At 45.7% G+C, this 115118-nt stretch overlaps 1 protein-coding gene across 1 annotated transcript; it reads left to right on the top strand.

Moving 5' to 3' along the window:
* The first annotated feature begins 27774 nt into the window (after nucleotides 1-27774).
* Nucleotides 27775-110388, top strand: Lrrc8c (leucine rich repeat containing 8 VRAC subunit C). The gene is made up of 4 exons (XM_048447132.3): nucleotides 27775-27995; nucleotides 52169-52244; nucleotides 78032-78173; nucleotides 103928-110388. Exons 3-4 carry the CDS (start codon nucleotides 78036-78038, stop codon nucleotides 106196-106198), a joined length of 2409 nt encoding a protein of 802 aa, XP_048303089.3. The 5' UTR covers nucleotides 27775-27995; nucleotides 52169-52244; nucleotides 78032-78035; the 3' UTR covers nucleotides 106199-110388.
* The last annotated feature ends 4730 nt before the right edge of the window (nucleotides 110389-115118 follow it).

Genomic DNA, 115118 nt, shown 5'->3' with positions numbered 1-115118 from the left:
TAGCCACATTCTCGGCAGGAGTTAACAAGCAACAAATTAAAAGGCAATTTTGCTCTCAAAATCCCTAGCAGGTGTGAGATAGCCAAGCCGAAAGGCTTTCCTCCCGTAGTTGCTCAATTGCATCACTAGGGGGCATCAAATGCTGCCTGTATGGGAGGAATCTTTTTCTCCAGAAAAATGATTTGGCTTCACACCCCTGCCTTGCTACGGCCATACCATAGTAGTGCGTAGAGTGCTCAGACCCTTTGAAAGGCAGCAGTTGCCACTTCCTCTTCTGAGTCAATCAAGCTAGCCTGTTCACAATCTTTCTTGAACAGTTGCTCCGTGCGAGGGAAAAGCTCAGAAGTCTCTCCCGTTTCTGAGTCCTTCAATGCCTGCCTGCCTTATCATCTAATCTAGTCCTGCAGACAGAATTTACCGGCGAGAAAGCACCGTGGAGAGATTCCTGAGGAAAGGTCACCACCCGCGGAGGGAGAAAACAGCCCTCCCTCCGCTGACGGAGCAGTGCGGCGCCTCCCCCACGGCCCAGAGAGAGCTCCTGCTCTGCTAGGCTGGGAAACACGAGGCCTCGCGTCTGTCAGAGCTCAGATTGGCAACCGCGTTTGCTGCCTCGCCAAGCCCAACAAAACAAGCTGCAGTCTTCCCGTTGGGAACCCGCCTTTATGGGAACCCCTTGCTGTGCACAGGGCATTGCCAACTGTAGGCTCTTGTTCCCCTTCCATACACAAGCAGCTAGCTCAGCTCTCAAAGATCTCCCCAATGAGAATCGTTTCTGAAAATGCCCTGAGTACCTCCCGTGGGCTTTAGGAATGCCGTTGATGCTTAAAGCCTAAGTAGGCAGGAACTCCATTTTATAGGTGAAAAATAGGTTCAGGCAACTTGACTGCCATACCGGACTGTATGTTAGATTAAACAGAAAGTCGGTACCACCGCTGGGTTTTGAGCTAGAGATCAAAACTTGCACCAGCTCTTTACCGGTTCCGCACACTAACACTGCCGAGGTCACATGTCTAAGGAGTATGGGGAGTTGGAGTACTACACGGCCCTTTCTAATATGAGGGGCTGAAATGAATATTCTGAGAAAGGGGATGCAAGTGCCTGCCAGTATACCCGCCCAGCTCTAAACACATCTTAGAAGAAATATGCCATCCAAGTGACTGTTTTTAGACTGCATATATTTAAGCATGCATAGCTTTTATTTCAGCGGCTTTTCCCCTAGCTGCTCTCATTAGAGGGACGGGTGTCCCGCTGGGCTGTGTAGCCTAGGGCCCCTATCTATTGAAAAGTTGTTACCACTGTGGTCTTGCTTCCAGTTGCTGAGGGAGCTCCCAGTTTGGGTTTTATTGGAGACAGAGTTACAGATTTAGTCCCCACAAGCTCTGATTTATTATAGGAAAATCCTGGCAGGCATCTCAGACTTGCAAAATGAATTCCTCACACAGTTCTGCTACACTACCCCTCTGTTGTGGACTTAGCTCCTTGGAGCATGAGGAGGAGGGGCGAGCTACACCGTCCTGATTGAATTCATCCCTTGTTCCAGATAAGAAGCTGTGGTCTGAGCTCTAAGCCCAGCTCTGCCCCTGGTTGACTGCACAGCCGAGCACAGAGAAAGGCAAGGCCAAAGCTCTCGTGTCCACTGCCATACAGGCCTGGTTCTCTCGGTTCTCCTGGTGTGCTTCAGATTGCTTGCCCTCTGAGACATTATGCATGTGAAACCTCCACAAATCAAGTAGCTCGGCTGCCTCCAGGGCTCGCTCACACTGACGGACTGCCTGCCATTTGGGGCCCCCACCCACATGCACTGAGATCTGCTAATGGAAAGTTGACTCCTGGGGCTCAGTCATACACACAGTCTTCCTCCTTGAGAAGAAAACTGGCCCTTCCTTTCCCTTTGTTCCCTCTTTGGTAACAGGTGTCTGAGGAGAGTTGAGGGCTTTTGCAAAGCCAGAAATGAGTTCAATGGTTGCTTGGGTGTTGGTGTCAGGTACTCAGGATAGGCACTGGTGAGCCAATGGCTGGCGGGCCTGGAGAAAAGCAACCGCCTGGGGGAGGCTGACTGTGCTGAGGATGATGAAGGAAGATAATGGTGTCAGCGCTCATGAGTCCAGCATCCCCAGTGTGCTGTGTCCCTGGCAGCACGCCCAGGGTAATGTCTGACCTCTGCGACCTCGCGGGCTGGTGGGTCCTCTGTTGCGGGAGCTGCCTGCTGACGCTCATCTCTTGATCGTCACACAAATGCCGGGTGAGTGGGCCGTGTCGCTGAGGGATGGGACTGAGTCATTTTCCTCAGCGCGCTTGTCACTCGTTTCTTTTTTCAGCCTTTGAAGTGATTCACTTTCCTGAACACATGAGCAGAACTCTTCGCTGAAGAACCCAAAGCGTCGTAAGCGACTGAAATCGTCTTCAAAGGCTGTTCTGTGGGGCAGCCCCATCAGAGAGCCAGGCACACAGTAAAGAGAGGCTGTTTAAAAAGGATAGGAGCGGGGTCAGCGGGCATGATGCTCGAGTGTCTGTTCTCTGGAAGTCCTGAGCTTGAGCGGGTACAGGAGACCTTAGAGTTGCTCTGCCCGCTCCCCTCCCCCTCTCCCGGCTTTAACATGGAAGGTGGAAGATGCCTGGCATGCAGCCCAGGGTCCTCGCAGAAGGGGATCCCCGCAGCTTGGGGTTCTCAGGTTTTGTTCTCAAGCTCTGAGCACAAGTGTCAACTTGGCACCTGGCAAAGCAACTGTAGGCTGGGAACACTGCAAAGGATTGGCTTCTGACTGGGTGGGGTTCACACCCTCCCCTGACTGGCTCCTAGGCATAAGCTGTGTACCCTCAGGCTTTCTGCTATGCAGAGGGCTTCCTGCAGGGGGCACTGTGCATGACCTCTGCGCTCTGGTGCCCAAGCCAGCACTGACTGCTGACTTCCCTGCACCTAGAGGAAGCTAAGACCTCTGTCTTTAAAAGGGCTGGGCTGTCCCGTGGTCCAGCAATGGTTACAATCATTGTCTGCTTGATGAGGTGGAGAATGACCTGGGAGGTGGGCCTCTGGACATGCCTGTGGAGAATAACCTTCATTAGACTAATAAAGGTATAACCACTGTGGTTGATGACACTATTCCTTGGGCTGAGATCCTTGGCTGTATAAAAAGAGAAAATGTGCTGAACGTGAGTGTCCATCGCTTTCTTCATGACTGTGGACCAGCTGCTCCAAGCTCCTGTTGCCATGACGAATGGCCCCATACTGTGAGCCAAGATAAGCCCTTGCTCCTTGAGTTGCTTCTGTCAGAGCAACATTATCACAGCAGCTCAGAGAGAAACTCTCATGGGCAACCTGGAGGATACTTGTCTCCATGCTGAGTTAGAGTCCTGTTTCCACCAATTATCCTTGGTTCCTCTTTAAGAGATATAAATGTCCTTCTACAATGATCCAGTCCCTGCCGCTATCCCATGGCTGCCTTAGGTAGTGAGCATGCAGCTGGGCTCAACCTCATGGAAATGCACAGTGCTGCTCTGAGGAAACGTGGCTCAAAACGAGGAAACGTGGCTCGTAAGTAAAAGGATCCAGTGTAAAACACAGACAGGGCCCGAATTTATGTCCATAAATCCTGTACAAACTCCCAAGGGAAGCTACAAGCACTGCTTTAAACAAGGCCCGTTACATACTCAGGAAGTGTTCGTCCTCCTGTGTGAAGTGTGACTCCAGCATGTCACTCGCCCTCTCAGGACCTCAGTTTCCTCTTCTGTAAAATAAGGCGACGTGAACCACATATCATCCCTAAGGCTGTGTCAGCACTGCAATGCTGTGATTACCTGTAGCGTACAAATGGGTTTCCTAACATGGGAATCAGCTGAACTGGGGAGACAGCTCAGAGGGTAAGGCACTTGCCCCCTGGGGATTGCAAACCCCCTGATCCCTGAAACCCAAGTAAAGGTGGAAGTAGAGAATCAACTCCATGGAGTTTTCCTCCAACCTCCACATGTGAGTTGTGGCAAGCATGCTTGCACACATACATCATATAACATATATACACATGCACATAACAGTGGATGTGTGCATTTTCCCTGAAGAACCTTTTTATGGGCTGTCATCCTGACTCCAGAAGCTGTGCGATGATCTTACAGGCCTGATTATTCTTCCCTAGCGAGTATTTCAAATATGCCCGCACAGTCCAGCGTAACGTTTCTGAGTTCACTGTGAATTTCTTTTCATCTGAATAGTATACTTGAGTGATGATCACGTTCCTACTTGCTCTCCGTGGTCCATGCAGTTCTGAGTGTGACCAAATACCAGCCTTGCACAAGACTGCACCATCGCTTCCCACCCCTGCCCCACCTACACAGCTGTCAATCAGATGCATGGGGGATGCTCTCTGGCTTCAAGCTAGAACTCAGGGTAGAAGACACGGGAAAAGGACTAGGTCCAGGATGGCCTCTGGAATGCAGGGTTCCCAGCCCTGCCACTCTATGACATCCTGGTGTCTTGGGTTTTTAAAAGAATCTAATCTACACGATAACTCCTTTGATTTGACTTTTATTTGGAAGGATTTGCCTGGTGCCATTTCTCTACAACATTCAGAACAAGATACAATCTCTTGAGTCAGCTACATAGAGTGAACCTTTCCACGCATAAAGAAACATCTGTCCTCCATCTGCAGGGCCTTGAAAAACAAGACTTTCAAGTGCTGTGTAGGACACTAATGCTTGCAAAGAGCGAGAATTTCCTTCTTTTCTTCTTTTTACTAAAATCCTGATGAATGTCAAACAAGATCTTTTCATCTTGCCTATCATTTTCCAAAGAGCACCCCGGAAGGTCACTTTAGCAGCGTGGTTTAATGAGAACACAAGCTCCATGTTCAGTCAAACACTAGTCAAACGTTCAGTGTATCGGTATCATCTGTGTAATCATATAGCTATTTAACTCTGATAATTCTTGAATATGTAAAGCAGAGAAAATGCTGGCACCTTCCCTAAGAGAATATTCTCTTGAAGACCAGCACTGAGTTCTCGTTGTTCCTCTGTTGATGTTTCTGCTGTTGATATGAGAGGCACAAGGCCAGGTCCCTGATGTAGGTGTGAGAACACAGGATTGGTGATCAGAACCCTGCGGTGTGCATCCCACTGCTGCCACTTAGTGTAGGATGCTGGGAGAGACACACGCTTCTCAGTTCAGCTGGAAAACGGAAGTAGGTGTCTCAGATGACATCAAGAGGCTCAAGGAAGACAGTTGCTGGGGATTTCCTTGGCCAATTCTAACTCTACAGATGTATTATCGGTTATCCTCTGTGTTATAAACCAGGTATTTGTGTCCTGTAGCACAATTAATAAAAACCCAGAGACAAAAATTGGGGTTCAACCTCAAGGTCAGAAAAGCAAAACAGCCAGCCACTGGCTCTTACCTCTACCTCCTTCTGAAATGGTGATCCTGCCTCCAGGAACCTCAGAATGAGACTGAGAGCTATCTCCTCCCATTTTATATTCCTTCCTAGTGCTGGGATTAAAGGCATGCACCACTACCACCTGGTTTCTATGGCAAACTAGTGTGGCTACTGGGGTTAAAGGTGTGTGTCATTGCCTGGTCTGTAACGCTGATCAGTGTGGCTATTTTACTCTCTGAACTTCAGGAAAGCTTTATTTGTTAAAATATAAATGAAATATCACTACAGTGTCCCCTGGAAATTCCTATGTTGAAATTCTAACTCCGGTGTTAAGGTGCTAGAAAGCAGGGCTTTCGGGGGCGGTTAGTTAAGCTTGCAGTGACCATGAGGAGGAGCCCGTGGCTGGAAACCAGGGCCCTGATAAGCAGTGACTGACAGTCCTCTCTTTCTGAAGCCAACTGTCCACTAGACGGAAGGAACCAAATCTGTGGCACCTCAAGCTTGCACTCCCCAGCCTCCAGCGCGCTCAGAAGCAGACGTCTGTTTTCTAAGCCACCTGGTCGCAGCTCTTGTTACAAAACCGTAACTGACTGAGACTGAGACATGGAGTCGCAACCCTCGCCAAAAAACACATCTGATTTTTTTTTTAATTCAAGAATTTTCATTTACAGTAATTGTTGTGTTGAACTCAACTGATTGCGACTAATTTCCACCCAGTCACAGCAGAGGCCTGAGGACCCGCTGAGCATCTGCCTTTCTGGAACTCTGTCATCACTGCGAGCTTGTCTTCCATACAGCCCCTGTGGACATCTAAAATGCATGCTGGTCAAAAGCCAGGGTGTCTGCAGAGTGTGGCTCTCCCGGAGCTGGATTTGAGTCTACAAATGCTGGTTTTCCTGATTGGCCTCTGCTCCAAAAGCCTTCAACCAGGACCCTGCTCCCTCTGACTGCTTGGTCGCTTCCGCCCTTTCCTTATGGTGGAGTCACGAGGACCCCGCTCTCTCTGACTGCTTGGTCGCTTCCGCCCTTTCCTTATGGTGGAGTCACGAGCTTGAGATCTTGTCACCAGCCAGGCTTTAAGTTGAATCCTCCCTCCTCAGTTGTCCACCCGTGTCATCCTTAGCCAGCCACAGAAACATTTGGCAGGTCATCTTTCTCAAGGCAAGACCATAGAATAGCCCCCAATGAGTTACCCAACACCGAGTGGTCAGCCTTGAAAACACACGCACACAAGTAACAAATATAAGGACTGAATGGGTTGTATACACACACACACACACACACACACACACACACACACACACACATACTGGCTCCTCTAACCTCTACACACACACACACACACACACACACACACTGGCTCCTCTAACTTCTACACACACGCGCGTGCACACACACACACACTGGCTCCTCTAACCTCTACACACACGCACGCGCGCACACACACACACACATGCATCTTTTCTTTCACTCAAGCTCCATGTTTACTCAATGCCAAAATGTTGGGTACATTTTTTGGGGGGTGTATTTATTTATTTATTTATTTATTTATTTATTTATTTATACTCTTTTGGTTCTTATATTCTTTTTCTCTTTGGGGTCCTGCCACCCAGCTCCCAAATAAATCACTCAGAGACTTATTCTTACTCATATACTCCCAGCCTTAGCTTGGCTTGTTTCTAGCCAGTTTTTCTTTTCTTGAATTATCCTGCCTATCTTTTGCCTCTGGGTTTTTATCTTCCTCTATTTTTGTATACCCTTCTTTCCTTCTTTCTCCCTGGCTGACTGTGTAGTGGGGTGGCTGGCCCCAGATGTCCTCCTCTCCTTGTTCTATCCAGCTTCTTCCTCCCCAAATTTTCCTTCTCTTTATTCTCTCTGCCTGCCAGCCCTGACTGTCCTTTCTCCTGCCCCACCATTGACTGTTTAGCTCTTTATTAGACCAATTAGGTGTTTTAGACAGGCAAAGTAACACAGCTTCACAGAGTTAAACAAATGCAACATAAAAGAATGCAGCACATCTTTGCATCATTAAAACAAATGTTCCACAGCATAAACAAATGTAACATTTTCAAATAATAATCTACAACACACACTCACACACATATTGCAACAGTTGAAGAAAACAAGATCAGGAGTTGAGAGAGAACGAGAGTAATAGAGTTTAACTTCAGAAAGTAAAGTTTTCAACATGGGCAAGAATGGTAATCACCTCCCAGGCAGCTCAGGGATCGAGAGAGCATCCTTAGAACTCCTCCCCATACCCGGGACCCAGTGCTCTTCCCAGCTTTGCTTTCCTGTCCTGGACACTCTTTCTAAACACAGAGAAACAGAAGGAAGGCCCAGGGACAGATACACCCTCAAAGGCACCATCCAGCGCCTGCTTCCTCTGATGATACCTCACCTTTTAATAATCCACTCAACTATGACTTATTTGATGGGACAACACAGGATAATATTGATTTATTTTACATCCTGGCTACAGTTTCCTCTCCCTCCTCTCTTCCCAAGCCCCTCCTCCATCTCTCCTCTACCCTCCCATCCACTCCTTCTCCATTTTTATACTTTTACTTCACTGGATTGCATCATACATTGGTAAAATTAATTTCATTCATTTGTTTTTGCCCATTAGAATGAAGACACCAGAAACCTTGGAGTCAGTCTGGCTCCTGCTACAGTTCTCTTGTGCAGTGCTGCTGAGGACTGTCCTTACCTTAACCAACTCCTTAAATCTTCAGGACCTTAGAAACACACAAAACATGACTTTATTCAAGTCATGGTTATGTTGCTTACGTAGCTACTGATAATATAATATAATTTACTTATAGGAAAGTAAGGTAAGCTTCACCAGGTCTCTGTGTGAGCCAGGGCCTGGGCAGCCCTGTAAGGCTGCAATAGGTTCCAATAAGTAACTCATCTCCAACCTTCTCAACCTCCTTCGCTGGAGTTCCAGAATGTCCCCCAAACTAATATAAGTACAGTGATCTTCTTTATGCCATTAGTCAATAGTGTCCCTTTCTATCTATAATAATAATATACTATAATAATATATAATATTTGGATATATACATAACATAATTTTTTCGAGACAAGGCCTCACCATGTAGCCCTGGCTGTCCTGGAACTCACTCTGCAGAGCAGGCTGACCTTAAACTCACAGAGATCCACCTGCCTCTGCCTTCCGAGTGCTGGTATTAACCATGCCTAGCTTGCTCTTTATACTATATGGCCAGTACCATGACTTTCCTTGACCTTCCTTTTTCCCTTAAGAAATGGACATTTTTAAAAGGGTCTGGACCACCTGGATTCATTGTAGGACACATAACGTGGTTCTGGAAAGGATCCTGCCGCACACCTAGAGGCAGTGAAAGCTACACAAAGAGCCTATATGAGCAGATATCCTTGCTGGAAGACAGGCCTTCTCCCACTGAGCTAGATAGCATCCCTCTATCGCACACAACCACATTGCTACTGACATCATTAGGGTCAAAGCCAGGAGCCTGGCGGTCCTAGCAACCTGGGCTTAGCCACCAATCCTCAGTAAGAGAGCTAAAGAAATAAATAATAGTGAAAATCAGAAGAAAGATACGTATTCATTGTAGCCATGCTGGGAAAAGAGACAAGGAGTTTGGTGAGATCATGGCTCCCTCTTTGGGGTCCTTAATAGGCTTAAATAGAGGGAAAGTAGCGTGTGTATAAGTTAACAGTCCAGTCTAGATTTGGTTCCACTCATCAGTGACTGAGAACTGTCTCAGCCCCAGTCCCTTCTGGACCATGGCCTGACAAGTTGACAGCAGTGTATAAAATTTCTTTCCAAGCTTCCCCTCCTGGCTGACACCAGGCCCCAGACTTCTCCTTGCCCAGCATGAGATTTCAAGGGAAATTCCAGTTTCTGGGGTCCACTGTTGCAATAGTCTGATGGGCAGAGGGAGGCCACAGGGCCTCTGCAGAGGACCTTCAGTCCAGGCCAGTTCCAGCTCTTTAGCTCTCTATACAGCATACCTAGGTCCCAGGATGATCAGGAGAGGATTTGCCGCCTCTGCTTCCCGTGTGGAAACATTTCATTTCATCCACTTGGATTTATTTATTTATTTATTGCTTCTATTTTATCTGTATGGATTTTTCCTGCATGTACCATGTTCACACCGGAATCTCATGGACTAGAACATGGGCCTGAGTATTCCTTTGTCCTGGTCACTCCAGTCTCTGGCTGGTGCACGAAGGGACAGTTGAGATCTGACAGGAGGTGGCAGGCTAGTGTGTCACAGGGCATCACCTACCATGATCCAGATGAGAACCCTGCCAGAGTGTACTAAGCTGGAGCAGAAACAACAAGCCCTGCAGGGTTGTTGGCAGGTCCTGAGATCAGGGACCGTGGTCTGAAGCCATCCACCCGAGCGTTCCTCCTAAGAATGGCTTTCATGTTTGTTTTCATCTGTAATTTTCTGGGATAATGAAAGTACCATCTGTCTATCTCTCTAGGTTCCCATACAAACCGGGAAACCAAAGTGCCAGATGATTGCAACAGATTTCTGCTTGTTTTCGTGGGAAAACAACTGCTACAAACCCTTGGGAAACGAAGGGAAAGTGTGTTCCCTGGTTAATGCCTTCCCTCTGTCTGCAAGCAGGACCCAAGGTGCCCCTGCCCAGGACACTGAGTACTGTCTTCCAGGGCCCCCGCTTTAAGTCCCTGGCCAACCATACTAGTTCGGGGCTCCCACCTATCAACTAGAAGACACACACTGATGCAGAACACAACCTCATCAGCCAGTGTGCTTCAACAGGCTCGGGCCATGGTACCCGCCGTCTGGAGGTCAGAGGGGACAGGCCCCTGAGGATTCTTCCTGTGTCTTGTTGGGCTGTCTACAACTAGACAGAGCTAAGTTGCAGGTGGGGAGATCATTTAATAAAACCCAGTGGCGTATGACCTGGGTGACTGTACCCAGGATGCTTCTAGGGGGCTAGTGAGGCTGCTACCACCTCCCCAGGACCAGCACCAAGAGGCCTGAAGGGACAGTGGGGAGGAGGAGGCTAGAGACGTCAGTGTGTGGCGGTGGGAGCTGGGCTACTGGAAGACTGTTTCAGGGCTGGCTTTAGTTGAATGTATGATTACTTTTCTTCTTGTTGTGATCAAATGCCTGACAGAAGCAACTTAAGGGAAGAGGGTTCCACTTGTCATCATGGGGGAGTAGATGGCAGAGTTCATCATAGTGGGAGAGTTCGTCATGGTAGCAGGTTCATCATGGGGAAGTTTATTATAGAAGAATCCGTGATGACAGAGTTAATCATACAGCAGGGTAGGGCTGGATGGAACTCATTTCTCCATAGCTTAGGAAGCAAAGAGAGAGTAATCCAACACGTAAATGGCTCTCTCTCTCTCTCTCTCTCTCTCTTTCTCTCTCTCTCTTTCTCTCTCTCGTATGTGTGTATGTGTGTGTTGGTACCCAAATGAGAAGCAGTCTAGTAAGATAGTGAGCAAGAAATGAATACACACACACACTCACACACACCTACACATATAACACACACACACACACACCTACATACACATGCCACATATACACCTACAAACACATGCCAGATACACACTCACACACACCTACACATACAACACACACCTACACCTACACACACACACACACACACACACACACACACACACTGCAAACAGAGCCCACAATTCCAAAGCTCCACAGTGCCTGTTGCCTGTCCTAGAAAGAATGCTCAGATAACAATGGCAAAGGACACCCGTGTAGTTTTTGCCAAAATAAACCACGATGTGACTTCATGGAAATGAGAACATAGATTGCAATGCAACTGAAAGGCCACGCTCTGGCCTAGTCCAAACGTTCTGATTCCTCTGGTCTGCAATGACTCACAAGCAGGATGTCTTCACAGAGGCCACACTAACAGAGTCCATGAAATCCTGTTAGAAGAGACAGCAGCAGCATTCTGAGGTCCCAGAGGCCTTCGGTGGTCAGGTCCCTTTGTTGTTTCTTCACGGCTGTGTGCGCCGTCATGGTCCCTGAGGGTCACCCTCTATGGATCCCAGTAATTAGTGCTTAGACTTGACTCTGTCCCTTTTCCAGTTGGACACTTAGTGGCCCAGAGGTGGCACAAACGCCGGGGACAGAGACAGTAGCGCCATTAGCTTGTCCTCTTCTCACATGCAAACCACAGGACGTCTCCTGAGGCCTCCAGGCCACCCACACTTCGGCCCAACTGGGCTCGGTGAGGTTACCGTGACCCCTTGTATTCAGCAAGTCACTGGGGTGATTCACCCAATCCAAAGCTTTTTTAAAGGACACACTTCAAGAGGAGCCAAACAGACATATAAGGCAAGAGGACAGCGAACTCCACACATCACCCCAGGGGTCACCCCAGGGGTCACCCCAGGGGTCACCCCAGGGGTCACCCCAGGGGTCTCGGGAGCAACCCCCCCCATGATGAAAAGATACACACAAATCCCAACGAAGAGTGGGTGCCAGCTCTGGATAGTTTGTGTCAGGAGAGATTTGGGGTGGAAACAAGACACCAAGAATACGAGTTAATTAGTAATGCTAGTAATACTAGTAATACTAGCTACCAGTAATGTTAGCTGGTAGTCATTAGCAGAACCTGTCAATCAAGTCTCTGGAAGGCGGAGCAGCAGGAAAGCTGATCCGGTGCCATAGCTTCCACCACCACTGTGGAAATCATGTGACTTCCACTCCACTCTACTAGCAATGGAGACAGACAAGGAGAGCCTCGTGGTAGCATATAGACTACTAGAAATGGGTTAATTTAAGCTGTAAGAACTAGTTAATAATAAACCTGAACTAATAGGCCAAACAGTTTGCAATTAATATTAAGCCTCAGAGTGGTGATTTGGGAACTGATGGACGGGAGAGAAACCTCCGGTTACAAAGAGGAGTCTGGTAGGTATGAGCGAGTGAATCCAAGCACCCATCTCCAACATCTTAGCCAATGTGCAAGGGGAAATAAAGTAAGGGAGACTGTTTAAAGTAACAGCTCATCACTAATGATTAAAAAGTGTTAACTGGTGCTCACTACACTTCATGTATTGCCTGTACCCTGGGAAAGGTGGCTGGTTCTCCTGTGTCTAATTTGCCCAAGCAGCACAGAGTCTGTGTTCACCAGCCCGAGATTGTCATTGGCCCTCAATAAAGAGAGCTTTTATTTGGATTTTTCTTAGATATATACAGAACATGGATTAAATCACTGGCCACGTTAAAAATCTCAGCCTACTTCCCTGTCCAGTTTGTGAATTTGCACCTCAGGTCGGTTTGATCTGGAGTTCTAACACTTTAATTTAGTTGATCTTCATTCTGATCCTGAAGAATCTAAGAATTAACTGACTAATATAAATAGCAAAAGTACCGTCATCAGAAAAGCCCAAATGTCTTAGAAAAAAAAAAACCTGAATATAATCTTTGTAATACCATTCTTCCCTGTGAAAATGTAAAAAAACACCAGGAATTTCAACTTACTATTATTATTTGTTGAGCAGCTACCACAGACCAGCCCCTTGGATTGTCTATGCTGAAACAGTGTTTTGGAAGGTAGGTCAGGCCATTGCATGGTGGGTAGGCTGGAGGAGGCTGAGCCAGGAGTAAGCAGAGACGGGTGCATGGGTAAGAGGCAGAAGGTGATGAGACCTAGGCAAAGGGAAGAGCTATGGAGATGGAAGAGCAGGGCTGGAGAAACACAAAAGAAAAATAATTTAGCTTTTTTTTTTTCTGTTCCAGTTTGAATATGAAATGCCCCCCAGAGGCACATGTTTCTGAACACTTGGTCACCAGCGGGTGGCGCATTTGGGAAGACTGTGGAACCTTTGCCAGGCAGCGCCTTGATGGAAGAAGTCAGTCCCTGGGGACAGACATTGATGTTTGATAGTACCACTATATTTCACGTTCACCCTCTGTTTGCTGCGTGTGGAGGTAACATGACAAGCCAGCTTCTCTTTTACCCACCACACCCCACTGCCTACTGCCGTGTCTTCCCTACCATGAGGACGATATCCCCCAGAACAATAGGTCAAAATAAATCATCTCTCTCCTAAATGGCTTTTGTCAGAGTGTTTAATTGTGTTAGTCAGGGTTAGGACTGATAGGATGTGCCATCATCAGTCCCCATGAGATGATGGGCTGAAATCCCTGCAGACCACAAGCCAAAATAAAGTTGTCTTCATTAAGTGGCTTTTTCGGGTATTATGCCACCATGATGAGACCAGCTCACACAGCTGGGAAGGTGATTTGCCAAAGCTCACAGAGTCTGGGAATTCACTTACCGCATATAAGTTGTAAAAATACACCATGCAGGTTAAAACGGAGGTAAATCCAAGTACTTGCCAGTAGGGAATGCCAATACTTTTAAACTACCGGGCATCCCACAAAGGTCAACAGACACATACATAATGACTTCTCACTCCCTCCTCCAGGTTCTTCCCAGATTACAGAGAGGATATTCTGGTTCTGTTGGGGGTGGGGGGACTTAAGTATCCACCAGGCTCTATCAAAGCAAAGAGCAGACCCTCATGGTCTGCTGTGAAGGTGGAGGCAGGAGTGGCTACGGGGGCACCTGGCTCTCACATGTGAAATCCACATGTAATTTGTCTTCTGCAGCCAGGACTAACTTTACATTGCAGAGAGCTTTTTTTTTAAATTTTTGCTTATTTATTATGTATACAATATTCTGTCTACGTGTATGCCTTCAGACCAGAGAGGGCCCAGACCTTATTACAGATGGTTGTGAGCCACCATGTGGTTGCTGGGATTTGAACTCAGGACCTTTAGAAGAACAGGCAATGCTCTTAACCACTAAGCCATCTCTCCAGCCCCCATGCAGAGAGCTTTTTATATGTTTTTATAAATCAGTTGGGGTTTTACAGGTTAGGGAGCAATCTATAAATGTTGCATATTGAACAATTCCGGTGTCATCCTGAGTAATGGTCATCCAAGGTTTTTAAATCTCTTTTATTTTGAAACACTCAAAAGTTTCCTACCATTACTCACTGACTTAGGGTTTCTACTGCTGTAAAGAGACAGCTCTTATAAAGGAAAACATTTCATTGGGGCTGGCTTATAGTTTCAGAAGTTTAGTCCATTGTGATCATGGTGGGGAGCATGGTGGGTTACAAGCAGACATGGTGCCGGAGAAGGAGCTGAGAGTTCTACATCTTTCTTGGTCTGCAGGCAGCAGAAGGGGACACTGCATCCCACAGTGAGTGTAGCTTGAGCAAAAGAAGACCACAAAGCCTGCCTTCACAGTGGCCACACCTACTCCATCAAGGCCACACCCACCCCAACAAAGCCACACTTCCTAGTAGCGCCACTCCCTATGATCTTATGGGAGCCAATTGCATTCAAATCGCCACAGTCTTTGAGGAAAGTCAGCGAAGGAACCCAGAGGCAGGAGTCATGGACGAAGGCTGCTCACTCACTCACTCTCCAGCTTGATTATGTTTAGCAAAGTTTCTTACAGAGCCCAGGACCACCTGACTGGGATGGTGTTGCCTACCGCCGGCTGGGTCCTCCTACATAAGTTAATACTGAAGACAGTCCTCAAAAGACATGCCCACAGTCCTGTCCAAGCTAGACAATTCCTCAGCCAAGACTTCTTCCCTGGAGGCGGTTTGTAACAAGTAACAGAAAGTAACAAGCCTGACTGGAACACCCTGTCTAAAAACCAAACCAAGCCTTATGTGGAACACTAAAAGATACCCAACATCATCTTAGGCAGCATGGCTGAGGACAGGTGCTGCTTCCCTCTTAGCGTTCTGGAATTATAGTCACTATTCAGATAGTTCCTAAAACTCTGATGTCATAAAGAGGAAGAGGAGATACAGGAGAGTGAGCTTTAGGGCTGGCTGGTGTGGTCGCAGTCCTGGTTCTGCCTCCTGGCAGCAGCGTGATCCCAGGCAAGTGGCATTCCTACCTGTGCCTCAGCCTCCTGCCTATGGAGTGGAGACGGTTAGAACATCGTTAAAAGGCTCAGCATAGACCAGGTCCTCAACCATGACCGCTGTCCGTGGCCACTTTATAAACATTCCTGGGGTGGTACTGGCCATCCTGACGTCTCTGCCGGTTTTTTCAATCAGAACATTTCCTGCAGATCGGTTAACCAAACTTTGTTATAGAAAGGGGAATTCTGGGTCTGACTTAATCAATGACACTGACAGTTTTGTGTAAAATGGAATCAGATCGAGGTGTCAGCTGACTGCCCTGAGGAGCATTGTCATGAGCTGGAGAACGGTGGGGAGGTTTAGAGACACAGATGTTTCCATGAGATGAGACCATGGGCTCTGTCTCTGCTGTGGTCAGTGTGTCCTCCCTCCGGTCACATGTGTGGTTCGTTTTATTGCATTCTCGTCTTTTCTATTTAAGTGTTACTTTTGGAAACAGTCTCAACTCAGAAACACACACATATACACACACCACACCAAATCACATACACTACACACACACAAACACTGCACACACGTACATACCACACATTTGCATGTATGCACACTTGCACACACTCACTATCACTACCATCACCATTCCTTAATGTTAACTGTACCTTCTTTTTATTAGAATAATATTTAAAATTGTTGTTATCATTATGGATATAAATTTATGGTATCTGTTTTGGGCTTTATTTTGCTTTTTTGGCTCTTTTTCCTGTATGTTATTAGGGCTTGAGTATAGAGTCTTGCATGTGCTAGAACCATGAAGCTATGTTTATTTTCTATTTTTAAAAATTATTCGATTTTTATGTGTATGTATATGTGCCTGAGCACACGACTGTAGTCAGACTTTCTTTGGTCCACAGCTCCCAAATAGTGACATGGGGACTTTATATTAATTATGAAAGCTCGGCCTTAGCTTGGGCGTGTTCTCAACTAGCTCTTATAACTTAAATTAACCTGTTTATATTCATCTATGTTCTGCTACATGACTCATTCCTCTCCTCCATACTGTACATCCACCCCCACCTTTATACACCCCCTGCCATGTCTTGCAAATTCTCCACACCTCAGATCTCTCCCAGAGTTCCTGTCTCTCCTGTCATCCTGCTTATCCTGCCTAACTATAGGCCATTTGCCTCTTTATTAAACTAATCAGATAGCCTGCACACATGCCTGTGTGCCACTTGCTCACCTAAGGCCTGCAGAGGTCAGAAGAGAACATCTGAAGCCTGGAGCTGGAGTTCCAGAAGGTTGTGAACCACTGTGTGGGTGCTGGGAACCTAACTCAGGCCCTGCAAGAGAAGCAAGGGGCCACCGTGTGGGTGCTGGGAACCTGACTCAGGCCCTGCAAGAGAAGCAAGGCTCTTAACCGCTGAGCTGTCTTTCAGCTCCTACTTTCTGTTGTGAGTAGGGCTTTAGGAAGTTACCCAGTCTAACCTAGAACTCCCTCTGCAACCCAGGACAACCTTGATCTTGTAGTATGAGGGGGCCAGCTTGTTGGGGTTTCCGTCCAGTCTGGTACCCCAACAGCCGGCAAATCCCAAAGAGAAATTACACACACAGGACTCCATAAGATTATAAACTGATTGGCCCATTTGGTCAGGCTACTTATTAGCTCTTATAGCTTATGTTACCCCATTATCCTTATCTACGTTACCCACATGGGCTCAGTACCTTTCTCAGTGTGACAGCTTACATGTTGCCTCTTTGGTGGTCTGCGCAGGAGTGGTTGAGGGCTTCCTGTGTCCCAGAATACTCCCAGTCTCTTTGCTCCACCCCTACTTCCTGTCTGGCTTTCCCGCCTATACTGCCTGCTTGACCAATCAGCATTTTATTAAAATATGATTGACAGAATACAGACAATTCTCCCGCACCATGATCTTGTCATCTTCCTACGTCCATTCTCCATGTAACTGAGATCTCAGGGATATACCAGGCCAGACTGGGTAGCTTTTCCTTCAAAGCTTGTGATTGGAATGCTTCATTTCCAACAGCCCTCTACTAAATCTTCCTCGGAAACAAGGATGGAGGGCTATAAATGCAGTAGTAGTTGACCTAGAAAAGCATTTATAGCAGAGGATATTCATAGACAGGAATGGCTAAGGAGGGGAAAGACGGGAATACCAAGTTACCCTGCCACTGCCCAGCCACTCAGGAGGAATGTCGGGGACCAGCCTCGACAAAAATACCTCTTGCCAGGGTAGGGGCGTTGGATTTTAGAAATATTAGTAAAGAATACAAAGACACAAAAATAATAAAACATAAAGACATAGAATGGTATCGGGAAGGAGTTCCAGTGAATACTAAAAATCCTCCTGTGCTTGATTTCCAACTGCTTGAAATACCCCTTGTTACGGTAAAAACAAAATGGTCCTGTCCCCAGAGTGGCCGCAGCGGACAGTGGGTCCCAAGACCACGGTGGGCCACAAAGGCAGTCGTCCCAAACAGGGAGCCCCCAAGTGGCCCATGGGCCATGTTTGCCTGTGGGTCCTAGGCATGGAGCCACAGGGTGGATGAGAGACCAAGATTGATAGGCCATGAAGAATGAGGTTAGATATTTATTTGGAGGGTTCTGGAAGGGAAAAGAGGGAAGGGGAGAAGGGAGAAGAGCAGAAAGAGGCAGAGAGAGAGAGAGAGAGGGAGAGAGAGAGAGAGAGAGAGAACCAGAGAGAGAGGGCAAGGGAGGTGGGTGGGGGGAGTGGAGCCTCAGCAGTAGCTACCTCTCTGGGGAAGAGACAGAAAGGAAGAGGCCCAGGCTGCAGGCAGGAAGATTTGCCTGCCTTGGCAGTGGGGGTGTGTGGGTGTGTGTGTGTGGCTTGTCTCTTAAAGGGACAGGACAGACCATTACACCCCTAATCCCAAAAGGTAGGAGTAAGACAAAAGCTGTGTTAACATCATACAAGGAAATGAACAGACCAGTTGAAGGTCACGGGCTACCTCCACAGACAGTTAAACATTCTGTTGCTAGAACAAAACAAATCATGCTCACACCCTAGATCAAAACATTCTGAAGGCAAACTACTCCCTGAGTGGAATCCAAAGTTATCTCCATAAAGGAACTGGACCCTTAATTGGATTGTTAGACTTTTGTGTGAGGTGGCAAGACATCTACTTCTCTATCCCTGGAGAACAAGGGCTGGCTATTACCCTCAATTACCTTGAGAGAGCAGAACTCTCAGGCTAGGCCTAGGTGGGCCCTTTGTTTGAGGAAGAAACACAATAACCTTGAAGGAACAGAGGTAAGTTCCAACTCTTTGACTTTTGGTCAGTGTGGAAACAGGCTCATATTTCTGGGCCTCCACAGAGAAACAACACAGGAACTGTCGAGAACATGAAGGGGCTGAGATTCCACTGGCTTTGCAAGGCAAGAACTCCGACAGCCACAATCTCTTGGAAGCCGTTGAAAGCGGTGGACTCCTGAGTCAAAGAGAAAGGACATTTTCTCTTTTTACAGCAGCCACAACCGCAGTATTCAGGAGATGGGCCGTTTTCTCTTGGCCCCTGAGGCCCCAGAGAGATTAAAAGGGGGCCATGAAGTACCTCAGGTACCTCAGGTACAAGTGAATACATGGTAAGAGCAGAACCCTTAGGGGTGGAGACGGCTCAGCACTGGCTGCTTTTGGAGGGAATGCAGATCCAAGCTCCATCAACCACATGATGGCTCAGAACCATCTGTGAGACCTGACACCTTCTGGCCTTCGCAGACACTGCACATAAATACTGCACAGACTTGCAGGCAAAACACCTTCACACATAAAATAAATAAACCTTAGAATGGGAGGAAGGAAGGAGGAGAAAGAGAAATCTGGACCATAGGGACTGGGAACCTACAGACTGAGGAAAAGGCCTTTCTGCCTTTCTTTTTATAAGTCTGCATTATACTGGACAGTGAATGTGGACCTTTAAATGAGAGAAAGGATTAGTTCTTTCAAGGCCCTTGTCTTAGTGCTTCTATTGCTGCGAAGGGACACCATGTCCATGGCAGTTCTCAATAAGGAAAACATTTAATTCTGGCTGGCTTTCAGCTTCAGAAGTTTAGCCCATTGCCCTCATGGTGGGAAGCATGGTGGCAGACGGCAGCTGAGAGTTCTACATCTGGCTCAGCAGGCAGAGGAAGAGAGAGAGACACTGGGCACGGCTTGAGCATTTGAAGCCTCAAAGCCCACCCCCAGTGACACACTTCCTCCAATAAGAAGGCCACACCTAATAGTGCCACTCCCTATGAGCCTATGAGGGCCATTTTCATTCAAACCACCACAATGCACTTGAACATTCAGTCTGCAAGAAAGGGCAGCTGCCTGGCTCAGCAAATCCACAGAAATGCTCTTAAGATCAGCCCAAGGCTGTTGTGCAACTATTATCAATAAGTAATTTTACTTTTCCCTTTGAGCTCTCAGAACATGTGTGCCTGTCTTTCACAAGCTGTAGCTACATGTTTCTAAAGAAGCATCCTAGAACCCAGGGGCTAAAAAAATATGGAAATACAAGGGAGATGAACCTGTGGTAAATACACAAGCCTGTGTTTTCTATATGAGAACGGGCCTGTTCTTAGGAGACATTCAGGAAATGAGTTGACAGAGCCTGTAATTCAACTCTTTTTGTTTTAGTTTTTAAAAGACCTACTTATGATTTTTATATATGTATGTGAATGCATCTGGGAGTATATGTGTGCTGGTGCATGCTTTATGATTTTTATATATGTGTGTGAATGTATCCGGGAGTATATGTGTGCTGGTGCATGCTTTATGATTTTTATATATGTGTGTGAATGTATCTGGGAGTGTATGTGTGCTGGTGCATGCGTAAGGAACGTGCAGGACATCCAGCTTGTTATGTCTGACCCGGCCCCCCATACACACACATTCAGGGTTACAGAAGTGCAGAATAGTTATATGGTTGCTGAAAGACACACTCTAGTCATGTGGTTGCGTGGCAAGCACACTTAATACAGAACCAGAATCTCTTGAGGCCCTGATGGCTCTGTACATACTAGCCATGTCTCCCTCCCAAATAACACTATAGCTTCCACAAATGTTCCCGCAACTTGAAACTGTGTGTTTACATACTTGAGCCCATAGGGGAACATTTCAAACTCAACCCATAATAATTGCCAAATAATCTTTGTTTGAACTTAGATAACCCAGAACACCTAGTGACCTTCTTATACATTCTTATATAAGAATGTATAATATCCCTTCTTTTTTTTGCTTGTATTTTATTGTAGATTTGATAATTGTTTACTTATATGTATGGGTGTCTTGACCGCATACATACTGTGTAACACCTGGTTCTGGTGTCTGTGTAATGATTTCAGCCACATAAGACTGATACTTCCGGGTTCTAGAGCCATGCATGTGCAGACAAGCCCTCGGGCAGAAGTGCCTGAATATTAAAGGGCCCAGAGTGACCCACTTTATAATATCCCTTCTTATTAGTTTATTCTGTGAATTAATCCGCAGACAGCCTGTAAACCACAGCGGGCGGTGCCTGGCAGAAAGGTCATCTCTATTTAAGAAAATACAGAAACTAGCTTGAGAAAGCCAGTCTATTGCAGGTTCTAGCCAGGAAGGGGGTGGAGGGTGGGTTCTGACTCTGTTTATCTGGAGATAGCATCATCTATTGAAGGCTGGGCCCTGCCTAACTTCAGTTATGGTGGTTTGAAAGAAAATGGCTCTTAAAGTGAGTGGCACTATTAGCAGGTGTGGCTTACTGGAGTAAGTACGTCCTTGTTGGAGGAAGTGTGCCACTGAGGAGGCGGGCTTTGAGGGAGCTTCACTCAGTGTTAGAATTCAGACCACGTCCTGTTGCCTGCAAGCTGCAGGGCTCTCAGCTACTGCTCCAGCTCCACGTCTGCCTGCACGCTGCCACGTCCTACCATGGTGACAATGGACTGAACCTGTGAACTGTTAGCAAGCCACCCCAAAGAAATGTTTCCCTTTCTAAGAGTGCTCAGCAAACCATAGGCTTGGCCCTACATGGAAGCCAGCCTCTCTTGGCGTGGCCTTCAGAAACCCACCTCTTCAACAGAAGGCCACGTTCAGTTGAAAGGGGATTGTAGTAAATCACAGAAGTCACCCCTTTATGATAGTTAATAAACTGAGGACAAATTCCAGGATGTAAAGGATCTCCCATAGCTCTAATCCCTTAGAACCAAAGGTATGAAAGTTACAAGCCAGGAAACATGAATGAAAACTGGAACACGAGTATCTTAGACGATGATGTAATGACTATATCATTGAGAACTGTATCTATTACTGGTTCACCTGAACAATAATTCTAAGAATGAGACTCTCTCCCAGTCTATGTGGCATTGCTTAAACTCTTGGAGTAACACGTCATAATCTCTCAAGAAGTTTCTGCTGGGTGTGGTGGCACACGCCTTTAATCCCAGCATTCGGGAGGCAGAGGCAGGCAGATCTCTGTGAGTTCAAAGTCAGCCTAATCTACAGAGAGAGTTCCAGGAGAGCCAAGGATACACAGAGAAATTCTGTCTTGAAAAACAAAAACAAAAGCAAAAATTAATTTTTTTTTAAGTTTCCTTATCAGTGCTTTGCATTTACAGAGTAAGCAGTGAAACCACCACAAGAGGGTGCGGCGGGCTGAGCATTCCCAGGAGAGTGCAAGTGAGTGCAAAACTGAATGAGCCCAGATTAGTGGGTGGAGGTGCTTTCACACAGGCCTCATGACCTGAGTTCAGTCTCTGGGTTCAACGAGGATCAGAAAAGAGGAACTGCACATGAGAGTTGGAATGTAACCGGTCCCCATAATCCCAAAAGGAGGGTCACTATAGGTGGTGTGGCTTTGTTAGAGTGGGTATGGCATTGTTGGAGGAAGTGTGCCACTGTGGGGGTGGGCTTTGAGATTTCCTATGCTCACAATACTACCTAGTGTCTCAGTCAACTTCCTGTTGCCTGCAAGATGTAGGACTCTCAGCTCCGGTCTCCAGCACCATGTCTGTCTGCCCACTACCATGCTCTCTGCCATGATGATAATGGACTGAACCTCTGAACTGTAAGTCACCATCTCAATTAAATGTTTTCTTTTATAAGTTGCTGTGGTCATGGTGTCTTTTCATCGCAATAGAAACCCTAAGACACCACATGAAACAACCACACAAAGCTGTCCTCTGATCTCCACATGTGTGCCGTGGCCCATGTGCACCTGCACACACAATACACACATGCATGCACACACTACGTTTCAAAAAGAAAATAAATAAAACTTTTAAAAGAATGGCCGAAAAGCTGCACCACTAACAGCGACAGGTTCATCTAAAACACCTGCTTCTTTCTCACAGGCTTGCGGGGTTGTGTGTAACTCCCAAATCAGGCTCCTCTAGGTTCACATATAACTCTTTCCCTCAAGGCTGTGTGACCTTGGGTTTGCTAAAGGAGTTTAATGGGATTTGGCTCATCCTCTGTCAACTGGAGACACAGATGCTGCCCATTTCATGGGGGCTATGGTGATTGTAAGTAAGCCAATGTATAAACTTACATACATGGACGCTTCTATTGGTCTGTAACATGTACACCACACACACTAGTTCAACACTATTTCCACAGAAAATTTCACAACACAGGCTGAATCAAAGTCTTCTCTTTTCTTTAGAAGAATTCGATCTAGAAGCATTTTTCTTAATTTTTAACCCCCCCACTCCGTGTGTGTGTGTGTGTGTGTGTGTGTGTGTGTGTGTGTGTTCCTATTTCCACTGTGGGCTCCTGGGCGCCAACCCAGGTTGTCAAGCTTGGCAGCACCTTTACCAGCTGAGTTCTCACCTGCCCTGGATCTAAAGATTTAAAGTCTCTTCTGTTTAGGTCATTGGGCCCGTTATTAGGTCTGTTGTCTGGTGCTGGTTCGGCTGCCAACACCACATTACCCAGCGAAATGCCTGAGCGGAGGCTGTTTCCACGCAAAGGCATTCTTCCCACTGTTTTAGGGGTTGTGACGGTGTAAAGTGGGGACTTCAAAGCTGTAACTCAAGTTGTCTCAAATTGTTGCAACAATGCTAACAACTGAAACTTAAAACAGGATGTTTTCTGTTAGTTCAGTTCCTTCCCATAACGCCAGAAAGGGTCTGGTTAGTGGATGCGTTGATGGCGTAGAGGATTTGAGAGTAAAACCCTGGGGGTGGATTTGACTGAGAACTTAAACTTGACTTTCGTTCTTAGCAAACAGATCAACTGACATTAAAAAGCAAGACAAAATGAAAACAGCACGTTCACCCCAAAGAATAATTCCAACATTGAAAAATCAGGTGTTATGGCCCATGCCTGTATAAAATACATAATTTTAGTATAACTTTTAAAGTGAGATTAAGAGTTTTAAAATGTATTAAGTTAGCATACAAAATATCTGACACTTTCATACATATTCATTATTAAGTACAAATTATTTACTAATGAGAATATTCAGATTTTAGAGCCTATAGTATGAGTTATACTGAAGGAATCAGTTTAAACCAAAATTTAAAATACTAGAATTTAAGAGAAGGCTCTAGAATAGGTACTGATAGTCGGTGTGAAGATGTATAATTACAGCTCCCGCATTGGGGAAGCGCCTAGACTTGATGGTGAAGCAAACGTGTAAATAAAGGCTGTGAGAACACAAAGAAGAAGAAAAAAATTTTCCAGATGCAAGCACCTGACAAACTGATTCTTTAATTGTGCTTTCAAAGTATGAGATGACAGTTTGGGGAATTTTTCTCCTTGAAGCTAACAATAAAACAAGGCAACCACCTCACCATTTCCACACCACTTACAAGACAGCCCCAGTCTCACCACAACCCCAAAGAAAGTCTAGGAAGGAGATGAGGGAGCTGAAGTTCAAAGAGAGAAGCCAAGACGGCAGAGCTGGTGGCACGGAATCTGAGCCCAGGCGTGCACAGCTCTCACCCCGGACCTTTAGCCTGGCCTCGTCCAGAGAAGCCTATCGAGCTCCCTATCCAAACTGTCTGCGTTTAACTGTTTACCTGGCATCTGCAGAGTCTGGATGTGGACTGCGAGAGTCTGGAAGCTCAGATAGAATGACAACTTGCTCTAGGGTAGAGGGCTTGCCCAAAATGAGGCCATGAGTTCTGTCCCCAGCTCAGAGCGGGAGGAAGGGACTGGAGATTTGCATATAAAGTCAAGATAGAATTCTAGTTTAAACAGCCAACAACAATCTCTTCTCTCACTGAAGCTGAACCACAGTTTGAAGATGAAGACTTACAATTTCATGTGTTTGCCAGATTCCCTGTCTGTAACACCCTGAAGTCAACAAATGAGCCTTTGTACGTTGCCGAGACCTCAGGACCAAGCACTCACGTATACCGACCGACTGCTGATTCATCCAGTGTTTTTACAGGGAGCTCGCTGAGTATGTGGTTTGAGTTAAGTTAACTGAAAAGACTAGATTTGATGTTTACAAGCTAGCAGATAAGAAAAGATGACCAAAACAATATAACGCCATGGCTTTTGGACTCCATATTTAATGTGCACTGCCAACCACCTGTCTGTAGAGCAGAACTGTCCTGGTCACACCGGGAGCCTGTGTCATCACAAACGAGGGCTGGGTACAGGCAGAAAGCAACTCTAGAGAAGTCTTGACAAAGGGATGCATACTTCATTCCAAAACTTAACACTGCACCTCTTCCTGTGCTTTTGAAGTCAGCAAAGAGGAACGGTTTCAATAACGGTTCTCAATAAATGTATTGAGTGCTTACAGTGGGGAGTGCTTGGTTCAGTTTCTTGGTGCTTTACACTTATATGGAATTCTCCCAGCTCCCTGTGGTGCTATCACTAGATCACTGATGGGTGTGTGAAAAAGAGCAGTTCTAAGAGGAAGAGCAGAGACAAATTCATTTCACCTTCACCAACAATCTAGGGTAGCAGTTCTCAGCCTGTGGGTCGTGACCCTTTGTGTGTGTGTGGGGGGGGGTTATGAATGACCCTTTCACGGAGGTTGTCTACCAGCTATCCTGCATATCAGATATTTACATTATGATTCATAACAGTAGCAAAAAATACAGTAATGAGGTAGCAATGGAAATAATTTTATGATTGGGAGAGGGTCACCACAGCATGAGGAACTGTGTTAGAGGATTGCCTGTCAGGAAAGTTGAGGACTGCGGGGCTAGGAGTTGGTGGTTCCTTAGGAATGGGTTAGCATGCCTCAGCTTAGTTGGGATACTGAAGACAAGAGAGTGCTTATGTGGCCTGGGGAGGCATCTGGAGACTAAGATACTGCACAGGAGGTTTGCAGCTTTAGGAGTTGCTTTTCTGAGATTCGTGTTTGGTGTTTGTGATCCAAACTCAAGGCCACCAGAGACACTAGTGCTGAGCCACCTCCCCAACCCAGTCCGTGAAGTAAATTGTTTGAATTGGGAGCTACCTCATGGAACAGTTTGGCATCTACCTTGTCGGGGTCCGGTGCTAGCCACGACCCTCAATTATTTCTCTACCAGACCCCAGCATAAACTATCTCTCCCTGGACCAGCGTGGAGGAGATGGGAATAAAGACATGACTCACATGGTTTCATCGGGAGGCAGATTCTCAGAGATCCCTCATGATATCCTGAGTTCACATCCTGAAGATTTCCTCCTCGTTTAAACAGCCTTTATACCAAGACTTAATTTTGGGGAAATACATTAGCATTCTGTCTCCTAGGTAACCAGGTGAATGGCTTTCAGTCATGTCCACAACTACCTGTCTGCTGTGTATGTTAGCTGTCAAGTAGGCTTGAATCAGCATCTTTATCAGGCAGTCTCCATTTTACAAAAAAGGAGCAACAACATCCTGACCCTTTGTTAGGGCAGTGACAGCCTGTCTGCAGGGCTATGTGACCCCCTCAGGTGGGGCCTCTGGCTTCAGAGCCTGGCTGCCACACCATATAGAAACATGGGCCTACACTACCTGCTAGGTTACAGGGTACTCAGGTTTCTTTTTCCTTCTTTTCTTCCTTCCTTCCTTCCTTCCTTCCTTCCTTCCTTCCTTCCTTCTTTCTTTCTTTCTTTTCCTTGTTCTTTCTCTATCTCCCTCCTTCCCTTCCTTCCTTCCTTTCTTCTTTTTCTCCTTCCTCGATTCCAACAAATTGTCAAAACCAGTCTCTGTCCTTCCCCCAGAGACCCTGAGACCCCCCCCCTTGTTTCCACCACAGAACACCCCACCCCAGGTTGTTGGCCTGTCGGAGGTTAATGAGGCTCATTCATGCAAGAGTGATTCTCCTAAGGCCTGAAGGGGTTAAGGCTATTGTTGGAGCCAACAATGGAACTGGGATTGGAGACAGTGTAGTATTTTATTTCGTGATCCCTAAGAATAGTTAAGAACCGGGGGGGGGGGGGTTTCTTTCTTTTTTATCATTCCTTGGGAAGTGATTGCCCTCTAGCAGACAGAGAAATTCTTATCATCAGTGCACTGAGGACGGCCAGCTGGGCCTGACAAAGTTCTCACTCCCAGCAGACTCTGCTACAGTTATCTTGTCTGCACCCCCACCCCAACACACACACACATCGGAGAATTTTTCTATGTAGGGAGCTGCAAGCTTTCAGGATGTCGGTTTGCGCATTTGACCTATAATTGGGCAGAGGGATGGAAGGAGAAACCCACGGTTCAAATCAATGGGTAGAATAGCACCCCTCCCTCACAATCGTACAAACAACAGGTGGTTTGGTGCATGCTGTTAACTCTTACACACACACACACACACACACACACACACACACACACACACACCGCCCTGGCGCGCACACAAAATTGTAGGCGGAGCTTTCATACTGAGTGGCACCTGCTGGTCAGAGCCCAGAAGACCATCTGGCAGGGTCGGGCAGATGGGGACTCCTGCCAGCGGGACACCAGGCTTGAGGTTGTCCAGGGACTTGAGGCTTCGTGTACTATGCACATTGGGTTTTTTCTTTCTCCTCTGTCCCTCTCAGTGTATCCCACCGCCCTCTCTACCTACTTCCTCAACCTTCGGTTCTCCGGGGAAGGGTTATCTCCATCCTGACCCTCCAGCAGTTCCCAGGAGGGCTATTTTTAGCAACGGTCACTCGCTCCAACTAAGCCCCAGGAGGAGCTGCGGTGTGGGAGTCGACGCCGCCCGCACAGAAGCCACCCACTTTCTGGCATTGTTAGGGATGCGCTTGGGGGGCTGGGGATGCAGCTGGTTTCCTCTGCAGTGCCCGCCAGGTGGGCGGTTCCGAGCAGCGCAATCATCCAGCGGCGGAGAGGCTTGCTTTCCCGGTGCGAAACGCGGTGCTCAGCAGCCAGCTGCAGTACAGGCCCGCCCGCCTCGGGCGCCGGGTGGTCTCTGCAGAGGAGGAAGTTCCCGGGCACCGCTGCCTGCGTCACAGCGGGGCTGGCACCGCTGCGGTGGCTCGGCAGGCGGCAGCGACCCCGGGGCCGGGCGCTGGGCGGCGCTGGCTGCCGCGGGCCGGGCTGTGCGCGGGGCGGTGCTGGAGGCGGCACCGCTCGCGGCCAGGGAGGCACCGGGAGGAGGAACAGGGCTGCGGAGCTGGGGCGTTAGCTGCGTCCCGGCTCGGAGCCCGCGAAGAGGACGAGGACCAAGGCGCTGCCGTGGCCGCGGCCGCAGCACTCTGGGCGCGACAAGCCATGAGCAGCGACCCAGAGGTCGCTGGCCGCCGCTGAGCCCAATCCGGACACGGCTCGCCGAGCCCCGGCACCCTCTCCTGCCAACACCCTCGCTCCCAGAGGTAAGGGCTGGGGACTCACGGAGGGATGGAGAGGGACGGCCGACACACGGCCACTAGACTCAGTCCTCCAGGCGCGCCCCAGCCCGGATGCGCCCACCCCGCCTCATTCGTGTGCCTGCCTCCTCCGGGCTCTGGGACAGGCACAATGTGGTCGCCTGCCCAGCCTGCGGTCCCGGGAGCCCGCCAATCCCAACCCCACCCAACCCAAAAGGGTCCTGGGGTCCGTGTCAGGGACCCCCAGCCTGGCGCCTAGCGCAGCTCGACCGCACCAGGTTCTGGGGACTGGGGGAGGGGCGCACGAGGAGAAAACGCGGTCGCGGCAGGGATGGCCTGGGCGAGTCTCCTTTTTCCATACCTTCAAAACCCGGAGATGCTGGGGCCTGTTTTTTTCTTTTCTTTTCCCCACCCTCCTCGTCTCCCAGGAATGCCTGAAGTTACACTTTTTTGAGGAAGGAGGGGGAAACCCGTGGTTTCCGTGGGGATCGAATGAGCGCCAGCCCGCTCACCTGCAGGACCAGGGGGGCAGGAGGGGGCTGCTCCGCATCCCACAGCCCGGAGGTCAGGTGTCTAGGCCCGCAGTTGCAGCCAGGACATCTGCCTTCTTTCCAGACAGAGCCTTGCTGATCCATCGTTTTCTGTGGTTCCCAGCATAGAGGTGTTCGAGATGGAGCCAACCCCCCAGAAGCCTTAGGGTGTGCTCTGTAAATGCCAAAGCCTTTCTCTTTTCCAATAGCCAATTCTTCCCTCCCACCACGCTCGGCTGTGTTCCTCAGATTTCAGTTATTTTCAAATCCTCCGAGTTTACCTGGCTTTGCAATGGCTCAGCCCGCCTCTGGTCCCATGTTTATGTGGATGTTTTATTAGAGGGTGAGGGCAAAACTTCGCTGGGTTTCCAAGTCCTTAAGCATTTTAACCTCACAACAAATCGGCTAAACATTTTCGGGTTCCTATCCTCCTAAAAGTGGAAAAAAATAAGACTTAAGTGATCGTTGTGAGAGTTTGGCTCGTAGGCTTGCAGGACCCGTTAGAGCCTGCAGTAGTCTAAGTAAAGTGTGGCCCCAACTGACGGTTGCTCTGCCAGGTATGCAGTGGCTTTCTGAAGCTGGAACAGGACTTTAGAGTGGACCAGGCATTGAGATGCTATCTAGGTGACAGAGGAATACAAGTGATTTTAAACTTCTTGGTTCACACCAGTCTGCAAACCGCCAAGCCTCTCTTTATTTTCTAACTACTTGTACAAAGCTTCGAAACCTGGCTGTAATCGGAACTTCTTAGACTGTTACCCAGATTTGCAATCCACGCTGGACCTGTGGATAAAGCTATTGGGTTAGATCTACACAACTCTGTAGTAGTTGTATGATAATAGAATTTCTTATGACTTAAGACCAGCTGGCAGAAAGAGGGCAGTTTTGCAAGCACAAACATTTCCCTTTTTTATATTCTAGACTGACAGCAGGTAGGGCCACTATCACCATGTCTGTGAAAGGCAGTAAGCATGATGTACTGTTCTTATCGGTAAAATCGCCTGAAGCCTTTGCTAATGACATTAATCTGTTTCTCAGACTGACTGTGCACTTTAACCAAATCTTGTGAGTTTTTGTTTTATTGATCTCATGTAGCCGAGACTGACCTCAGATTTCCTATTTACCAGAGGATGGCTTTGAACGTCTGATCTCGCAAGTGCTCGCTTTCGGGGGAATATGCTACCATGTGCAGTTTATTCTGTGCTGGTGACTGAATCCGGGCCTTTATGGGTACTTGCCAATCTTATCAATTAGTTACATCCCAAAGAAGAGCTTTTTTTTTCTTTTCTTTTCTTTTTTTTTGTTTTTAAGATAAGGTTTCTCTGTGTGGCTTTGGAACCTGTCCTGGTACTTGCTCTGTAGCCCAGGTTGGCCTCGAACTCACAGGATCCGCCTGCCTCTGCCTCCTGAGTGCTGGGATTAAAGGTGTGTGCCACCACCGCCCACTGTAACGTTTATCTTTTTGAACAACACAGAGCCAGAAATATTCTTAACTCCAAAGGCCCAATTTTTATCAAATAATTATGGCTGGTTTATTGATTGAGACAGGATTTCTTTGTGTATCCTGGCTGTTCTGGAACTTGCTCTGTACTAGGCTGGCCTCAAACTCAGAGGTCTGCCTGCCTCTGTCTCTCAAGTGCTGGGATTATAGGCATCAGACCCATCGATGGTTTTTGAACCTTCTGTAGTATTTTAATATATAATCATTGGCATCGTTATGATAAAGCCCAAGTTTAAAGAGAAATGAGGTGAAATTTCTACTTAATCCGGCGAGACTTGTCTTAATGATTTAGTGTGCGGCATCTCCATAGTGTAAACTATCCTGATATCTCTCCGTCCATCCTGAGAGAGAGGGTGCTGTATCATTTTATAGAATGGAGCTCAGAGTGTATGAGTTGCCAGAGGCCGTGCAGCTGGAATAAATACTAGCCGAATGCAGACAGTGTTTGACTTTAGGCACTGCCTCACTCTGCAGCTCAGGCTTGCCTCACAGTCCTGGTAATCCCCCTGCCTCAGCCTTTTAGTGATAGGGTTGCAGATGTGAATCTCCATACCTGGTTGTCTTGAATTTTTAATGTTACACTTTCTCCTTATTATCTAAGGCCTCCTCTTTTTCCTCTGACCTAAATATGCTTTTAACTAACAGTAACACCTTCACAAGAAAACAGAAATTAAGAATATACAGTAACCTCTCCAGGGTTTGCAAGGCCTCTACCGTGCAACAGAATTTGGATTTTGAATAAGGAGAATTATTTCCAAAGCCTATGTTCTTTTGACTGATTGTAACTAAATGAATAATTTGAAACACCCCAGTGGACCATTCTGTCCTGCCCATTGGCTGGGCTTGTCCACATGGCAACAGTGTCTCATGGACTGTAACACATTCCCAGGGTTTCCGACTTCATCCCTGGAATGTTGGCTGTGTCTCTAGTCTTGGTTCATCCCTGATGACATGTTATACCCATGAGGATGACACTCCTGTGGATGTGTCTTTGACGCCACTTCTTTTAAAATATAAATGGTGGCCGTGCCTGGTGAGACTTTCTGCAATCCCAGCGCTCAGGAGGCAGAGGCGTGAGGATTGCTACACGTTTAAGGTGAGCTTGGTCTTGGCATTGTGAGTTCCAGGCTGGTCTGGGCTACAGAGTGAAGCCCCTTCTCAAAAATAAATAAGTAAATAAAGCATTAACATATACCGTAGTAGAATATATGCACCATTTAAAATTGGACCGGTGTACAGAGCTTAGCCCCAGGTAGGCATAGTTGCTGTCAGCTTCTGGATGCAGTGCAAAATAAGTATTCAAAGGGCCCACGTGATTGAACCATGCCAGCCCCCGTTTCCCTGTGTAACAGAGTTTTAGAGTCTATGTCGTGTATGGATTAGATGAAGCAGTGTCTGTGAAGGCAGCGCCCTTGTCTAGCAGAGCAGCAGTAAAGACTCCATCTCTGTCACCGTCTAGAGCCCACTGAGCTCTCTGCTTTCACTTTCTATGTTTTTTACCTGCAGGTGGTGATTAGTCAATCTGCCATAGACTCACTCTTCCTCCAGCTTTCCTGGGCTTGGTCTAAATCCATTTTTAGCAATATCTAACTTTGAATCACATCCGTTCTTGAAGTCTTGAGTTAGACGCTCTCTCACCTTTTTTAGTGTTTCCTTTGTTCTGTGCCGCATATTTTAAAGAACTTACTAGAACTGTATCAGTGGATTGGAATGTGTATGCCTTGGCAAACAAGTGTTCCTGTTTTTTGCCGCCCAGGGTCTCTCAGCCTTCTTATCTCTCAGAGCACCATGAGGATGCCAGTATCTCCCCACCACACACCTCACCCTCCACCGCATCACTCCCCTCTGCAACACTGTGCTGCTAAATGCTCTCTCCTCTCCAGCCCCTGACCTCCCTCTGCATCTTCCAGTCAGTCCAGTTGCACTTCCAACAGGAACTCTAAAGCTTCCATTTTTTTTTCATGTCGTTTCCCAAGGTATTATTCTACAAACGACAGTAAATCGTTGAACATAGTAGACCTTTTTTTCTATTTATTTTTATTTGCTTAGGATAGCATCTTGATGCTATTTATGTCCTGAAAGAAAGACAAGTCATGTATTTGTAAGAGATCCTTCCACGGCATCTAGGAAAGATGCCCACATTCCTTGCTTACCTTTAAGACTTATTCATCTCAGCCTTTGTGCTTGTTCTTTTACGTGTATGTGTGTAGGGTGTGTTCTATGTGTATGTGTGTTCACATGTGGGCTCTATGTGTATGAGTTAGTGTGGAGGTTTATGGTTATCTTGAGCTCTCTGTCTTACTTATTGAAGCAGGGTTGTTTACTTGATCCAGGAGTGTACCAATATAGCTAGTCTAGCTAGCCAGTTTTCTTCTGAGATCCTGTCTCTGAACCCTGATCCCACCTGACATTCACATAAGTTCCGAGGACCTGAACCCAGGCTCACACTTGCAGGGAAAACTCACACCTCCCCAGCCCCTTTCTTCACTTACTGTGTTTCACTAGTATTACATTTACTGGAAGGTCACAATTCTTAAAAACACCTGACCTTTAGACGCCATGAAAGAAAGACATGCTTCATTTATAAATTGCTCCTGGAGTCACATAATAAACATCATTGGATTATAAATCTGTTGAGCACATTGGAATCAGATTGTCTGGGGCAAGAGGCCGATTGTGTGTGTGTGTGTGTGTGTGTGTGTGTGTTTGTGTTTGTCTGTGTGTCTGTGTGTGCTGTCTTTAGCCAGGAATGCCTTTACTGGAGAGCAAGGCAAGCAAGCCAACCTCAGAAGTGTGAGGTAGTGATCAAGGAAGATTGCAGACGATTGTGTGGGATATAGAACTGGCCATGACACCTGCTGGAGGTCAGGCTGTGGCCGGAAGTCACTTTCAGGAGAGAATTAGCCCAGATGAAAAGCCCAGTCCATTTTACTGCTGATGCAAGAAAGGGAAAAAAGGAGGCTTGGCTGTGTGCTGTGTGCTGGAGGCCTGCTGCCTACTGGTCGTTCCTGGGCTGTGAAAATAAGAAAGAGACTGGGATTGAGTGGAGCAGGAGTGTAGAGAAGCTGACCTGGCCTGGAACAGCCAACATGGAAATGGAAATGCTCGCCCCCTTACCACCGCCCCATGGCCAGCACAGTAGTGCAGGAGGGTTGCTCTAGATAGTTGGGGAGACTCTGTGGGAACTGACCCAAGTGTTGAGGTGAAGAATGACAATCAGACATGAGAAATGCTGGGCCGTTTACTTAGAAGAGTCCTTTCCCATCACAAACTTTAAAAGGAAATTTAGGGACATTTTTCTGATGTAGGAGCAATGTGTGTGTGTGTGTGTGTGTGTGTGTAAACAGGCAAACATGAACTCAGGAGTCAATTCAGGCCTTTGCACAGGCTTCATACATCACATGCTCCTACTGAGTCCCATCTCTGTACCCTTTGTCTGTGCCAGCTCTTGGGTGTTTTTTTTTGTTGTTGTTGTTGGTTTTTTGTTTGTTTGTTTGTTTTAATATTATTCTGTAGTTTGTGATGTGTCTTACCAAAGAGCTGTTGATTTTAAAAAATTGCAATGCGGGCTTAGGAAAGTTTAGCAAAATTCCTAAAAAATAACAAAAATCAGCCATCAGAAAGATATTTTGAAGGTGGGGTTTGAGAGAGGGTTTCTTTTTTTGGTTTGGTTTGGTTTTTTTAGGACAGTGTTTCTCTGTGTAGCCCTGACTATCCTGGAAATCGTTCTGTGGACCAGAGGTATGCCTGCCCCTGTCTCAGAAGTGCTGGGATTAAAGTTGTGCACCACCATCACTGGCAAAGACGGGGTCTCTTATGTAGTCCTGGCTGGCCTTGAACTCAGCCACTGTGCCCAGCTCAGAAAGATGTTTTATAACTTGAGAAAGTCACAGAAAGTGTCTTAGATGAAGGAAGTGTTTGAGCTAGAGCAATCCAGGACTGGTATGTGTTCCTTAAAGAATCTTTCCAAAGACCCAGGAAAATAAAAGCTCTTCCCACGCCAGAGAAAGAAGCAAGGCCCCAGAACACAGGACAGAGCGTGAGGAAGCTTACTACCGAAGGTCCATTGTGTTTCTGTGGACTGTGGCCTTGGGTGGACCACAGTCAGTAAGAGTTGTTTGTGCCTCCCCCACCTCTCACTTTCTGCCCAACCTTACCTTTTGCCAGGACACGATGACCCCTGTTGAGCGCATGGTTACAGGGCTCTATGATACATTTAGAACTCACAGAAAAGCCATGTACAACTGAAGGCAGACAGAATAGCCAATAGAACAATATATTTTTATGAATATATATGATGTCTTAATTTTTTAAATCCTCTACAATTATCTTGTTATTTGTGTTTAAAAGAAGCACACTTTGCTGGATGTGATGGCACGAGCCTTTAATACCAGTGCTGAGGAGGTAGAGACAGGTGAATCTCTGGGAGTTGGAAGTCAGCCTGGTCTACATAGTGAGTTCTAGGATAGCCAGGGCTACATAGAGAGATCCTGTCTGGACAAACAAACAAAAAAGAAACATAGTTAATTTGCTCTGTGCGGTGGGGCAGTGTGTGAGGTCTGTGTCATTCTCATGAGCCATCCACCTTGTTTTTGAGATAAGGCGTCTCACTAGGACCAGTTCTCTGATAAAGCTAGGCTGGCTCACCAGCAAGCCCCGGGATCTGCTTGTTTCTGCCTCACCCCTGCTAGGAAAACAAATGACTGACTTTTAAAAAGAACTTGGATGCTGGGGATGTAATTCATGCTCATGATTGACAGCTATTTCTCCAGCCCGCATTGTCTTAAGCTGAAATTCATTTGTAAAGAATTAACTGACTACCTAAATTTTACATTGACAAAATTCTTAAACCCTTAAATTCGTCTCTCAAAGCCTCCTTGACTGGGCATCCCTTTGTCTCCTGATGGGCAGCCCCCCTCAGTTCTCACAGTCATCACCCCTCATCTGTTCCTGCGGACGCTCTAATACTAGCCAAGCCTCCTTGGGACTGCTCAGTTATTTATCAAGTATGAGTTTGTCTGTCTCAAAGCATTTATACTTCTTCATAATTACAACACTTCCTTATTAAAAAGATTTTAGTGTGCAGATATTTGGGGAGGGTGGGGCTCCCGGGGCTTTCTTGGCTTCCTGGTTTCTTGCTCAAGTTCCCTGGGGGAACAAAAGCCTAGGCTTCTGGTGCTTCTTCTGGAGCTGTGAGGGGTCTGTTTCCTCAGCTGTTGGCCACTGGTGACTGGCGTGCTTTGGCACGCTCCATTTTCACAAGTAGTGCATTCTCTTCTCCCCCAGCTTTCATTTTAACTCTATTTTCCTTTTCAGCTTTCACCCCAGACCTCCAGAAGGTGTTTGGTGACAGGACAGCAAGAGCCTCCCTGTTCTTCCCTCAGCGCTCAAGTAGCCCCTGGGACAGCGCTGCTCAGGAACTGTCGCTATGATAGATGTTAATGGCGACACTTCTTACCTTCTAGCTGGGAGCTTATGACTCCCTTCTGATTTTTAAAAAATGTTTATTTATTATGTATACAGTGATCTGCCCGCATGTATGCCTGCATGCCAGAAGAGGGCACCAGATCTCATTACAGATGGTTGTGAGCCACCAGGTGGTTGCTGGGAATTGAACTCAGGTCCTCTGGAATAGCAGACAGTGCTCTTAATCGCTGAGTCATCTCTCCAGCCCCGATAATTTTTTTTTCAACACAGGGTTTCTCTATAGCTATGGAGCCTGTCCTGGATCTCACTCTAGACCAGGCTGGCCTTGAATTCACAGAGATCACCTCTGCGTCCCGAGTGCTGGGATTAAAGCTTGCGTCACCACCATCCGTTTGTTTTGTTGGGAGACAAGGTCTCACTATGTAGTCCTGGCTGCCCTGGTTCTTGTGCTCACTAGCATGTGTAATTATTCATAATAATGTGTTGCATTATGACATTTCATTCATGTATATAATACATTTTGGAAACACTCATTCCATCACCCTTTTGTTTCCCTCCCACCCACCCCCTGTCCCTTTCCTCTTCCCGACTGGTCCCCCTCCACTTTCCTTTTCTCCTGTGTATTTTAAGCAGTTGTCAAAAATCAATAAGAATCACTAATCACTTAGTAGTCACTTTTAAATATCTTCAAGTTTATGAAAATTAGAAACATTTTGAAATATCTCCGAGCTTCTGGTAAATAAAAAAGATGTAACTTGTACCTACCTTCTGGAACAATAGGCAGATGATTGCTTGGTCATCATTTCTGTTTTGAAGCCTTACAGAATGACTTCATTGGGAAAGCATTGCAAAGATAAATCACTCTGCCTCCCTGGACTTTAGCAAAGCCCAATACAGTGTGCGTATCAGTGATGTTGGGAAATACTGTTCAGATTACACTCGACTTTCTGACTAATGCATAGCTCTGCAGAGCATTCTTCCAGCCATCGGAGGAAGTGGGGGCTGCAACGGTGGGTGGGGTTTGGCCATGCGTTAGGAACTTCGGTGTTTTGTGAAGGCTGCGGTCTGCATGCTAGAAAACATGCGTCTGGCATTCACATGAGTCCATGATGATAGAGTGCTAAAGCAAGGATTTAGAACAAGTTTGGTAGAATGAAATGAAGAAAAAAAAAACCAGGCAAGTGATAAGGGAAGTGTTTGGACGAACGTGCAAGGTGGCCTCGTGAAGAAAAAGCCGTGTAAGCACACGTGGCGCCTATTTGGCTGTTGTCGGTGCAGGTGTACTGAAAGAAGGACTGAGTGAGTGAGTGAAATGCAAGGCAGAGAAAGGCTGTGCTCCATTAGCATAAAAGTAGGCGTTCCTAGGTAGGTGGTGCCGGCCAGCTAGCAAGCTGCTAGAAAAACTTGCTGGATAAATAATTTATAAAAGTGGTTTTCGGGGTGGGATTGGGTGGGGGGATTCATCTAAAAGTGAATTCTGAGCGTCATTTGATGTGAGAAGTGGATGGTGGACTTGGTTTTAAAATGTGAATTCAAACTATTGTTCTGAGACAGGTCTTGCTGTGTAACCTGGCTTGAACTTCTGGAGATCCACCTGCCTCGGTCCCAAGAATGCTGACACTAAAGAGCGGCCTACGTTACTAACTAGACCCTTGACTGACAGCTAGTAATTAATTAGGTGTCCAGGAAACAGATTTCCAAGAACATGTCTGCTCTCTGTTAATGTTCATTTAAATTTTTCTATGTGTTTTATAAGGAGTCTTACTTTCTTTGCTGAGGGAGACCGTGGTAATACCTTGCAAATAGATGCTGCTCCAGAAAAAATTTGAAACTTTCTGGATCATTTTTGTTTCATTTTGAATTAATTTTTAAGTTGGAATACAAAGTCATGGGTTACGTCCTGGCGTGCTTGCGTGCGTGCGTGTGTGTGCGTCCTGGCATGTGTATGTACATGTGCGTTTATTCAAAGACAGAATAATGAAACATGTCTCTCCTGACAGTCTTTACAGATTGTCTTGGCCAAGAAAATGTCTTCCATCACATTCTATTTTTGTGTTAAGATGTTTGAATTTGTCACGTTTTGGATTTCTTCGTCTTTATTATGCCTCTAGAGTTGTGATGACCAGCACTGATAACACACTGGTATTTTTAATATTTTCAAAATATAATCTAAATGAATACTGTTTCGCGATGATCTGATTAATACGGTGTGTGCACCCAGCCTCTGTGTTTTCTGTCCTGTGTATTCAGCATGTTATCTTTTAAGAGGTACATCAAGAAGAACATATGGCCCAGTTAGTGCCACTTTCAAGCTAGAAATGATTTTTGCCTATATTATTAATCCCCGTGGGATCCCTATTTTTTGAGAGACCCCTAAGACTTATTCTGATAAGAAGTTATATTCTTTTTAAAAAATATATTTGAGTCTTTCAAAAAAACTTTAATCTTTTTTGAGGCAGAATAGCCCTGGCTTCCTAGAACTCCATTTGTAGACTGGTCTGGTCTTGAACACACAGAGATCCACCTGCCTCTGCCTCTCAGTGCTGGAATTAAAGACGGCACCACCACATCCAGCAAAGATTATATTCTTTCCCAAAAAGTTGAGATTCTGAGGCTAGGCGAAAGGGATCAGTTGATAAGTTCCTGCCATGTGTGCATTGAGAACCTGGATTCGGATCCGCAGTACCCACGTAAAAGCTAGGCTCCGCAGTGCACTTCTGTAGCCCCAGTACCTTGAGCAGATCCAGGCGGATCCCTGGGGCTCATTGGTCAACCAGCCTCGCCAAGTTGATGACCTCTAGGTTCAGCAAGAGACCCTGTCTCAAAAAGCAGTGTGGAGGGAGACTGAGGAAGACAGTGTTGATCTTTGTTCACCAAACACCTGTGCACCCACATAACACACACGTGCATGCACACACAATTGGCATTCAGGAAGGTTATTGTAGGCCTCTTATAAAAGTATAACCCTAGAGCCTTCATAGTGGGATTGGCTTGCTAAAGAAATTCATCTCCAAATGTGACTTTTTCAGCATGGCATGTCACAGTAGCTTTGCTCAGGTGTTAGCTGTTGGGAAGGACAGATGTGTGACAAATACTTGCATATCGATTCTTTACCAGGAGCAGTAAAGGTCTCAGGGCACACAGTAATGACGTGTGGCGCTATGAATGGAATAAACTTGCATCTTATTTTCCAGGGGACGTAGCATCCATAATAATGCGCTTTTCAGCAAGTAAGCTTTCCTTCTGTTGCTGTCCTTCTTAAAGTTTGTGCAGGTGGTCTTTTACAGAACCTACTTGTGCTTTTCCAAGTTCACTTTCAAAAATTTCAGTTATTCAGAGGATTCCCCTGTGCTCTCCTCCGCCTTCACTAGGTAATGCTGGCAGCTTCCCTGTTACCGTTCTTTACAGCATGTTTTCTTTCATGGTGTTAGAATACTAGCAATGGTGTGCGATCCAAAATTCTAGAGAGCGTGTTTATGTTGGGGAGTAGACTGAGGAAGGTAACCCTTCAACCCCTAAGTCGGGGCTTCTGGCTCTCCTGCCATTCTTTGGTGATGTACCAGTGAGATAGAGATTTGGATTTTGATGGAAGCATCGGCATCACCAGTTATTATAGACGCTTACATAGAACTCTTCTGGGTTTAGTTTAGTTTTGTTGTTGTTTTGTTTTTAAAGGTACTCTGCGCTGAAATAACTTGCTAGCTTAAGGGTTAGAAATAACTTTTTTAAAAGAGGGAGTTGTTTTAGCAAATATCTTTCAGAAAATAAGTTAAACAAGGAAGGCATGGGAATGCAATCAACAGCAAGACGGGGCACAGGGCTTCCTAAGAGAGGGAACTGCATTGGGTGAGGTTGTACTCAGCTTTTCTCTGGGAACCTCTGGGTGCTTCCTGCCGCAGAGAGCTGCTCCGTCCTAAACCAAACGCTGCAGCCCTGCAGTCCTGCTGACTTGGGAAAGCAGAAGGTCAAGTCAGAGACTGCCAGTGGCAGCGCAGTAGAGGGAAACCCCCCAAATCCGCATCTAAGCTCCTCCCAGATGTTTGCTGCTCTCAAATGAGAGAGCTGGGCAGATAGCTGGCCTCAGCCCACGCTTGAGCCCCTGCCACTGTGCGGCACAGAGTTCACACTTTGAGGAGGACCACACCACTGATCTGCTGCAACTAAAACCAGCGCTTTCCAGAGGCATCCAGGGTAAACATCAGTAATCAGACATGGAAACACACAGGGGAAGGAACACAACCCATAATAAGACAAAGACTATCATCAGAAATTAACTTCGGAATGAGCCAAGTGATGGAATTAGGCAGTAACAAGTTCCAACTGCTGTTGTTAACAGTATGGAAGGAAAAGTGATCCTGACGGCTCCACAGATGGGAACTCGGCAAAGAAACAGAAACTGTAACAAAATGCAGTCTAAAACGAAAAAGCCCCTAGGTAGCTTTAGAACTCATTGGAGAGAACACACATGCACGCGTGCGTGCACACACACACACACACACACACCAATTTTGTAGTGTAAAGGGTAGAGTAAAAGATCTGAGGTAACTGACACACAGTGGCACAAGGGACAAAGGGACAGTATCAACACTGCAGCCGTTTCTTCCTGTGAGCAGCCTGAGGTGACATGTAAAAGCAGTTTGGTATTCTTAACCCAGCAAACTACACAAAATCCTGCCGGTCCAGTGGTCCAAATCTTTGTGTTTACTTCCTTTGTGAAGCTGCCCGGGCCATCGAAGCGTGGCATCCCCAGAGCGCAGTAACTGAAAAGCGTTGGTTGAAAGGAGCAGCGTGCAGCATCTTGCCGTGACGATGGTGGCGCGGGTAGACTGGGCACAGGATCAGTGGTCTAAAATGTTGTGGTGATATTTTGTTTGTGCTTTAACAAATAAAGCTTGCCTGAAGATCAGAGTATGGACCTAGCCACACTTGTTAGCCATAGAGGACAGGCAGTGGTGGCGCACACCTTTAATCCCAGCGCTCGGGAGACAGAGGTAGATGGATCTCAGTGAGGCAAAAGTCACCCTGGGATACTGAGATCATCGAATCAGTCTAAAAGAGAAACAGAGCCAAGTGTAGTAGCTCACACCTTTAATTCCAGCACTAAGGAGGTAGAGACAGGAAGTGATAGAGCTGGGCAGAGAGAGGAATATAAGAGCAGAGGTAAGAACTAGTTACCGCTCTGCTTCTCTGATCTTCAGCATTAATCCCTCTATCTGACTCCAGGTTTTTATTATTAAGACCAATTATAATTCACACTACATTTTGTTGTGTACATTTCAAAGTGTAGAGAGCATAGAGTGCCTAATGGTTCCAGTGAAACTTTTCTGACCACTGGACTCAGCCAGGTGAGCAAAGCTCCCAAGATGCACCACGGCATACAGCTCGTGGTCAGATTAGACATGCCTGAGCCTGACGCACCGAGATGATCGTCACAGAAAGGAACACAGGAGAGCAGATTCACAGAAGAAGGAATATCCCAGAAGCGAGTGAACTAACAAAAACTTACGCCACGGGAATAAATTTAGTACAAAGAAATAATGAAATAATGAAGAAAACAAAAACAGTGTTCAAGGAGAAAAAAATAGGGAAAATAAAAAAGAGAAAATGTTTTCAGATAAAGACTATCAGTTGCCCACAGTTGACAAAAATAAAGCATGAAGTTACTGACCTCAAGAGCACATCACACTGCAGGCAGGTTCAGCACAGTGAAAGAATCCCTCGGTCGTCGCCATAGACTGACATCTGGAAATAAAAAAACAGAGAAATCTATGAAGGTGTGCAGAGAAAGCAAAGTGTGTTCCCTGCAGGTTGAAACAGTCAGAATAAAGGATAAGTTTTCCCCCAGAAAAAGGAAAATAGGGGCTGGGAAGATTGCTCGGAGCAAAAACTGCTTGTGTGCAAGCCTCACGACCTGGATTTGGTATCTACAACCTTCTACACACCTGCCCCTGTGGTACATGGAAGCTCATACTCACAGACACGATACATAATTTTTATGGATTGGTTTATTTTTATTTTTCATGTATGAATGTTTTACCTGCCTGTGTGTCTGTGCACATTGTGTGTGCAGTGCTCACAGACACCAGAAGAGGGCGTCTTATCTCCTAGTACTGGGGTTATGATTATTAGCCACTCTGTGGGTGTGGAGACCCAATCTGGGTGGGTCCTCTGAAAGAACAGCGAGTGCTCTTAACTGTTGGGTCATCTCTCGAGTCCCAATAAATGATTTCAAGAAAGAACAGGGTAACCTTGTTTGTATTTTTTGACCACTTTGAAAGAATAAGATACTTAGAGGAGGAGCTGGGGAGATGGGTCAGTAAGAGCATTGGTGTTCTTCCAGAGAACTTAGGTTTACTTCCCAGCACCCACATCAGGTGACTCACAGCAACCATGACTCCAGTTCCAGAGACCAACGCCCCTTCTGGCCTCTGTGGGTGACACCTGCATGAACACACACGCACACACCCACGCACACACACACACACACACTTTTGTAAAGACAGGCACAAAAAGGCCAATGCTTATAAGTCAAATGGGTAACTTATATATACTTTTATGTCAAAAGCAAATTTAAGAAAATGTTAAAACACTCCCAGCCCTGAATGATAAAAACACAACGTCACGATTACTAGGAAAACACGATGAAATATAGCTCAGGTGGACACAGGTGGGTTGGCGGATGAAACAGGTGAGGGGTAGGTGGACAGGTGGGTTAAGAAACTTTGTAGGACTCAGTGTGTTTATATTAGGAGACTCCTAGGGTTGGGGCTAATCTCAGCGGCAGAGTGCTTTCCTGACGTGCATGAGCCCTGCATTTATTCTGTCACGACTAAAAACCAACCACCAAAATAATAAAAAAAGCACACAAATTTAGTTTTATTTAGTTTATATATGAGAAAGTAAATTAGTCCCCCAACTAAAGAAGGAAATAATAGAAATAATAACAGAATGAGTGATTTGAAAAACAGACTTGAAATTAAGTTTAAATTTTTAAAATTTAAATTTAAAATTTTTTAAATATGGTTTAAAAATAAGTAAGTCAAATGTTTGTGCTTTGAATCAGTGTTAAAATATTAGTTGTCATTTTGATGGAATTAACAAAAATAGTTCTGATCAGTTATTTCTTATCAGAAATATTAATTGAATGCCAAAATTCTATTAATGAATTTTGTTCTTTGGCAAGCTCATACATGACTTGATTTTTCCCAAGATTTGTGACTTCTAGCCTTGTTTTTCTGTTTATCCAGGGCCATCCATGTGGCCATTGGACTGAGACTATCCATTGGAGTCACCACTGGGCTCACAGCTGGAGCTAATATTCCCTCCCTGTCCTTGATCTATCCATAGCCTATGGTTCAGCTACGAAGGATGTGTACCAAGTCTTCTTCTGTCCTGGCACCCGGTTCCCAAATAACCACTTGGAGACTTTTTATTAATCATGAACATGTGATCTTAGCTTAGGCTTGTTTCTAACTAGCTCTTATAACTTAATCAATTTCTATTAATCTACATGCTGCCACACGTCAAATGCCTCATGGCTTTTACCTCTCCTCCTGTATGTTCTGTTTTCTCTCCCATCTCCTCTGGTGTCTCCCATGCCTAGATTCATCTCTTCTTTTACCTGCCCATAAGTCCTGCCTAGCATCTTCCTGCCTAGCTATTGGCCAGTCATCGCTCTGTTGAACCAATCACAATGACACATCTTCACACGAGTAAAGGAACATTCCGCAACAGGGATGGATGGACCCCTTTCTTTATCCAAGCCTGACAGTTGATTGCCCTGTTCTTACACAGATACAATGGATAAGCAGCATTTACCCGTGATTACAAATGGCTGTGTCTTCCCCACAGATGGCATTTCGTGGTTATCTTCCAGCTCTTGCAATCTTTCCATCTGAAGATGGACCTTCTTTTCCACCGCCAGCCCCAAATAACAACACGGAAACTTCTTAGTAATTATGAAAGTTTGGCCTTAGCTTAGGCTTGTCCCACTAGCTCTCATACCTTAAATTAGCCTGCTTCTATTAACTGATGTTTTACCATGTGTTTTTTTGCTTTTTTATTCTGTATGTCCTACTTCCTCCATGCCTCATTAGCATCTCCATCTTCCTTCTTCCCAGTGTCCTCTATGTCCCTGGAAGTCCCACCTAACCTCTTCCTGCCTAGCTATTGGCCATTCAGCTCTTTATTAAACCCATCAGAAGGCTCCTTGGCAAAGACACATCTTCACACTGTAAACAAATGTAATGTAACATCCATCCCCTCTTCTGTCCCCTAAGCATTAGAAGGGGTGGGTGTGCACATCTTGTTTTTCCCTGGGCATTTTTTCTCAACACCCTGTTGTAGCCCCCAGTCTCTGCATTCACCACCGTTCACTGGGACAAGAGGCCTCTTCCACTGAGACCGAGTAGTATTTATGTATGAAGATAAATATGCATTGAAAGACATTTTGGTGCTGTGTCAGTTTAGCTGTTGCTGGTATTCACTTATCCCCAGAACTTCAGGTCACAGCAGGCATGGGTTTGGGGCCAGAATTTTTACTGTAGCAGGTATGGATCTTCCCTGTGGAGCAGGCTTCAAATCTAACCATAACAATAGTGTTTTTATACAAGTGGGAGCATCTTGCTTGGAAGGTTGGTCCTGTAATTCACAATTTTGAAGCTTGGTGAGCCTCCTACTCCTCCAGCAGACACAAAGCACCTCCGGGACAAGGAAGAACCAGCGGAATGGGAGTTACAGCCTAAGAATCTAATGGCAAAGACACTTAAGGAAATGCTCAACATCCTTAGTCATCAGAAATGCAACTCAAAACAACTCTGAGATTCCACCTTACACCTGTAAGAATGGCCAAGATCAAAAACACTGATGACAACTTATGCTGGAGAGGTTGTGGGGTAAAAGGAACACTCCTTCATTGCTGGTGGGAATGCAAGCTGGTACAACCCCTTTGGATGTCAGTGTGGTGATTTCTCAGAAAATTAGGAAACAACCTTCCTCAAGATCCAGTAATACCACTTTTGGGTATATATCCAAAGAATGCTCAATCGTGCCACAAGGACATGTGTTCAACTATGTTCATTGCAGCTTCATTTGTCATAGCCAGAACCTGGAAACAACCTAAATGCCCCTCAACCGAAGAATGGATAAGGAAAATGTAGTACATTTACACAATGGAGTACTACACAGCAGAAAAAAATAATGACAGCTTAAAATTTGCAGGCAAATGGATGGATCTAGAAAACATCATATTGAGTGAGGTAACTCAGACCCAGAAAGACAATTATCATATGTACTCACTCATTAGTGGTTTTTAAACATAAAGCAAAGAAAACCAGCCTACAAATCACAATCCCAGAGACTCTAGACAACAATGAGGACCCTAAGAGACATACATAGATCTAATCTACATGGGAAATAGAAAAAGACAAAATCTCCTGAGTAAATTGGGAGCATGGGGACCTTGGGAGAGGGTTGAAGGGGAGAGGAGAGGCAGGGAGGGGAGCAGAGAAAAATGTAGAGTTCAATTATACACACACACACACACACACACACACACACCTAACAACTTTCTGCAAAGTATTGCAGAAGTACCATGGGATCTACATTTGGGGTGCAAGTTCTGATTTAGAAATCAAGAAGTCAGAAGGATTGTGATTTGGAGGACAACCTCAGTTGGACAGTGAGACCCTGTTTCACAAACCTGAGGCCAGAGGGCACTGATCTCACAATTCACCCTGGGTTTGATCTCCAGCACCACAGAAAGACAGAGAGGGTGTTCTGAAAGATTCTCACTAGGTTGTTGCATGCAAATTTCTCATACCTCATCCTTAACATCCTGCAGGCTACCCGCTAGTTCCTGATCCACTTAGTGTCACGTGTAAGAAAGTGGAAGTTTTCAAATTCCTCGCTCCAGATGAATAAAGTGCTTGTCGGTGTCTGTCTAGGAGAGGTGACCTCAGATTTCAGGTTCTCTCTGGAAGGAGGACTCAGAGCCTGTGAACAACAGAGCCTCTTCTAATCTTGCTGTGTGTCCGGACCCCCATGCCTTTCTGTACTGGAATTGACTTTATAGACGACAGGTTCTGTCTGGGTCTTTTGGGAGTTACTGTTTCATTTCCCTATCAGGTGCAGAAATTTCTCTTCCCCCTTTGTCTTCTCACCCAGGGAAAGCAGGTATTCCGGTTTCCCCGTCTTTGTAAATTTCAAAGTAACTAGGGTGTACAGCCAGGTCAGTGTTCTCAAACACAAACTCCTGTAGCCACGGAGCCTTCCTTCTTAGTGTTCGGGCAGATCAGAAGCGGTAGACCTGTTGAGTGTCTCAGGAGTTCGTTGGCCAGATAGAACCTCTGACCAACAACAGGTGGATGTACAGGCAACCTCTAAGCAGGTTCCTGACTGCAGCTTTAACTGATTGATAGATGCAAATCCACATGAAAATGCACCATAGCAAGCAAAACACAAAACTTTTCTGAATGTTGTCAAAGGAAATTTTTTTTAAAAAAAAATTCATGACTTTTCTGCGAGGTGATCATGCCATCAATTTGCTAAACTCATGTGTGGGAGGGAGCGGGCAGAAGGGCAAAACTGCTTCCCAGAGTACTCGAGGAGTTTCTTTTTCAAATAATGGAGAGATGGCTCAGCTGTTAAGAACATTCCGGCTCGAAGGAGGAAAAAAATAAAATAAAATAAAAAGAGAACATTCCCTGCTCTTGCAGGGGTTTGGAGTTTGATTCTCGGCACCTGTATTAGTTGGCTTACAACCCCATAACTCCAGCTCTAGGGGACCTGACACCTCTTGTCTCCCCTCTGAGGGCAGCTTACACACGTGACACATGTAAAATATATGCAAATCGTTTTTTGAAAGTATGTTAAAATAACATTGCCCAGTTAGATCTTTGAGTAGGAAATGTGTTTCAAAGAAACAAGTGTTACAATGTGTTTTTCTTCTGGACACAAGTATCCCTGTGGAGTTTAGCTAGAACTAATCAGAAAATCAAAACAAGCCACACTTTCTTAAGTCACCCTGAGTAGGCCGGTTAAATCACCCTTGGTAACTCACTAAAAGGATCTATTCTGTTCACGCTTTGCTTCATTCTGAATGTCGGTATTTTCTGAAAGCACACATTGCTCATCTTATGCTTTATTCAAAGAACCTTAGTTGTGTTTGTAATATGATAGACATTTATTTCAGGTCAGAATGAGACACTGGCCTTGGGAGTCCTCAGACTTAAACCATGGGAGAGAAATTTAAAGTCCGTCACTTCATTTCTACACTGACATTCCTTGCACGGCACAATTCTATACTAATTCTACTCTAAGGAAGTGCTCCCACCCAACCCTGGGCTCAGCCAGTTCCTAAGCCTGCTTCCAGTTTACACACTAAGTCATCTTAAGCCCTGTAGAAGAGAAACTTTTCAAATGGCCTTTACACTCCACACTGCAGTGCTCAAACTGTAACATCCCAGCCTTGAAGCTAATAACCACAGCTCCACTTATGTCAAGGCGCGTCTGCCTGGAGCTTCTCACAACCCCACAAGAGGCTGTGACAAAGCACGCTCAAGCGCGCATGGTCTAGGTCTGTGACCAGATTTTACACAGTCCACCTCTGACCTGGCTTTGTATTTTCCAAAGCAGTATATACCAATGGAGCATATGGCCTGCCTGACCAGCCATGGCATTTGCTCTCCATCTCTGCCTTTATAGAAAACAGTGTCTGTTCCCTGAGTTTAAGGTAAATGGACAACTTATTTGCAATATTTTTCAAAATGTTATTACTTGCTACAAAGAGAAAGCTCTCTCAGAATTCAAAAGTTGACTTATTTATTGTTTATTTATTGCTTTGGAGAACTGAACCACTGACTGAGTAACATTTCAACTCCAAAGACTTGCTTTGGGTAAGACTATATATAGTTATTTTCGAGACAGGGTTTCTCTGTGTATCTTTGGCTGCCCTGGAACTCACTTTGTAGACCAGGCTGTCCTCGAACTCACAGAGATCCACCTGCCTCTGCCTCCCAAGTGCTGGGATTAAAGACGTGAACCACCACGGCTGACTGGGTAAGAATATTTTATAGAAAATGTCAGTAGTGAAAGACCCTTAGCTTTGACATTGAAAGAGAAGGGAAGCTCACTAGCTCGGTTGTCAGCTGATCAACTCTGACTGGTAACTGCCTGCGCAGAATATGCCTTTGCGTGGTTGATGTTCGTAAGCATCAAACACGTAAGCATTTCGCTAGGGATACTGATTTCTTCTGGGAGGAGGTTATAAGTAGCATCGTGCACACAGGTTTGGACAGTTTTTCTTTTCCAGTGCAATATAATAGTCTATTTACTGTTTTGAGTAGCTTAATCATACTGGCCTTGAACTTGCATTGATCTGTGTATCAACATACTTTTCCACTGCTGTGGTAAAACACTGACCAAAATCAACTTGGAGAGAGAGGGGCTTAAGGACAGTTTATAGGTGGTAGTCCAGTATTGAGGGAATCAGAAACTGAAGCAGAAGCCGTGAGGAGTGCTCCCTGTTGGCTTGCTACCCCTGACTTGACCAGCTGCCTTGCTATAGAACCCAGGGCTGATACCACTTACAGGTTGGAGCCCTCCCACATCAATTATTAATCAGGAAATCTCCCAAAGACATGCCACAGTTCAGTCTAATGGAGACAATCTCTCCATTGAAGCGCCCCCTTCCCAGGAGACTCTAGTTTCTGTCAAGTTGACAAAAACCAACACAGTCCTCCTGCTTCTGCCTCTCAGGTGCTGGGATTGCAGGCACGTGCCCCCACACCTAGTTTATGTGGTGCTGGGAATTGAACCCGGTGCTTTGTGCACGCTAAGCAAACACGCTACTCACTGAGCTACATCCCCACCCCTGCTCTCTACGCTTCCCCAACATTTCCTTTTCCTGTGCACTCATTACTATATTTGTGTTTTATCTAGTCGTGCCTGAATGTGTCTCATTTCATTTGGTGCAATTATAAGAAAATACCAGAATCTGGGGAATTCATAATGAGCAGAAATTCCCTGACTCACAGTATGGAGTGTGAAGTCTATCCAGGCACTGCTATCTGGGAAGGATCTCTTTGCTGTGCCGTGCTGCGAGGCGGGGTAGGAGAGCAATGAGGACAGGAGAGAGAACCCGTACAAATGATCATAGGCTCGCTTCAGACATCATGGTATCCTCTTGCTTATGAGAAGGAACCGTATGACAGAAACCCTCTTAAATTTTGACCAATGCCGTGACAGCAATTGAATTTCAACACAAGCCCAGACAGGCAAACCTTCAGGCCACAGTCAAGCATGAGGAAGCTGTGTGGAAGGTCTGTGTGAATGGCGGGATCAGTCCACTAGAGGCCTTCACAGTCCATGCTCGGTCACAAGCAGCCTACTCTTATATGACCTGCAATGTGATGTCATTGCTAGAGGGGTTTGACTCCTTGCATTGCGTTGCCTTCCAAAGTTGTTCCTGAGTCACCTTTATCCTCACACAACTCGAAAGGGTGAGTGGGGGGAGGGGAGAAAGAGAATGCCGGTGAGATACTTTCATACATGGCTCTATGTTATCAGTGGGATGGGATTAGGCCTTGGGCTTCTTCTCAAATATTCTTCAATGAATATCCTCAGGCTTCTGTCCATCTGTGCCCCCTTTGTTGTAGGAACGATACACTGCACGTTTCTGAAGTCTGTGAGCAGAGCTCAGAGCATTTAACTGGAAGGACCAAATGCCACATACTGTCTTTTATATTTTAACTCTTAGGAGTATGCAGAGCTGGTCGGATGGCTCAGTGGGTAAAGGTGCTTGCTACCAAGCCTCATGCTTTAGCTTCAATCTCTGGAATCCACATGGTGGATTGTCCTCTGAGCCCCTTCATGTGCAGTGACGGGTATACACCCCACCCCACACATAAATCAATAAACTTAGTAAAAGCGTGTGAAGTTCACAATAGTGTCTACGTCCTTGATGGTTTTAATAGAATATTTCTTTTAAAGCCAAAAATCATTGAAAAAATTTGTCCTGAGTCTGCCCTGTGGATCCTTCCCTTCCCTTCCCCTTTAACACTAAATGCACCCCCTTCTTCTTCGTGAGAAACACTGTCCGTGTCACTAGGCGAAGTTCAGATGATTTCAGAGGGACTCTCCACCCCACCCCACCTCACCCCACCCACCCACATAGCTGTGATGTAAAGATAAAGAACATTGCTTTTTCCTCCCTTATAATAAATACTCCAGACATGATCACATGGCATCTAACGCTTGTCTTGCTTATGTCTTGATGTTCCGCTTTGCTGACATAGCCCTAGCTTGCCAAATTGAAGGTAGTTACTACTAAGTCTGTATCATGTAAGAAATAGGGACGAGGGTTTAAGAAAGGGGAGTTTCTTTGCTTTGCATTGCAGCGGAGCCCATCCTTTCCATGTACATGATGTTAACCCTGAGTCGTCATGTGCCCTTACCCACCCACAAGGAACACCAACCTCCCCATGTTAGAGAAAGGAGAGGGTGGACCCTAGGAACTGATCCGCATAGTGAAAGCCAACAGCTTCAACAACTCCTGGGGAGCACAGATTTAGCTTCCAAGAAATCCGTCTTCAGGGGACATACCAAGCCTATAATTCATAGCTGAGTCCGTCTGGCTCTGCTGATGACGCCTCTTAGACCCCAGAGATGCAGCTCGGCTCTTGAACTGTGTTCTCAGAGTGGTCTAACCACCCGAAAAACATGGAGTGCGGGTTGGCCCTCATTGTCTGCCTGACAGTTTCAGACGTGTGTAGTGTACTGTGTGTGATATGCTCACACCACTACCTGCTTGTGTCCCCCTTCTTTTGCCTGTGAACCCCTTCTACCTGTTCCCCTATTGGCCTCACCACTAGAGAAAATGACAGACTTGCCTTCAGCTCCTTGGAAAGGAATGGGTCCTCCATCCATGATGACAGGAAAAGGCATAGCCTTATGCAGGTATCCATAGCTGCTGTGTGTGTGGTTGCAGTGACAATGTCATATGCGGATGGCAGCATTTCATGACCCTGGCTCATCTCCACTTTTTAAATTCTTTCTGTTGTCACATCGTCTGTCATTTTTCTTAGGCCTTGAGGGGCAGTTCTGTAGATGTCCTATTAGGAACCCTTGTCAGTCTCTGATTCACAGCACTTTGACCAGACAATCTGCCTTAGCTGTCTCCCTCTGTAAAAGGGGGCACATGAATTTCTCTTTATGGGGATAAACATAAAATATGTAGTAGGCAGTCTAACAGCCTGTCCTTTTAGGGAAATGGCGGTAATGTGTTCTCTACACATGGACCCTCATTCCTAAGGAGCTCTTCAGTTGATATTATTGTTGGTTTGGGCTACGGAAGCTTCTTGGAAACTTTGGGCCTTGCATGTTGCAGAGGTACCCCATGCTGAGTAAGCACCAGGAGACACAGAAACTAGAGAACCCAATTGCTCTTTTGCTGCCTCTGGATAGGGGCAAACTGATGTTCATGGGGGTTTGACTGGCACATAGGGATTAAAGATGGATAATTTGAAGACTCTTGACTCAACTTGAGGCAGAGGGAAATTCCACAATGTCAATATTTGAAAGAAGACCCCACCAGTTGACGGTTCTTACAGGTACTTTCCATGAGCAGCTGGTAAAGGGTCATAAACAATAAGTTTTGTTCTTTAAAAAGATAATATGTTGGGATGCCCTGAGCGGCCTGCGAGCCAGGCAGAGGCTGCCGCCAGAGCAGTACAGGGTCCCCGGGCAAGCAGCAGAGTCAGGCGGCTGGATGCGGTGGACGGCAGAGTAAATGGACATAAGACTATACATAAAGCTAAACATTTATTATTTAGAGGAGAGGGAGATATTTATTACTTAAAGAAGAGGAAATCAGAAAGACATAAAGAGAAACATAGGGAGAGACAGAGACATGATGGAGGAGGGTTATCTGTCTATTGTGTTATTTTCATTGGTCAATAAAGAGACTGCCTTGGCCCACTGATAGGACAGAAAATTAGGTAGGCGGAGAAAACAGAACAGAATGCTGGGAAGAGGGCAATGAGGCTGAAGCCATGGAGCCAGCCACCAGGTCAGACATGCTAAATCTTTTCCGGTAAGCCACTACCTCATGGTGCTACCACGAGATTATTAGAAATGGGTTAATATCAAGATATGAGAGTTAGTCAGTAACTAACTCTCTAGAGATAATGGGCCAGACAGTGCTTAAATGAATACAATTTGTGTGTTGTTATTTCTGGGACTAAGCTAGCCATGCAGGAGCCGGGTGAGGCGAAAAGCAGGCCTGCCCGCAGCTCCTCACAACAGAGACACGTGTGTACACACCAAGAGATGGGGAGAGAGAGAGAGAGAGAGAGAGAGAGAGAGAGAGAGAGATTAAGATGGCGACCAGGAGGTCAGAAGTGGCTGGGGAGTGGGCGTGGTTAGTCCTTAAAGGCACCACAAAGGAATAACAGTAAGTGTACCAGAAGATTCTAAGATAGAGACTTCGCCTTCTCCAGTCAACATTGGTAACTGTTACATGTAAAGACACTTGTTACATTTATTGGCAACACTTTTTTTTTCCTAGTGGCACATAATTTGAAGAGGTTGAAAACTACCCATTAAAGCTCTACTGCAAGCCTAGCTCTTCCTGGATAAGGCTTACATTGTAACCACTATACAGAACAGAGCCGTGTTGAGCAAAATGGAGTAGAGATGACTTACGTTTGTTTTTATTTCTTTAGATGAACGTGGCTGCTTGTGACTAAACTTAGAATTCTGGAACCGCAGATGCTCAGTGAAGTGACATATACATATAAGGTAATAACACGAGTATATTCCTTATCAGTTTCACTGTTGGCATAGATTGTTCTAAATGAAGGGCTTCTTACAAGGCTTCATGTATAAAGCAACTGTACTTGGTTCAGAGAGAGCAGAATTTGCACACATTGCCTTTGAGTTCTGCATTAAATGCATCCCTGTGGTGGTTGGTACCCTAAAGCCGTCACGTCTTTTAAGGTGTATCTTCAGTAATCAGCGGCCATTGTGGCTTGGAGGGTGCTTACATGATCACAGTTTGCTTTTTCAAAATTTGCTGATGGGTTTCCATTTTAATATCAGAGAAGAAAATTAGACCCAAATGGAGCAATGCCTAATAATGTATATTGTAATATTGTAAGTCATTATTAGCTTTTTGGGTTTTGGTGGTGGTAAGTTGTTCTTTTGAGTTATACATATTCCAGTCCGGCCTCAAACACAGTGTGTAGCTAAGGATGACCTTGAATTTATGATCTTCCTACCTCCACCTTCCAACAATCTGGGATTATAGGTTTGGGCGAACCACACCCAGTTTAGGAAGTGCTGGTCTGGATCCCAGAGTTTCCTACATGCTAGGCAAGCACTCTACTAGCTGAAACACGCCCTCAAGAATATTTTATAAGTCAGAATATTTTATAAATCAAAACAAAAATATTTTGGGGGAGGCAATAAGGTATGTCAGTGGTGCCGAGGAGCAAGTGTGTCTTTAGGGCCAGCCCCTCAGAATGCTGTGTATACCCGATGCTGTCTGTACATTTCCTCAGCTAGATTTCTTTAACTGAAATATACCATGCTTCCAAAAAAAAAAAAAAAAAACCCACATCCAGACAGAACTGTAATAGACACCTTATATGAGGAGAGCATGAAGCCTGAGAACAGAGGTTTTCCTTGATGGCCTTGGCTGCCCTCTTGCTTGGCTTAACCAGCATCTCTGGTAAGGGACTTGTTTTGAGTCTCAGGATTCGTTTGCTCTGAGGTTTTATGTTTCCGCCAGACCTCTTCCTGTTGACATTTTCTCTGAATTGGAGTCGCTGGTGTGGCATCATAAGCAAGATTAAGTACAGTATCTGAGGCCACTATACGGCTCTGATATATTAATTAATCTATTTGGGTGTGTTTGCTTAGAAACCTGGAAGGGAGCCTGTTTTAAAATACATTTTGTTTTTAGAATGTCATCTGAAAAGGACCAGTGAATTCTTTGCTTGTGAAGGTTTTCAAATAGTCTTTCTGCTTTTTTTCAATGTGTCAATCTCTGTGGCATTTAGGAGCGACAAGGGTTGCAGGGTCACCATGACTTAAAAACATAGATCCATGTCCTTATTCTAAGAAAGATTCTTCCAAGTGCCATGTAATTTAACATTGAGCTCATCCATGGGCAACACTGAGGAAATCTTCATTTTTTTTCCCTAAAATGAAGCAATTGATTTGAAAACTAAACCTGTGTGCCATTACTTCTTGTGTTACATGCTATGACAAATATTTCATATAAATATGCGTATGGGCTGTCTGCTCACAGAAGAATGAACTTGCTGAGTGGAGCAGAGTCTGCCTTTATGTTCTGTGATGTTATTAAGCACCTAAGAGGCTAGAGAGCTAGAAGATTGAGAAACCAGTGAGAGAGGAAACAAAGTATCTCTGATCTTGTCAGCTCCTAGGAAATGCGAGGGAGTTACTCATCCATCTTAGTAGACAGTACCCAACGAGCTAATAAGAGGACCATGAGGGGTGAATAGGATTAAATTATGCTCTGTGCTTATATGAAAATGTCACAGTGAAACTCATTTGGTACAACTAATAAATGTTCATTTATCGAGAAGAAAGAACAGCCTTACTTGATGAATTCCTGGCAGAGATCAGGAAGAACAGTGTTGCCTGTAGAGTATAAGGTTCACGGTAGCGTAAACAGGCTCCCCAGGTGACATTCAGGACCCTACTTACCTGTCACATCCAGGAAAAATAGTTAACTCTCTAAAATCTCCATTTCTTCCAAACACATAGGCTCGTAGGACCTCGAGCCTTGGGATAGTGAGGAGTTAAATATGCAGCTCACATGAAATGCCTGCTCCTTCTTGGTGCACTTGAAGCTGTAGTTTGTGTCCCAGAGTTCTCCATTATGCATAGAGGGAGCTTTGTTAGGATCAGTATTGTTAGTTTCCATTTATCAAGCAAACAGAGATCACAGTACTACAGCTTTTATGTTCAGAACGTTATCCATATTCAGAAGATATTTGAGAAGGCCAAACCATGGGTGCACACATATAGTTCTGTCATAAAACCATTACTGCCCAGACAACTAGCAGGGAGTACCCGAGTGAGCACTTAGTCTCTGCCCTTTCCGTCACAGTGTGGGAGGACAGGTAGATGCGAATATAAAAAACCTAAACACTGAAGGAGACACCAGAGCAGGTAGGAAAGTCTTGGTCTTGGATTGTATGTGAAAACACTTAACCATGGACTTTCAAAGTAGGGTTATGGCCCAAGCTCCCTTCAGTATTTAGGCAGCATGCTTTTCTCCAAGGCCAAGTGCACGGGAGAATCTGTCAATCCTGATGTAGTGTGAAGGAAATTATGAGCTAAAGGCAGGATATTAAAATACAAGGACTGGCCAGGCATAGTGGCATTTACCTTTAATCCCAGCACTCGGAAGGCTGAGGTAAAGGGTCTTTATGAGTTCAAGGCCAGCCTGGTCTACATAGCAAGTTCCAGGCCAGCCAGAGCTACACAGTGAGACCCTGTCTCAAAATAAATAAATGAATAAAAGACAGGGGCTAAGGCTGTAACGCTGAGGTATAGCATGTGTTTAGCATGTTCAAGGACTTATTCAGTTCCCAGCTGGAACCATTGAACCCATCAATCAATCAATCACGAGCACTAAAGCAAGAAAACTACCTTTGTGAGGGCAGCCGTAGCTCTGTCTACAGACCTTATCAGATGTGTTTCTTTACTTTTTAAGATGTTTCTAGGAAAATAGGTCCCAACCTAGGACAGCATAAAAATATCTCGTGCCTGGGTCCCACGCCTGGGACTCTACTCTTGACTCATTCGGGAACTGGTGTCTTAAAGGCTTTCGAACAGCCCTGCTGTGTGGCCAAAGTTGAGGCATCCCCACACCTGTTTGGGTTTTATTTCCCCCAGGATTTTGCAGTAAATCCTTCAATGCTAGCTCAGCTGGGGTTCTAGCAATAGTTTCTCCACCGGACAGTCCCCAGCACAGACTTACACAGATGTACTCAATCATAAACACTGTTCGTGTTTCAGAAGTAGCTCCCAAAGGATCCTGAACTCCCTAGTAGGGCACCGGGGGCCTTTTTTTTATACAGCTCCCATTTTTTTGTCTTGTCATGGGATAACCAACCCATAGGGTTGTTGTGGATTCCTTTTTATTGTTTGTCTTGAGAAAGTGTTTCATTATGTAGCCCTGGCTTGCCTGGCTCAAACTCAAAACGCATTTGTACTTGGTCCTGGAATGTACCCTTGTCTGCTCTCAACCTCCTGAGTGCTGGGATTAAAGGCAGGACTACCATGCCTGGCACCTTTTCCTAGTGGCTGCCGTTCTAACCGGGGCAGGGTGTAGTATTGAACTGCAATTCTGATGCCTGAGTAACTGAGAATTTTTCATAGGTTTATTGTTCGTTCTGTCTTCATTCATTTCATTAGTCCATTTATTGGTCTGGTTATTTGATTTCTTGTTTAGCTTTTTTGTGTTTTTTGTATATTCTAGATACTAATCTGTCAGTTGTATAAGCAAAGATTTTCTCTCATCCTATAGACTTCTTCAGTTGACTGTTTCTTTTAGTTTGATGAGGTTCCATTTACTTGGAGTCCTGTTGAGAGGCCCTTACCTATGCCTGTAACTTGAAATGTTTTTCTGACTTTTTCCTCTAACAGTCTTTGAGTTTTATTCTAGAATTTGTCATGCATGCTGTTTAATCACCAGTCCTTCCTAAATTTCTCCTTTGACAGATGGGATCCTGGTGCCATGCATTGCTCTGAAGCTTTGTATTTGTACGCGCTGGAATGTACGTGTGTGCGCACTACTAGGCCTTTGATGCGTCTGTTAGCCATCCGTATCCCCTTGTTTGCTCTGTCTTCCATGGCATTTCTATACACTTTCTATTTCTAATTCTTGAATTGTTTGATCAGCATGTGACACAGGTAGATGCTGTTCTAAATGGTTGGGGCAAAAATAACTTCCAAATTAAGCATTAAAAAAAAATCCCTGATTTAGTGGGATTTCAAGTTAGAGAAGACAGAAAAGGAAATACACATATTCACATATATATAGGACACACATGCATTCAGCTTTGATAATTGTTGTGGAAGAGGCGAGGAAGTGTGGGCTGTGAGGTTTAGTGTTAAATCAGCTGTGCAGTGTTGTTGTCCAAACAAGAGCTAGTGATGGCAGACACCACCACGGTGGTGACAGAGACCCTAAGTGACAGTGGTTGAGATCTGAGTCAAAGTCAGCTTGCCCTGAAGAAGGTGAGAGGCAGAACATTACAGACTCCAGAAAGAGAGGAATTCTGGCCAGAGGTGTGTCGGGTACGGAGGTCCCCAGGCAGGGACGTATGGAATGTTTGGGGATGTCTAGAAAGGCCGGTGTGGCTAGAGCAGATAAAATGAACGGGACAGCGCTCGCTTGCAGAAGACAGGAGTGTAGGACTTTGTGCAGCTTTGGACCTTTTTCCTGAGTGAGATGGAGAGTTGTCAGAGGGTTGGCTCACAGAAAAAACCCAGTATTTTAAGAGTGTGGTGGTTTGAAAGAAAACGGTCCCTAAAGGGAGTGGCACTATTAGGTGTGGCCTGCTGAGGTGGATGTGATCTTGTTGGAAGAAGTATGTCGCTGGGTAGGCAGGCTTTGAGGTCTCATAAATGCCCAAGCCACACCCAATGAGACAGACCACTTCCTGTTGCCTGCAAGATGTAGGACTCTCAGCTACCTCTCCAGCACCATGTCTGCCTGCCCACTGCCATGTCCCACCATGATGATAATGGACTGAACCTCTAAAATGTAAGCTGCTTGCTCAGTTAAATGTTTCCCTCGTAAGAGTTGCCTTGGTCACGGTGTCTCTTCACAACAATAGAAACCCTGACTCAGAGAGCTTCCTGCTGGGTGCTCAGGGGAGAGCAATCTATGGTAGAATCAGGGAAATCAATTAAGGGGCTCCTGCGGTCATCATGAGTGCATGAAGGTAATAGTGGAGATTGGTCAAAAATAGAGACTCGGGGTGTACACCAGTGGTTTAGGGCTTCTATGGAATTTATGGAGGCCTGGGATCCATTCCCAAAGGTGGAGATGGGGAAGGTAGTAATTTTCTCACATTCCTCTTTAAGATAGCAGCCTTCCACACTGCGGTGAGGAGCCCACCCATTGCTAGTTACAGAAGCAGCTGTCTTTATGTGACCTGCCTCCTGAAAGAGCATCACAGTGTGAGCCTGCTCTTGTGTCGCCCCACGAAGTTGTTACACTCTGTTCCGCTGTCCCTGTTCATTGCTGGCCGTGCACCTTTAGGGATCTGTGGCCTAGGATCACCCAGTCCAAGAGCGCCTCTTGCCTTATCCCTCCTCTTCCCCTTCCCTTCCTCCCCAGCTCCTTGAAGAAGACAAAAGGTTTTGTTTCTTTTTTTAATTTCCACACACACACACATCTTGATGGTCTCTTACACACCTGTGCTGTCTGTTGTTCGACTCCCTGGCACAGTGCCGTGTCCTGAGAAATCCTGATCAGTGAGGAGGAGCTCATGATTCTCTCCTCAAAGCCAAGTCCACCTAACTCTAAATTCTGGAGTCAAATGAATGTTTCTTGTGTGAGTGTTTCGTGGAGATTTATTTGTTTTCATTTTATGTTTGACTGCCTGGTGTCCACAGAGGACATCAGATCCTCTGGATCTGGAGTTACATGCAGGTGGTTGTGAGACTGTGTATAGGGTACTGGGAACCAAACTGGGGTCCTCTGCAAGAGCAGCAAGGTGCTAAGGACTGAGCCTTCTCTGCAGCTCTTCTGCTCTGCATTTCTGAGCACTGAGAGAATTTCCAGTCGTGTGTGCACTGATTTTCACTCATTCTTTCAGCAGTTGTCTGCTGAGGGCATGGACGTGCCAGAGGCAGTGCTGGGCATTAGAAAGGAGGAAGGAAGGAAGGCCAGGCCCCTGATCCCTAAGGAGTCTACTGTGCATAGAGGAGACAGACCCAACACAAGTGAAAACCATAAAACACACAACACGGGTGGGGACGATAATGCTGTGAAGTGAGCGTGACAATGGAAGGATTTGGAAGGCTGGAATCATGTGCTGGTGCACAAGAGTCAGCGTGTGTGTGTGTGTGTGTGTGTGTGTGTGTGCGCGCGCGCGCACGTGCATATGTGGCATATGCGTATGTTCTTATGGGAGTTTGGAAGGTTGGAATCATGTGCTGCTGTCCAAGGGTCAGCACTAGTGTGTGTGTGTGTGTGTGTGTGTGTGTGTGTGTGTGTACATGCACATGTATGGCATATGTTCTTATGGTTTGTACATGTGTATGTAGACATATGCATGCTTGTGCACGTAGAAACCACAGGTTGATGTTGGGTGTCTTTCTCGGCTGCTCTTTCTTCTTTGAGAAAGGGTCTCTCACTGAACATGGAGCTCACCCTAGTTGGCCCACAAACCCCAGAGAGTCTGTTTCTCAGCTCCCCAGGCTGGAGTTGCCAATGTGTACAACTATGCCTGGCTTTCACATGGTTGCTCAGGATTGAAACTTAGGTCCTCACATTTGTACAGCATGAGCCATCTCCCAGCCTCTAGAGTTCATATTTTCAACAGGGCCGTTTAAGAAAACATCTCCAAAAGTGGCATTCATGCAAAGGCAAGAAGGAAGTTAGAGAAAATATTCGTGTTCATATCTGGAGCAAAATATTCTTTGTTTCAGGAAGTCCTTAGACAGTTTTCCTGTCTGTATATGCCCTAAGTGGTTTTATCTTGTCCCCTGGTAACAGTTCATATGTCCTAATCACTCCTGAGTTTGTTCCGCAAGCCGAGACTTTCTGACTCTGGCCTGGCGTATCCAGCTGGTCATGAAGCCCCTCCACTCGGACCCCCACCTGCATTGCTGTAACCACGTCCCCATGTGCTCCTCTGCAGACGAGCTCTTCCTAAAGAGTACGGCTTCTTTATTCCCTTCAGTTATACAAAAATGAGTAAAAATCTTGGACTTGTCTTGACTTCGCCAAACACCATGTCAAACCCTTCAACTAGAGCTTCTAGTATATAGAACCCGGGTTCTATGTATTGGGACAAAATTAAGAGGGAAACTTGGAGCACCTAGATCTAAAAATGGAGTTCAGATAGAAATCTGAGCAATGATAGGGGCGGCTGCAGGGATAAATGTTTGATAAAATAATGAAAGCCAAAGCTAAGGGTGTGTGAGCCTGGGACTCCTACAAGTGTGATGTCACCCTCAGAGAGGTCAACTCTGTGTGTTGCTGTGGGCATTTTCACCATTATTCATGGGCAGGATGGAGGCCATGCATTAGGAGGGGTTTTCAGTACTCATGGAATATTATACATAAAATATACCTAAAGTGTTTCCTGTCTTTCGAAATATTTTGAGAAGAGCAGAAAGGGGCCAAAATAGTCATCACATTTTGTTTTAAGATTGAACCTAGTCTTCGAAAACCAACCTTTTTTGTGAGCGTATCTGCAATAAAGCAGAAACTTAGCTGAAACGTGAAGGAAGCGAGATCCTGGTAATTTTCTTGGGACGAGAGATGGTTAACAAGTAGCCAAACCAAATTAATTTGCACAAGAACAATGAAGGGGAAGTAAGTAGTTGGTGTCTTTCTATTTTGATTTGGTGTAAGTTTCCCAGTATTCAATTCTCGGTACAGAAGGTTCTTGCTGTTTCGCCACACCGAGTTCCTGGAAGTCACATCAGATCCCCCTAAATTAGGAGACTGTGTCTGGGAACCACATTCTCCACCCAAGGCTTTAGCTTCAAACAGAAGCGGGTGTAACCGGGTGTGATGTATTAATGGAAGTGGTCCTGTAGCACCGTCTGTAAATCTCCGCTTTTCTAGCTCCCAATGACTGACCGGTAGGTTCCATACGAGTGGCTGCATGAACAGAAGCTGGGTCCCCAGAACCTCCACCGAGCTCTTCCCTTAGACTGCATCTCTCTGTGTGCACTGCCTAGCGCATTCTGTTCAGCTTACAAACAAGATTACCACGAATACAGTCCTGAGACAGCTTGCTTCCCGAGTGAAGCAATTCTACTTGTGGAGTGTGATGAGCTTGGATGTTGGACTCTGACAGATTGGAGTTGGGGGTTTTGCGCTGCCATTCACAGACTTTCTAACGTTGGGGAAACTAACTTGTGAGTAGGTTTCATCTTCTGTAGAGCAAGCCAGTTCCTCTCTGACAGACTTAACATAGAGTAAAAAAGACAGTGCTCGGCAGATACTGTATTAGTGCCTGGCAGTTGGCAGGCACCATAACATCAGTTGTCAGATCTGCCTTTCTTGTTTAACAGAAACGAGAAATTTTATTCAAAGGGTTTTGTTTGTAAAGCATTTATTCTTAGATAACCTCTTTATATTAATACTAACCTTTCTTACAATAGCCACAATATGGAAATAACCTATCAAGAAATGAATATGTCTGTCTGTGTGTGTGTGTGTGTGTGTGCGTGTGTGTGCGTGTGTGTGTGTGTGAACCTGTTAGTTTAAATGAGGCTGCTTATGGGGCTCAGAGAAGAGGACTTTACGGGAACAGGGACAGCTTACCAGTGGCCACACACTGAAGAAAATGTCTTTCTCTCCTCCAGATACAGTTAGATCCTCAGGGAAGGGTGGGGCCCTGTGAGCCCTCTCTGAGTTTTTTTTAAAAAATGTGTCCACCGGCAATGGACTGCTTCTCAGCTTCCAAAAGTTAGTTCTTCAGTATCTGATGGCCCCGATAACCCCTGAAAATGTCCCGTTAAGAGAAACAGGTCAGTCACACAGTGACATGCTAAGTTCTCCACCCGCATGGCGGCACATCTGCACTAATCAGAGGGTTTCGGGCAGAGAGGATAAGTGGCGGCCACTGATCTCGGTGTTTTACCCGCATGGCGGCACATCTGCACTGATCAGAGGGTTTCGGGCAGAGAGGATAAGTGGCGGCCACTGATCTCGGGGTCTTAGTTCCTTTTCTGCTGTTGTGGTAGGACACCGTGGCCAAGGCAACTGACAGAAGCCAGTGTCTTTGGTGGTTACCATTTCAGAAGGGAAGTCCGTGGCAGGGACAAGACGCTGGAGACACAGTTGCGCTCACAGGAATAAGAGGCATGCTGGGAATGGTTGTCTTCTGAAGCCTCAAAGGCCACCCCCATGACACCCCTTCCAACAAGCCACACACAACCTAACCCTTTCCAAACACTCTCACCAACTGGGGACCAAGCTTTTAGACATAGGAGCCTATGGGAGCCATTCTCATTAAAACAACCACAAATAGATACAACATTTCAACTAGAAAGATACACACATTTTTGGGACCTGTTGCAGAATTTTACAGCTGTGGTTAGCGAAAATCACACTGTATATATAGGTGGTTTTTCTTGCTGAGAAGGTAGATCTTATTCTGAAGTTTTCTTACCCAAACAACATACAAGCTTTTTAGTTGTGAACTTCCTAGCGTGCCTGCCAAATCTAATTGTTGTCTCTACTGCCAAATATTGAGCGCTAAATACCTGCCTCACTGCAATCAGTGCTTACTGCAATCGTCCCTCACAGACTCCTAACTCTTACAGAGGAAAAGAACTGTTCCAGTCAGCCTTGTGAGGGTGAAGAAACAAAAGGATTATATGGTCTACTCACCCGGTTCACACGTGGCAGAGTCAGGATTCTGACCCAGGTACTTCCACACGAGGGCCATCCTGCCGACCCACTGTGATTCTAGAGTCTCACCTGACTCACTGGAGCTGAGAGCATTGTTCTGTCACAGAGTAAGTTCTCTGCATGTCCAGGTCCCTGAGTTCTTTTGCCAGAAGCAAAAGGAAAGTTAATAACGATAGTAATACTGCGGTACACTAACTGACTGTGGTGATACTTCGTGGTGCTTTAGTAAATAAAGCTAGCCTAAGGATCAGAGTGTGGAGTGAGTCCCCAGTTAACCATAGAGGCCAGGCAGAGGTAGCACATACCTTTAATCCCAGCACTCAGGAGGCAGAGGCAGACAGATCTCGGTGAGTTCAAGGCCACCCTGATTTACACGAGATTGATCCAGTCTAATAGAGAAACAGAACCAGGCGGTGGTGCTCACATGTTAACCCCAGTACTTGGGAGTCATGCACTAGAGGTGGAGATAGGAGGGGATATGGCTGGGTGGAGTGAGGAAAATAAACTAGGAGAAGACAGGAGCTCTAGGCATTCTGTCTGAGGATTTCATAGAGGTAAGAACTCTAGTGGGGCTGCTCGGCTTCTCTGATTTTTCAGCTTTCACATCTTAATACCTGACTCCAGGTTTTTATTATTAAATCAATAGAGTTCCCACTACATCTGATTGCCAGTGAGGTCTACCTACTGCCTTAGTATCTGAGGACGTTGGTATAGATGAGACATGGAAAATATAACATGGAATGGTGGCAGTATCGGTCTTTTCTGTTGCTGTGGTAAGATGATGGCCAGGGCAACTTAGGGGAAAAGGTTCCTGAGGGACGTGTTACGGATGGTGGGTAATGTGGCCGCAGAGAAAGCAAATTGCAAGCAGGGTGGGGACTTACGCCATCAAGTCCAGCCCTGGTGACATACTTCCTCCTGAAAGGCTACACCTCCTGAACCTTCCCACACAAGGCCACTAGCAGGCATTTAAGTGTTCAGATACTGAGATCATGCCGGACATTTCTTATTTAAACCATCGCTGGGGTTCTGGCCTTTATGTTTGTTTACTTACATCCCCCCCCCCCGAATAAAACCAGTGCTTTAGAAAGTGCAGATATGGAGAGACAGGAGTTGGTAGAAACAACACTCAGCATTTAAAACCAGTTAAGGTTTTAAAGGGAATCTCCCTTGATCCCAGCAAGCCCTTGTGAGGGACTGAATTGGCAGTGGATCTGTCTGGTCTTCATTGCCAGGCTTCTCCCCCTTGGGAATTCTCTGTTTGATTGGTTTATGTGGGTTTTTTGCATGTTGCTATGGTAAACCTCATTCCGCATGTCAGAGACCTTCCTGCCGAGGAAGATTTTGTTAACGTTATAGCCTGCATTTTCATTTCCACATTTTATCTTGGTGTTACCAGGGCAACCCAAATAACTTCATTTTCTCTTTGAAGTTGAGGCCTGTGGGCTGCTGCACCTCATGCTGACTCACAGGATTTGTCTTGTTCTAGCTCAATCCCTGCAGCTCCCTTCCTTCTGCTTCTCTTCCTGCCACCATCAGGTGGGTCGCTGTTGGTATAGTGGTTAAATATTTGAGGGGAGTACACATCTCATTACTAACTAGAATAAAGCTATAGACCTTCTCATCAGAAAAATGCAAGTTTAAGTAATGATGTATAAAAGTATTGAATATACAGAAGCATATTGAGGCATCTCTCCTCCACGTCTAGTTCTCAGGATTTGGATAGCGAGTTGCAGGAGTTTTCACAAGGGCTGGGGTGTAGCTCAGCTGAGCGAGTGCAGCCTCAGGTGGACAAGCACTTAGATCAGTCCCCAGCCCTGGATAAAACTGGATGCAGCCCTGCACCTAAATTATCAGTACTCAAGTTGTGGGCACAGGAAGATCAGAATTTCAAGGTCACCCTTGACTGTATAGCTAGTTAGAGGCCAGCCTTAGCTACACGAGACACTACCTCACAAACAAAATCACCTAAGCAGAGTTTATTATGGTAAGAAATTCTTAAACATCTCTCTGAATCTATTCCAGTTCCCAGTTGTGAAACAAATCCCAATCGTGAAGGCTAAACACATTTGTTTACACATCTTCATTCCAGGCAATCGTATATTTGGTTGTTTTTATGTTTTGTCTTGTTAGACTTTTGGTTTTGAGACAATTGCGTGTAGCCCAGGTTGTGCTAACTCATGACTGGATTTGCATGCCCAATCCCTTTCCCTCCACCTGTCCAGTGTTAGGGGTACAGGCGCCCGTCACCACACCTGGCTTACAGGACTTTAGATCTTGTCCTCTCTGGAAGAAATGAAAGACTGGTTGCCACACATCTCCCAAGAGCTCTCCTGGCTTAGACAAACCCTTTGGGTTTGAATTAGCATAAAGAGCAGAGAACCAGAAGGAAGGGGTCATCTCTCGAGCCTCCTTTCAAGGATGTGTGCTGCTCACACTTCTGCCCCAACATCTGATTCTCGATGATGGGAGGTTAGTAGTTCTAAAATGCTGAAAAGGGAAATGAGGAAGCAAAGGAGGAAAAAACAGAGTAAAATGGCAACATGGATAAACTTGCAGAACACCCTAATAAATAGAAATTAACCAAGCACAGAAGAAAAATGCTGCACGTCCTCACCCATGAGTCTTAGCAGGCTGAACTCACAGAAGGAGGGAGCTAGATCATGGTCTCTGGAGACTGGGAATGGCAGAGAGGATGGGAAAGCTGAAGAAGTTATGTAACAGGACCAAGAAGTCCAACAGGAAGAATTTGTTCATACCTTCTGTAGCGTGTCAGGATAGCTATTTACAGCGATTTACATGTCTCAGTAACGAACAGAAGAAAGCTTAGAGGTTTGCCGTGCAGTAGAATGGTTTATGCGAGGCTGGCAGTGTAGCCCAGCGGTCAGGCACTCGTCTAACGTCCCCAAGGTCTTGGACTCAAGCCCAAGCATCACCAAAACCCAAAGATCTGAGGACCTAAAACCCCTGAGTGTTATAATCCAATTAAAATTGTTCCTTCTGAGCAGTGGTAGCACATGCCTTTAATCCCAGCACTCAGGAGTTCCAGGACAGCCGGGCTATACAATACAACGACACCCTGTCTTGAAAACCAAACCAGAAAAAGCGGGAAAAAAAGTTTCTGAACAGATCTAAGGAATCATCCTCTGACCAGAGAATAGGGGGTAGATATGTGTGTGCAGTTGGGAAGTGGGTTCCTAGATAGAGGTGGACAGACTGGGTGAGGAGAGCAGGAGAGGCAGGAGAGGGGAGTGGTCTGTGATCCCCGGAATCGCCACTGGCGCTCAAGAAAATGCTTGCTGATCCCTAACATGCCAAAACGACGACGCTGGCTGATTGGAACGAAGCTGTTAGGAACTCAGTACCCAGCATGGGCAACTGGGATATCAAGTGGAGGATGACCCGGCATAGGTCAGTGTCGGTCAGTCAGCACATCTGGAGGACAGTCTGCCACATTTAACTGGCAGCTGGAAGATGGAGCTGGCTTCTGCTGGTTGCTTGGCTTTCGTGATTGAGGCTCAGTGACTTTCTATCAATTTGGTCAGAGTCTGACATTTATTGCCCTATTCCTCTGGGGCACTTGAAGCAGCCCAGTGCTGTCCTTATCTCTGGGGTAGACAATGTCACATTTATCTTGTTCAACAGAAACAAAAATTCATAGTGCCTCACTGAGAGCCATGTTAAACCCTGGTGTCCAGGCACCTCTGCATAAATGAAGCATCCTGCATGTACCCAGCCCATCCTGTCTCTCACAACCGTCAATAGGTGGAGGTAATTCAGTACGTCCCTGCATCCTAGTGCAAGGTTCCTAGGACAGACTGTCTTCCCCACTCACTGCCTTCTCCACATTCACGGCTCAGGATGCTACAGGTGTTTGCCAGGTCTACTGTCAGGGTCAGTGCCGGGGACAAAGAGATTGTCAGTCACTACCCTTGAGATCCATCTCATTCCAAGATTCCATGATCATCTGAGCCCCTGCACATCCTAGGGGCGGGGAGAGATGAACATAAAGAAGCCTTGGTTTTCTCCTCCCCATCTCCAGCCCCACATACTCACAGGAATCCGGAGGGTGGCCTTGCTTGTATCCAATGCCTTGACTACAAAGGAACCAACCTATCTTTCCACACATCCCCATGACTCCATGCAAGGGGCACTATTGATTCTGCAGTAACTTTTATGTCTCTGTAGTCATTTTCAGGCCCAGGGAGCAGTGGTTTGTGTTCGCTTTTGAGGGCGGGTCATCTGAACGAGGATACAAACAAAAACAAATATCTCCAGTTATTCCATCAACTGCCCTTTCTCTTGGCTCTGCGCCTGTTTTCCACCACCCAGATCATCTGTTAAATCCCCAGTTCCTCTTCAGAGCTCCAAAGGGCTCTCATCTCTCAAGTGTTTGACTTTTAAAAGTAACCTTTTTCTTCTTGTTTATGTCCTACTTTTTTTTTCTATGAAATTTTTGCTTTTAACCAAACTTCTCAGATTTTCCAACTATTTATTTATTTATTTATTTGTGAGGTGGGGTCCCACCGTAGTCCTGGCTGTCCTCGAACTCACTAGATAGACAAGGCTGGATTTGGTCTTAGAGATCTGCCTGCCTCTGTTTCCTCACTGCTGGAATTAAAGGTGTGCACCACCACCCTTCCCCTCGGATTGATATTTTAAGCCTTTCAATTTAACAACTCTCTGTTATTGTTTCGTGACAGGGTCTCACGTAGCCCAGGCTGACCTAGAACTATCCTTGAACTCCCATCCTCTCCTCTGCCCAGAAGTGCTGGTGGTACAGACACACCTCACACATGGACAGGCTTCCCACGCTAGTCCAAGGGGACAAACCTTAAGCCAGCTCTGTTCCTTCCAAATGCGCTTTTCATCCAGCTGATGAAATGCAGATCAGAAGCCAGCTGTAGATGCCAGCAGGCAGGCCGATATGTCACTGGGCTTATGAATCTTGCTTTCTAGATCTTTCAACAACTTTTAAAAATACATCTGGCAAGGCCATAGACAGTTCTGAAGTTTTTTTTTTTTTTTTTTAGGAAAGCCTCATTTAGTTCTAATCCAAGAATTTTACTAATAATAGCACCTAGAAAATAACCCCTTTCTAAATAGTATACAGCTTTTCTGGGAAGGTGGCAGTATGCCAGGCATGGTGAGGGATGCCTGAAATCTCTGAGACTTGGTAGGCTGAGATAGGATGATGATCAGGCTATACCCTACCTGAGCGACAGAGCCAGTTCAAGACCAGTCTGGGCAGCATGCGGATGGTTTGAAACATTTAGAAATTAAAGAAGGGCTGAGGCTGTGAATTTAGCTCAGTGGTAGAATATCATGCATGCAGCCCTGGATTTGGTCCCCAGCAACGTATAAACAGGGTAAGCTGAACACGCCTGTAACCCCAGCACTAGGGAGGTACAGAAGGAAGTAAGAGGCTCAGGTCAGCCTTGGCCACTTGGCGGGTGGGGGGGGGGTCAAAGCTACTTGAGACCTATCTCAGACAAGCAAATGGAATACCCAGCAGCAGCCATGTGGCAGACAGCCTGTTGGTAGGAGAACCTGCAGAACCAGAGACCAGGGAAAGGCTGCCTACCCCTCATGCTGTCTGTGATCGGTCTTTAAGAGGCTGTTAGACACCACTTAGCCTCAGTTCACTAGGGATCTCTGAATGGAGGTGTGCTTGAAACGTACAGAGTGAGCATTCAGTAGTTGGTGTCATGATGACATCACTAAAGCTTTTTAGCAAAAATCCCCAAGAAGTCAAAGCCTTCTTTTCCAACCCTAGCAGCACCTGGACAAGCGGAAACCCAAACCCAGTTTCGAGCTGTCTGTTGTGTCATAACGTTCAGCCCAGCTGCGTTGACGCTTTCCCCAGGGCCAAGCTAGCACACCCTCTTCAGCGGTCATCCAGCGGGCTTCACTATCCTTGGCTTCGTATTATACGTGTTCCCAGACTCCTTTGCTCCTCTCATGCATTCTCTCTAATACCAGATGGGTTTTGGTTAGTCACTTTTTCCAATATGCATCTATGTATTAATGCTTTTGTTTTATTTATTGCAATATCAAGTTTTTAAAAGAGTAACATATTTTGTGTATACACCCAAAGAATACTCAATTGTACCACAAGGACATGTGCTCAACTATGTTCATAGAAGCATTGTTTGTCATAGCCAGAACCTAGAAACAACCTAAATGCCCCTCGACCAAAGAATGGATAAGGAAAATGTGGTACATTTACATAATGGAGTACTACACAACAACAACAAAAAATAATGACATTTTGAAATTTGCAGGCAAATGGATGGATCTAGGAAACACCATATTGAATGAGGTAACCCAGACCCAGAAAGACAAATATCATATGTACCCACTCATAAGTGGTTTTTAGACATAAAGCAAAGAAAACTAGCCTACAATTCACAATCTCAGAGAACCTAGACAACAATGAGGACCCTAAGAGAGACATACATGGAAAGTAGAAAAAGACAAGATCTTCTGAGTAAATTGGGAGCATGGGGACCTTGGGAGAGGGTTGAAGGCGATGGGAAAGGCAGGGAGGGGAGCAGAGAAAAATGTAGAGCTCAATAAAATCAATTTTAAAAAAAGGGTAATATATTGGTAGGATTTGGTGTTTACTACAAATTACTTAATTGGGTGTTTGTATCCGTGTGATTTCAACTTAACACGTGATACACTGATAATTTCTAAGACCCTGCTGTTTTCTAGAAGATTCCAGAATAAGCCACATATAAATTTTGTCTCGATTAAAATAAAATAAATCTTTACAGCATTGCCACACCCAGTAACACTAATCAATACTGATTAGAAAAGAGAGCATTGTATCGCCAGCTTTGTGGGAATCCTGATCGCAGGTCCCCTTCCCTGAAAGAATGTGTGGGTGGGAACTGGTACGTGGTCTGTTGTGTTCTCCTCTTCCCCGAGCCCGTAGCACAGGCCCAAGCATAATCCACTCTCATAATTCATTTACAGCAAGCCAATTCATAATGAAAGTGAATCATGCTTGTGACAGGGAGTTGTCCCAGACAGCTCCTGATCAAAATATATGACACATTTTTAGTAGCCTCAGAGGCCAGTGGCTACATAGAGATTCCAGAAGCGTCATACAAAAATAAGGCCTTGGTGCATGCTTGCTGTACACATTTACAGAAGGAGAAGGCTGGAAAGGAAAGCGATCTTTTTCTTGGTTAGGACAAAACTGCTAACTTGGAGTGATTTTCTCACTTCCTGCTATCACTGACCTTGGAATCATGGGAGGTTCAAACTGAAGACTTCGGATAAGATAACTGAGCTTTCCACTCACTGGAAACTTAGGAATATATAAATTAGCAATCCAAGGAGACGATAATACAGAGCTACATCTCGGGTCACAGATCAGCTTCACCATTAAGCTTCCTTTGAGTCAAAGGCTTCCATTCCAGGATGGCTTGAAGGCCACACGTCTATAAGAATCATTTAGACGTTAATAGCACTCTATGGTTTTTACTGCTTACAGTTCAACCAAAGGCGTGACAGCAGACTGAGTCCAGGAGAAATTCTTCCACTCTTTGTTTAGAACTCAATAGGTTCTTGAAACCCTCATCCGCATCCTGTGACCTCATCAAAGAACTCCCAAGTAAGAACTTCAGCTGGAAGTTCCGGTTCGCCACTAGCTAGGTATCGTCCTTGATCAAGCATCTGGTTTCTCTTGGCCCAGGTTTCTCACCCCTAAAACGATGGTATGAATGGGATGACCAAACTCCTGGGCCCTCTCAGTGCTAATTTGTAACACACTAATTTGTAACATTCCTCTTCTAACAAAGTGTATTTCTATAGCATCGTATCGTTACAACTTCCTCTGGTGAACTTTTCTAGAAATATGTCGTTGTGTGTATACCTCATAGTAAGACTCTAGCCAGAGCCATGTCCTCCCAAGAAAGAAAGATGGACTGTGTATGTGATTGAGAAGGTGTGCTATTCATTCCTCCTCACTGCTAAAGGAAAGTGGCTTGTTTGGTGACTGATGCTCTTGGACCCTGATGGCTCCCTTTGACCTGTGGACCCTTTGGTACAAATGCAGTCTGTGTGTGTAAAATCATATGTGCCTTCTCCATACTGGCCTCCGTTGTGCCCGTAGCCTGGCCCTGCAAAGAGGGACCTTCTGCCTAAGGTGGTACCCAGATACTTGTTGATTTTGCATGACTGTTCTAAAATTGAAAACAATCTACCCCTCTTCCTCTAAAATTGCAAATATTCATTCTATTTTATGTGTGTCTGTGTGTGTCTGTGTGTATGGGATATTTCTATATCACACACACACACACACACACACACACATGTATGGGTGAGTGCACTCTAAAATATATGCAGAGTCCAGAGGAGGATGCTGAATACCTTATCCTGTGAGACTCTGCCTCATTCACTTGGAACAGAGTCTCTCCCTGACCCCAGTGCTAGGAATACTCAGGTCCTCATTCTTGCAAAACAAGAAGCATCCTATCCCACTGAGTTATCTCTCCAGATTTGTTGGCTTCATCAAATTTTGTCCTTTATTCTCTAAGTACCATTTTCTACACATTTGTAATACATCTGTGAGCAGAATAGAACCAACAAGGAAAAAGAGTCGCCTTTGTGAAACTTAGATTGTCGTGGAAGGGAAGAAGTGGCTCAGTGAGAAACGGATTAACTGTGGATCTAAGAGAGAGAATGAAGGGTGACTCAGATGGGGACCTTGATCACTGGAAGGATAGATACGGCTCTGGTTCTTTTGAGCTAGGAAGGCTACATACAAAGCAGGGCTTTGCCGTGAGGGTGGGACGTAAGGGGTTGACATGGATAGATTTTGGAAAACCAAGCTTGACTTACCCAGTGGGTAATGGAGTGAGGTGTCAAATAGGTAGCTGGATATTTGCATGGAGACGAAGGATACAGTGATGTTGTCACCCAGGGAGTGAAGGAGTCAGAAAGAAAGAAAATCACCAAAGACTTAGCAGTGGTCGCTCAAAATAAAAGGCCAGGGTAGCGGAAAGGACAGGAAATGGAAAAGAATGGGAGAAACAGCAGGGGGTCAGAGCAAACTGAAGCCCCAAGAATGAATGGTTTGACAGTGTCGGGTGCTGCTGGGACAGCAGATAAGAAGATTTAACCCCTACCTATTGCGAAACAAACGACAGCAACAACAAAATCTGTGTCGGGGCTGAGAGCAGCGCAGATTCATGGACAGGAACATACCTATTAGAAGGCAGTTTGGCAGTGTAACTGTTTAGAGTGGGTTCCCCACTGGGGTCAGAATCCATGGATTTCCCCATCCGTGGGAGTGTGTTAGGTTTACGGTGCTAGGCATAAGTTCCCTTCTGTGGAGCAGGCCTCAAGTCCGGTCAGACAGACTTGGTTACCCATCCCCACACCCATCACACCACTGTTGCTCCAGCAGGCTTGTTCTTCATGGCAGGTCAGCACAGCATGCAGGGCCCAGTCCTGGGTGAGACCATGGCTGTCTTTTCTCATCCAGCAGATTACACAGTGCCTTCCTGCAGTTTGAAAGCGAGCTAGCTGGGAGAGTTTCCCAGATATTCAAGATTGATTTCTCCATGTCCTGAAACCAGAGTGTGTGGTGTCTTCAGCAGTGGGGTCTTACCATCTTAGTTATCATGGACATCTGAGAGCAGTGAGGATAGCCTGAGTTGTTTTAGGTGCCTCTCGGGTGTCCCTGACTGGTAACAGGTAGAGGGGTAACTCATGCCTGACATTGAGACTTTCATTCAGTAATTCACAGGGCTTCATACTTAAAACAGGAAAGATGGCTTCATACTTAAGAACATTGATGCTCTTACAAAGGATCCAAGTTCAGTGAACACTCAGCCATAGATGGGACATCTATATCAACCCCCCACATGTCTGAGAGTCCTGGGAAAATCATGGATGTGGGGGTAGAAAGAATGTGTGATACCTAGGAGACACCTCCGCCAAGTGCTCAGGGAGTCTCAGGTGCTGTGTGTTCCAGACCCTTGATTTCAACGAAAGCCATCAGGAAGGACCAGTGAGCCTCTGCCTTGGTAGCCCAAGGAACTCTACTAGCCCAGACCTGTGAGGTCAGCAATTGGTGATGCTAACCTGTCATTTGCCTTTGTCGCTGATGATGCAAACTCAGTCGTGTGTAAGGTATTTTTCCTAAGTCGAGATCAAGGCCCCAGACTGGAGTGGGAGGAGGGTGGTCTTCCTAAGTACACAGTGACCAAGCTGTTTTTATTCTTAACTCAGTTTCCTGTGATGTCACTTTGACTCTGTAGAAGCTATTGCTTTAGTCATCTGCCTTTTAACCAGATGTTGTATTAATGACCAGGTGGAGGCATAAGAAGGACGTGGAACACTCCAGAGTACAGAGGTGTCTCAAGGAAAGGCCCCGCGAGTTGTTTGCGGTTTTCCACCCGACTCTTCCACAGTAGTTCTTGAGCCTTGGCGGGGAGAGGGGTGACACAGACTCCTGGCTAGTCTCTAACGGCAGTGAGTACCAGCCCTCCTGCCCTGCGCCCCCCGTCTCCAGAGTGTGCCTCAAAGAACGTCCCTCTATTACAAAATACAAAAGGGGGAAAATGAGGAATGGAAAGATACTTGAGTGGAAATAACTCATGAACATAAACACCAATGTTTGCAGAACACCTTAGGCAGCACTCTATTCTTCAAACAAAGCAGCTGAGGACCATGGTTCTTCAGCCACGGTGTTTTGTTAGAACTCACAGTACCAGATGTAAAACTTTCCCCTGTAGAATGGGGTTTAAGTCCAAAGTTAGTTACACCCATAACACTTGAAACCAGTATTGCACTATCTGGCACATCTTGCCTGGCACTTCTGTAGCTCCTGACCCTTGCGTCCTTGACTGACTGAGGTGACTCCTCATCATTGCTCCTTTGGGTACATTCATGTGTCTCTCGGACAGCTTTCAGTACTTATAAACATCCAGATGGTTCCACCTCAGTAACACATCTGACGCTGCAAAAGCTAATCTCAAGGGAGGGTTCAGTCCTAGCTTGATTTCTCCAAGTCTTGCACCCCAAATAAGTGATGTCTTCAGAAGTAGGGTCTAGTCGTGGCATGCAACCAACATCAGTAGTGATATCCTTTATCATTTAGGGGTCTCTAGGGCTTCATTGGCCAACAACTCATAGGAAAATAACCCACTCCTAGCACTAGGATCCTCAGTCAACAATGCTATGACTTCTAGGAGAATCTTTTTCCACACAATATATTGCTCACTCTTTAATATTGACAGCCACAGACTGTCACTGAATTCTCCCAGTCACCTCGGTGTCATCTGTGCCCGTCCAACCATAAAGTCCCCAAGAACTTCCCAGTTGCATCTTGCCCTTGTTCTCTTTGTCAGCTGGCTTCTCAGCTTTGCTCCTGTGGGTACCTACACACATATGTCCCTCAAGGAACTTTCTAGACCTGTAAAAAAAAAAAAAACCTCAAAGTTAGCGTTGTGCCCTCTGTATAATAAAAGTTTGTTTGTTGTGTGTATGGGTCTTGCCTGCAAATCTGCATATGCACCACATGTGTGTAGTGCCCTTGGAGGCAGAAAAGGGCATCGGATCCCTTAGAGCTGCAGACAGTTGAGAGCTACCGTGTGGGTGCTGGAAACCTGTCCTCTGTAAGAACAGCCATGTTCCTAACTACTGAGCCTATCTCTCCAGCCCCATACTGAAACCATGTAAGATTGGCAAAACAACAAAGAAGGTCCTGGACCACCATCCTATAAAAGACAGCGTGGTTATAAAGATAACCTTGGTAAGATACTGAGTCCATTGCCATTCATGCTGGTCAACCGTAGGCCAATCTCAGAAGTCTGTAACTAAGGAGATGCTAAAGTAAAACATTAGCTAGGTTTAGTCTAGCCTAAAAACATTCCATATGTTCCTATCAGTAGCTGGCTTCCTCGTGCTGGGCACCCATGGAGCCTCTGCCTTTCACCAGCAGTGATGAACTCAGTGAAGCTAGCTCTAACTGATTAGTTTGGCCTAGAGCAAGGAAGGATACAGCTTGCCTCCTTGGCTACACCAGCCTGCAGGCAGGTCTCATGGCCCTTAAGTGACATTGCACTGTATCTATAACCAGCTGGTGCCTCTGCATTGGCCACAAAGGGCATGTAGCTGTGTGAGCATTCCATTCCAGAAGAGAAAGATACAAAGTATACTCAATAGAGACAACAGGCCACCCTCTAGTCAAGCTTAAACCTTGCTACTTGCTTAGTTCTAGCCCCTATTATCAGCTGATGCCCGTTTGATACCCTCTAGGCCGGTAAGAAGCCCTTACAGTGAGACTCATTGCTACCTCCATTTTCTCCATGTTGTAACTAACTAGTCAAAGTCTCAGAAATAAATATCTACAGTTACATGAAAGCTCTTGGCATAGTCCTTGCATTTCTGAACTCACATTTTTGTGAGGCTGTGTTCAGTCTCGTGCATTTTAGCCCAAACAGCATGTCACAACATGCTTACTTCAGACCCGGACCCGAGAAGTCAGTTGACATCTCTATTTAGGTATTGGAGAGATTTGCAAAAGTGAAAAATACTTCCATTTAATGTTTTGGAACATTTGACTTTTCATAATAATGTATGTTGAGATGTAATGAGGATTTTTCCCATTTTTGAATTCATAGTCTTGTTGATTGACTTTCATGAGAAGCATTCATTAATGTGCAACCAACACTTTTTATATTGTACTTTACTTTTTATAAATGAATGCATGTTTTAAAAATTTTGTGTTTTTCATGTCTAACGTTAAATATTCAAGAGCATAGCAAACACTTTGTGATTCTCATTACATCTGGAGCATGAAAGGGAGAACAAGGCTGAGAGCCCCCTGCTCCACTGTGGCATATTTTTTCCTTCCTGAAGTTGTCTGCCACCTGAGTGAATGAGCCCAGTTCTTTCAAAGGTTGCGGGTACTTGTGAAAGACACAACAACCAAACCATGAAAGAACCGGTGCGCTGCGGGAGTTGCCGCGGTCACAGAGTGGTCAGCGCTGCCCCAGGTGAATGAGCATCTGGATCCTGTCCTTCATGTCTCCACCATTGCTCAGAGCTTCATGCTTTCCAGGGGTGGTGGTGGTGACGTGAATGCCACACAGAATAAGCTCCTCTGGAGTGGAACTTGGAAATCCAGCTGGTGTAGAGCCGGCCTGTGACTGTCAAGCAGTGACCTCAGCACAGGAGGACAGTGAGACTGTCATGACTCCCTGGGAAAAGGCCAGATGGTGGGAGCTAGCCCTGCACTCTCAGAGTCTCTGGAATGATTGGGTGTGCTTGAGGGTTTGCCTGAAATGTGCTCTAAGGACACTGTTGGCTCATTTTGTCAGCTTGACTCAAGGTAGAATCATCTGAGAAGAGAAAGTGTTATTTGAGGAACTGCTTCCATCAGCTTGCCCTGTGAACAAGTTTGTTGGGGCATTTTCTCAATCCATGATTTACAGGGAGCAGCCCACTAGGTTTTGTGTCACCCTTGGACTGGTGGTCATGGGTTCTATAAAGAAGCAAGCTGAGCAAGCCATGGAAAGCAAGCCTATAAGCAGGGTTCATCCATAGACTCTGCTTCCGCTCTCACCTCCACGCTCCTGCCTGCTTGAGTTTCTGCCTCGGCTTTTCTTCAGAGATGGGCTGTGATCAGAATGTGTGAGCCAAATAAGCCCTTTCCACCACAGGTTGCCTTTGGTCATGGTTTATCCCAGCAATAGAAAGCAGACTAGGATGCACATGTGTAACTAGGACGCACATGTGTAACTGGGACACACGTGTGTAACTAGGACACACGTGTAACTGGGACACACATGTGTAACTATGGCACACGTGTAACTAGGACACATGTGTGTAACTAGGACACATGTGTAACTAGGATGCACATGTGTAACTAGGTTGCACATGTATAACTAGGACACACATGTGTAACTGGGATACACGTGTGTAACTGGGACACGTGTAACTCGGACACACATGTGTAACTAGGGCATGTGCACATGTATAACATACAGTAGACTCGGTTCTCAGGAAGCTGGTGGTGGCTGGTAGAGTTTGCCTGGAATTATGTTTCAATAAGATAGAAAACCCACTTCAGTACTGCTCAGATGTCAAGTAGACAATGGGCTAGCAGAACTGAGGGCTAAAATTCCCGGCGTCATTAATGAATAAACCCAAAAGAGCAAAGCCCGAATTGTTTAAGAAACAGTTGTAGTTGGGTGCGGCGCACACCTTTAGTCCCAGCACTTGGGAAGCAGAGGCAGGTGGCTCTCTATGAATTGGAGGCCAGCCTAGTCTACATAGTGTATTTCAGAACAGCCAGGGCTATGTAGAGAGGCCCTGTCTCGAAACAAAACAAAAAGTAAATAGTTTTGAAGCAGCAAGACAGAATGAACATTATGGTAACTTTTCAGCGCTGTGGCCACCAACAAATCCACAGGAGCCCTGGGTCACAGTGAAGGTTCTGAGAATGGGCATGTGAGAGAAGAAACGAAGAGAGTGTGCCCATTTCCCTTCCCAGAACCTCAGGGGCACCGTGTGTGTTCCGCTGCTGTCGTTTACATAGCAGTAGCTTTTAAATATTTGGGGGAAGGACTGGAGAGGTGACTCGGCCCTGAAGAGCACTTGCTGTTCTACAGCGGACTCTGGCTCAGTTTCCTCCTGCAGCAACCGCTGAGAGCTCCTCAGGCAGCTGTGGGCCTCACAGCCCCGCCCCAGTTCACAGTGGAATGTCTTAGGGCCCAGTCTCATCAAGCCATGTGCAGGTATCCACGGTGAATATGTGTTCATAATTGTAGGTGCCATGTCTTGTCGAGGAAACGGTACCTCATAACACCCCCCATCTCCTTCCGGCCTCCTCTTCCACAGTTCCCTGGGCTTTGTGAGGATGGTGCACCTTCAGCCGTCATTTTTATAGAGAATCCATTTTTATGTTCATCTTGTATCACTGGAACAAACAGGGTGGGACAAATCATCTTCGAAAGACCAAAGGTTTCTTTTGGCTCATGGTTTTAAACACTTTAGTCCTGCGCCTGTTTGCCTATTGCTTTGGTGTCTTTGGTGTGAAATCACATCAGGCAAGGAAAACTGAGAGAGAAGCCAGCACTGGGTTCCCTTCAAAGGACGCTCACAGCGACCTAATTTCCTTCTATTGACGCTGACCTCTTAAAGGTCTTCCTCCTCCCAAAGCACCACAGGCTGGCGGCTGTACCTGGATTAACACTTGGCCTCTAGAGAACACTTACCCAAAGTGTAGCAAGTTTCCAGGATAAACTAATTTCTCAGAATAGAAAACCAGGATGTGTTTAAGATTCACAGTGGAATATGGCATGAAAGAAATGGGAAAGGAATTGAAACAAAGGCATTTAGGCAAAAAAGATGTGGAGGAAATCACACACACACACACACACACACACACACACACACACACACACATGCACACACGCACACGCACAGTCTACTACAGGACAATGACCATGGAGCCTCATGGTTTTCCTTCTCCCTGGAGTGAGGGAAGCACCCACTAATCCATCCCGTAAAGCAGTAACAAATGCATACAGAAATAACACACAGAATAGCAAAGACATTTCAAAGCGTGGACCCCATCTCTGTGGCAGCATCTTCATGCTACACTTGAGGAAAATGAGGATCCAGGGAATACCTGGCTTTGTCTAAGTCCAAGGAGCACAGAGGGAGCTTGGTTACCAGACGATAACTCAGCTGTCTGCAACTCTCTTCAGTTCTCCCGTTGGTGGTCCCTCACTGGGTCAGGAGCACTGTGCATCTTGGGAGCCCTTTGGCTCCAGAAGGTCCTGCTCCTGCGATTCACAAAAGCATTTCAAATGTTGCTTAAAAAAAAATAAATAAATAAAACACCCAGACAGAAACGCCCTCTGTGATGGCCAGAGGGAAGTTAATTCACCAGTGTTCTCTCCTCTCTCAGAACCATGATTCCTGTGACGGAGTTCCGGCAGTTCTCCGAGCAGCAGCCTGCCTTCCGGGTGCTGAAGCCATGGTGGGATGTGTTCACGGATTACCTCTCGGTGGCCATGCTGATGATCGGAGTGTTCGGATGTACTTTGCAGGTAAGTGTCCGACCCTCGGAGGACTGGAAGCCAAAGGGTGTAACTGAAGGACTGGCTCTTCTGGACTGGGAACGCAGCTTGCTGGTGGGGGATGCCTGGAATAAATACATGAGACCTTGGGTTCAATCCCCAGCATTGTACAGGGCAGAAAGTGGGGGCGGGAGGAGGAGGAGAGAGAGAGGAGCAAGCTGGCTGCATGGGGAGTGGTGAGCTGATGCATGGGGAGTGGTGAGCTGATGCACGGGGGGCTGTGTGAGCTGGCTGCTTGTGGGGTGAGCTGGCTACATAGGGTGGGGGTTGCAGGTAACCAATAGGCAGTCTTCTCTAGCTATCTATGGCATTGGTAATCCTGACAGGGAGCCTGAAAACTCATTTGCTAAACTTTCCTGAGAGACGGAACTATGCTAGAATGCAAGGAAGCCTCTTGCTCAAGTGAGGTTTGATGCCGTTAACATCCAGAAGGGCTCCTTGCCTTTCGCGGCCTTCAAAGTGACCCATTCACAAGGCCACTTCCATTGTCACATACAGCCTTTTGCTTTTCTTTGCCTCTTATGCTTGAACCTGTGTCTTTTTCTGGGAGAATGAATATTTTTGGGAGAAACCAAGATGCCCTCAAGTGTTTAGTTCTGAATTAAAGCATAACTCAGTCACAAATGCATTCTGGATAGAAGCCGTGTATCCTTCTACACAGATATATCTTCATGCCTGTTACTATGCCAGGACCCACACTTGCAGGGCCTAGGTACTGTGTGTAGTCAATTTCTGAGGGGAGCTAAGCTGACGGGTGAGCAGAAGAGATGGTTAGTGATGCTGGCACCACAGGTAGGAAGGAAGTACATGGGGAAGACGCTCAGCTTAGTTTAGAAATGAGAAAAAGGGAATTGTTGCAATAAAAATTGGAGAATGAACTAGCTAGCTAGAGGGTGGGAGCTGGAGGGGGAGGGGAAGGGCAGGGAGCAGGTGCCAGGATGGGGAAGAAGCGAAACAAAGAGCACAGCATTGGTGGGAAGCCCTCAGAAGGACTGCTGCATATTGGGTGTCCTTAGGATGACGTCAGTGTGGTGCCTGGAAGTGGAATCCAAAGAGAAGGAGGGAGGGAAAGGATGTCCTGAACAGCACTGGAGGGTTCTCGGGGGAGGGATGAGAGGTGTAAGGCCGGGTGGAGAACAGGAGAGTCCTAGGCACTGAAGCTGTGAGTAACAACAGCAGACAGCTTCCACCCAGCTCACCGACTAAGGAGAGAGAAGTAACATCTTACCCTTAGAAGCCTTAGTTCGGTGGTTGGACAAGTGGATGGAAGTTGGAGGCTCTGGGTGGGTGGGACCTTCAAGAAGAACAGCCTGGAGGAAGTAGGAAGAAAGAAAAAATCTCCAGAAATAATACAGTGTAGAAATAAAGGCCTTTAAAGATTTGGTATTGTTAAAGTGCGTCCCAACATTGCCTGTGTGCCGGGCATCTTTCTGGACATCTGACTCCTGCGGCAAGTCTTTCCTTCCTTGTGCCAGCTCTCAGACAGGAGCCATCACTGTCCTAAGTACACGGAGGTTAAGGGGAACTTCCCCGTGGGCGGCAGAGCCCTTCTTTAACCCAAGCGATTTAGATCCAGAGTCCTTGTTCCTAGTCCCTAATACTATGTTCATTGCGTTTCATTTGAACAATAAAAATATTTTGCTAGCTAGCCTGGTAGAAAACACTCATAATCCTAGCACTTGGAAACTGGAACCAGGAGGAGTGGAATCCAGGGCATCCTTAGCAATGTAATGAGTTCCAGGCTAGCCTGAGCTATGCGAAACCACGTCTCGATACAAAACAAACACACTTCCCTTCTCCCCACCCACTCAGAATAGAATACCAAGGAGAAACCAAAGTCTAAAACAGAGGGAAAACGTAGATTAACTCATAAATAAAATAACTGTTGAAGAAGACACAACTGTGTACCAGACTCTGCTCTACCAAGAATTGACAGTAGAGGAAGGAAGAGGTGACTCAGCCGGGAAGGGCGCTGCTGCGGAGCCTGACCGGCGAGCAGAGCTGACCGGCGAGCAGAGCTGACCGGCGAGCAGAGCTGGATCCTAAGAACCAACGGCAGGCGAGTCCTGACTTCAGACGACCATGCTCTTCCTGCAGCACATGCGAGAGCACACACACCAAATCCTCAGAATGCACCTCAAGCTGAGGGAAAGGAAAGAAGAAAACAAGACAGACAGTGAGTCAGCTATAAAGCGAGCGGCGATAGATGCATGCAAGACCTCCAGTGCGTTCTGAAAGGTTCCACCACGCCTGGTGTTTCCTGTTTGTTCTCCAATTATATGGACCTTAGCAATCACAGCAAATCTTTTTTTTCTTTCCCTGTTAAACTGAGACTTCTCTTGGGGCTTTCAAGTTATCCATCGCTTTTTCTGGTACTCAAAGGTCATTTTGAGTTTTATTTTATTAAATAAAATATATTTATTTTATTTTAAGGAAAATACAGGTTACAGGACTGCAAGTGCCGAGATGCCCCCACAGTCACCCTGAGAACCAAGACCATTACTAAGCGATTAATACCACACTGCTCAGCATGATGTGCGTTTTAAAATGTATGAATCACTTACTTCTGAAATTTCCGTTTAATATTTTAGGACCACAATCGACAGCGGGTAGCCAAAACCACAGAATTGCAATTTATGGATAAAATTTTATGCAATTGTTAGAAAAATTAGAATGCAGGAAGGGCAAGATAAAACTCTGGCACTCAGACGGGAGAAAGACCCAGGGGATGTCATCAAGTGTGGGTTTGGGCCAAGGAGTTGGAGATGGACAGGAAAGTAGTTGGAAGGAGCACTCCAGGCTAAAAGCTGGAGCACGGGATTCTAAGTGCCCACTGATTGGTCAGCTTGTCTAAGCTGAAAGAGCAATATGTGCCTGTCAGGGAGCCCATTGTTGGATTTCTCTGACTTGGGGGGAGCATGTGTATCCAAGCAGAGGTGTAGACTGTTCTGTCATACACGCCTGGCAAGAGGGAGAAGGGAGATGTTCAGAGACCAGTGTGGACCACTCCACCAACCGACCGCTTAGTCCCTTCAGTAAGTGATTCCAGTACCGTGTATGAGGCGAACCTAGGCAGCCCCTGACAGTGACCCAAGCAAGCAAAGTTTTCCCTGGCACAGTTAAGGGAAAGCTGGCACCTGAGAGGTTAGCAGCAGTCACATCACGCAGAGCTTTGTCAACTTCTGAGGGCAGCTTTGCTCAAATGAGATAGGACCCACTTGGACCATCCTGAGCAGAGGGTTTTCATGAGGTAGAATTATCTATCTGTCTGTTCGCCCATCCTTCCATCCATCCATCTATCCATCATCTTCCTTCTTTCCTTCCTTCCTTTCTTCCTTCCTTCCTTCCTTCCTTCTTTCCTACCTACCTACCTACCTACCTACCTACATATTTATTTGTTTTGGTTCTTTTGAGACAGGGTCTCACTATGTAGCCCTGGCTGTCCTAGAACTCACTCTGTAGAGCAGGCTGGCCTTGAGCTCACAGAGGTCTGCCTGCCTATGCCTCCCAAGTGCTGGAATTAAAGGTGTGTGCTACCACACCTGACTTAATGTGGTATTTTAACATGGCCACTCCAGCTGTGGGGAAAAAAAAAAAAAAACAATGTAAACCCAGGCAAGGTGATATGCTTCTAATCTCGGTACCCAAGGGTCAGAAGGATCACAAGCCCAAGGCCAAGAAGCGAGTTTCAGACCAGTCAGAGCTACGTAGTGAGAGTGTCTCATAAACCCAAGCATTGGAGGTGCGGCTTGCCCTTGTCTAGATATAAGAGAGGGCGAGCAAGACCGAGGCACTTTTGTGTGGGAGCTTGAGATGCAGTCCAGGTGCAAAGGAAGCAAGAATGCATCACTTGGTTACTTGGAAAGTCAGTATAGTAATCCAGATATCAACCTAGTGCCTCAGACCAGACTGGGAGCAGTTGTCCTGAGTGTATTGAGGGAAGCAGGTCAAGCGTTTCTGGATGATTGAATGTTAAATGTGAGGGGGAAAAGTGATGGCGGCGATGTCTCTAAGGTTTTCGGACTGGAGCAACTGAAAAGGTTCGGTTTTGAGCATGTTACGTCCAAGTTACATGTTAGGCACCTGGTCTGTGAGATTGAGTGCATAGGTGGGTGCATGAAGGGTGGTCATGAAGGGATGGAGAAGGATGCAGACTCACAGCCAAGTGTTAGGTAGAGAGCGGAGATCCTGCAGAGGGGGAAGAGAGAGGAGTGTAGGGAGTACTCATCTCCAGGAGTGAGGACATGATGGGTCTAGGTAGAAGGGTCCCCCTTGACTGGGGCAGGAAACCCCTTGACTGGGAGCTTCAACTACCAGAAGAGAATGACAATGTCATTTATTTGGAAGGGACATGAAAAGATGAGCCTTTGTGGATTGGCTTCTCCGTGGTGTAAAAGGAAACACATCTGGAGAAACTTTGTGGCTTGGCTGTGGATGACAGGAAATGGTACCAAGGGAAGTAGTGCCATGCCGGCCTCAAAGAAGAGGACAAAGATTAGCAATGCCACTTTGGGAAGTAAAGAAAGGTGCCTGGGTCAACAGGAAGGCTGCACATCTATTTCTGAGTGGGCAGAGTTCCCACACAGAGTAGGAACTTCCTAACAAACCCACATTCCAGGCTTTCCAGGGCTGGCAAGAGAGCAGAAAGGAGAGCTCAGAAGTCGGGAGAAGTAGCCCTTCTCTGGAAACCAAGTCAGGAGAGAATATGTCCACCAAAATATCTGTAGTGCAACTGCGGATCAGCTCATTTAGCAGAATGCTTGTCTAGCATGCACAAAGCCCTGGGTTCCATCTCCAGCACCACATAGACCAGGCATGAAGCTTTGAATCCCAGCATTTGGGAGGTGGAGGCAGAAAGATCAAATTCAAGCTCATCCTTGGCTATGTAACAAGGACAAGCCCAGCCTGGGGTCCATGAGAACATCTTTCAAAAAAAAATAAAAGTAGTGTCTCCAATGGGCATCTCTCCTGAGAGGTGTCTGAAGTCTCAGGGGTCTGGGGGAGACGCTGGTCAAGCTTACTTTAAGCCTCCTCTTTTGTTACAACGTGACAGTATCTGTCTGCAGCAAATCCCCATCCAGTCTATTGTGCAGAAGCCGTAGCAGTACCCAGGACCACCCACCCCTGCTTTTGTGACTCCCAGAAGATAGGGTAACTAGCCTGGACCTTCTGCACATGTTGTTTAATCTTTACAGCCCTTGAGAAGGAATCTGATGCCAGTGGACTAGATACAGTGTAGTCTGAGATGCCACAGTTCCGAGAAGTGAGGACATTGCATCAAGTTACCAAGTCTGCAGAGTTTGGAACTCATTCCGACATTCCAGCCCAAACCCCAGTGTCAGCAATCTGAAGATCATGAGAATACATAAAGTGACCCTTTGCCGTGTGTGCACCTCAGTGACTCGTGAGAATATTTAGCATGGTGCCGGCATCTCAGTCACAGGAAGTTAAGAACTTGAAGAGAAGACGATATAGTGAATTCTCAAATAGTATAAAAATGGGAAGAAAAGTCAGCGTAAGCAGGAAGCAGCCTGGTCATTTCACAGACCCTCCTGGGATCCACAGTGTCAGAGGCCCAGGTGCCATCTTGGGGGCAGAGTCAAGACTAGTCAGCGTCCTGTTTGTGGTTTCCAGTAGAAGAATCCCTTTAGTCGGAATGCTAGCAACACTGCCACTGAGTAGCCTGTAAGCCACCTGCACTCGAATCCGTATGGACTTCCTTTGGTATGAGCCTGTAGCAAAAGAAAGTTTGTGTCTTAGATAAGAATTTGGAAGGGTAAAAGTTGGGATGACTTGCCCCACAGCTGAGAAGTGGGTCTAGGCAGAAGCTACCCAACTCTCAGGATCCCTCTCTCTAGCCCAGTGGTTCTCCTAATGCTGCAACTTCTTAATACAGTTCCTCATGTTGTGGTGACCCCAACCATAAAATTATTTAACTGCTACTTTGTGATTGTAATTTTGCTACTGTTGTGAATCATAGTGTAAGTATCTGATACGCAGGGCATGCTTTCCCTAAGGGGTCAAGACCCTCAGGTTGAGAACCCCTGCTCTAGCTTATACATATACCCTGTGGAATGTTTTGCCCTGCACACACTGGTGTGGAATATTGGGGGAGGGTTGTACACATGTCCATACTTTACTGTATAAAACTTTATTTAAACAAAAAGCGATGGGGGGGATAGGGGGGATGGGGGGGGGCGTGAGGCCAGTGTGGGGATATGAAGTTACAGAGTTACAGAGTGTCTGCCTTACAGATTCAGATTTTTTTAGAGACTGTTAACTGTTGCCTGCTATAAGATATTAGCTTCTGCATTAAGAAGCACGGGGGGGGGGGACTGCAATAAATTATTAAAGGATTTAAAGTGCCGAGGAGCCGCTCCGCCAGGACATACTGTCCCTGGGAAAGTGTTCTCCATATGCTCCCATTCAGGCCCTGTGGTGCAGCGGGAATCCTCTGAAACTGGCTTAGTAACTGACAAATCCTAAAACACAAAGGGCCTCTGTGCAGCTCGCATTCCTTCCCGTCTCCACGGTGATAATAAACCGGCTAAAAGGTGCTTAGTGCCCTGCTGCTCCCCATGAAAAAGGAAGATGCAGTCCTCTCTGGCCTTCCTTACAAAGCAGATTAATTCCTAGGTTAGAACGCACAGCAGGGAGAAATCCATAGAGGTTGGGCCGTTGACCGACGGTGGAATCATAACCCTGCAGCCCGAGCCTCTTGAAAACTGCTTCCTCTGTGACCGGTCACACTTGCTTGTGTTTACCCCTAAAATATACTGTTCACGTAGTATAGCACTGGGGGAGTGACATCATCTATAAAAGGGCTATTGGTTAGGTTCTTTTCTGCCCTGAAACGCAAAACTTAGAATCAACTCTTGTCTTATTTGTCTGACAAATATTTACTCATTTCTAAGCAAGTAGCTATTTCAAAACTACAGTGGCAGAAAAACATGTGGAAATAGCATTCCTTACGTGACACCAGTCCGCAGAAGAAGCAGGAATCAATTCTTCATAAGCCAAGAGAGTCTAGGAGTGTGCGTATCCTATTCCCGTACGGTTATTCACTGTCAAGGACCCACAGGATAAACAACCAGCCTTGTGCTATCAACAGCACTATTCAGACACTCGGCACGCTCGGTAAAACAGACCAAATCCTGCAAGGCCAGTCTGCTGCTTCCTGGAAAAACAGATTATTTTAGATTTCAATGACTCCAGGTTATCTTATAAACCAAATGCACGGCAGCCTGTGGCAGCCTGGCGCAAATATAGAATGTGCAGTTAGGGACCAGAAACAGGAATTGGGGGATGCAAGTCCCGGGAAACCCCAGGGACCTGCCCTGTGATTGTTACACAGGAATGGTATTTCCTGCTCTCCAAGTTGGGTGGGGGCCACAGGAGAATTATTTCAATGACTTGAGACCATTTTCCAAAGTATTTCAGTGGGTTTAGTCCGAACACTGGGGGTGGGGGGAGGGTCCTAGCACTGGGGTGGGGGTGGGGGTAGTCCGAGCACTGAGAGGAGGGTTAGTCCGAGCACAGAGGCAAACCAGCCGACAGGTTCATGCTGTCAGCTTGCACAGCAGAGTTGTGGGGGCCACTTAGGTTTCTGGTTCCTGTGGAAGTTCATCTCTACTTCTTTATCAAGCTATGGCAAATGACTTAGGGTAAAAATGTTCACAGGCAGCTCCTGGAGAGTCCAGGCAGGAGAAGTCATGAAATTTGGAGTGATTTTAGAGAACTTTGTTTGAATGCTATACTCTGAATTTTGCTGTTTCTATAGGTGAAGCCCCAAAGTTCTTACACATCCTTAGTTTAAGGTGAATATCCTGGAAATTCAGGATTTTCAATTAAGTTCAATATCCTGGAAAATAGCAGAAGCACCAATAAGCAGATTTAAAATAAGACTTCAGTTGGTTATAGAGACTCAGGCTGGGCTCACACTTGGGAGCTGAGGCAGGTGGAGTACCATAAACTTGATGCCAGCCTGGGTACAGAGACCTTGTCTGCAAGAAAAAAAAAATCAAAGACCTCATCTAAGATACGTATAAATTTCTCTGTACCCACATCTATGTGACCATTCTACTTGAGACTTTGAGGACTGTTAAATAAACATCATTTCAGCTGTGAGATTTGTATTGAAGGTCATCCCGTGTGCCACGACGGTGGAAAACCATGAAGGCAACATGATTCCAAAGCCCCGCTCCACCCCCTGTGGAAATCTTGCCACCTTAGGACCCTCATATTATGGTTTATTCAGTTGGATGTCTTGGTCTTGCTCGGGACTTTGCTTCTCTTCTTCCCACTGTGACAACTTAAAGTCCAGGGAGTTCCTGGCACCAAGAGTAAAATATGAACTGCCTTTCGTCTGTCTCTCGAATTTGGCAAAAGGCAGGAATCCAGGTGCTGTTCTTAGACCCTCTGGCACCATGCATTGCCAGTCAGTGAATGATTTCCCTTTCCCTCGACATTGTAGATATTATTTTGTTGCCTGTTTGTGGTGGTGGGGGAGTATTAGGGGTTGAGATAGGGTATTTCTCTGTGCAACAGCCCTGGTTATCCTGAAACTCTACAGACCAGACTGGCCTCTAACTCACAGAGATCCGCCTGCCTCTGCCTCCTGAGTGCTGTGATTAAAGGTGTGTACCACCATGCCCAGCGCCTACTATCTCTTAATATATCTTTTCCCTCAAATCACAAGGTGCTGACAGAACACCATGCTTTTCTCTACGTGAGACCACGGAGATTGATCATGTGTTTAGTCTCTGTCGCTGTTTGTGTGTGTAAGTCCTGAAAACCGCTATTTAAAGATCCAGATCAGCTCTATGTCAGTTCATGTCAGCCCAGCACTTAGAAAGCAGAGACGGGAGGACTGGTACAAGCTGGAAGCTAGCCTGGGCTACGTAGTGAGTTTCAGGCCCACCCAGGGGCAGACAGTAAAATAAAAGGAAGAAGATGGGGTGGAAGCGTAAGGGGAATGACCTTGAATTTCTCAGTCTTCTGATTTCAGATCCACTCTTCCTCTCCCTCTCCACTCCACCCACCCCAGAACACCGGTGATTCTTGTGTGCCCTCAGGACACACAAGATTAGGTTAAAGCTGGGCCACATTTCAGTTGCAGGCTGGGAAGTTTCTGCCTTGTGTCTGGAGCCTTTCAGTCCCTACAGTATGTGCCGCTCCTGCTTCTCCTTAATTTTCCATGCATTTCACAATTCCCATCCTGTGGGAATATCTAGCATTCGTGTGTGATAGGGTATTTGGCATTGCATGGTATCAGATGGCCTAAGAATAACATGCAGGTTCCTGTTCTTTGTCAAGCCCTGGAGAGTTAGATAAAGGCAATCCATATATCATCCTTGGGGCCAGGAACTCACTGTATATAATAGGTGAATGAGTCAGACATGACTTTGCATGTCAGTAATCCCGGCACTTGCAAAGCTGAGACAAAGGAGTGGGGATTTCACGAGCAGTCTTGGTTACAGAGATATACCCTAGGTACATGAGACCCTGTCTCAGAAAAAGGATAAATGAATGTATTGGTTAATTAATTGTTAATTAAGTAATCAATGCTACCAGCAAGAAATATACATACCAATTAAAAAGCTTTTGAGGAAAAAAAGTGCCATTGAAAAACAAAGGAGAAGCTGAGTATCTGGGAACCCAGCCAGCTGTCAATAGACAAGATCTTCACAGGAAACGTTTAGGTGTCCAGTGAAAACGTGAGATGTATTTGAATAAACAGATGATACACATTTCAGATCACACAGAAGTGAAGCTATACACACATCCGGTTCCCAGAATTAGAACCACAGCAATACTAATAAAATTCCAGCTAGCTATTTGAGAGACTTCATACACTTCCCCCAAATGAAGAATTCTTATTTATCATGATAATAGGAAAGAATGATTTAGAGAATGAAAAGACAGAAGGGAGAGCAGCATGAGAGAAGACGGACCACAGAAAGTAATAATGTATCTCCATCCGTCCGAGAGCGTGCACAGTAGGCCCCCTTCCCTGCGTGTCTTCATACATGGCAGCCATGTACAGATGCGTGCATGTGCACACATGTGCGCAGGCGCACACTCAATTCTCCCCTCCCTGTAAAGGATTCTCCTGCTCCCCTTTTAGACTGTATCACACATTCTTTCCAAATCTCATCCCTCTTTTCAAATGGGGACTTGGAAATGGCTTTGTAATCATTTTTGATTTACTTCACAATTAGATAAGTCATTGGCACTAAGTTTCATAAGGGGAAATTATTTGCTCTGAGGATACATCATCCCTTACTGTAGAATTCAGTTATAAGAATTTATATCCAGGGTCTGGAGAGTTGGTTCATCAGTTAAGAGCACTGGCTGCCTTTGCAGAGGACCCGGGTTCAATTCCCAGCACCCACATGGCAGCTCATACCTCTCTGTTCTGGGGGATCCGATACTCTCATGCAGGCAAAGCACCAATGCATTTTTAAAGAATCTATATCCAATGTATAAGATTATAAACTTAATAAGACCCATCTGTAGGGTTCATCCCTATACCCTCAAAATGGAAACCAGCAGCAAACATATGTAACTGCTTAAAAGAGTAGATTTAGGAAATGAGCAGAGAGTTACAGCTGGCACCCGTTAGCCAGCTACTGACAGCAAGCGTGTGGTAGCATTGGGAAAGCACCCGGGAATGTTGGCTTGCATACATGCCCTCATGAGCTCTGTTTCCTCCACAGACCCCATTTAAGTTTCCGGCACCTCCAGTAGCCTGTTATCCATTACTGGACTAGTGTATTGATGAGGTCAGAGCCCTGATGATCCAGTCCCACCCAGAGACCCCGCCTCTGAACACTGTTGCCCTGGGAATCAAGCCCTTGATACAGGAGCTGTAGTGGGAATCACAACAGACTTCCACAAGGAAAGTATCTGTGGCTTAAGCCTCGTCTGTGCTTCCTAGAATGGAGATTTAGTCAAGACCCTTCCGGAATGTTATGTTAGATCATGAGTTTCTGTTACTGGAGAGCACCTTCAGGAGGGTAGGGGAGGGGCACGGGAGAAAGCGCTTCAAGAAGAATCCATGCATCATGAGGATTCAGTAGTGATAAAGATGTCCGCACCCAGGCTGGGGAGGTGGCTCGGTAGGTAGAACACCTGTGTGCATGTGGAGGACCAGAGTTTGAGTCCTAGAACCCAAGTTGAGCCTGGCACAGTCACTCAGAAGCTTCAACAGAGAGATAGGAGGTGGAGACATGGGAGGCCCCAGGAGCTCAGGGACTGCCCAGCCTGACAGGAGCCTCTGCGAGGGAGGAGGGAGCCTGTCGCAATGTGGAATGTGAGGGCTGAAACCTTGAGGTCGCCCTCTGATCTCCACATGAGTACCATGGCAACCGCATGCACACACACACACAGAGAGAGAGAGAGAGAGAGAGAGAGAGAGAGAGAGGGAGGGAGGGAGGGAGGGAGGGAGAGGGAGAGAGAGAGAGAGAGAGAGAGAGAGAGAGAGAGAGAGAGGAGAGAGGAGAGAGGGAGGGATTTTTGAAAAAGCTCCTTGCATGAAAACCAGCAAGTACATCTGAACTATAACTTGAGACTTAAGTCCTTTGAAAGAGCGAAGCCATAGAGTGGTCAAGCAGAGCAGAACAAGGGAACAGAGCGGAGGAGGCTGTGGGCATCCACAAAGGAACGATCCACATGGAGAACCAAAGAGACAGCATGGCAGAGACTAAGCGTGCGGCAGAGTGGCCCCTTTCATGGTGGTCACTTCAGTGAGACCGAGGCAAGCGCTGAGTCACATTGAGCATCATCATCTAGTCTCCCCAAATGCTCGGATTCTCAGGAATACCAAGTGTCTTGGGTTTTAGCTTCCAGCTTTACATCTGACTCCTCGGAGTTAAGAAGAGGTGAGGCCCTCACTGTCTTGGGAGCTGGGACCACAAGGGTTACCCAAAGCAATTATCATTATCATTACCTCCTCATTAACACTTGGCCAGCTACAGTACAGGACAGACGATGCATTGCTTCTGGAGGAGCCGTGCAGCTTCCAGGCTAGACACATGCCTGATTCTCACCTGGTGCCTTCGGCCCCAGCTTCTGAAACCGTGGGTTATAACCTCTGTGGGATCACACATTGAATGTAGGAGAGCCACAAAATTTTGGCAATAGTAAAGGTTTCTTTAAAGATTTTGGTGAGAACTTCATGTATGTATCTAATGACTCCCCGTCCTCCCACTGTGCCCCTCCTAACTTCATGTTTCTTTTATAAATCCACCGTGTTCACTTTGTGCTGCCAGTATGTGCATGGGTGTGGGCCGTCTGCTTGAGCATGGATAGCCTATCAGGGCCACATCCTGCAGACACTGACTTTCCCTCCCCCAGTGGGCATTAGTTAGCTGTAGTCCCTCAGATAGACGTGGGACGTGGTGAGCCTTTTCCCAGCCCGGGCAAGGGTCTTGTGGGGTTGATCTTGTATGGGTTTTGTGTAATACAGTCTCAGCATCTGTCATTTCGTGGATATAACAGGCATGTCGTGTCTGGAAAATACTTTTTTCACCACAATCATCTACTATTTCTGGCTCTTACATCTCCCTGACCCCTCTTTCACTACGATCCCTGAGCTTCTCAGACAGGGGTGTCACCGTCAATTAGGGCTGAGCACTGTCAGGTCCTTTATTCTCTGCATATTGACCAATTGTGAGTCTCTGTATTAATCACCAACTGCAAGAAGCTTCTGTGGCAATGGGAAAGAGATGTACTAATCTGTGGGTATAAATTTAAGTGCATAGTGATCATTTTAATACTATGTTCATTTCACAGAGTAATAGTGGTAGATTCTCTGCTGGGTCTCTGATCATCTCAGTCATGGGTTCTTAGCCCCATAAAAAGCACCAGTTCTGTCATATGACAAGAGCCAATCAGAGAGCAGTTGGTTGATCCCATAACATCCATACCACTACTGCCCCAGGGAGGCATCTCTTACCAAGCCAGCCATTCTTATACCTTGCAGGGTAGGAGCTAGGTGTCCCTGCTGATGACTTTTCTCCCCAGGTGATGTACATCGACCTTCCTGCTCTGCCAAAGCTCGTCAGTAAAGACGGAGCTGCCAGACTGGTGCCGTGTTGCTGCTCCATGTCCTGTGACTTACGTGTGTGTCATTTTCACGTGGAATACGTTTCACAACTAGACATTTGTTTCAGTTTAGTCAGCTGTGATTATTTAATTAAAAATTTAAGTTGCCAGGGTACAGCCAGGCTTTTATCTGGTTTGCCTAGTCCTTTTTTCTAACATTTATTTTATTTGAAATTTCATACGTAAGTATTTTTATTTTTAGTTTGTTATTTTCCAAGGGATTTTTTTTGAGATTATAATTACATTTCTCCCTTCCCTTTCTTCCCTTCAAACCTTCCTATATACCCCTCCCATTCTCCTTTAAATTCAAGGCCTCTTGGATGTAGTAACAATACATGTTATTGACTGTTTATATGTATATACTTATATAACCTGCTCAGTTCCTGTGTTTATGTAATTTCTCCCCACCCACCAGCTCCTCCTGTGTTCCCTCTCACCTCTCAAATTCATGACCTGTGCTTCTTTATTGTTGTGTGCATGTGTGTGTGTGCGCGCACACACACACACATACACACACACATGCTACAACCCGCTGAGTCTAAGTGTTGCTCATGTGTGTATGTTCTCTAATTGGCGGATTTAGCTCTGAATGCAAGTATATAGCCTGCCGTAACCATAGCAACTGGGAAAGTAAAACAGGACCATGGCCCGGAAGTCTAGAGACCTAATTTTACCATTCCCCAGATGTTACATGTCATATCTTCAGGTGGACATTTCTGCTGTGCTCGGGTGCTGTAGTGTCATTCCGTGACCTTGTTCCCTTGGGTTGGATTTTTATGAGCTGACCTGAGCCTTAAAACCTTCTTCTGTTTTCTTTTTATTCTAAAGCAATTTTTAAAGATTATTTTATTTTGATGTGTGTGTGTGTGTGTGTGTGTGTGTGTGTGTGTGTGTGTGTATGCGCGCGTGCACGCATGTCCACGAGGAGGCCAGAGAGGGAATCAGGTTCTCTGGAGCTGTGGTTGCAGGTGGTTGTGAGCTGCACAACATGATGCTGACCCAAACTCAGGTCCTCAGGAAGAGCTGCAAGCGCCCTCTCCAGTCCCTCTCCTGCGCCCTCTCCAGTCTCTATCCTAAGCCAGTTTTAAGTGAACTTTGAGGCCTTGCTTTTTGTTGTTCAGGGGTTTACAGTGTTTCATGTAAATATCAGTGTTCTTCACTAATGGTTGGGTCTTCATGATGCTGGCTCAGTCTTATCCCTGAGGGCTGTGGTCTTCCGTTGTTACATTTCTTTCACAGAGTAACCTTGTCAGCACCCAAAGGGAATTTGAAAGATGTGCAGTGGAAGTCCAAGGGAGATAGTTTATCCTTGGCACGTGGATGCTTTCCCTTGAGACCGTCTGGGGCGAGAAGAGCCCTGTTCTGTGAAACTTGCACTCCTGAAAGTGCAGATAAATCAACGCACATTTACAGAACGTTGACTGAGTTCCCAGGACTGTGTGAGGAACTGTGGGGAGTGCATAATATTTAAGACTCTGTCTCTGCCCGAGAAGGTTGTATGGAGTCGTTACAGAGGCCAAGCAGCACAGAAGTTATTTCCTGTGTCAGTTTACCCTGTAGCTGCAGGCACCGTGCTCAGTGATGACTACCCCAAACTTGGATTGAGTCCTAAAGATATTCAAACTGTCTCAGAGTAGAAATTCATGTGTGTACTCCTTAAAACACTATAATTTCTACAGTGGATAGCTATAAATAAATCTGAAATTTATTTATAGGCATACACACATTTATAAATAAACCTCAGATTTATTTGTACAACAAAGAAAGGAAACTAATTCTACCTTGGAAAATCAAAGCCCTTAATGTTTTACACACGATTAGAAAAACATAGGAATAAATTATGTTTCTGAAATAAAGTGTTACAAGGTATTACAAAAGGTGGGATTTGTAAGACTAGGTTAAAGTTTTCATAAATGTTCACACTGAGGATTCTAGCAAATAATGACTTTGAGCAGGGAGATGGATGGATGGATGGATGGATGGATGGATGGATGGATGGATGGATGATAGACAGACACATTGGGTAGCACTTACTGATAAAAAGAATAAAGGTGTGAAGACTTAAGAGTAGAGGCCAGAGGTTGGCCTCAGGTATTTTTCTCAATCAATTCCTTATATTAATTTTTTGAGACAAGTTCTATGTGTCTCTGACTGTTCTGAAACTCGCTGTTTACACCAGGCTGGCCTTGAACTCCAGAGATCTGCCTGCCTTTGCCTCCTAGTGCTGGAGTTACAGATGTATGCCCCTGTACCCAGCTTCTGTACGGGTTCTGGAGATCTGAATGTAGGTCGCCCACTGAGCCGTCTCCCCTGCCCTTATTTCAGCTTTGTTCTGAAAAATGATTCACAGTGTAGTAGAAATCAGTAGCATTTTTCCTCTTTAGCTATAGACTTCGAAGTACCTTCATTTCCTTTGGGACATTTTCGTGTGATTGAAGTGTGAGCAAGTTGGGTAAGCCACTTAGAGACCAAGAGCCCCAGGATCCAAGGTCACGTGTCCACCTTCTTATCTCTGCCAGTGGCTGCCTATACTTCTCCTGCGGGAAGTATTGCAAAAGATGTACAGTCATCGAGGGAAAGCCAGGCAAGAAAACCATTTAGCTAATGCCAAGGCTGTGGCCCAATCCCCACTAACACTCTCCTGCTGAACTGGGTCAGACCTCACATAAGTCACAAGGACTTTCTCTCCTGTAAATGTCTCAGAAGGGGAGAAGAGGGACTGCCTGCCCTCCTTGGTATTGTGGTCTGTCATGTTCAGAACAGCAAAACTAATGGCAACAACAACAGAACAAAGCAGGGACCGGGCAGAGCTGTGAAAATTAGCAAGGAAACAGAAAGGAGGGTGGGTGGGTGGGAGAGAGATCAGAGAAAGGCTGGTGTCCCTTTCTGAGCTGTCCTCCCAGGCCGCTGTCTCCCTAAGACAGAACCAATGCTGGAGTCATCCTGTTACATCAGCTCTGAGAAAGGAAAAGCTGCAGAACATGACTCCTGGGCTGAGGGTGTGGCTCTGGGCTAGAGCGCTGACTCCCATGTTGTAGTACACAGCCCTCCCTACACGGGAGGGCTCCAAGGAGTAGCTTTAAGGAGAGCAGTCACAGGGACTGACTTCAAGGAAAATCTCACATCCAGGGCTCAGACCCGAACCTGCTAACCCCTGGCAACCAGAAGGTTCTCCTCAAAGATGAGCATCTCTGAAGCTCTGGCCCTCCCTGGAACAAGAGCAAAGAGGAGACTTGGCTCTGCTCAGACAATTGCCTAACAATTGTAACAGGCCCTGCTTAATGGCAGGCCCCTGTGATGTCACAATGAATGACAGACAGTTAATCTCCTTTAAGAATAATATGGTCTGTTCCTTCCAACAGATTGGACCCTGGTAGTTGGCATTATCACACTCCTTGGGAGCGATAGAATATCGTTATGATATTGACAAATATTATGGCAAATTTATTAAATAATCTTCATTTAAAAAAATCCTCTTTGAATGGTTTTCTTATTTATTTGGGTGTTTCTAGTATCCTTTGTGCTGTTGATACATTGTGGGTAAGCCAGAAGATTTATGTTTTTTTTTTTTTTAAACATTCCCAATTTCTCTGATTCTATTCCCCCTTACAGACTTAGCAGCAAACTGTAGCTGCTGAACAAGATGTCAGTCTGTCCTTGCATGTTGCCTCAGAAGTAGCTTTTCCTGTATTGTTTCAGGGACATAATTGTAGGTAAATATCTCAAATTTAGGGGCTGGAGAGATGGCTCAGCCTGGTCTTCTGAAGGTCCTGAGTTCAAATCCCAGCAACCACATGGTGGTTCACAACCATCTGTAATGAGTTCTGGTGTCCTCTTCTGGTCTGAAAGCATACATGTAGACAGAATATTGTATACATAATAAATGAATATTTAGGGCTGGAGAGATGGCTCAGAGGTTAAGAGCTTTGCCTGCTCTTCCAGAGGTCCTGAGTTCAATTCCCAGCAACCACATGGTGGCTCACAACCATCTGTAATGGGGTCTGGTGCCCTCTTCTGGCCTGCAGGCATACACACAGAATATTGTATACATAATAAATAAATAAATATTTTTAAAAAATAAATGAATATTTAAAAAATATCTCAAATTTACCAAAGATATAAGCCAAGCCGAGTAGTCATATATAATATATATTCCTGTAGGTTTTTATATCCACTAAATTTTCCCGTGTGTTTTTAACTTTGAAATAGATCTTTCCTATTGAAATCGTAAGTTTCCATGGATTCAGTAATCCACTGATCTACTTGGAAAACATCATCAGTCCCTGCAATTCTTATTCCCTCCCTCAGCTTTCAACCTAATTCCTTGTTTGTTGGGAAGCTGTGTGTACAAAGAAAACAGACAGTGTCAGCATAATCAAAATACAGGAAGTGAACCCACCACAGATGGCTGGGAGGTGCCAGGCCAACCAGGAGTCAGGGGTATTAACAATAAAAGGTGGGCATCACCATGGCGTCACCTCTCTCCGAAATGTAGGCGTCCGTATCTGTGGTGATGAAAGAATTGTGGTGATGAAGCCAAGCATCAAAGCCCAGAGATGATCTTAATGTGAGTGTGTCAGCCTCCCGACTCTGGCTCTCTCTGGATCTTCAGCAGTCAGCACTTAGCTCTGGCGATGTGGAGAATGTGCATAAGAAATTGTTTTATCTCAGAAGAAGGCAGATAGCAGACAGACGCTTCCAGATGTTAATGCCATCTAATTATAGGCGTGCATGTATCCATGGCCACTTCTGGGGCTTGTCATCCTCGGGAAAAGACGGTATTTAATTGCCTGATCTTCTCTGTGTCCATGGTGCCGCTGTGAGAAGAAGCCGTGGTGACTGTCTCTGTGGAACCTGCAGTGTTTAGGTTTCACTTGGTCTGGGTAATGACATGGGAATGCGTGCCATCCCTGTGACATTTCATATTCCTCAAGCCAAGAAATTCCTGTTGATTTATAGCCACAAGATTTGCCTGATGTCTGGTTTCTGTGAAACATTTAGAATATGTACGACTGTAATCTTCTACCACTAACAAAGTTCACACATGTACAATCTGTATGGTTGTTAACCTTACCACGGACAAAGTTTACACATATACAATCTGTATGGTTGTTAACTTTACCACTGACAAAGTTCACACCAATACAATATGTAGGATTGGCACCTTCTTCACACTGAGAAAGATCCAGGTTATTGTACAATCCTTCATGTACACCTTGCTTCCTATCCCCAGTAACACAAACTCCTGAACCTATGAGTGTAGGTCCACAACTTGTAACTAGTGTACCACTCTGTGACACTGATAACTGGAAGGCTATGGGTGTGTGCCAGAGGCTGTGGGGTGTGCAGGAGGCTGTAGGTGTATACAGGAGGTTATGGGGTGTGCAGGAGGCTATGGGGTGGGCAGGAGGCTGAGGGTGTGTGCAGGAGGCTATGGGGTGAACAGGGGGCTGTGGGTGTGTGCAGGAGGCTGTGGGGTGTGCAGGAGGCTGTAGGTGTATACAGGAGGCTGTGGGGTATGCAGGAGGCTGCGGGTGTGTGCAGGAGGCTGCGGGTGTGTGCAGGAGGCTGCGGGTGTGTGCAGGAGGCTGTGGGGTGTGCAGGAGGCTGCGGGTGTGTACAGGATGCTGTGGTTATCTGTGTCTGGTTTTTCTTTCTTTTGTTTTCTACATGTAAAACTTTCCCTGTGCACACATTACTCCCTGACCGTCTTGAAAGTTTTGAGCATCCTCACTAAAAAGATAACCCAGACAACAAGCTATTGTTCAATGCTGGGGTGAAAGGTGGGGGTGCTTGGCCTTTGTTTCTTCTTACAGCTAATAAAGACAAACTTTATTCTGCTTTTGGGTTGCATGTGTGAGCTGCAAAGTATCACACTCGGGATCTCCTGCATGCTGATAAGTAGGGGTTCTGACACTGAGCTACAGCCTAAGCTAGCACTTATATTATTAAATAACCAGTTAAACTTTCACAATTTGCTTAAGACTTTTTCCCTCTTTTGGCTCTCTGGGTCTAAACTTCCTCCATGCAGTATGTGCTGTTTCCTAACCATTCCGTCAGTTTTAAGCACCATCACTAAGAGGGAATCTAGACAATTTGTTGCCGTCCAGCACTGTCAAGAACAAACTGAGCCAGCTGCAAAAACACAGGGGCACCTGAGGAAACAGTGTGGAGTGACAGAATCCAAACTGAGAAAGCCACATACTACCTCATTCAACTGTAGAACATTCTGGAAAAAGCAGAACTGTAAAGGAAGTAAAAATATCAGTGTTTGGGGAGGCAAGGTAGGGTTCTGGAAAGGACAGAGGTGTCCAGGCTAAATACAGGAGGCCTTAAGGCTGTTAGACGGCCCTGTGGGATGCTTAGCGATGGATGTGTGCTGTAGCATTGCCCAGACCCATAGAGAGCAAGACCAAGGGAGACCACTAATGTAGCAATGTAGCTGTGGATTCTGGGCGATAATGACACATCAAATATAAGCTCATCTTGTACATTGTTACAATGTATCAGCAGGCTGTTAAGAAGGGTTTGCGTACCTATGAATGGGAGGCTTACAGGGTATTGCTGTGCCTTCCTTCTATTTTGCTGTATATCTGTATGTATGTATGTATGTATGTATGTATGTATATATATATATTTTTTTTTCTTTTCAAAAAAAAGCCATTTAGATGACAGAGTAAAACACGTGTGCACAGAGACAGGAAATGATGGCACTGTCCAGTCTGGCTCTCCCGTTTCCCCAGGAGACAGAGACCGTGTTTGTCCTGGTGCTGGGAATGCAGCATGTGTGATTCTCACGGGTGTCTATCTTTGCACTTCTGGAGCGGTTGTCCCCGCATACACAGGACTCGGCCCAGAGGACAGCGGGCTTATGAAAAAGACATCTAATAACCCCCAAAGTGTCCATGCCTTTAGCACCATCTGCCCTGATTTTTCAATTCTTCCTCATTCCCTGAAAGGTTTTATGATACTTAAAACATTTTCAATGCCCTTGAAACAAAGTCAGCATTTTCTGAAGTAATCCTTCTGCTGCAAGAACAAGACTGCTGCCTGTTGGCGGTAGCTTTGTCCTCTGTGCTCTGGCTTCTGGGAGACAGTACTTAAGTTTGCTCATTAACTGGTGCCTCAGTGCCTGAGAGTTACTTCCAGGAGAAGTGAGGGAGAGTGACAGTCCATCTTCCTAGTGCTTTTCACTCCCACCCACCACAGCCTTTTGTTCCCGTCCTCGGAACCTACAAGGCTCCCACCTTCCATTCCCCAGTGCTGTATTCAAGTCTAGAAGCTTCAAGACCCAATGTAGTAGTTGTACCTCTTCCTGGAGCCCCACCCTTACCCCCTCCTCCACCCAAGCTCCTACTGCACTTCCTGTGCCTCCCTTGTGGAGGGCACACTGCCTTACTTGCGCTCTTGTCCATGTTTTGTACAGCCAGTTACATCTCTAGCGAGGCGGCGGAACAAGCGTTATGTGTGCCGCTCTCTTTCCTGCGGTGTCAGCCGTATAGAGCAGACCCTTGGTCAGCTTTAGCTGATAAAGAACACTTCCCTGGTGTTTCTAAACAAGTCACAGAGAATACTTGAGGATGCGTTTCTCACTGAGTCTTTCTTAGGACAGCAGGGATATCTTGATTGGTCTGATTTGGGGCACCCTGGTTATCAGTGCTTTAGGGGATCACATTTAGTACCAGCTGTCTGCATCTCTGAGGAGTGAAGGGAGAATGACAGAGACAATTAGTATATACAATGTATATTTAATATAAAGGTTAGTCAAGACAGTAACATTATGATGAATCAGTGTTGCTTGGCTAGTGGCAAAATAAAATAACTTACACTGCCAAGTCAGCTCTTCCTGCAAAAGACCGAATATCTTTGGTATAGTTCACCTGCCTTTTTACTGGGGACAAGATCTACCATAGCCGCACTGGAATTGTAGCTCAGTTGTTAGAGTCCTTGCCTAGCATGCACAAAGTCCTGGGTTCAACCCTAGTACTGTCCAAACCAAGTATGGTGGTTTGGGCATGCCTCAGCACTTTGAAGGTAGAGACAGGAGGATCATGAGTTCAAGGTCACTCTCAAGCTAATTAGCAAATCCAAGGTCATGTAGCTATGATACATGAAGTCCTGACTCAAAAGAAAAATATCTACCCAGTGGCAGCAGTCAGGCCAGAGACTCATGACTTGTCAGAGTGTTAAGAATAAGTGACTGTTGAATGTTCAGTCCTTAATGGGGCATCTGAATCAATTTCCCGGCCAACAAGGAAGAAGGGGCAGAAAAAGTGTCAGAGCCACAGGATAGGGAGCACGCTGTGAAATGCTGTCTTCTGGCCGTGATGTGACCACCAGAGTCATAAGCTTCCAGAAGCTGTGCTCACCTGCACAGGAAAGAGCAAGCCAGTCCGAGTGCCAGTACAGGGGTAGATGGGTTCATGAAGACCCCAGCTGAGCAGCTGTTGGCAGTTGGTGTCTGCTTGAGGAGGAGGAGGAGTCATTTTCATCAGGGATGTGGTCAGTGGTGGGTCATCCATGCTCCAGTGGACATCTCCACACCTATAGGCATTCAGGCATCACTAACTGGACTCAGTGAGTTATTAAAAATATAAAAGAAGAGATATAAAGGGGGAGGGATATTGGGAAGACCTAGGTGAGTGGGGGAGATTTGGGTTAGATATGATTAAAATACATTGTACATGTATATGAAGTTACCAAAGAATAAATTAAAAGACTATTCCTTTTTTTTTTTTTTAGATCTGCCTTAGAGTGGTGGTGGCTCACGCCTTTAATCCCAACACTCAGGAGGCAGAGGCAGGTGGATCTTTGTGAGTTTCTGGGCCAGTCTGGTCTACATAGTGAGATCCAGGACAGCTAGGACTAAAAAGAGAAACCCTGTCTTAAAAAGCAAATCAAACCAAAACAGCAACAAATCTGCCTTAACCAAACTGAACAACAATATCCTTAACCACTGTGTAGCCCTGCTTTTCCAGATTATAAACTGCAGGCTAAAGAACATATCAGGACAACTTTGTTAGTAACATATACTTGTGGTTATGGAAAACCTTGTAAAATGCTAGATTTCAGAATGCTCCCCTTTTAGGTGGAGAGTCATGATGAATAAGATAGCAAAGCACACCGGTGGGCTGCCAGCCCAGACAAGCGTGTCCTTGGAGCAGGAATGGTGCGCTGAGTAGACTGACCAGTCTAAATCAACTTCCAGGCTTCCTTCCAAAGCCAAGCAGTAATGAGCAAAAACTTGACTTCTGCCGGTAAAGACAACTAGAAACGTTCCAGGCAAGGTAAGAGACTGGAGCCTGGTCACTCTCTGAAGCCAAAGCTCCTATTCCCAGAAGGACCCTGGAAGAATGGTAATGGACCGGAAGCTAAAGCTGGTTCCTCAGAGGGAACTGCCCTAGGGTACCTCCCAGCCAGAGCTCCTGTCGGCCTGCTCCCTGTGTCCCAGCATGGACCTGGAAGGTGATAACACCCCCAGTGAAACACCAGAGGTCTGTGATGACGCCCAGCGATGGTCCCCAGGGCCAGATGGATGCAGACATCACAAGAGCACACTCAGGCAGTGAAAAGCCACCTCCCACTCCAAATGCACCTTACCCATAACGGGTGAAGAAAACTGGAAAAAAAAAAAAAGGCTGAGATTAAGCTGGGCTTATACATAATCCAAGCACTCAGAAGGCCATAGTACAGCATATCCAACTTGCTCCAAGTCAGCTGATGAAGTCTCCTTTCTTCTTCCCAGAGTCCTCTCTGCACGGAAGTCCCGCCTATACTCTCCTGCCTAGCTATTGGCCACTCTGCTCTTCATCACACCAATCCCAGCAGTCCACCTTCACACAGTGTTCAGATATCCCACAACCGTTGCCCAAGAAGTGACTTCTGGCCTCTCCCTGATCCAAGCAAGAGAGAGAGAACCTCAGGGTGCACCCTTGCTAGGGAAGGTGGACCGCGAGGCAGAAACATGTGTCCACGGGAAGAAAATGGTGGAGCCGTGTGAAGTCGCATTGGCAGATGCTTTCTAAAACTGAAGAAAGTTGAGTCCTCTGTGCCAAGTATGGAGCAGAGATGATCCACATGTATCCAGAATTAAAGCGGTACTAGGGAAATCCAGGATTCAGTGCAGTGTTCACGGCTGCCGTAGAGAAAGATAGATTGCTCACTAAACAACTAAATTGGCAGCGGGCATCTCTCTGGCAAATAAACAGGAGGAAATGGAATCGTGTTTTCAAATGCGAAGGGGAATTGCTTTCAACACAGAACTGTAAAGCTTACCAGCAAACCAAACTACTCCTCCAGAAAGAACGCGCCATTCTGAAGCTACCCCAATTAAACAAGTGCACACGCACAAAAGGCTTAAATTAGGGTCCGCATTTGTTAGGAAGAGGAACATTCCTGGCAGGAGGAAGAGGAGGAGATAAACGAGGGTAACGAGATGAAAATGTATAAAATAACTGAGAAAGAATAAAGATAATTTATATATAAGCATATATATAATATATAGTTTATTTAACTTTTATTTTATGTGCACTGGTATGAGGATGTCAGATCACCCAGAACTGAAGGTACAGACAGTTGTGAGCTGCCATGAATTGAACCACAATCCCCTGGAAGAATAGCCAGTGCTCTTAAATGCTGAGCCATCTCCCCAACCCAAATAAAGATAATTTTCTAATTAAAAACATAAAGGTCAGTGAATAGTTGGCTCTCTGGCTAAGACCACTTACTGCTCTTCTGACGAATCCAAATTTGTTTCCCAGCACCCAGGTTGGGCTGCTCATCACCTACCTATAGCTCCAGATCCAGGGGGTGTGATGCCCTTTCCTGGCCTCTGTTGCACCCAAACACGTGACATGCATACACACACACACATGCACATATATATGAGAAAAAATACAGCTTTAACGAGATTTTAAAAAAAAAGATAAAAGCAATATTTTCAAACCTATCAGTTATGCAAAATAACAGGATGTAGGTTAGGTGATGTCACTGAGTCACTTAATGTTTTGGTCTGTTGAACTTTAAAATGGGAATCATAAGCATACTGCCTTATCAGATTAAGATGACAGTTAAACCAGGGACAGTGACACACTGGAATCCTAGCACTTGCGACGTTGAAACAAGGAAAGTAGGCATTCAGGGTCATTCTCAGCTCCATGGGATGTTTGGTTCCCATGGCAACATGATACCCTGTCTAATAAAATAAAATTTAAAGGAGATGATTCAAAATTAGTCCTGTGATACTAGAAAAAGAACAGTTGTGTTGAGCACAACGTACTTGTGTTGGTATTGTCGTCATCATCATCCTCATCCCTAGGAGAGGTGTTCTTCCTGCTCTCACTGATAGCACCCACACCCAGAAGGGCTTGTAGTGCCCCAGGGTGTCTGTCAGCAAGTCAGCACCTGGGTACCACGTACCTCACTAAGCCTTGTACCCCTCCGCTGGTTGTCAGCTTTGTGGGTCCGTCTGGTGGCCCCAGTGCCGGTGTCACCCTCTTGTAATCACTTACTTAGTGTCCACTTTGCAATGCGTCCAGTTCCTTCCTCTGTTGTCACAACGTCCTTGCTCTTGAAGAGTCACCACGCACTGGGTTTCTAATCTTTAAAGATATAGACTGACTTATCATTTTCTTGTTTACATTTGTCTATTTGTGTGTGCATATGTGGAGGTCACTTCTCTTCTTCCACCTTGTAGGTCCCTGGGCTCAAACTCCAGATGGCAGATTTAGCAGTCAGTGCCTTTAGCCACTCCCTCGCCAGCCCCAAACCAACTGTCCCTGAGTTACTAATTCCATACACCATTACTCCGTGCTCTTTGGTTGTTATTTGTCCTCCAAACTGTTTATTGTCCAAATTGTTCCATGTTCCTGAGCCTCTGTGTGAGGGTGACTTCTCTAGGGTGATTTCAGGAGTCCCCTGCCTCACCCCAGACAGTTGGTGCCCTCTCCCCTCTGTGTGTTTCACTCCTAGGAGCTGCTTAATGTTCTTAAACTGTATACTTCTCAACAAAGCCCTGGCAGAGCAGAGGGGCTCAGGATTGTTCTCCACGGCAGCAGATTCACGCAGGAATGGGTTGCTGTTGAGTATTGTGTCTGTTTTCTCAGCTCTAAAGAACGTGGGAAAGCTTCTGTGAGAGCCCCATTACATCAAAGCCAGTTATGTTAATCATGCGTGTAGTAGATGATGTGGGTGGGAAAAAAGCCGTAAACAAGAACGCCAGGAACTGGTTCCATCTCTCTTCTTTCCAGCGTGTACACGTCTCATACACAAACGACAATGGCATTGAAAACCATCCAGTTCAAGACAAAATTCACCCCAGCCACAGGGAGAGAAGAAATACAAAGATTAAAATTACTGGATATTCCCTAAATACTCACGTTGCCATGACGACAGTACCACTGCCTTGTGTCAATCTTTGATATGGTGAACAAAATCAAAGATTTCATTTTTCTATGACATGAGCTAAGAATAAAATCTTGGTGCTGGAATTGAGTGTTATGTTCTCCAGGCAGAGGAAATGGACATTTATTGGATGTTATTGCTACTTTCTTTGCACTAATGACATTACAAAAGCTCTTTGGGTAATATAATTTGAAACTATCTTTTCTGTATTTCAGGTCATGCAAGACAAGATCATCTGCCTTCCGAAAAGAGTGCAGCCTGCCCAGAACTCTTCTGCTTCCAATGTCTCTCAGGCAGTTATCAGCACCACCCCACTGCCTCCACCTAAGCCCTCTCCAGCCAACCCTGCCACTGTGGAGATGAAAGGGCTGAAGACAGACCTGGACCTCCAGCAATACAGCTTCATCAACCAGATGTGCTACGAGCGAGCCCTGCACTGGTACGCCAAGTACTTCCCGTACCTCGTGCTCATCCACACCCTGGTCTTCATGCTCTGCAGCAACTTTTGGTTCAAGTTCCCTGGTTCCAGTTCCAAGATAGAACATTTCATCTCCATCCTGGGGAAGTGCTTTGACTCCCCATGGACCACGCGGGCACTCTCTGAAGTGTCTGGGGAGGACTCTGAAGAGAAGGACAACAGGAAGAATAACATGAGCAGGTCCAACACCATCCAGCCCGGTCCTGAGGGCAGCATGGTCAACTCCCAGTCTCTCAAGTCAATTCCTGAGAAGTTTGTGGTTGACAAATCTACTGCAGGGGCTCTGGACAAAAAGGAGGGTGAGCAGGCAAAGGCCTTGTTTGAGAAGGTGAAGAAGTTCAGGCTGCACGTGGAAGAAGGTGACATCCTATATGCCATGTACGTTAGACAGACCGTGCTTAAGGTCATCAAGTTCCTAATCATCATTGCGTACAACAGCGCTCTGGTCTCCAAAGTCCAGTTTACAGTGGACTGTAATGTGGACATCCAGGACATGACAGGCTATAAAAACTTCTCCTGCAATCACACCATGGCTCATCTATTCTCTAAGCTCTCCTTTTGCTACCTGTGCTTCGTGAGCATCTACGGCTTGACGTGTCTTTATACCTTATACTGGCTCTTCTACCGTTCCCTGAGGGAATATTCTTTCGAGTACGTCCGGCAGGAGACTGGCATTGATGACATTCCAGATGTGAAAAACGACTTTGCTTTTATGCTTCACATGATAGACCAGTATGACCCTCTCTACTCCAAGCGGTTTGCCGTGTTTCTGTCTGAGGTCAGCGAGAACAAATTAAAGCAGCTCAATTTAAATAATGAGTGGACCCCCGACAAACTGAGGCAGAAGCTGCAGACGAATGCCCATAACCGCCTGGAGCTGCCTCTGATCATGCTGTCTGGCCTTCCGGACACCGTGTTTGAAATCACAGAGTTGCAGTCTCTGAAGCTAGAGATCATCAAGAACGTCATGATCCCTGCCACCATTGCCCAGCTCGACAACCTTCAGGAGCTCTCCCTGCACCAGTGCTCCGTCAAAATCCACAGCGCCGCACTCTCGTTCCTGAAGGAAAACCTCAAGGTCTTGAGCGTCAAGTTTGATGACATGAGGGAGCTGCCCCCCTGGATGTACGGCCTCCGCAATCTGGAAGAGCTCTATCTGGTCGGCTCTCTGAGTCACGACATCTCCAAGAATGTCACCCTGGAGTCCCTGCGGGATCTCAAAAGCCTTAAGATTCTCTCCATCAAAAGCAACGTCTCCAAAATCCCTCAGGCCGTGGTGGATGTGTCCAGTCACCTCCAGAGGATGTGTATTCACAACGACGGCACCAAGCTGGTGATGCTGAACAACCTGAAGAAGATGACGAATCTGACGGAGCTGGAGCTCGTGCACTGCGACCTGGAGCGCATTCCCCACGCCGTGTTCAGCCTGCTCAGCCTGCAGGAGCTGGACCTGAAGGGAAACAACCTGAAGTCCATAGAGGAAATCATGAGCTTCCAGCACCTGAGGAAGCTGACCGTGCTCAAACTCTGGTATAACAGCATCACCTACATCCCAGAGCACATCAAGAAACTGACCAGCCTGGAGCGACTGTTTTTCAGCCACAATAAGGTAGAGGTGTTGCCTTCCCACCTCTTCCTCTGCAACAAAATCCGATACCTGGACTTGTCCTATAATGACATCCGCTTCATCCCGCCCGAAATCGGGGTTCTGCAAAGTTTACAGTATTTTTCCATCACGTGTAACAAAGTCGAAAGCCTTCCAGATGAACTCTACTTTTGCAAGAAACTTAAAACTTTGAAGATTGGGAAAAACAGCCTCTCTGTCCTTTCACCAAAAATTGGAAATTTACTATTTCTTTCCTACTTGGACATCAAAGGCAATCACTTTGAAGTCCTCCCTCCTGAGCTGGGAGACTGCCGGGCTCTGAAGCGAGCCGGGTTAGTTGTAGAAGATGCTCTGTTTGAGACTCTGCCCTCAGATGTTCGGGAGCAAATGAAAACAGAGTAACTTATTTTTCATCAAAACATGACTGAAACACGCTTCTACCAAATACGACATAAAGAATTAGGTAGCTTATTGCCTTTCCTATATTACTTTTGTTTTGTTTTTTGGGGGGGGGGTATTTGCTTTTGTTTTTCACACAAGACAAAATGTACACAAAGATTGAGTAAGGATTATGTATTTTTTAATAAAAATTTAATTGTATTTTTTTCAGTATTAATATTTTAACATTTTATTTGTTCTGGAAGCTAATGCATCTGTTATTATTTTCTCCGAACAGGAATGGGTGAATTCCATCTGGCTTTGGGTTTTTTTTTTTTTTTTCACTTCAGTTCATTCTCATGAAGGAAAGGGATAGTAGGTTGTGTGCTTTTTGGCATATTTTTAAAGGCTGGAGATAACTTTGCCAACACCATTTTAACCTTGTTTAACAACATTTCTACTTGTCTGGGTCCTTGTTTGTGTTTTTATCCTGTGTCATGGCATCTGTGCCATTATTTTAATATCAGCTGCCTTCTTCATTGGCCAACTTTTCCACTCTGTAGGAACTCCAGCGTGTAAGGTTCACATAAGTGCATTGTCACCGAGTGTTAGCGAAAATTCTCCCTCCTCCAACACAGTTAATTGTATCATTTCCTGAACAGCAGCTTCAGTTAGCCTCGGATGGGCTTCTTAAGTGGTTGAAGCAGGCCACCCCCGTTGCTTACCACCCTTGTGTTCATTTATCATTTGTTATTTAGCTGTTTTATATTTTTACCAACATTCTAAAAATTTATCATTAAAAATTAAGCACCCCCCCCCTCATCCACCTCAGTATTGCCATGTGGTACTGGTGAACAACCTTAGGGAAATTAGATTTATTTTAATATTGTAGCAGATAATTAAATTTTAAATCATAGAATCAGAAGCCTGTTTTGAGTAATTTAATCATTTTTGACATCTTGATATGTAGAAGCATCAGATGGCAAGCACTCTTGCTACTAAGGCAGTCTTTCAAAAAGCCGATATAGTCCACGCAGGCCCCGCCCCTTCCTTGGGCCCTGTGCAGTGATTATCAATACACCTCCTGCCTGTTGATCAGAACGGCCCAGTACATACATAGATATAGGTACCAGCTTCCCGCAAGCCTGCCCTGGACGCAGATGCTCGTGATGCAAGCATGGGAACCCCTTGACTCTCTGCTTAAAATCGTATCTTACTTCAGTCGGCCGGTCCTGTCACTTTCCAGATGTGTGACCAGCCGGTAGGTGTGGTCACCTAGCAATAATTCCTGCCTGGTGGCTGGCAAAGCTGTTCCTTGCCTTTGTCTGCCTAAAATCCAGCGAAGTACGCAGACTCGAGCTGCACAGTCCATGACGTAAGGAAAAACCCTAACTCAGCACTGAGAGTAGGAAGGCAACCTGGGGTTTGACACCCTCTTTGAAGAATGCTTTCTTGGCCCCTTGGCCTTGCCCAGCCCTTGTTTTTGTGTCCTGCAGACGTGTAGAAGGCAGCTCTGGGAGGCACTGGGCAGACACAGTTTTGTGTGACTGAAGAGGAGAGCTATAGGTCAGTGACAGAATGTCCAGGAGCATGCCCCAGAGCTGAACTGAGTCCCCCTGGACTACAAAACAGAGAAACAGGGCCAATGCTCATCGTCCTGAGTCCAGCCACACGGAGCAGATGCTTCTGTTTTCCGTTTGAAGTTTCAGCCACGATTTCTTTAAACCTGGAATTGACATAATAATATTTTGAAATACTGTTACACCGTTATGAAGAAGCAATCAATGTTAGCATTCAGAGATCCTAAGTGTGAGTGAGCTCTGTGTCGTGTTCAGAAGCAGCTCTGTCTTAGACAGGGGAATTATGGGCAGATGGTTCTTGAGCATGTGTGACCTGTTGTGAAAAGGTAAACCGAGTCAGTGGCCCATACTGTCTTGAGAGTTAAAATTTATGGTTATTTCCAGCATCACCCTTCAAAGCGAGCTATTCAGGTCAAATGCCGTATTTATGCCCAAGCCTTTACTGGCGTTAGCTGAAAATCCCATATGGCTTCATAACTAAAATAAGTCACCAATAATTCAATTTTATCAAGCTCCCAAAATAATTTGATTTTCATAATGACGCTGCAGACTGGCTCCCAACCTAAGTTGTAAATAACACTCAATAAACCACTGTAGTTCTGTGACTTTATGTTTTAACCAAGAGGAAAATATTCGTAGATCTTTCTACTCAATTTTATAAAACTTCCAAAGCCTCAAACTTAACTTTGAAGACTTTAAATTTTCTGATGCTTGTCCTTTTTAATACAGCAAGCTTTTGTTCACATTCTTGAGTAAGATGCATCTGATCACTGTTTAGCCTTCCAATGAGAAACTCAGGTACCTGAACTGCTGAATTTCCTAGAGTTCTTCGATCCAACTCAGTGCACAGAGGCCGTTCCCCCGGTCACTCTGTGTTTTCCAAGTGCTCTTGCTGAGGAGGTCAGCCAACAATTTGTCCAACCTCGGCTTCACAACGAACTGTTGTGTTAACCTCAAATGTGCCATCTGTATTATTCTGTATTCTTAACTGCAGGGGCAGCTTTCGGCTCACGTGAATAAGCTGTAGAGTGACGTCTAGCCACAGAGTATAGAACAAGCCGCTGTCTGGTGGTGGTTTGGTTGGGAGGTCCTAATAAAGCCCCATAAGGGACTGGCTGTGTGAGTAACAGGCACTTGCCACTCAGACTAAGGACCTGAGTTTGATTCTCGGGGTTCACACGGTGGAATGAGAGAACCAGCTCCCATAAGGTGTCCTCTGGCCTCCACACAAGCACCATGGCGTGAGCACCCACACAAAATGCATCCACTAATTAATGTCATTTTTAAAATCATAAACACACCTAAGAAGATAACACCTCAGAACAGTATTGTGTTTTCTTATTGCAGGATTTGATCTGGTTTTGAATATCAGAATTCTTAATGAGATCAAGTCTGGTGCCTACACGTAGGTCTCTCAGATCGCCCACCCTGCTGCTGTGATGAGCTCCAGCAATCTCCGCGGCATCTTGAACAGCAAACAAAGTCTTCTTTTTCAGGCAGCTCGGGAAATGTCCCTGCCCTGTGGATTTTGTTCATTTTGATTGAAGCCCTGCTTTGGAAGGGTCTGAGACAGGCAGGCTCTTTCTTGGGTCTCTTGGAAGAGAAGGAGTTCAGTTTCTTAGCACATGCTGGTTTCTGTTTTAGCTTCTCTCAGTCTCTGGTCCAGTTTCACCCCAGATGCCCAATCAGCGGTGTTGGCATTCCAACAGGAACATTTATGGTCCACTTATACAAAATTCACTCACAGTACTCTTGCAAATAAACATAAATTGTTGATGTAATTTCAGCTTTTCAGAAAGTAGACAGAGACAGCATCCGTGTTATCCTGTGATTCCTGAACGTGTGGTGCTGAATCCAGTTTACACTGGAGCAGGCAGGATCTCGGGAACAGGGTCATACTCAGTGAACAAAATGGCATGGTGGCCATGAGAGTTTCTAGAAGGCTCTACATGAAGCTTGCATCTTGTCTGTTTAGAGACAAAGTAAAAAAAACTCTTAGCTAGGGCTGCCATGAGTTTTCAGATTTAGCTCCCAATCTTCAAAGTTCTGATGATTTGACATCAGCCTTCCAAACAAGTATGCACCCCATTCCCCTTTTCCAATGGCATCCACTAATAAAGATGGTGTCTTTATGTTTGTCTGAGGGAGAGAAAAGAGAGTCTCCCTCTGGTCCCAAGGAATTATTTTTTAACCAGACAGATATAAAACACGTACTGCTTAACTTATTGACCAAATAGCAACCACTATGTGTTTAGGGTTTGGTTTGGTTTCTGAGCCCAGGCTGACGTTGAACTTGAGAGCCTCTTGCCTCACCTTCCTGGGCCCTGGATTACAGGTGTTCCCCCTGACCAGAATGGTCTCTAATGTATTTGTTTGTCTCCATTCTCCCACCGTGCTCTTGGGGTTGCCGCTCCATGCCTTACGTGCTTGCTCCGTGTTTGTCTTGCATTTGTTTACGGTGTTCACATGCATTCAGATTGTCGAGTGCTGGCAAACTTCTTGGACTGTCCAATAAAAAGACTGAGAATTTATTTGTCATAATACATGTTCATGAAAGGAAATGTCTTAATGTTACTTGGCTATGTAGTGTATAGGAACAAACATAACTTAAATAAAATCATTTTTGTAACTTAACTTGGGGATACGTCCTTTTCTTACTTGCTTGTAGAAGTTGCACTTCTCCTTTGCTCTTCAGCCATTACCAAGGTTCCCTGGGCTGCAGGAAACAGGCTCATTTGCCCTTACTGTTGGAGCTAGTTTTTATAATTGTGAGTAATTGTTTCCTTCCTTAATTCTGGCTGCATCTGCCTAAGGTGTCCCTGGAGCGTCGTTTGTGTAATTAGTGCTTTAATGTATAATCGGGAGGACAATTTTTGTACATTTGCCAAATCAGATTGTACAATGGCTACCCAGCTCAGCCTTCAGTAAATACCCTTACTGTTACTTAACGGAGTAAGAATGGTCCTGCACAGCCAGAGAGGCATTCTCTAATTAAGCACACACTTACGGAAGCCCGCTTCAAGACAATTCTACACACCATTGCAGAGAGTAAGAAAACCATGGCGAGTATTGACTACTCTCGTGGCTGAGCTGTCATCACACGTATTTTCTGGGTAGAACTGCGTTGCTGGTAGTCGTGTCTGGGGCAGGACGGTTTGATGAGGAATGATGGTGAGTGGTGGGAGGGGCTGGGTGAGCTGTGTCTCTGAGAGCACTTAGAGACGAAAGCTGATGCCCCAGATTCTGTGTGCTGTGACTTCAGAGCAGCTCACACACCAGGACAAGTCCCTGCCCTGTCACTGTTCCGTCTTCCAGAATGTTCTTTCATAAGGAATATTAAGATAAACTGAAGCCAAGCAAACGAGGTTAGTTACTATTGTTGGCCAGCCTTTCACTTGAGGGGTTACATAAAGGTGCAAGGGGAAGTCCCCAAAGTTCTTTTGAGACTTGCTAGGGATGTGTCTTAGTCATGTCTGTGTTGTTGTGATAAAACACCAAAACCAAGGCAACTTACAGAAAGAATAGTTACTTGGCTCATGGCTCCTGAGGGTAAGAATACAGCATGGCAAGGAAGCCCCCAGCACGCTGGCTGGAGCTACAGGGTAAAAGTCCACAGCTCCAGCTGCAAACAAGAAGCAGAGAGACATTCTGGGGTCTTGTGAAAACTCAAAGTCCTCCCAGAGACATACTTCCTCCAGTGAGGCCACATGTCCTAATCCTCCTCTAACAGCAGCCATGGACTGGGAATCAAACTTTCTAAAGTCCGAGGTTTAGGGGAAACATCTCATGCAAACTGCCACGGGGTACGTCCAGTCTTACACAGTGTAGTTTTGAATGTCATCCTACATAAGAAAGCAAAACACTTTCATTAGTCACATCATTGTTTGCATGTAAATCTATGAACACAGATGATAAACTGGATTTCACATCTGAGAATATTTGAAAGGTCAGATATAATGACTCGGGCTTGTAATCCCAGCACTCAACATTCTGAGGAAGGTTGCTTCAATTTGAGGCTATCCTCGGCCATCTAAGTAAATTCCAATCCAGCCTAAACTGCAGCATGAGAAAGAAAGAAATACATGTAAATTTAAAATAAACCTATTTGAACCCAGCAGTGTACAAATAAGCATCTACCTGACCAGGTGTAGGTGGAGTCTGCTTGCTTGTTTCCTGGCCGCCCAGACCCAAAATAATCACACAGAAACTATATTAATTAAAACACTGCTTGGCCAATAGCTTAGGCCTCTTATGAACTCTTACATCTTAAATTAACCTGTTTCTATTATTCTATGTATTGCCACGAGGCTTGTGGTTTACCAGAAGGTTACAACGTCTGTCACCTTCGGCAGCTACATGGTAGTGTTTCTCTGACTCTGTCTAATTTTCTCTATCTCTGCTTGGAATTCCTGCCTTGCTCTATTCTGCCTGCAATATACTCAAAGCAGATTCTTTATTAACCAATGGTAACAAAACATATTCACAGCATACAGAGGAGAATCCCCCATCAACCAGGCATGCCATAAATGAGTGTTCTCCAATCTTTAATGTTTTATGAAAAATTATACAAGTAAGCAACAGTACTATCAAACATCTACACCAAGTGGTCCATTTTGATAGACTAAGAAATTTTTGTACTGGTAAAGTCTAAAAACAAGTAAACATGTACCGCCCTGTTGTTGTTGCTGTCGTTGTTGTAATTCCTTATAGGATTCATTTTATTTCAAGTCAGCTTATACCCAGACATACATATTTCTGTGTTTGAAGCCAGGCATAGTGGCTTCCATGTGTGATCTGACTTGGCAAATGGAGACAGGAACTGGTGATGCCAAGGCCAGATTTGGCGTCATAGCAAGACCCTGTCTCAAAATTAATTAAACAAGTAGATTTAAAAGTAAATGTTTGGTGTGTCGTGCTTTTTCTGGGGCCACCAGCTAGCTCCCAAATCAGCGTGTGGAGATTATTCTTAGTTTTGAATGCTTGACTTAATCTTAGCTCTTATTTTAGTCTGTTTCTCTTTAGCTATGTTTTGCCTTCTGGCGTTTTACCTTCCTTCCTCCTTCCCTCCCTCCCTCCTTCCCTTCCTTCCTTCCTCCTCCCTCCTTCCCTCCCTCCCTCCCTCCCTCCCTCCCTTCCTCTCTCCCTTCCATCCTTCCTTCCTTTCTTATATCTTACTTTCCTGCTTTCATGTCTGGCTGGCTGATGATTGCCTGGTTTCTCTTTCTCCTTCATTCCCCTCATTCTTCTTTTTCCCTAGATGTTTCCCCCCAGTTATTCTTTCTGCCTGCCAGCCCCACCTGTCTCTCTCCGCCTAGCTACTGGCGGCTTGGCTTTTCATTAGATCAATCAGTTGCCTTAGAAAGTCAAGGTGAAACAGCAACACAACTTTTCATAATTAAACAAATGCAGCAAAAACAAATGTCTGAGATCTTTACATTGTTAACAAATGCAGCAAAAACAAATGTCTGAGATCTTTACATTGTTAACAAAAGCAGAAGAAACAAATGTAACATCTTTACATTGTTAACAAAGGCAGAAGAAACAAATGTTCGAGATCTTCACATTGTTAACAAAGGCAGAAGAAACAAATGTAACATCTTTACACAGTTCACTTGGAGTCATCTTTACACAGTTCACTTGGCGTCTGTAGCAGAAAAACAGTTTGCTCAGAATCGAAGGCTGCTTTTATCTGCTCTCTTTAGGTCCTGTACTCTGGAGTGTGACTCAGTGTAACTCAGTGTGAAGTATTCCTGGTAGTCACACTCTAACTCTCAACAGCAGAGTCAGTCTGGTGATGAACTTCACTGTTTTATGCATCTAGAAACAGACAGGATGTTGGCAGCCATTGGGTCTGTGTGTTCAAAACCAGATATTCGACTCCAGTCACAACAACTCCATCTGGACAATTACCTACATAAATGTTTAAGTCTAAGTAACACATAAAGGACCAGATTGTATATACAGACACCACCTGAAGAGTTAAATAACCTTTGATGTGGGCTGGGGAAATGATGCTGCCACTTGCTTAATAGGTGACCTCCGACTGTTTGATGTGATTTAAAATTTGGAGTTTAGTTCAAATGCTAATGTTTAAAAATAGTCTCAACCAGAGTAAACCAGCTGAATAATATTATTATATAATCTGACTCAGAAACTCCTAGTGACTACTGGTTATTTCAGTTACAGATCTGATCAGGTTTCTGTATCAAAAATGAAAGTCCCAAAAACAAATAAAATAAAATTTTAAAATTAAAAAGCTGGGCATGATGGCTTACACCTGTGACTTGGCATGCAGAAACCAGAGGCAGGAAGGTCCCAAGGTTGAGACTAGCCTGAGCCCAGTAGCAAAAGCTTGTCTCAAAAACAAAATGGTCTAAAATAAGTCTAAAAACTTTATAACGTCATTTTCTGTAGCTCTGATCACACTGTAGGGACAGTTACCAAGCACAGCTTGTGTTTGCTCCTCAAAGCAGTTTTAAACGCTTTAGAACCCTACGTGTTTTCAGTGTTCACGGGGAGAAAAGGGAAAGCACACAAAAACGTATCCCATCCTTTGGAGGTGCTTAATGGACCAGGAATGTACAGGGATGAACTAGCCCGAGTGTGTGGAACAACCTGAGATATACTTTTAAGGGATTTAAGATATGTACATTTCTTTCTAACATTTTAAATTTATGTTGTGACTTGGGCCACTCTCAGCCTCATTGGGGTGATCTTAGGCCCTGTCCTGTTTCTCCTTCAGAAGTCCAAGAAGCGCAGAACTAAACTTTAAGTGAGCAGCACTCAACACTGGGGAACAGCACTCACCACCAGGGCTCTACCAGGTTCTACCAAGCAGGCTCCATGAAATAAGTAATAAATCAATAGCACTCAATCAATCAAGAGGCCTGCATGAGATCCTCTATCCATTAAGGTTCTTCAGTCCTGAGCACAGTTCCTCCTCCGTGAGTTTCCTAAAGCTGCCACAGTAAAGGAACACAAGCTAGAAGGCAGAAATAGATATTTAATATCACAGAGAGAAAGTCTAAATTGGAAGTCTCCATCAGGTCTCAGCCCTCAGAGATGGAGATCCTCACAGAAGAAGGGGAAGGAAGAGTGTAGGAGCCAGAGGGGTCGAGAACAGCAGGAGAACATGACCCACAGAATCAGCTAAGCAGGGCTCACATGAGCTCCCAGAGATTGAAGCAGGGAGCACATGGTCTTGTGGCCTGCTTGGGTCTGCTTGGGTCTGCTTGTGGTTGTTAGCTTGGTGTTCTTGTGGGACTCCTAACTGTGGGAGTAGGTGTGTCTCTGACTCTGCTGTTCGTCTTGTGTTCAGGTTGCCTCATCCAGCCTCCATAGCAGGGCTTTCACCTTGTCTTACT

The sequence above is a fragment of the Myodes glareolus genome, chromosome 8 (genome assembly GCF_982192425.1).
Source record: "Myodes glareolus chromosome 8, mMyoGla1.1, whole genome shotgun sequence".
Lineage (NCBI taxonomy): Eukaryota > Metazoa > Chordata > Mammalia > Rodentia > Cricetidae > Myodes > Myodes glareolus.
Note: the sequence above shows the minus strand (reverse complement) of the source record. Positions and strands in the feature narration are given on the sequence as shown.

Bases quoted from the DNA above. Each gene is read 5' to 3' on its own strand.
- Lrrc8c (XM_048447132.3), top strand. From the start codon at position 78,036: ATGATTCCTGTGACGGAGTTCCGGCAGTTCTCCGAGCAGCAGCCTGCC. The intron at 78,174-103,927 runs GTAAGTGTCCGA...TCTGTATTTCAG, and splicing joins TGTTCGGATGTACTTTGCAG to GTCATGCAAGACAAGATCAT.